Genomic DNA, 144,179 nt, shown 5'->3' with positions numbered 1-144,179 from the left:
GCGGCTACGTGTAGTGTGGCCAATCGGGGTGAAGGCTCATCCCCTTTGGATCACCCCCTCTAGGACCTATGGGGATCCCGCCCATCCTGGGAGCCAGCATCACAGCCCAAGTGGGCCAGATGCAGTGGTTAGCTTACCCGACTGGTGAGACACGCAACGCGCCTCCATTGTTTTATAAGTATAGTTTTTACGGCGTTCACAGTGTGGTAATAACAAAATACGTTAACTTTATTCTGCAGGTCAATACGATTATGCCGATATTAAAGTTTTATATATATTTTTTTGTTTTATTCATTTTACAAAATGAAAACTATTTGTTAAGAAAATTTTTTGGGGGAGCCGTTATATTCTGAGACCCATAACTTTTCTTATTTGTCCGTCAATGGAGCTGTGTGAGGGATTGTTTTTTTTGTAGAGCGAGCTGGTATCATTGGTATTGGTATCATTTTGAGTAGAGGTTAGGGCCGCCATCAGAAATTTCTGGGTTCCATACAGTCAAGGCAAGGGATGGTGGGTGGCAACGAAATGGTGGGAGGGGAACAGGGATGAGACGCAAACAGGCAGTGACTCTTTGGAGGGGCAGGGAGGAGACTGGAGGTGGCCAGGGGCTCTTTGGAGGTGCAGGGGGAACAGACAGGTTGGCAGGGGCTCTGTGAGAGGCCAAGGAGGAGACAATGGGTATCCAAGGGGGCAACATAAAAAAATCATCGCACTGAAGCTGCTACTTTTACACAGTACAGTCACTCATCAAGTTGCAGTGCAGGCTGCTGCTTCTGGCTTCTGCAGGTTTTTAGGTTTTCCACCGCTGCGGCACGCCTGGATGAAGTCTCCTCCTCACATGTGGCACTCATGTTGTCAAGTCCGAATTTCAGGGTAGCTTCCTTCTCCCTGTTATTCCACACCGAATAACCACCTCTGTAAATTGAAACCTGAATGCATGCATGGAAAGAAGTAAACCAGCCAGAGAGATGTTGGTACACAGCTTTCCTCAGATAGGACAGGAAGCCAACTGAACTTTATTCAGAACAAAGAAACACAGAGAAAGACACATGCCCCCTCCCTAGGGATGTGGGATGTGCTTAAGCCCCATCGGCTCCTCAGCTGTAAGTTCTTCTGTACACTCCTCTTGCATTCCAGGGGCGGTGTCTCCATAGGCGTGTCCGTCATGAACAAAGAACTTGTTATATATCAGTATATTACACAAAGAACTGAAATGTATATACATATGTGTGAGGATAATATTTTTGCAAACAATATACATGATAATGATCCCTGACAATGTCACCTGCGTAGACACCAGACCAGATGACAAAATTCATTCCAACCATAGACAAGACCCCTAAATGAATGTATACCACTGACCAGACCCCTAAATTACCACACACCCAAATCAGACCCCCTTATTAATTCAGACCCCTTACCAGACATATAAAACTTAATTAAAAACCCCGACCAGACCTTTAAATAAATTAGTTAAGACCCCCAACCAGACCCCTAAATTAATTCAGATTCCCAACCAGAACCCTGAATTAATTAGGGCTCCTGTCCAGACCCCCAAATAAATTCAGACACCTGGACATACTCCTAAATTAATTCAGACCCCCAACCAGACCCATCAATTAGTTTACACCCTCAACCAGACCCCCAAATAAATTCAGACCCCAGACCATATCCCTAAATAGATTTATATCCTAGACCAGACCCCTAAAAAAAAAATTCAGACTCCAGATCAAACCCTCTATGTACGTAACGCTCCAGGGCCGTCTTACTTCGACTTTCGGCTGGGTGCCTCTTTTACTTCTGGTGGCTTACGATCCTGATTCTAGCGTTCTGATTCACAAGGTCCTGACTTTGGCCAGCATCGTCAAGACGTTGTGTGCCGCGACGCTTGCAACGTGTCATGAGGTTGTATGCCCCGCCGCATACAACATTGGGACTTTGGCCAAAGTAAGGCCCTTGTGAAGCAGGGCCCCAGCAGTAGTTACTTTGGAGAAGAGAACGGCCTCTGCAATATAATGGGCCCCTTTTTTTATTTTTGTGGCCGGGCCCATGGCGGGAGAACCAGGTGTACTGCCCAGATGGCGGCTCTGAGGAGAGGTGATATTATAATAGTTTAGACTTTTATGGACATGGCAATATCGCTTTTTTCTTTATTCTTTTCATTGTTTACATGATTTTATTATAAAAATGGTAAAAGATTTTTCTTAACTATTATTTAACTATTTAACATTTATTTTAACTTTTTATTAGGTACCCTAGGGACTGGTATGATTACTAATACTATACACTGCAATAATGTATTGCAGTGTAGGGTACGTTTAATGCTCTCCTATTAAGAAATGCCTCTGGCTCTTCGGGCATGTTTATATTGATGGCCTAAATTTAGGATAGGTCGTCAATATTACATCAGTGGTAGTTCAGCTTCCGCTAACCGCCACCGATCAGCTGATTAAAGAAGCCGTGGCCCAATTAATCAGCTGATCGTTGGGGGTGGCGGGAGTCAGATCCCCATCCATCTGATTTGATGACCAATCCTAAGGATATTCGATCAATAAAAAATACCTGGAGAACTTTAATAGGAGGAGAAACATGGCAGACATGGGGGCCCTCATTAGACCCTCGGCTGCCTTGACAACTAATCAGCACCCCGCGATTGCGTTGCGGGGGATAATGGGATAACAGAGGGTGCCCCTTCTGTCTAACCGCTTAGATGCTGCAGTCGCTATTGACCGCGGCATGTAAGTGGTTAAACCGCCCTGATTGGAGTTACCTCCAATTCCGCCCATTAGAGCAGGGTGACAGCTAAGCCCGCTCCTTACCTCTCCCCAACTAGGACATATATTCATGCCCATTTGCAGGAAGGGGCTAAAAAGAATGTTATGGAACCAGGACGGGATGTCTATTCATCACTGCCGACACCTCGGTAATGTTTGTGTGGAACTTACAGCACAGCAAGCGTAATCTCGCGGGATCACGCTGTAAATCACGCTTGCTGTCATTAACTCCCACACTAACATTACCGAAGTGTCGGCAGTGATGAATAGACATCCCGTTGGACTCGATGTCTATTAACTCTCATAACACTTCAGTAACGTTAGTGTGTGAGTATGTGGCTGCACATAGTAACCAACACAGGATCACTGATTGGTCAGCGTCATACACTTCTCTCCACAACGCCCACTTGGTCAAAAGTAAAACACGCCCAGTTGTCTATTAAGAAACTCATTAGCATAAAGCTAAAATAGGTCATAACTCCGTCAAAATTGATCGTTTTTCTAAATAAAAAAAACACTGTTGTTACCTACATTACAGCGCTGATCACATCATGTAGAAGATAGGCCACTTATAATGTGGTGACAGAGCCTCATTAAATAAACAGTTTTGTATTTTTGTCACATCATATCGTGTTGGGCCTCTAACTTTTTTCCTTGGATTTTGACCTACTCCCGACGTAGCTCTCTTGCCCGTGCACCGAATAAATATGGAATGTGGCGTCTTTACTTCGAATGAGGGGTGAGCGGACCAATTTTTCTTGTATATTTTTTACTTACTATTAGGGTAAGTTCACACAGGGCGGATATGCTGCGCAAAGGTACACAGCGTATCTGCCCTGTTGCCTGCAGGGAATTCCGGCTGAAAAACCGCACCAAATTTTGGTGCAGTTTTTTGCCCAGAATGTCCACTATGGAAATCCTGCAATGAAAAAAAAACGGCTATACTTACCATGGCGACTAATCCCTCCGACGTCCTAATTCATCATTTGGGGCCCCACTTTTAACTTTGCCCAGGGCCACACTCTGTCTAAGACCGGCCCTAATCCCAGGAGACCCGGCATGGACGAAGATGCACAGATTTCTGGGTAAGCATAAAAATTTTCAGAATCGCAGGTTTTCTGCCGCAAAAATCGCAACATTTGCTATTTGTTGCAGGTTTTACCTCCCCATTGAATTCAATGGGGAAAACCCACAACAAAAAAGCAGAAATTACGCAAATACAATTAACATGCTGGAGATGACAAAAATCGCACCGCAGGTCAATTTCTGAGCGTTTTTTTCCACTTATTATTTACGCAGCGTGTGTGGATGATATTTGTTTCAATCTCATCCGCTCTGCTGCTACTGTATTACGCAGCAGATTTTCCACAACTAAATTAGTTGCCGGAAAGCTGCAATATTTATATGTGTTTACTCGGCCTTACAGGGCACTGTAGCTGAAACCCTTATTAAGTGCACTATAGTTGGCCCTCATATAGAGCTGATATGGCTTGTACTATTATAGAGAACCTGAAATGTGTTGGCATATTTCTACAGAAATTTAATCGGCTACAATTCTCATAAGAGTGGGCGGATGGACTTCCGGGGGCAGGGCATCGTGGATGGCCGCTTTTAGAGAGAGCTCCTCTGCGCCCTGAGACAATCCGGGCTGTATCCTGGCCATCCTGCCTCGGGGGACGTTGCAGGCAATTCCCCTGACACGGGGGGCTCGGAGAGACCCCAGAGAGACTCCGATTTGAATCGCCCCGGAGCCGTGGGCGGTGGAACGCCGAAAGAAGCGCGGGCGTCCCTGGCCCCGTCACACGGCAGAAGATAAAAGCCCAGCGGGAGAAGAGCCCTGGATTGGGGATCCCCCCTGCTAGGGGAGACAGAGGATCGGGGTGACCCGCCATCAAAAGCAGCATTATATCTGGCACAAATCATCCTACCTGGGTCTCCTGCAGAAGAAAATCTTTCCGGCGGCCAGCTTGGAGGAGGCGAAGCTTGGCCGGACCGTGGCTGAACGGCACCCACATCGTGCGGCCGGTAAGAAGAGGGGAGGAAGAGATCATAAGGGGGAGGGACGTCTTCCCTGTGGACTGCTCTGTGACCCCCCGATTTTCCATTATTGTACCCCGAGGGGCATTGCTGGTCTGGCAGGGGAAGATCCCGGCCACCATCTTGTGCGAGGCAAAGCTCGTGAGAAGCCACGCCCCGGCCACCATCTTGAAAAGCCACAACTCTGCTGCCATCTTGTGGCGGATAAAGGCAACTGCGGCCTGATAGGAAAAGAAGTGCTAGGAAAGGGAGGAGAAGTGGGGCAGACCCCAGGTGAGGACCCCCAAATAGCCAAGTTGTGACCCAGACCAATATCTTGTGTGGGGCAATACCCACGTGAAAACACCCGGGCACGATCTCGCGGGTGACACTGATGGGCCTGACGGCCATTCTTACTGCCCAGGGACTTGTATACACATCGCACGGGGGGAGAAACCCCGGTGTAACCCCCAGCCAGGGACTACTCAGCGCGACTCTCCTAACTGTGTGCGCTACGTCAACATTGTAGGAAGAATCGAGGATTTATTGTGCCTCAGAAACTTCCCCTTTGACCCGCCTTGGTTCACTTCATCGTTTGCACGGGACATTGTTTGCTGAACCCACTATGTTTCGTTATAAAGATCCCTCCAAACCCCTGCACATACTGATGGATCTGTAAAGATGTAACGTGCTGTGGGCTACTTTCCTTCTACTTGCCTCTGCTGCCTGTTCATTGTCTGTAAAATCTTTCGTGCTACCCCCCTGATAGGGGAGCGTGACATGGACAAATATTTGACGAAATCTTTGAGAGATCAACCTGTCCGCTCTTGTGCCGCCCGGATGCCCGGGATACCCCCGTCCTCCAAAATGCAGAAATCCAAAACCCATATGAAGGGGGATAAACAGACTCCCAGATCTTCTTCCAATAGAGGTTCCAGCTCTCAAAATCAGTTCACCCCAGAACTTCTTCCTGATGACGACGTCACGCCACTCAGACTAACCCCACAGAACAGTCCTTCGCATGACTCGGAAACTGACTCACTTCAGGCGACCTTAGTGGCACAGGAGGTCTCCAAACTTCTGCTTCCTCTCTTCGACAAGCGGCTAGATATCTTACACATGTCCATAAATTCTGCATTGGCGCAAATCACTTCGAATTCACAAAAAAATAGCAGATATGGAAACACGGTTTAATACAGCGGAAGATTCTATCGCCACAATGGAGGTCGCCTTAAGGCAAAGTCAAGCCACATCCCAAGCCCTGAGAGATAAATTGGATGACCTAGAAAATAGGGATCGGCGCAGCAATTTGCGCTTCGTGGGCATCCCTGAAAGCGTGACAAACGACCAGCTACTGGACTACATCACCAAAGATATACCCACAGCCCTCAACATTGACCTGGGACGCGACCCCCTCATGATTGAGAGAGTGCATAGGCTGGGACCACCCAGAACCCGGGGGAATGCGGGAGACAATAGGCTACGTCCAGTAATCGCCAAGTACCTACACTGGGCGATAAAAGAAAGAGTCTTGAGAGCATACAGGCAGCAGGGGAACCTCCACGTGAATGACTCCAAAATCCTGATTTTCCAAGATTACTCGGCGACGGTCGCGCAGAAGAGAAAAGCCTTCGCTCCTATTTGCCGCCTGTTGCACGAACAGAACACCCGATTTCAACTCTTCTTCCCGGCCAAGCTGAAAGTGCAAATGGGGGACCGTACGCTGATGTTTGAGGATCCGATCCTGGCCCGCAGAGGCCTCAATCTGGAAGTGCGGGATGAAGGATAATGAAGACCTTCTGAGAGGAAAAGTTAGCCCTCCTACCAATGGACATGTGCTTACTTCGCTTACCTTGGCGAATTAAAGCGCAAACTGCGGCAGTTGTGTTCATAGCAGAACACCAGTTACTTGTTAAAGGAACAGTGTCACCACAATTATTTTTTTAATATGTTAAAGATGTTAGTGCTTTATTAAAAACATTTGGATTAATTTGTGTGTTTGTGTGTTACTTTTTCTTATTTTTACACTTTTTCTTCCCTATGGGGGCTGCCATTTTTTTTTCCATTTCTGTATGTGTCGATTAACGACACATACAGACATGGAATACGGCAGTTCCAGTCCCATAGGGACTGCGAACGGGGCCCGTTCCATCCACTTCAATGTACGCCGTCTGTGTGGGAACGGCGCATGCGCCGCTCCCACACAGTCCAATTTGAAATGCGCGCCGTCCGGCGCCATTTTCCTGTGGACCGGAAGTCGCGGCCGGACAGTAAGATTACTACTTCCGGTCGCGGCTTCCGGACTTGTGCACTTGGACCAGCGGCAGCAGACGGAGCGGACGGGCCGGAGGGAGCCGCGGCGGCAGGAGCAGGTAAGAGATTTCTATGTATGTTCGTGTTTGTGTGTGTTTACTACTGTGTGTAAACCTACTACACTGTGTGTTAGCTCAAAAAATGGCGACACACAGTGTAGGAGGTTAGACCGTTCAATCCCCTCGTTTATCCCGGCACTAGCCAGGATAAAGGAGGGGGGGATGCTGAGAGCTCACTAGAGCGAGGGCTTTTCACCCAATTTTGCAGCATAAAGCAATGTGGTTGCTTTACCACATGCAATGCTGCAATTTTGGGAATGGCTCCATCTAGTGACCAGCAATGGGAAATATTATAAATTAGAATCCAATTGAATCCAATTTATAATATTTTCTGACTCGTGAAAAAAATAAAATAAATTAGAACAATGTTTAATCACCTATACACTAATTGTTTAACAAAAAAAATAAATCATGTTTTGCTGCCAACACATTCACTTAATGCCGCTATAAGTTTTGTGGTTTCTATGCCTTTTTTGTGTTACTTATGCTCGCTCATGTATTTTCTCCTTTTTCAGGTGATGGGAGGCGTGACTCCCGCTTGTAATGGCATCAGTGGGAAGGGGCTGTACTCGCGGCTCGCTGGGACCGTGGGGTGCAGCATCTGGCTTTCACTACCTTTGATCCGAATCTACCACCTCGACACAGGATGAGTACCCCAAACACACTACACCCTGACACTTTTAGTACCCACCCTCATATTAAATTCCTTTCCTGGAATGTAGCAGGATTGAACACGCCCCTGAAGAGGAAAAAATGCTTAATCATCTCAAAAGACTCTCCCCTGACATTATTTTTCTTCAGGAGACTCACTGGAGATCAGGCACGCAAAGCAACTTGAAAGCCCCATGGCTAGCGGATTGCCTTTCTGCCTCACATTCTTCCTCTTCGCGGGGGGTCGCGACACTTTTCAGAAGGGACATTCAATACACTGTAGAGAACTCCATAGCTGACCCTCAGGGCAGGTACCTAATACTACAGGTCTTAATAGCCGGGATAGCATATTTACTGGTGAACATTTATGCCCCTAATCACGACCAACACACGTTTTACCCAGAGGTTCTCCAAATCATAACGAGCTTTCCCGACTGTCGCTTAATAATTGGAGGCGACTTCAATCTTGTACAATGCCCCACACTAGACAGGTCCCCTTCTACACCTCAGTCCCAAGCAGCAAACGCCTCCCTCACTCTTCTCATTGACTCCCTCAATGTGTGCGATCCCTGGAGGGTGATGGATTCTGGGGCGAGAGAATACACGTGTCATTCTGTAGCCCATAAAACATTCTCCCGTATTGACTACTTTCTGATATCCTCCCCCCTGTTTGAGGCGCATTACTCATCACGTATACATCCAATCACCATATCAGACCATGCTCCAATTACAATGTCATTATCCTTATCCCCATCTAATGTGAGAACTAGAATATGGAGGTTTCCTGCGTACATGGTAGATTCTGATGACTTTAAACAGTATCTCCAAACATATTGGAGTCAATTCTTGGGCGACAACATCTCTCATACGGATGACTCCCCCTTGCTGTGGGCGACTTCTAAGGCTCTAATGAGAGGTCATGTCATCAGCTATCTGTCCCGCAGGCGGAAAACGAGAAGGGAGCGCTTTGACGCCTTACATAAGGCTTTACTGACCGCTCAGCGCACATATGCAGCAGATTCCTCTGCGTATAATCAAACTGTTTATCAGACGGCTAGGCATCTACTAGATACATTTGTCCACGATGAATCCCATTGGCAGGTAAAAAACACAGACAATAAATTTTATAGATGGGAGAATAGAACTGGAAAATTACTCGCCACCCTAACTAAGCAAAGACGTCCATTCAAGCCCATTTTATCCTTGCGGCATCCTACCACCGGCTCCCTTGTCACGATGCTTCTGATATAGCGCAGATTTTTTCTGACTATTACGAAGATCTTTATAGAGCGGCCCCGGCATCCCTCCCAGATATCAATACCTTTCTGGACACCATAAATTTGCCCTCTATATCTGAAGATCAGCAATCTTTGCTGAATTCGGACATACAGGAGGAGGAAGTGCGACGGGCCATCTCTCTGACCTCCAATGGCAAAACACCGGGTCCGGACGCATTCCCGGCGGAATATTATAAAATACTGGCCGCCCAAATAATCCCCACTCTCACTAATTTATTTAACGACGCCTTTATACGCCAAATGCCCATTGACCGATTCACATAGTCTCGCACAGTTCTCTTACCAAAACCAAATAAAGACCCGTCTCTGGCCCAATCCTATCGGCCAATTTCACTACTCAATCAAGATTATAAATTACTGGCAAGGATATTGGCTGACAGACTCCAGGTTGTGCTCCCCGACCTTTTATGCGAATCTCAAATGGGTTTCACACAAGGCAGGACTAGTATCAAGAATATAAGATCAGCTGTTGCTGCCACAGTCATGGCGCAGGAGCAGGATCAACCAGTTAACATGCTGATGAGCCTTGACGCTGAGAAGGCCTTCGACACTGTCGCGTGGCCTTTTCTCGATGAGGTAATGGAGCGAACGAGACTTGGATCGACTGTTACTCAATTCCTGCAATCTCTTCGTGTAGGGTGTGCAACTAGTGTGACGGTCAATGGGCATAACACGGCTCCGATAGATATTTTTAGGGGCACCAAGCAGGGTTGTCCCCTATCCCCCCTCCTTTTTAATCTCGCCTTAGACCCCCTCTTGCGTCATCTTTCCCAGACACCTACTTTTCAGGGCATTAAACTACGTAATATAGAAATAAAAGTGGCCGCTTTTGCTGACGATATTTTGTTAGCAGTATCTAACCCCAAACAGGTTCTAGACCCTCTTTTGAATGAATTGGAGGGGGTGGGACGACTGTCCGGTTACACTCTGAACCTAGATAAGACAGAAGCGATGTTGCTGAAAGGCCCCTCCGCAACCCTGTGGTCACGGAAATTCCCATTTAAATGGAACTCTCAGGCCCTCACATATCTAGGAGTTCGAATCACGAAGCGCTTTATAGCACCAACATATCGCACTATATAACGGAACTGGAGAAGACGCTCCTCTCCTGGAAACACTTTATACTCTCTTATCTGGGCAGGGCTAATCTACTCAAAATGACAGAATTCCCACGCCTCCTGTACCTCTTCCACACTCTCCCAATTTACCTCACGCCCAAAGACGAGCGCAGAATCAACTATCTCTATAGAACCTTTTCTGGGGCGGGAAAAGATCCAGAATAGCCTATATCATCCTGCAGCAGCCCAGGGGTAATGGGGGTATTAACTTTCCCAATATTAAACAATCTAGCAGCTTTATATCGGTATATCTCTGACTGCATCCACAACACCTCTGTATACACCTCCTTACCTCTAGACTCGGCATTGTTCATGGGGAACCCTTTATCAGGACTCTTGCATCTTCCTTATGGGAGCCTGACGAGGGAAACGAGGGCCAACCCCTTACTATTTACTACATGGAAGGCATGGCAGAAGATAAGATCTCTCTTTCATCTTTCTCCTCTGCTATCTCTTCATATGCCTTTGGTATGTAACCCTGACTTTCAGAGTGGTAACCCTGCTGCCGTCTTCCACAGATGGTACAGGCTGGAGCTCACTTCTGTGGGGCAATTTGTGAACATAGAAGAGCGTAGGATGTTTTCCTTTACGGAGATATGTTCTAAGTTTCCGAATCACCAGATTGATCTCTTTAGCTATATGCAAGTCAAAAGTTACTTAACAAAGATACTACCACCGCTACCTGACCAAGAATGGAACCCATGCCTGCGACATCATTTTTCAAAACAAAACTACCTCAGGGGTCAAATCACTCGTAATTATCAATTTATCCACGTTCCCTTAGATTATTCTCAAACTCAAACCCCCCTAACCAAATGGCAAACAGATGACCACACGCTCACCTACACAACCATTTTAGCGGCCCTGACACAGGCACATAAATTTCTCCCTTCGGCTCGTTTCCTGGAGATGAGATTAAAGTCTCCCATAGGTCATACCTAACACCGCATATAGGGCACAAAATAGGCGTCTATCCCACCTCGCATTGCTTCAAATGCCACACACCTGAGGCTAACCTATATCACTGTCTATGGTCCTGCCCAAATATCCAAACTTTCTAGTCCAGAATACAATCATTCACCTCTGAACACCTCACAAACTTTGTTCCTAACACAGCGTTATGGGCAATCTTTGGGTACCTGGACCCTGATACACACCACTGTTCCCCCGGGGCACACAGACTATTGCACTACGTGGCGGCAGCGGGGGTAAAGGCTATCCTACAAACCTGGCTTCATGATCAGCCCCCGCTGCTCAAAATGTTTCTTTACAAGCTTTCCTATCTGATGAAGATGAATTGGATGGAGGCATCTCTCCATAAAGAGCAAAAGGTCAAGCAATTTTTCAATACTTGGGAATCCTTTATCTCACTCCTCCCGCGGAACGTGCAAATGAAAATAAAACACTGCTTTTACTCCACTATATGGTTTAACGAACAGCTACTTATGGGGGACGCACCTATATTGTAACTTGTGTTCACTGCGAGATGATGAGTTGTCGGGGATTCGTATTCTTACGATGCCTGCGGGGGTCACGCCTCTGATCTGCTTATTGGCGATCTCGCTTCTCGGAGAAAGCTTTTGGATAACATATCGGTGAGACTGGCACAGGGTATTTGACTGGTTCCATGCCCATGCTATCGTCACACTGGGGTTGAAAACCCAGCGAGGAGGGGAGAGCCTGCATTTGTTTAATATGTAGATCCCCTCACCTGACTTATTGGAATTATGGATATAATGAGCTTAATAGTAACGGTTATGACTGTTATGTTTTTGTTCCTCCCCCCCCCCCTATTTTTGTTTACTTCTCTTTTATTTTATTTAATATATTTTTTTTGTTGTCCTTTTTTATTTATTGTTTTATCCCATTATTTGATCTTTCTCAATGTCTTGTATATTTCTCAGCCCCCATCCTCCCCTTTCTACTTTTTGTACCCCTTATTGGAAAATGTTAATAAAAACAATTTTGAAAAAAAAGAGTGGGCGGATGGGTCGTATTCTGCCAGGTTTGCATTGGGCACCAAAAGAACTTCTACTGCTCCTGGGTTTTTGGCCTGTATTATGCAATATTGTAATTATGATACCAATAATTATAATAACGGACTTGCCATTTACCATTCTAGTAACACTTGCTAAAATGAGACCACCTTTTAACCTTTCTGTCCCTATTGCAGTGAAGTGATTAAGATTTTCTGAATAGAGATTTAGTTTCAATAGATCTTTATTGGTTTATAAGCAAACAGATAGCAAACATAGTCATTACATTGAACTGAATAGAGATTTAGAGAGATTCCATCTATGTAATAACATGTTTCAAGTAAGAACATCTTTTTAATAAAATCTTGCTGATAAAATACTGCCAATAGCAGGTCAGAGCTTTTGTACTGATTCCACCATGATAAGATGCTCTTCTTATTGTACTACCTGTAATCTGTTCTTGCTTCGTATTCCTATAAAAGAGAAAATTAGGGAGAAGTGGCCATGTTTCCAGGAATAATCTAAAAGATATTAAATTGCCAGTACTAAGTTGTCTTGCAGGATTGGAGTCCTGGATTTGAATCCAACCAAGGTCAATACCTGCATGTAGTTTGTATGTTCTCCCTGTGTTTGTGTGGGGTAGATGAGGTATTTAGATTGTGAGCCCCACTAGGGACAGTGGGTGAGGACAAACTCTGTACAGTGCTACGGAATATGTTGGTGCTATATAAGTAACAGAAATAAATATTTTCAAAATTAGGATTATTTTGTTTAGAAAAAAGATGGCTAAGGTGTGAGCAAATAACGATGTATAAATATGTCAAAAGTCAATACAGAGATCTCTCTCAAGATCTATTTACCCAGGACTGTAACTATAAGGGGGCATCCTCTACATATAGAGGAAAGAAGGTTTCTACACAATCATAGAAGGGGATTCTTTACAGTAAGAGCAGTGACACTGTAATGACAGGGATAGGGAAACAGACAAGTGAGCCCTAATCTACCCGCCACTCAGTCCCTGCCTACTTGCAACGACCCGCCCTAGGCGACGGGGTGCAACTCGGCGACGGTCCCTACACTCAGTAAGTGCACGACAGACAACCAGACAAGGAAACACAGAACAAAGGGAAACGGGGCAGTTGCCCACGGCAACACCGTGAGCAACAAGAGTAGTAAACGAGCCGAGTCAAACCAGGAGACTACGAGGTGCCAAACGCAGAGCAGGAGAGTAGTGAACAAGCCGAGTCAAACCAGGAGTGTACAAGGTACCAAACGCAGAGCAGAAGAGTAGTCAGTAAGCCAGGGTCAATACGAAGCAGGGACAAGTAGTTCAAGAAGTTGCAGCAGGGCCAGGAAACCAACAGAGAAGAATCACAAGCAAGGAGGAACAGGAAAGGCAGGTATAAATAGACAGAGGGCGGGAGCTAGCTCCGTCTGGCCAGGCTGTGATAGGCTCTCCCACTCCTAAGCCTGCCATCCTGAGTGGTGGAAGATGGAGTCAGTCTCACAGACATAGAAGCAGGTGCAGACTGATTACCTATGGGCGTGGATACAGAAGCTGTGCCTGGCAGATCCTTAACAGTACCCCCCCCTTTTATGAGGGGCCACTGGACCTTTTCTAGATGGACCTGGTTTATTGGGGAAACGAAGGTGGAACCTCCTGACTAATACCCCAGCGTGAACATCCCGGGCGGGTACCCAAGTCCTCTCCTCAGGCCCGTATCCTCTCCAATGGACCAGGTACTGGAGGGAGCCTTGGACCATCTTGCTGTCCACAATCTTGGCCACCTCGAATTCTACCCCCTCAGGGGTGAGAACGGGGACAGGAGGTTTCCTCGAGGGAGCCAAGGATGGGGAGCAGTGTTTAAGGAGGGAGGCATGAAACACGTCGTGTACTCGAAAAGATGGGGGCAACTCCAGTCGGAAGGAGACAGGATTGAGGACTTCAATGAACTTGTACGTCCCTATAAACCGGGGAGCAAACTTCTTGGACGGGACTTTAAGGCGTAAGTTCTTTGACGATAGCCACACCAGATCCCCGACCATAAACAAGGGGTTAGCAGAACGTCTTCTATCTGCCTGAGTTTTTTGTATGCTCTGGGACGCCTCTAGGTTCTTCTGAACCTGGGCCCAGACTGTGCACAGTTCCCGATGAACGACCTCTACCTCGGGATTGTTGGAACTACCAGGTGAAACGGAGGAGAACCGTGGATTAAACCCAAAATTACAGAAAAGGGGGGAGACCCCTGAAGAGTTACTGACCCAGTTATTAAGGGAAAATTCGGCGAGGGGAATGAATGAGACCCAATCATATTGACAGTCAGAGATAAAACACCTTAAATATTGTTCTAGAGACTGATTAGTCCTCTCGGTTTGGCCATTAGTTTCAGGATGAAAGGCAGAGGAGAAGGACAGATCAATCTCCAACTTTTTACAGAAGGCTCTCCAAAACAAAGAAACAAATTGTACCCCTCTGTCAGAAACAATATTGACAGGGACCCCATGGAGACGCAGGATGTGTTTGACAAACAAGGTAGCTAACGTCTTAGCATTGGGTAGTTTTTTGAGGGGCACAAAGTGGCACATCTTACTGAAGCGGTCTACTACAACCCACACCACCGACTTGCCTTGAGATGGAGGCAAATCGGTGATAAAATCCATGGAGATATGGGTCCAAGGTCTCTGGGGAATGGGCAAAGAACATAGTAAGCCCGCTGGTCGGGACCTGGGAGTCTTGGACCTAGCACAAACCTCACAAGCGGCGATGTAGGCCTTAACGTCTTTAGGCAACCCAGGCCACCAATAGCTTCTGGCAATGAGGTGCTTGGTACCCAGGATGCCTGGATGACCAGATAGTGCGGAGTCATGATTTTCCCTAAGTACCCTTAGCCGGAATTGCAGGGGAACAAACTGCTTGTTCTCAGGAAGGTTCCCGGGAGCTGAACCTTGATCAGCAGCAATTTCAGAGACTAAATCAGAATCAATAGAGGAAATGATTATACCTGGAGGCAAAATACAAGCAGGACCTTCCTCCGAAGGAGGGCTGGCCATGAAGCTACGCGACAGTGCATCAGCCTTAATATTTTTAGACCCAGCCCTATAGGTAACCAAAAAATTGAATCTGGTAAAAAATAACGCCCATCGAGCTTGTCTCGGGTTTAGCCTCCGGGCCGATTCTAGGAAAACCAGATTCTTGTGGTCGGTAAGGACCGTTACCTGGTGCCTAGCCCCCTCCAGGAAGTGGCGCCACTCTTCAAATGCCCATTTAATGGCTAAGAGTTTGCGGTTGCCAATATCATAGTTACTCTCAGTGGGCGAAAACTTCCTGGAGAAGTAGGCACAGGGACGGAGATGGGTGAGGGACCTGGTACCCTGGGACAAGAACGCCCCCACTCCCACCTCGGACGCGTCAACCTCCACGATAAATGGCTCCATTTGGTTGGGCTGAACCAACACCGGGGCCGAGATAAAGCACTTCTTAAGGGCCTCAAAAGCCTGGACAGCCTCAGGAGGCCAGTGGAGGAGATCAGCACCCTTACGAGTGAGGTCCGTAAGAGGCTTAGCGATGACCGAGAAGTTAGCAATAAATCTCATGTAATAATTAGTGAACCCCAAGAAGCACTGTAACGCCTTCAGGGAGGCAGGTTGGACCCATTCCGCCACAGCCTGGACCTTGGCGGGGTCCATGCGGAATTCATGAGGAGTGAGGATTTGACCCAAAAATGGTATCTCCTGCACCCCAAACACACATTTTTCGGTCTTCGCAAAAAGTTTGTTTTCCCGAAGGACCTGGAGCACCTTCCTGACATGCTCAATGTGGGAGGACCAGTCCTTGGAAAACACAAGTATGTCATCAAGGTACACTACAAGAAATACCCCCAGGTAATCTCTTAAAATCTCATTTATGAAATTCTGGAAGACCGCGGGAGCATTACACAACCCAAAGGGCATGACGAAGTATTCGAAATGACCTTCGGGCGTGTTAAACGCAGTCTTCCACTCATCCCACTCTTTGATGCGGATAAGTTTATACGCCCCCCGTAGATCAAACTTAGAGAGCCATTGGGCCCCCTGAACCTGATTAAAGAGATCAGGATTCAAAGGAAGGGGATACTGGTTCCTTACAGTGACCTTATTCAAGTTACGGTAGTCAATGAATGGCCTAAGACCACCATCCTTCTTCCCTACGAAGAAGAAGCCAGCACCTACCGGAGAAGTAGAGGGGCGAATGTAACCCTTGGCCAGGCATTCCTGGATATACTCTCTCATGGCTTCACATTCGGGACAAGAGAGATTAAATATCCTACCCTTAGGGAGCTTAGCTCCTGGTACCAAATCGATAGCGCAATCGTATTCTCTTTGAGGAGGTAACACTTCGGAGGCCTCCTTAGAGAAAACATCAGCGAAGTCCTGAACAAACTCAGGTAGCGTGTTCACCTCCTCAGGGGGAGAAATAGAATTACCAAAAAAACATGACGTCAAGCATTCATTACCCCATTTGGTAAGCTCCCCAGTATTCCAGTCAAACGTGGGATTATGCAACTGCAACCAGGGAAGGCCTAAAACCAAATCGGACGATAATCCCTGCATCAACAGTACAGAGCACTGCTCCAAATGCATGGAGCCAACAAGGAGTTCAAAAACAGGGGTATGCTGTGTAAAATAACGATTAGCAAGAGGAGTGGAGTCGATACCCACTACCGGGACAGGTTTAGGCAAATCAATCAAAGGCATAGCTAGAGACATAGCAAATTCCACAGACATGATATTAGCAGACGACCCTGAATCCACGAAGGCACTGCCGGTAGCAGACCTACCACCAAAAGAGACCTGAAAGGGAAGCAAGATTTTATTACGTTTCATATTTACGGGAAATACCTGTGCGCCCAAGTGACCTCCCTGATGATCACTTAGGCGCGGAAGTTTTCCGGCTTCTTATTCTTCTGCCTAGGACAGGTGTTCACTTGGTGCTTGTCATCCCCACAATAGAAGCAGAGACCATTCTTCCTGCGGAACTCTCTACGTTGTTGGGGGGACACGGAGGCCCCGAGTTGCATAGGTACCTCCGAGTCTTCCGTGGAAGAACGAAGCAACGGAACCTCGGGAGGCATCATGGGGGAGTCAGAGGAGAAAACACATAAACGTTCACGTTGTCGTTCCCTGAGACGTTGGTCAAGTCGTACCGCTAAAGCCATAACCTGGTCTAGGGAGTCAGAAGAGGGATAGCTAACTAGCAGGTCTTTCAGGGCGTTCGACAGACCCAACCTAAACTGGCACCTTAAGGCAGGGTCATTCCACCGAGAAGCTACGCACCACTTCCTAAAGTCAGAGCAATACTCCTCAACAGGTCTCTTACCCTGACGTAAGGTCACCAGCTGACTCTCGGCAAAGGCAGTCCTGTCAGTCTCGTCATAAATGAGTCCGAGAGCAGAAAAGAAAAGTTCAACGGAGGAAAGTTTAGGGGCGTCAGGAGCCAAGGAGAAGGCCCATTCTTGGGGCACCTCCTGGAGCCGAGACATAATTATACCCACCCGCTGGCTCTCAGAACCTGAGGAGTGGGGCTTTAAACGAAAATAGAGCCTACAACTCTCCCAAAAGGAGAGAAAAGTCTTCCGGTCCCCTGAGAACCGGTCAGGCAACTTGAGGTGGGGTTCAAGAGGTGAGGTGAGGGGCACTACCATGGTAGCATCAGGCTGGTTGACCCTCTGAGCCAGGGCCTGGACCTGTAGGGAGAGACCCTGCGTTTGCTGAACCAGGGTCTCCAGGGGGTCCATAGTGGTGTGAGGGACCAGGGTAGAGTAGGTATATGGGCTTGTGATTATGTAATGACAGGGATAGGGAAACAGACAAGTGAGCCCTAATCTACCCGCCACTCAGTCCCTGCCTACTTGCAACGACCCGCCCTAGGCGACGGGGTACAACTGGGCGACGGTCCCTACACTCAGTAAGTGCACGACAGACAACCAGACAAGGAAACACAGAACAAAGGGAAATGGGGCAGTTGCCCACGGCAACACCGTGAGCAACAAGAGTAGTAACGAGCCGAGTCAAACCAGGAGAGTACGAGGTGCCAAACGCAGAGCAGGAGAGTAGTGAACAAGCCGAGTCAAACCAGGAGTGTACGAGGTACCAAACGCAGAGTAGAAGAGTAGTCAGTAAGCCAGGGTCAATACGAAGCAGGGACAAGTAGTTCAAGAAGTTGCAGCAGGTCCAGGAAACCAACAGAGAAGAATCACAAGCAAGGAGGAACAGGAAAGGCAGGTATAAATAGACAGAGGGCGGGAGCTAGCTCCGTCTGGCCAGGCTGTGATAGGCTCTCCCACTCCTAAGCCTGCCATCCTGAGTGGTGGAAGATGGAGTCAGTCTCACAGACATAGAAGCAGGTGCAGACTGATTACCTATGGACGTGGATACAGAAACTGTGCCTGGCAGATCCTTAACAGACACTATGGAACTCTCTGCCAGAGGAAGTTGTTGTGGTGAATTCACTGAAAGAGTTCAAAAGAGGCCTGGATGCTTTCTATGAGTGTAATAATACTACAGGTTATGGTTACTAGATTACTGTAGATGGGTCGTTGATCCAGGGATTTATTCTGATTGCCATATTGTAGTCGGTAAGGAATTTTTCCCTAAAATGAGGAAATTGGCTTTTGCCTCATCAGGGTTTTGTCTTCCTCTGGATCAACATTGAATCATAAGAATAATAGGCTGACCTAGATGGACGTTTGTCTTTTTTGGCCTCGCAAAATATGATACTATGAATAAATAAATACAGCAAATAATATTTACTAATAGAATTTGAGAAAGACTTTAAGCAGAACTCTTATAACGACTGACATGTGACTACTCCTTGTCATGTTGGGTTCGTGGACCCACTGGGCCGCACCACCTTGGCGGTATGGCAGCTGGCCAACAGGGCACAGGTTATAGTCTATAGTTCATATAGGGTACCTGTGGCAGCTCAGACATTAGCAAGGCAGGCTTGGCTGGGACTAGGCAGCAGGTAGACGTCAGGCGTGGTGAAGCAGGACAAGCGTGGAATACAGCACAGCACGACTTCAGCTCAGCACGGCACTTGACCAGGATAGCACGGGATACAGGTAACAGGATACAGGAACAGGGAACACTGGGAACTGGGAAAAACTAGGAGACCATTTGCATAGACAAACTTAGGGTACGACAACAACGCTCAGGTGTGGGAGGAAGAGGCTGGTCCCTTCTTATAGTCCAGGGTGCTAAGGGGTAACTAAACATAAAAGTCCGATGCGTGCGCTGCCCCTTTAAGTGCGGGCACGAGCGTGCGCGCGCACCCTACGGGACCCGGCCGAGGTGAGCGGAAGTGAGCGCTGGCGTCTCCTGAGGAGGAGACTGGGGCCGGCGCTCGCAGATCCATGGTTGCGGGCGTCAGGTGGTGACTGAGCCTGATGGCCTGCGGCCATGGGCATGACAGTATCCCCCCTCTTACACCCCCTCTTCTTGGGACCAGAGCGAGAGAGAAACTTCTTCAGAAGTGTAGGAGCATTGAGGTTCTCCCATGGCTCCCAGGACCTCTCTTCAAGACCAAACCCCCTCCAATCCACCAAATAAAAAGTCTTTCCTCTTACTCTCTTGGTGTCCAAGATCTCCTTAACTTCGAAGATGTCTGAAGGACCGCTGGAGGCAACCGCAGGGCTAGGGGTCTTGGTAAAGCGGTTCAGAACCTATGGTTTCAGGAGGGAGACTGTAAAGGATCTGCCAGGCACAACTTCTGTGTATACGCCCATAGGTAATCAGTCTGCACCTGAGTCTATGTCTCTGACACTGACTCCATCTTCCACCACTCAGGATGGCAGGCTTAGGAGTGGGAGAGCCTATCGCAGCCTGGCCAGACGGAGCTAACTCCCGCCCTCTGTCTATTTATACCTGCCTTTCCTGTTCCTCCTTTGCTTGTGATTCTTCTCTTGTGGTTTCCTGGCCCAGCTACAGCTTCTAACTATTTGATCCTGCTCCATACTGACCCTGGCTTACTGACTACTCTCCTGCTCTGCGTTTGGTACCTCGTTCTCTCCTGGTTTGACTCGGCTCGTTCACCACTCTTGTTGCTCACGGTATTGCCGTGGGCAACTGCCCCTTTTCCCTTAGCTTTGTGTACCCTTGTCTGTTTGTCTCGTGCACTTACTGAGCGTAGGGACCGCCGCCCAGTTGTACCCCGTCGACCTAGGGCGGGTCGTTGCAAGTAGGCAGGGACAGAGTAGCGGGTAGATTAGGGCTCACTTGTCCGTTTCCCTACCCCCATCATTACATAATCAGAAGCCCATATACCTAGTCTACCCAGGTCCCTGACACTACTATGGACCCCCTTGAGACCCTGGCCCAGCAAATGCAGGGTCTCTCCCTACAGGTCCAGGCCATGGCTCAGAGGGCCAACCAGCCTGACGCTGCCATGGTAGTACCCCTCACCTCACCTCTTGAACCCCACCTCAAGTTGCCTGACCGGTTCTCAGGGGACCGGAGGACTTTTTTCTCCTTTCGGGAGAGTTGTAAGCTCTACTTTCGCTTAAAGCCCCACTCCTCAGGTTCTGAGAGCCAGCGGGTGGGTATAATTATGTCCCGGCTCCAGGAAGGGCCCCAAGAATGGGCCTTCTCCTTGGCTCCTGATGCCCCTGAACTTTCCTCCGTTGACCGTTTCTTTTCTGCTCTCGGACTCAATTATGACGAGACTGACAGGACTGCCTTTGCCGAGAGTCAGCTGGTGACCTTACGTTAGGGTAAGAGACCTGTGGAGGAGTATTGCTCTGACTTTAGGAAGTGGTGCGTAGCTTCTCGGTGGAATGACCCTGCCTTAAGGTGCCAGTTTAGGTTGGGTCTGTCGAACGCCCTGAAAGACCTGCTAGTTAGCTATCCCTGTTCTGACTCCTTAGACCAGGTTATGGCTTTAGCGGTACGACTTGACCGACGTCTCAGGGAACGACAACTTGAACGGTTTTGTGTTTTCCCCTCTGACTCCCCCATGATGCCTCCCGAGGTCCCGTTGCTTCGCTCTTCCACGGAAGACTCGGAGATACCTATGCAACTCGGGGCCTCCGTGTCCCCCCGACAACGTAGAGAGTTCCGCAGGAAGAATGGTCTCTGCTTCTATTGTGGGGATGACAAATATCAAGTGAACACCTGTACTAGGCGTAAGAATAAGCAGCCGGAAAACTTCCGCGCCTAAGTGATCATCGGGGAGGTCACTTGGGCGCACAGGTATTTCCCGTAAATATGAAACGTAATAAAATCTTGCTTCCCTTTCAGGTCTCTTTTGGTGGTAGGTCTGCTACCGGCAGTGCCTTCGTGGATTCAGGGTCTTCTGCTAATATCATGTCTGTGGAATTTGCTATGTCTCTAGCCATGCCTTTGATTGATTTGCCTAAACCTGTCCCGGTAGTGGGTATCGACTCCACTCCTCTTGCTAATGGTTATTTTACACAGCATACCCCTGTTTTTGAACTCCTTGTTGGCTCCATGCATTTGGAGCAGTGCTCTGTACTGTTGATGCAGGGATTATCGTTCGATTTGGTTTTAGGCCTTCCCTGGTTGCAGTTGCATAATCCCACGTTTGACTGGAATACTGGGGAGCTTACCAAATGGGGTAATGAATGCTTGACGTCATGTTTTTCTGTTAATTCTTTTTCTCCACCTGAGGAGGTGAACACGCTACCTGAGTTTGTTCAGGACTTCGCTGATGTTTTCTCTAAGGAGGCCTCCGAAGTGTTACCTCCTCATAGAGAATACGATTGCGCTATCGAATTGGTACCAGGAGCTAAGCTCCCTAAGGGTAGGATATTTAATCTTTCTTGTCCCGAACGTGAAGCCATGAGAGAGTATATCCAGGAATGCCTGGCCAAGGGTTACATTCGCCCCTCTACCTCTCCGGTAGGTGCTGGCTTCTTCTTCGTAGGGAAGAAGGATGGTGGTCTTAGGCCATGCATTGACTACCGTAACTTGAATAAGGTCACTGTAAGGAACCAGTATCCCCTTCCTATGATTCCTGATCTCTTTAATCAGGTTCAGGGGGCCCAATGGTTCTCTAAGTTTGATCTACGGGGGGCGTATAAACTTATCCGCATCAAAGAGTGGGATGAGTGGAAGACTGCGTTTAACACGCCCGAAGGTCACTTCGAATACCTCGTCATGCCCTTTGGGTTGTGTAATGCTCCTGCGGTCTTCCAGAATTTCATTAATGAGATTTTAAGAGATTACCTGGGGGTATTTCTTGTAGTGTACCTTCATGACATACTGGTGTTTTCCAAGGACTGGTCCTCCCACATTGAGCATGTCAGGAAGGTGCTCCAGGTCCTTCGGGAAAACAAACTGTTTGCTAAAACCGAAAAATGTGTGTTTGGGGTATAGGAGATACCATTTTTGGGTCAAATCCTCACTCCTCATGAATTCCGCATGGACCCCGCCAAGGTCCAGGCTGTGGCGGAATGGGTCTAACCTGCCTCCCTGAAGGCGTTACAGTGTTTCTTGGGGTTCGCTAATTATTACAGGAGATTTATTGCTAACTTCTCGGTCATCGCTAAGCCTCTTACGGACCTCACTCGCAAAGGTTCTGATCTCCTCCACTGGCCCCCTGAGGCTGTCCAGGCTTTTGAGGTCCTTAAGAAGTGTTTTATCTCGGCCCCGTTGCTGGTTCAGCCCAACCAAATGAAGCCATTTATCGTGGAAGTTGACGCATCCGAGGTGGGAGTGGGGGCTGTCTTGTCCCAGGGTACCAGGTCCCTCACCCATCTCCGCCCCTGTGCCTACTTCTCCAGGAAGTTTTCGCCCACTGAGAGTAACTATGATATTGGCAACCGCAAACTCTTAGCCATTAAATGGGCATTTGAAGAGTGGCGCCACTTCCTGGAGGGGGCTAGGCACCAGGTAACGGTCCTTACCGACCACAAGAATCTGGTTTTCCTAGAATCTGCCCGGAGGCTAAACCCGAGACAAGCTCGATGGGCGCTATTTTTTACCAGATTCAACTTTTTGGTTACCTATAGGGCTGGGTCTAAAAATATTAAGGCCGATGCACTGTCGCGTAGCTTCATGGCCAGCCCTCCTTCGGAGGAAGATCCTGCTTGTATTTTGCCTCCTGGTATAATCATTTCTTCTATTGATTCTGATTTAGTCTCTGAAATTGCGGCTGATCAAGGTTCAGCTCCCGGGAACCTTCCTGAGGACAAGCTGTTTGTTCCCCTGCAATTCCGGCTAAGGGTACTTAGGGAAAGTCATGACTCCGCACTATATGGTCATCCAGGCGTCCTGGGTACCAAACACCTCATTGCCAGAAACTATTGGTGGCCTGGGTTGCCTAAAGACGTCAAGGCCTACGTCGCCGCTTGTGAGGTTTGTGCTAGGTCCAAGACTCCCAGGTCCCGACCAGCGGGCTTACTACGTTCTTTGCCCATTCCCCAGAGACCTTGGACCCATATCTCCATGGATTTTATCACCGATTTGCCTCCATCTCAAGGCAAGTCGGTGGTGTGGGTTGTAGTAGACCGCTTCAGTAAGATGTGCCCCTTTGTGCCCCTCAAGAAACTACCCAATGCCAAGACGTTAGCTACCTTGTTCGTCAAACACATCCTGCGTCTCCATGGGGTCCCTGTCAATATTGTTTCGGACAGAGGGGTACAATTTGTTTCATTGTTTTGGAGAGCCTTCTGTTAAAAGTTGGAGATTGATCTGTCCTTCTCCTCTGCCTTCCATCCTGAAACTAATGGCCAAACGGAGAGGACTAATCAATCTCTAGAACAATATTTAAGGTGTTTTATCTCTGACTGTCAATATGATTGGGTCTCATTCATTCCCCTCGCCGAATTTTCCCTTAATAACCGGGTCAGTAATTCGTCAGGGGTCTCCCCCTTTTTCTGTAATTTTGGGTTTAATCCACGGTTCTCCTCCGCTTCACCTGGTAGTTCCAACAATCCCGAGGTAGAGGTCGTTCATCGGGAACTGTGCACAGTCTGGGCCCAGGTTCAGAAGAACCTATAGGCGTCCCAGAGCGTACAAAAAACTCAGGCTGATAGAAGACGTTCTGCTAACCCCTTGTTTATGGTCGGGGATCTGGTGTGGTTATCGTCTAGGAACTTGCGCCTTAAGGTCCCGTCCAAGAAGTTTGCTCCCCGGTTTATTGGGCCGTATAAGGTCATTGAAGTCCTCAATCCTGTCTCCTTCCGACTGGAGTTGCCCCCATCTTTTCGAATACACGACGTGTTTCATGCCTCCCTCCTTAAACGCTGCTCCCCGTCCTTGGCTCCCTCGAGGAAACCTCCTGTCCCCGTTCTCACCCCTGAGGGGGTGGAATTCGAGGTGGCCAAGATTGTGGACAGCAAGATGGTCCAAGGCTCCCTCCAGTACCTGGTCCATTGGAGAGGATACGGGCCTGAGGAGAGGACTTGGGTACCCGCCCGGGATGTTCACGCTGGGGTATTGGTCAGGAGGTTCCACCTTAGTTTCCCCAATAAACCAGGTCCACTTAGAAAGGGTCCGGTGGCCCCTCATAAAAGGGGGGGTACTGTAAAGGATCTGCCAGGCACAACTTCTGTGTATACGCCCATAGGTAATCAGTCTGCACCTGAGTCTATGTTTCTGAGACTGACTCCATCTTCCACCACTCAGGATGGCAGGCTTAGGAGTGGGAGAGCCTATCGCAGCCTGGCCAGACGGAGCTAGCTCCCGCCCTCTGTCTATTTATACCTGCCTTTCCTGTTCCTCCTTGCTTGTGATTCTTCTCGTGTGGTTTCCTGGCCCAGCTACAGCTTCTAACTATTTGATCCTGCTCCATACTGACCCTGGCTTACTGACTACTCTCCTGCTCTGCGTTTGGTACCTCGTTCTCTCCTGGTTTGACTCGGCTCGTTCACCACTCTTGTTGCTCACGGTGTTGCCGTGGGCAACTGCCCCTTTTCCCTTTGTGTACCCTTGTCTGTTTGTCTCGTGCACTTACTGAGCATAGGGACCGCCGCCCAGTTGTACCCCGTCGCCTAGGGCGGGTCGTTGCAAGTAGGCAGGGACAGAGTGGCGGGTAGATTAGGGCTCACTTGTCCGTTTCCCTACCCCCATCATTACAGAGACGTGGAAGGAGTTGGATATCTTGAGGGTAGGAGGCAGCCGAAGCTTGTAGGTGACAGGGTTGAGCTGCTGCAGGATCTCAAAGGGTCCGAGGAACCTGGGAGCAAATTTGTAAGATGGCACCCTCAGTTGGATATTTCTGGAGGACAGCCAGACCTTCGTGCCAGGGAGAAACTGAGGGGGTTATCTTCTCCTTATGTCTGCCTTCTGTTTCATGCGGTCAACCGCCAGCATGATGGAGGATCGAGTCTGCTGCCAGATCTGCAAAAAGTCCATAAAAGCAGTGTCAGAAGTTGGTACCTCGGATGTATCAGGCACCAGGAGAGGTATTCGTGAGTGTTGGTCATAGACAATAAAGAACGGTGTCTTCTTTGTGGACTCGCTGGTGTGATTATTATAACAAAATTCAGCCCACGGAAGCAACTGCACCCAGTCATCATGCTGCTTGGAGATGAAATGGCGTAGATAGTTCTCTAAGATTTGATTGATCCTCTCGACCTGACCATTAGACTGAGGATGGTAGATTGAGGAAAAGTCCAACTTCACACCTAGGAGTCCGCAGAGGGCTCTCCAGAACTTTGAGGTGAACTGAACCCCCCGATCAGACACAATATGCTGCGGCAAGCCGTGCAGGCGGAAGATGTGCTGGATGAAAAGCTTGGCCAGTTGAGGAGCAGGAGGACAACCGGAGGAACGAAGTGGGCCATCTTAGAAAATCGGTCCACCACCACCCAGACAGTACTGCATCCCACAGAGTGAGGCAGGTCAGTGATGAAATCCATAGCTATATGCTGCCAGGGAGCATCGGGCACAGGCAGCGGATGGAGCAGGCCAGCAGGTCTGGAGTGAGCGACCTTGTTAGCTGCACACACTGAACAGGAAGACACAAAGTCCATAATGTCTTTGGGCAGCGCGGGCCACCAGAAATGACGGGCAATCAGATCTCGGGTCTTACGTGTACCCACGTGACCTGCCAGTCTAGAGGAGTGTCCCCAGTGGAGGATTCTCCCTCTGTCAGCCAGGCGCACAAAAGTCCTCCCTGGAGGAATGTCCCCAACAGGCAGGAAGTTGACAGAGACAATCCAAGACGGATCAATAATGTTCTGTGGAATCTCCACGGTGTCTTCTGTCTCGAAAGACCTGGACAAGGCATCGGCCCTCACATTTTTGTCAGCCGGGCAATAATGGAGCTCAAACTGGAACCTGGTAAAGAACAGCGACCACCTGGCCTGACGAGGATTCAGCCGTTGGGCTGTCTGGAGATAGGTGAGATTCTTGTGGTCCGTAAAAATTAGGATAGGATTAGCTGCACCCTCTAGTAGATGTCTCCACTCCTCCAGAGCCAAGTTGATGGCCAGGATCTCCCGATCCCCAATCGAGTAGTTGCGTACTGCAGAAGAGAAGAGCTTGGAGAAAATATCCACATACCATTGACTTGCCCTTGGAACCTCTCTGGAACAGGAGTGCACCAGCACCAACAGAGCAGACGTTCACCTCCAATGAGAACTGTAGGGAAACATCTGGAGGATAGAGGATGACGTAAAGGCATTATTTAGGCTATTGAATGTGGACTCTGGAGTCCACACCTTGGTGTTCATGCCATTCATGGTGAGGTTATAGATAGGAGAAGTCAGTGAGGAGAAGTTTGGGATGAACTGTCTGTAAAAATTGGTGAATCCCAGAAAGTGCTGTGTGGGCCTCAAGCCTTGAGGGCGTGGCCATTCCAAGACGTACTTTACCTTTTCAGGATCCATCTCGACACCTCGATTCGAGACGATGTAGCCCAGGAAGGGTAGAGCATCTTTCTCAAACACGCAGTTCTCCAATTTAGGGTACAGACGATTCTCCCTTAACCGCAGCAAAACTTGACGAACACGTCTCTGATGTGTCATAGGATCTGGAGAAAAAATCAAGATGTCATCAAGATAGACCACAACACAAATATAGAGGAAGTCACAGAAGATGTCATTAACAAACTCCTGGAAGACCGCGGGAGCATTACACAGACCGAAGGGCATTACTAAATATTCATAGTGTCCATCACATAGTGTTAAATGCAGTCTTCTATTCGTCACTCCGGCGAATCCGGATTAGGTTGTTTACCTCACTCAGGTCTAGTTTGGAAAGAATCTTGGCACCACGTATACGATCAAACAGTTCTGAGATCAGTGGCAATGGATACTTATTTTTCACCGTGATCTGGTTGAGACCCTGCTAGTCGATACAGGGACGTAGAGAACCAACCTTTTTTTCTGACGAAGAAGAACCCGGCTTCTGCCGGGGAGGAAGAGTTATATAAAGCCCCTCTCCAAGTTCTCTTTAACATAGATGGACATGGACTGAGTCTCTGGTAAGGAGAGAGAATATACCCTACCACGGGGAAGGGATGCACCAGGAATTAGCTCGATGGGGCAGGCATACGCTCGGTGTGGGGGCAGCGTCTGCATCTCCCTCTTGCTGAAGACATCCGAAAATGCAGCATAATGATCAGGCAATCCTGCCAATGACTGAGGCAGAGGTGGCTGAGCCGAACGAATCTGTCCCAGGTAATGGTTGTGACAGTGGGGGCCCCACTGGAGAACCTCTCCATAGTTCCAGTCCAGGACTGGGGCATGTAATTGGAGGCAGGCCCAGCAGCACGGGGTTAACGGCCTTGGACAAGACAAAGAAAGATAACAGCTCGGAGTGGAGAAGTCCCACTTGGAGCCTCAGCGGCTTGGTCACAGCAATAACTGGATCTGGCAGAGGTAGTCCATTTACTGATGCAACCGTCAAAAGCCTCTCCAGAGGGGTGGTGGGTAATTGAAGAAGATCCACCAGGTCTCTACAAATGAAATTAGCAGCGGATCCAGAGTCCAGATACGCAGAGACCTGATGCGTTCTCTTGCCGGACACTATGGTCTGTCATGAGGGGTTCGTGGACCCACTGGGCCGTACCGCCTTGGCGGTATGGCAGCTGGCCAACAGGACGCAGGTCAGAGTCTATAGTTCTTATAGGGTACCTGTGGCAGCTCAGACAGTAGCAAGGCAGGCTAGGCAGGAACTTGGCAGCAGGTGGACGTCAGGCGTGGAGAAGCAGGTCAGGCGTAGAATACAGCAAAGCACGGCTACAGCAAGCACGGCACTAGATCAGGATACAGGTTACAGGAAACACTGGGAGCAGGAAACACTAGGGGGCCATTTGCAAGACTGACTAGGAATACAACAACAAAGCTCAGGCATAGAACTAGGGGGCTGGACCCCTCTTATAGTCCAGAGTACTCACGGATCAAAGTTCAGGAACGAGGTCCGGTGCGCGCGCTGCCCCTTTAAGAGCAGGCACCCTACGGGATCCGGCATTGGTGAGTAGACGCGAGCGCTGGCTTCTCCGGAGGAGGAGGCTGGGGCCAGTGCTTGCCGACTCGTGGCTGCGGCTGTCAGGGGAAGAGCAGAGCTGACAGCCCGCTGCCACGGACATGACATGGTCACTGGTATGGACAATTTAGACAGAAGTCCTTTTTTTATCCAAAGTTGTCTCTCCTAGCAACTCTAGGCTTTGGGATTTTTGGAGACACAGGCGCACAAGATGGCCACCGAGGCCGCAATATAGACAGAGTCCCGAAGTGTCCTTGAAAAAGCTGACGGCGAAACGTACGCCGGGGTATCTTGGTGTGGTCTAACTGTTGAGGTATTCTTGTACAGTATTGTCAATACCTTGACAATACACTGTTTGATTCCATGGATGTGTAATATAATATATTTGTTGCTCCTAGATACCACTACCACATTTTTATTATGTGTTGTTTTATATTGTATGTGATGGTCTATGTATGTTTTTAAATATTTTCCAAATAAAGATATTTTTTTGATATTGGTTAGTGCTTTACTTGTACTATGGTTATTTACACTTCTAGTATTGTTGTCTATATATGTCTTCAAAGGTATTCTATATCAGAGTCCCGAAGTGCGTCTGCGTTGTTTCTCCTGGATGGATAACTTACACTGGTCCATCCTCACGGACTTCTTAGGAGGATCGGCATCTGAGGACAGCAGGGGTTGCTGCAAAGTAGGAGCCAGACTAGGAAGGCCTCCCTCCCGACGAGCCTCTTGGAGGCGTTCTCGGATCCTCATATCAATCCGGGCGGACAGAAGGATGAGGTCATCCAGGGTAGACGGTAGATCTCGGGTGGCAAGTTCGTCCTTAATTTTAGGGGATAGTCCATGGCAGAATGTAGCGGTCAGGAAGTGGCAAAGAAAAACGGGGATGAACAGTCCCAGGAGGTGTAGTAGGAGGAACGGCACCTTGTGCCTCCTGCTGACGTGCGAGAATGTTCAAGGCCTGGAGGAGTTGGTCCTGTCGAGACTGGAGGTCCAGCAAATCCGTCTGCATCTCTAGTGACGTCATCTTAGTCTTGGATCGACGAGCGGGGTCCATGGCCTGAGCGTACTGTCACGTTGGGTTCGTGGACCCACTGGGCCGTACCGCCTTGGCGGTATGGCAGCTGGCCAACAGGGCGCAGGTTACAGTCTATAGTTCGTATAGAGTACCTGTGGCAGCTCGGACAGTAGCAAGGCAGGCTCGGCTGGGACTAGGCAGCAGGTAGACGTCAGGCGTGGTGAAGCAGGACAGGCGTGGAATACAGCACAGCACGACTTTAGCCCAGCAAGGCACTCGACCAGGATAGCACAGGATACAGGTAACAGGATACAGGAACAGGGAACACTGGGAACTGGGATACACTAGGAGATCTTTTGCATAGACAAACTTAGGGTACGACAACAACGCTCAGGTGTGGGAGGAAGAGGCTGGTCCTTTCTTATCGTCCAGGGTGCTATGGGCTAATTAAACATAAAAGTCCTGTGTGCACGCTGCCCCTTTAAGAGTGGGCACGAGCGAGCGGAAGTGAGCGCTGGCATCTCCTGAGAAGGAGACTGGGGCCAGCGGTTGCAGATCCAAGGCTGCGGGCGTCAGGAGGTGAGTGAGCCTGACGGCCAGCAGTCATGGGCATGACACTCCTCTCTGAACTGGGCAGTGTTAAAATATACAGCAGTTATATTTTTATGGTTGCAAGGCGCACCCATGTTAAAGCTACAGTATATTCACACGACAGTTAAAAACGTCTGTGTGACCGGCTTTTTTTTTGGTAACGACCGTTTTCAGAACGATGAAGCTCCATGGGTGTATTCACACGGCCGTTTTTTTAACGTGTTTTAAATGTTCTATTTTCAGCCCCCATAAAAGTCAATGGATCAATTTTAATGGCCGTTTTTCAGACAGCCATCCTTTCCAGGGATTACGCTCCTAGAGGGAGCCCCTGATGTCACTATCCATATATGGGCAGTGACATCAGGGGCGCCCTCTAGGAGCAGAATCCCTGGCGAGAGCATTGCCAAAGCTATGGCCGGGGACTCTAAAATTACAAAGCCCGCTCCCAGAGGGATTCCACTTCTGGAGGGAGCCTTTAGTGGTGCTATCTACAGGGGGGTGGCACTATCTACATGGGAATGTGTGTAGCACTATTTAAAATGGCATTTGGCACTATGTGGGCACTGGAACTTTATATGTCGGCACAATGCATGCACTGTGGCGCTATGTGGGCTCTATATGTGGGCACTGGCACATTGTGGGCACTAACTTTAGTGGGCACAGTGGCATTATCTACAGAGACATTGTGGCTCTATTTACGTGGGTACTGTGGTGTTTTCAGGGGGTTGGGACAAAAAAACCATGACAAATGAAATTCATCCATTATTTTTTTTTAACGGTCATGAAAACTAATTGCAAATCGGATGACAAACGGCTGTTAAAAATGGTCAGACGACTGGGAAATGGATGAAAATTTGGAGACACACTGACGGACGTATTTCGGCCGGAAGTCCCGGACCGAACACACTGCAGGGAGCCGGGCTCCTAGCATCATAGTTATGTACGATGCTAGGAGTCCCTGCCTCTCTGCAGGACAACTGTCCCGTACTGTAATCATGTTTTCAGTGCGGGACAGTAGTTCCACGGAGAGGCAGGGACTCCTAGCATCGTACATAACTATGATGCTAGGAGCCCAGCTCCCTGCAGTGTGTTCGGTCCGGGACTTCCGGCCGAAATACGTCCGTCCATTACGGACGTTAATGTGGTCGTGTGAACCCAGCCTTACTGATTATCAACTCCATGAGTGTGCAGTCCTGTGATCCCACCTTACATAAAGCATGCATAAAAACTACACGTGTTGAGCGATTGGTCATTGCTTTACTTCTTCCGCAGCAACACTTCTGGTAAATCTAAATACAAACGAAGACCTTATTCACACGAACGTGATATACGTCCGTGCTACCCGCGTGATTTTTACTCGCGTCACATGGACCTATGCTAATGAATGGGGCCATTCAAACTGTCAAACTGTCAGTGAATTTCACGCAGCGTATGTGCGCTGCGTAAAACTCACGACATGTCCTATATTTTGCCGTGTTTCGCGCTGCACGCACCCATTGAAGTCAATGGGTGTGTCCAAATCTCGCTCGGCACACGGAAGCACTTCTGGGTGCCGCGCGTGATGCGTGCTACAGTAGTAAAAAGAATGAATGAAAACAGAAAAGCACGTGGTGTAAGCATAAAGCCAGTGTCATCATGATGCCGGCTGCGCGAAAATCACGCAGCCGTGCACCATATCCTGATGACACACGGACCTTTGCGCGTGCAAAACGCAGTGTGAATAAGGCCTAACTGGACATACACATTAGCTGAATTTTAGCAGATCCTGCCAATAATCTAATGTGTATGTGGGAATCCCAACGGTTCCTCTCTAGCAGACATGAAGGTAAACTATAATCACGCGTGTTGGATTTCAACAAGGCCAATCGATTGTTCCCTCTGCAAATAAGAACTGCCAGAAATGTCTAGCAGCAGCTTACAGTATCTCCCTCTTTACACATGTATGCTCGGCCGATCCGAGTTAACCGTCGTCCAAATGTGTGCGTAGCCGACAAATATCTTATGTGTATGGCGAGCACTTTGTCATATTTATCAAACAACTCAGAGATTTTAACAAACAACTGAGATTGTTCTCTATTTTGCCTTTTAAATGGAATGAGGCAGGGATGTACCTAGCAGGTAATAAAACTTCAACCGGTTTTAGGCTGGGTTCACACTGAGTTTTTTTGCAGGTGGAAAATCTGCCTCAAAATTCAGTTTGGAAGTTTGAGGGAGATTTTCCTCTGCCTGCACGCCGATTTTTGCAGCGTTTTTCGTCCGCGGTCATTGAGCACCGCGGGCATAAAACGCTGCAAAATACGCTTTCTCTGCCTCCCATTGATGTCAATGGGATGTCAGAGGCGTAATCGCGCGAAGATAGGGCATGTCCCTTCTTTCTCCCGCAAGCCGGTTTTACCGCTCGCAGGAGAAAACCGCCCCCGCCTAACATTGAAATCAATGAAAGGCATTTTCGGACGTTTTTTGGCAAGTTTTGTGGAGCGGTTTCCGCGCCAAAAAACTCGTCAAAAAACTCTGTGTGAACCCAGCCTTATAAGGGTATTTTTACATGCTTATTTTTTATAGTGTTTGACGTGTATATAATACATGTAAATAATACACGGCATCAGTCCTGAAGATCAAGGCTTGGGTACCTTGTAGATACATAGGGTTTGATAAGATTTATCAAAATTAGTGCAAAAGAAAACTGAAGTACTTGCCCATGGCAACAAATTAGATTGCTACTTATTTTCCAAAGGGCCTCTGAAAAATTAAAAGTAGAATCTGATTGTTTGCTACGGGCAACTTCTCCATTTTTGCCTTGCACCAGTTTTGATAAATCTTCCCCATAATGTAAACTTTATTCATGTGAGCACAACATGTTATAAGTACAGAGCCGCTTTTAAAAATTATAAATTGATAGAATCTTGAAGAAACACATTGTAAAACCCGTGTTTAAATGTACATGTTATTACACAAATTACTGATGATAGATGTTCTCTAAAAATGGAGCTAGGTAGAGGAAAATGCATAATACATTAATAGAAATACCGTAATGTTAAAATAATAAATGAGCTGGTAAGTGACGGACAAGTATATTTATAGATATATAAACAACCAGTGTCTTTTGAAGAGTGAAATCCCTTAGGCTCACAAGCTGGAATTACAGATATTTTACAGATGTCATATAGAGGGAATTTTACACATATTAGGGGTTATGTATCAATACTGCAGTTTATACAAATTGGATTATTTCTTATACGATCACCTACTTTCTGGTTATAAGACAAGTTACCGTATGTTTGTGTCTGACAAATGCATGATTATGCTTTTCACGCTTTTTTTGCGCTTAGATCCATTAGTCACAGAGGTCACATGCAGTCCTCCAGGTAGCAACTAAATGGTCGCAAATGTGATCAAACAAAATTATTTTGCGCCTAAATGTTTAGATATAGGAGCCAAAGGTGTCCAAGTGATTTTTAATTCAATCTGGAGCCATGGGACAAAGACATTTTAAAACATTGTAAAGGTGGCTCCTGGGTGGTGTCGGTCAGTCCACAGTCTAGCGTAAACACTGCGGTCGGTTAGTCCATAGTCTAGTAAAGCAGTCTCAAACTAGGCCGGGTAAATGGGCCACACATAGAAAAAATTTAAAGTTGAAGGGCCGCATTACTTTCAAATTTCATAAAATACAAAATTATTGTTAATCAATTAGTTATTTGAACTACTATAACAATACTACATTACTATAACAATACCGCTACGTTTAAACTTATTGGAAATTTGCGAGTTTACTCCACGTGCTTATTTTAACAATGCAGTTTCCCAGTTTAAGTGTCGCTAAATGCAGTCTGACTGCTCAGTTGGCAGCGTTTGGCAGACACAAGAATATGAAGATTGGGCAGCCCCTTTTTAGATAATGCCACCGTGCCCTCTGTAGATAATGTTGTCAGGGATCATTACTATGTATATTGTCTGAAAAATATTATCCTCACACATATGTATATACATTTCAGTTCTTTGTGTAATATACTGATATATATAACAAGTTCTTTGTTCATGTCGGACACACCTATGGAAGACACCGCCCCCTGGAATGCAAAGAGGAGTGTGCAGAAGAATGTATAGGAAAAGTTACAGCTGGGGGAGCGAATAGAATTTAAGCAAGTCACACATCTATAGGGAGGGGCATGTGTCTTCTCTGTGTGTGTGTGTGTTTCTTTGTTCTGAATAAAGTTCAGTGCCTCCTGGCTGACATTGAAGCTGTACCTCAGACATTTGTGTGGTGTACTTCTCTCCAGGCATGCCTTCAGCTTTCAATTTACAGAGGTGGTTATTCGGTGTGAAATACGGACCTGACATTTGGCGACCCAGATGGGACCTCACTCGAGGAAATATCAAAATCCGGACAATCGACAATCACAGGGTGAAACAGAGGACTCAAAGTTGCCCACTGAAGGAATTTGATCACCTCCGCAATAACACGGTAAGCGAATTGATTTTATAAATCTTCGTCTTATCTGTGTTAGTGGACAGTCTTGTGGCGATCTGTAGAACCCTTTTGTTGATTTCCTGGACTATCTCAGGCGACAGAGGTGATATTTTCCGCTGTGAGGTAAAAAACCTGTGAGACCTTAGTCGCGCCCGACTAACCATCCTCTGGGTAATTAGGGACTAGATAGAAAATACGCGGGCACAATATATATGTGTGATAAGTCGTGGATAGTATTATAACCTGTCTTATACAGGGGCACGCGGGCATAAGTACATGTGTGATAAGTCGTGGATAGGCACACGGGCATAAGTACATGTGTGATAAGACGTGAGACGCGGGCACGCGGGGTGCAATGATGCACTGATAAGACGTGTGATAAGACGTGAGACAAAAAACACTGATAAGTCGTGTGATAAGGCATATGCGGGGTGTATAAACTGAAGGAAAAAAAAAACTAAAAAAAACAAACTGTTAAGTCGTGTATTAAATTGTAAGTAATATAGTGGCCAGACAAGAGAGTTGTAGACCGAAAATTGTTATATAAGTTACGTGTATAATATAGACTGTTAGAATGGATGGTTTACGGTCCATATTCAAATCATCAGGATCACCCGATCCTATTCATGATTTGGTGAAGTGAATGGAAGTTAGTAATAAGAAAGGTATTGTATGTTATATGTATTAGAAAACACAGGACCAGCCGACGCCCGGTAATGGTGTCCGTAACCTCATGTTGAGTGTGTCCTCATTGTGGGTGGGGAACCCCCCCCCCCTTCACAGCTGCGCAATGTGTTTCCAATGGGAGAGGCTGCCCCCCACCACCCACCCCTGATGTGGCCACGCCCGGCCCAACCAAATCAGTATGAAATAATCACCTTGTTAATTTTGTCATTTGTAGTGTCTTTTCTATTTACAGAAGTTCCAGTCTAGTTCACTGATGAAACAACACGTCATCATAATATAGAGATGGTGGCCGACAGATTGTACGGTTAAAGATGTGTTTGATACGTAGATAATTCCTATACAATGGTGTGATGAATGATTGCAGATACGTATGTTGTTTTGCCGGCATTGAAAGTGTTAAGATTGTGAGAAGCTGTGAGAAGTTGTGAGAAATGAGTGTGTGACCCCCCTCCCTCTCCCCTGTAGTGTGCTGTGTTTGGGAGGAGGAGGGGGGCTGACTGGGTGCAGTCTGCAGGGCTGATGGGACAAAGGGATTTCAATATGCACTGCTGAGATATATATATATATCAGTAATGTCTACAAACCGAAATAAATTTCTTCTCTTTTGCGCATGCGCTGTTGTTTATAAACGTTCCGATATTTATGTGATCAGATTTCATGTGTTTTGATGTTAATTCAGATGTATTAAACTACAGATACTGTGAGACACGGGGTTTTGAAAATGTATGTGCCCCCACCGTTCCCTATTTATATATACAGTTTATTGGTTTGCAGTAATTAATGTTATCAGAGATAATATTTTTTGTTTTATTGAATAACTAACTACAATTGTTTTGTTTTTGATTTCACACATGAGTTGTGTCATTGTAAAGATCAAATGTATTTTCGTCAGGAAAAAGTCATTTTTGTTTCAGGCTGTTGCACATTACAGGGGGTTAAACTAGTGCCAGACTTTGTTATGTTGAGATGTAGTTTTGAACTCTGCTACATTACTTTCGCAGAGTCCACAAAGGGGGGAAGGGTGAAGGGACTGATCAGGTACAATTTTGGTTTGTTTTGAGTTAATTAATTTGGTTTCAGGAGATCTAAAAATGTGTAAGAGACCATCTCCCACCAGCAAATTTACACAGGAGGCAGAGGTGACGTCACTCACACGAGTCTTTATGGATTTAGATGAGGGAGAAGGCAAAACAAAAATTGTCTGGACATTGTTAATTTGATGTAAAGTTTTTGGGAATGTTTTCTTTTTATTTGTTTTTGTATTAAGCAAGTATTTGCAGAACCTGATAAAAGTGAGATTCTCAAAGTATTCTGGATTATCAGATGAGTGTGGAGAAGTGTATAACATTTGGTTTTATTTTAGAGGATGAAGACGCCACCCCTTTGAGATGTTCTATCTATATGTGACATGGTTTTTTAATGTAAATTTGTAATAAAGAGATTTTATTATACAGTATGTACAAGCCGGGATACGAGGCACCAGGTAAATTACCCAGAAACCACTCTCACCTTCTTGTTCATCTCAAGGAGCGGAGCTGGAGGTGCTCGCTGAGGCTTGTAACCTGGCAGAAGGTAAGACGGCCGACATTTACACTGACTCTGGGTACGCTTTTGGCATCGCCCACAATTATGGGCCCATTGGTAGTAGGAACTTTATTGGATCATCGGGTAAGCCAATTGAGAGAGCGAGAGAAGACAGAACTGACAACAAGGGTATGTGCGGCCAGTTATCAGTAAATTGGCTTGTCCCTGGATACAATAATGCCACCACTAGGTTTGTAGCAGCCGGCGTGATGTGCGCACGGCATGACATAGGTAAAACAGCAAAGGTACCTGTGAAGCCCGGCCAGATTACCCGTCCCAGCGACTGCAGAACATACAACTACCCGAGGTAGAAGTGTATGACAAAGTGCTCATGTGTGTAGACCTGTTCTCAGGGGGGGCCTGAAGCCCGGCCGGTATCTTCCCCATTGCAGACATTGTGTGTAAGTGACGGGGGAACAATGTTATCCCAAGTATTGAACTGGTGTTTGTACAATGATAAGATGTCAGCAGTTCTCTAGACATTGTCCCAAGGTTAGTTTGTTTAATAATTGTATTTAAGAAGTGTTGTGGGAATATTAAATACTGAGGTTAAGTTTTATGTAAAGTTCTGGACCAGCCTTAGCATTGGACTATTAGAGTCATGCGTCAGATAAAAGGTACAGAAGTGGAATATTCCCATTAGAAAACATTTTTATTTGTTTATTTTTTATTTTTGTTGTGAAAGGGAAATTTTAGAGCAGAGAATTCTGTGCAGTGTATATGTGTATGTATAGATATGTATATAAAGAAGAAGAATCAGTTTGTAAGTTTTAGTTACTGACCAGTGTGAACGTTTGATGTAAAGATGCTATTTGTTAATGTTTTTCTTCAAATTAATTATTTGGGTAAGATCTAATTGGTATGTCCCAGGTTTTACAGCTGTCGCTGCTAAATTCTGTTAGAGCTGTTTGATTTGCCTACAGAACAGTCCTGGCAGACCGGTGCCAACCTTATCATACCCGCCTCCTACGAAGAGAACCGACCTTGAGAGGCCTTCCCAGGTAGAACGAACCAGATTAGAGTAAGAAAAATAGGTTTAAGACGCTTGTCAGATAAACATGTGGAATCTGTGTATCTTTCTGTGAGGTGGAGATGTTCCAGGCAATCAGCTGAGATCAAGGTACAAATCCTGCTGAAAAAGTATCACCAAGTGCAAATGAAATGTACCCAATAATTACACATCTTCTAGGTGCCCTGTCCATTGTAACAGAGAAGTTTTTCCTTATATAAAGGTGTTTGATGTCATTTAGGGGCCTGACATTATTGTATGTACTTAGAACAACGTTTATAGTGTATGCGGATGATGTTATCACCAGATTAGTATTTATTTTAACAATTGACAAGAGTTGGGGGTCCCCAGCAAGTGCCAGTAAATATGAACAATAAGACTTTTAACACGATGAACTCCATCACTGAGATGCGGCAGGCACAGCCTGAGCCAGTACAACGCGTTTATCATGAACTGACGGCAGTGTCACAATTCTAAGCGGCCGCCCAGACGAGTAACTTGCCAGAGGAAGAGTACAGATGCGGAGGGTTTGATAGTCACAATACAACTCCACTAATCCGCCTACGTGGGATCTCACCCCAGGCTCACAACATGAGGTGCTATGTACAGCCTGATGACGTAAACCAAAGGAGACGGTGTCGGACAGATGAGAAGGACCAAACCAAGTCCTGATGACATCAGCAAAGTAAAGACCAAAGACCTGAGTGAATCCGACAGCAGGATCAAGTGTTTTGATAAGTGACCAGGAGGGGGTAATAATAACTCCCCCACTGGACACCAACGTAGTCTGACTCCACAATTGTGTGGGTTACCCTGAGGGTGACAGTCAGTGAAGAGCAGAAGACAGGAGAAGAAGAAGATGATGGTGTACAGGACTGGCAATGAACTGATGGGACCCGAGACCTGAGGGTGATAGCATGAGATGGGTGATAGCATTATGTTATTAGCTGAGGCCCTATTGTTTATAATGTCTGAGGTTTATAATTATAATGTGTGTAAATATGCCACGGTGCTGCAAATTACAATCTGAGGAGTTTTATGTGAAGGTGTGAGGTGAAGGTCACTGTGCTGCCCATGACCTGTCATATCTGCAGGGGTAAAGTCCCATTAGGACACTAAGTGACAGTGCGACAATTATTACTGTTAATAAAAATGTAGACCGGATTAATATATATATATATATATATTACAACCAGCAGTGGTTTGTAGATTATATCAAGACAACCATCCTGTATCCAGAGGAGAATAGGGAAAGTTAGGACCACTCCGACACCTTGGAAGTCCAGGTACAAAGGGGGGTTACTCATCAGGAGTAGCTCGTCTCAAGCTGGTGAAGAAATCCAAAACCCCTACCCGCCTGGTTCGAGTGGTCAGTGGTAGGTTGCTAGGCAAGACTCAGGGATAGAGTAATAATATTTTTAGGGGGGACTGTCAGGGATCATTACTATGTATATTGTCTGAAAAATATTATCCTCACACATATGTATATACATTTCAGTTCTTTGTGTAATATACTGATATATATAACAAGTTCTTTGTTCATGTCGGACACACCTATGGAAGACACCGCCCCCTGGAATGCAAAGAGGAGTGTGCAGAAGAATGTATAGGAAAAGTTACAGCTGGGGGAGCGAATAGAATTTAAGCAAGTCACACATCTATAGGGAGGGGCATGTGTCTTCTCTGTGTGTGTGTGTGTTTCTTTGTTCTGAATAAAGTTCAGTGCCTCCTGGCTGACATTGAAGCTGTACCTCAGACATTTGTGTGGTGTACTTCTCTCCAGGCATGCCTTCAGCTTTCAATTTACAGAGGTGGTTATTCGGTGTGAAATACGGACCTGACATTGTCACCCCCTAGATGCCACACTGCCCTCTGTAGATGATGCCACAGTGCCTTCTGTAGATAATGCCACCCCCCCAGATAATGCCACAATGCCCACTGTAGATAATTCCACAGTGCCCTTTGTAGATAATGCCACCCCCTGTAGCTATATAGCTCCATTGGGGCTCCCATGAGTGGTATCCCCAGCCAGAGCTTTGCTGACGCTTAGGCCGGGGATTCCTCTGCTGGAGGAGCCCCTGATGTCACTGTCCATAGACAGTAAAACTTGAATATCCAGCAGCACGACCAGCAGTTGAGATAGAACAACAGTATCCCAACTTAATGGGGAGCGCACGCAGGTAAGTATCCCCGGTCCAAAAGGGATCACTAATCCATACAGAGAAAAGAGACTGCAGCACACAAAGTGAAAAAAAAGTGGTGTTTTCTTTAATTCATCAGAACATGAACATGCAACGTTTCAACCTTGTCAGGGTCTTTCTCAAGCATGGAATACAGAGACCAAGTACACAATTTATAGCAGGTGTACTGTGACATCACATCCTGTGAGTTAATTTATACAAAAGTTCATGAAATAGTAAAAATAGTGAATAATCGATAAAAGCAGTATAAACATATCAATCTAATGTGAGTGACATCTTAAAACATATGTAACAAGGATAAATCATTATGAATACTCTATACATTCTAAAAGAGCCTGGATCCAAACACTCAGTGTCCGTAGTTGATCAGAACAGCTGCTTGCAGGGAGACTGGAAGCTCTAGAAGCTTCCCTAGTATGAAGATTGGGCAGCCTCTTTTTAGATAATGCCAAAGTGCCCTCTGTAGATAATGCCACCCCCTAGATGCCACAGTGCCCTCTGTAGATAATGCCACCCCCAGATAACGCCACAGTGCCCTCTGTAGATAATGCCACACACACATACCCCTTGTAGATAGCTCCATTGGGGCTCCCGCTAGGAGTGGAATCCCCAGCAAGAGCGTTGCTGACGCTTAGGCCGGGGATTCCACTGCTGGAGGAGCCCCTGACGTCACTGTCCATAGACAGTGACGTCGGGGGATCCTCCTGGACCGGAATGTGATGTCAGAGGCAACCCCAGAGCCACAGTCCCAGAGCAGAGCACTAGTGTAGGCTCTGCTCCAGAACTCTGGGTAAGCCCCTGACATCACTGTCCATATATGCACAGTGATGTCAGGGGCAACCCGAGAGCTGGAGTTCCAAAGAAGCCTCCATAAGGAAGTCTGAGACTGTGGCAACTACTTTAAAGAGCGGAAAACGGCGGTCACCAACGCAGGAAGGAATGCCAATGTATAGTCAAATTTTTATTTGGACGGGAGGGTCGGTTTAATACTAGACTGTGGACTGACCGACTGCAGCGTTTACACTAGACTGTGGACCGGTACACAGTAACATAACACATGAACGGAGGCTGGATCGTTCAGGAGCTGAACAGCAGGTAGCTAGGCTATTTTTCATTTGGACTCCTTGTATACTGATTGACAGCGATGAGCTCTTCACGTGTCGGCGGCTTTTGTTTTTTTCTGTATTAGTGTATGTTCACACCCAGAGTTTTCAGGCGTATTTCAGGGCGTCTTCAGGACGCCTCGAAATACGCCTTGAAAACCGCTAGCTAAATGCCTACAAACATCTTCCCATTGAATTCAATGGGAAAAAGGCATTTAGTTCAGACGGGGTGTTTTTTACGCCGCTGTTTTCAATATCGGATCAATGACAGGACTCGGCAGGCGCACACGGTCGTGTGCATGAGGCGTAAGTGGTTGAATGTGTGAAGTAAAAGAAAGATCTGAGTCAAAAATAACCCCAAGACAGCAGGCGTGCTGCCTGGGAGTTATGGTAGTGCCACACACTGAGATGGAGACACCAGGTTTAGGTAGGTTAGTAGATGGTGGGAACACAAGGAGCTCAGTTTTAGAAAGATTCAGTTTCAGATAGAGGACATGATGTTAGAGACAGCGGACAGACAATCACTGGTGTTTTGAATTAGAGCAGGGGTGATGTCATGGGAAGAGGCATATAATTGGGTGTCATCAGCGTATAGATGGTACTGGAAGCCAAATCTGCTGATGGTTTATCCAATAGAAGCTGTGTGGAGAGAAAAGAGAAGCGGACCTAGGACTGATCCCTGAGGAACCCAAATAGCAAGGGGAAGAGGAGAAGTAGTAGAACCAGTAAATGACACACTGAACGGGCGGTCAGAAAGATAGGAAGAAAACCAAGAGAGAGCAGTGTCTTTAAGGCCAATAGAGTAGAGCATGTTAAGTAGGAGTTTGTGATCTACAGTGTCAAAGGCTGCAGAGAGATCCAGAAGAATTAGTAGAGAGTATTTGCCGTATGTAGCGTCCATGGCCACGGGCCGTCGGGTTTACTCACCTCCCGACGCCCGCAGCCATGGATCCGTGAGTGCTGGTCCCCATCTCCTTCCTAGGAGACACCAGCGCTCACTTCCGCTCCGGTCTGCTGTGTCCCGTATACTGAGCGCGCACGCTCGTGCCCAGCCTTAAAGGGCCAGCGCACAGAGGAAATCGCCATCATCATCAACTGCCATGATTTCCTGGTCTATAAGAAGACCCCAGGCCTTCTGATCCTTGCCTGAGCGTTGTAAGTTTTCCCATTCTGCCTTGCAAATGGTCCCTTTGTATTTCCCATTCCAGTTGTTACCCTTTCCCTGTTCCTGTATCCCATGCTGTTCTTGTCCCTGTGCCTATTAGTATCGGAGTCGTGTCATGTCCTGTGTCATCTGCCACGTCCTCAGGAATTCGCCACGTCTGGTGCAACCTGCGGCATCTGTGTAATCCGCCACGTCCGGAGGAATTTGCCATGTCTGGCGCAACCTGCGGCACCTGTGATATCAGCCACGTTTGGTGATACCTGCTGCACCCATCTCCATCAGTGCCAGAGCTGCGGCCACTGTCTGGACTATCCAGGTACCCTTGTGCGGGACTTTTTATTCTAGGGTTCCTGTTGTTTGGCCAGCTGCCTCCCTGCTACGGCGGTGTGGCCTAGTGGGTACACTAACCCGCTGCGTGACAGTACGCTCAGGCCATGGACCCCACTGGTCAACCTGAGACCTTGACGACACAAGCCATGCTGGCCGGGATGGAGGATCTCCAGTGACGACAAGACCAACTCCTCCTGTCGGTGAACGCCACAGCCCATCGGCTGCTTGTTCCCACCAGTCGTCACCGCACCCATTCCTGCTGTTCCTCCTGCTACACTTCCTGTCTGTACTGGTACCGATCCCCTGTACTTCCTGCCACTACCTTCACGCTATGTCGGAGATCCGATGACCTGCAGGGGATTTTTGAATCCGTGCCTGATCCACTTCAGACTACATGCCTGGTCCTTCTCTTCGGATGACGTCAGGATCGCCTTCATCATCTCTCTCCTTACTGGCAAAGCCCTGGCATGGGCTAATCCTCTGTGGGAACATCAGGGACCTGAGACCCGTGACTTGCAGTCCTTCTTACAGACCTTCTGCTCGATCTTTGAGGAACCTGGGAGAGTTTCTTCGGCTGCTGCATCATTGCTGACCCTACACCAGGGGGACCTCTCCGTGGGCGAGTATGCCATTCAGTTCCGTATCCTGGCTGCTGAATTAACCTGGAACAACGAGGCTTTGGTGGCCACATTCTGGCAGGGACTGTCTTCAGGAATTAAGGACGAGCTGGCTGCTTGCGATCTGCCATCTACCCTGGACGATCTTATCCTACTCGCCTCCCGGGTTGATATGAGGGTCCGGGAGCGTTCCCAAGAGGTTCTCCGGGAGAGAGAACTTCCTAGGCCGGATTATACTTTCCAGCAATCCTCCTCTGTCGTCCCACCAGATGATCCTATGCAGAGTAACAATGTCAAATTGTCTACTCAGGAGAAACAACGCAGACACACTTCTGGACTTTGTTTGAGGCCATATTGTGTGTCTGTGTCTCCAGAGGCCAGAGAGACCCCATTGCCTAGGATTGGTTGGAGTAACAACCCTAGGTGGAACGGTACCTAATAGAGCATTCTGTTCCAAGCTGACTATTCCTGTGACCCTAGTATCCGGCGAGAGGACGCATCAAGTTTCTGCCTATCTTGACTCTGGTTCTGCGGCAAACTTCATTCAAAAGGAGCTAGTGGATCATCTTCAGTTGCCCACAGTTCCCCTGAAGACATTTTTGGCTGTTGCCTCAGTTAATGGACTGCCTCTGCCTGATCCCATTGTTTCTAAAACCAAGCCGTTGAAGCTCCAGGTTGGAGTACTTCATTTTGAACTGATTTCTTTCCTTGTTTTGCCCAAGGCCATCAATCCTGTTCTTTTGGGCCTGCCTTGGCTTCGACTACATGCCCCAGTCCTGGAATTCTGGAGAGGTTCTCCAATGGGGCTCCAAGTGCCTTGGTCGTTGTCTGTTGCAGATCCATCCTGTCAAGCCTCCTCTGCCTCAGTCATTGTTGGGACTGCCCCCCCCAGTTTTCTCAGTTTGCAGATGTTTTCAGCAAAAGGGAGGCTGAGACGCTGCCTCCACATCGGACTTATGACTGCCCCAATAAACTGGTTCCTAATGCCTCTCTCCCCCGTGGCCTAGTATATCCTCCCTCCTTGCCAGAGTCTCTATCCATGTCGGCCTATATCAAGGAGAATCTGGAGAGGGGTTTCACACGAAAGTCTTCCTGCCGGCCGGGGCTGGATTCTTCTTCGTTAAAAAGAAGGACGGATCCCTTCGACCCTGCATTGACTACCGTGGTCTCAACCAGATCACGGTCAAGAACAAATACCTGTTACCACTTATATCCGAGCTGTTTGAACGCATACGAGGAGCCAAAAAATTTTCTAAGCTAGACCTGCGGGGGGCTTAAAATCTAGTCCAGATTCGCCGGGGTGATGAATGGAAGACGTCATTTAACACCCAGAACGGGCACTACGAATACCTAGTGATGCCCTTCGGACTGTGTAACGCTCCTTCAGTGTGTCAGGAGTTCGTTAATATTTTCCGAGATCTCCTCTATGTATGTGTTGTTGTTTATCTCGATGATATTTTGATTTGTGCATGTCCGTCAGGTTCTACTACGATTAAGGGAGAATCATTTTTCGCCAAGCTGGAGAAGTGCGTCTTTGAGAAGAGTTCTCTGACCTTCCTGGGCTACATCATCTCGGATCAAAGTCTCAAGATGGATCCTGAGAAAGTGAAAGCTGTCCTGGAGTGGCCACGTCCTCAAGGCTTAAGGGCCATACAGCGGTTCCTGGGATTCGCCAATTTCTACCGGCAGTTTATTCCAAACTTCTCATCTCTGACGGCTCCCATCTCTACCCTTACCAAGAAGGGTGTAAACGCCAAGGTGTGGACTCCAGAGGCAGAGTCCGCATTTATTAGCCTCAAGAGAGCCTTCACTTCAGCTTCGATCCTCCACCATCCTGACATATCTCAGCAGTTCTCACTGGAAGTGGACGCTTCCTCTGTTGGTGCTGGTGTACTTCTGTTCCAGAGGAGCTCCAAAGGAAAGGCAGTAGTATGTGGCTGCTATTCTAGACTTTTTTCTTCTGCTGAGCGCAATTACTTTATTGGTGATCGGGAGCTACTGGCCATCAAATTGGCTCTGGAGGAGTGGAGACATCTGCTGGAGGGCGCAGCTCACCCCATCCTGATCTACACCGACCACAAGAACCTTACCTACCTTCAGTCTGCTCAACGACTGAATCCCCGTCAAGCCAGGTGGTCGCTGTTCTTCACCCGTTTCCAGTTTGTGCTCCACTATCGTCCCGCGGACAAGAATGTGAGGGCCGATGCCCTGTCCAGATCATTTGAGACAGAAGACACGGTGGAGTCCCTTCAGACTATCATAGACCCGTCCTGCATTGTCACTGCTAATCCACTGCAGGTTAGAGGCATCCCTCCGGGGAGGACTTTTGTTCGGTTGGCGGATAGGAGAAGAATTCTCCGCTGGGCAGACAGTTCTAAACTTGCTGGGCATGCTCGTGTCCATAAAACCCGACACCTGATTGCTCGTCACTTCTGGTGGCCCACGCTACCTAAAGATGTTCTGGACTTTGTCTCTTCTTGCATGGTGTCTGCTTCTAACAAAGTTACTCACTCCAAGCCTGCCGGCCTGCTTCAACCTCTGCCTGTACCCAATTCCCCCTGGCAGCACATTATGATGGACTTTGTCACAGACCTTCCCCCCTCAGCAGGATGCAACACTGTCTGGGTGGTAATGGACCGGTTCTCTAAAATGGCACATTTTATTCCGCTGACCGGCCTACCTTCTGCTCCTCGACTGGCGAGTCTCTTCATTCAACACATCTTTCGCTTGCATAGCTTGCCTCTTCACTTTGTGTCCGACTGGGGGGTTCAGTTTACTTCAAAGTTCTGGAGAGCCCTCTGTAAACTCCTGGATGTGAGATTAGACTTTTCCTCAGCTTATCACCCTTAGTCCAATGGGCAAGTTGAGAGGATCAACCAGATAATGGACAATTATCTCCGCCACTTCATCTCTTCACAGCACGATAACTGGGTACAGCTTCTTCCATGGGCCGAGTTCTCATACAACAACCACACAAGTGAGTCCACCACTTCCACTCCATTTCACATTGTGTACAGTCAACATCTTAGAGTCCATCTTCCAGTGTTGACCACATCTCAAGTACCCGCTGCTGACTCTGCTGGTCCCCATCTCCTTCCTAGGAGACACCAGCACTCACTTCGGCTCCGGTCTGCTGTGTCCCGTAGGGTGCGCGCGCACGCTCGTGCCCGGCCTTAATTGGCCAGCGCACAGAGGAAATCGGCATCATCATCAACTGCCATGATTTCCTGGTATATAAGAAGGCCCCAGGCCTTCTGATCCTTGCCTGAGCGTTGTTGTTTTCCCAGTCTGTCTTGCAAATGGTCCCTTAGTGTTTCCCGTTCCAGTTGTTACCCTTGCCCTGTTACCTGTTCCTGTATCCCGTGCTGTTCTTGTCCCTGTGCCTATTAGTATCGGAGTAGTGTCACGTCCTGTGTCATCTGCCCCGTCCTGAGAAATTCGCCACATCTGGCGCAACCTGCGGCATGTGTCATCCGCCACATCCTGTGTCTTCTGCCACATCCTGTGTCTTCTGCCATGCCCGGAGGAATTCGCCACGTCTGGTGCAACCTGCGGCACCTGTGACATCCGCCACGTTTGGCGATACCTGCTGCACCCATCTCCATCAGTGCCAGAGCTGCGCTCACTGTCTGGACTATCCAGGTACCCTTGTGCGGGACTTTGTATTCTGGGGTTCCTGTTGTTTGGCCAGCTGCCTCCCTGCTACGGCGGTGCGGCCTAGTGGGTCCACTAACCCGCTACGTGACACCGTTAGATTTAGCCGCCAAAAGATAGTTTGAGACTTTAGTAAGGGCAGTTTCTGTGAAGTTGTAAGTTCTCAACAGCTGACAAGTGCGATTTGAGGCGTGTGCCAGTGATGGGACGTTTTTAGACAACTGCCACTCGGAAGAAGAATGGGCGAAAGAGGGAACAGGGGGAATCACCAGGAAAGTGTAGTGTGGGGAAATAAGTATACCTACTCCTCCACCCTGCCTGTTCTCAGGTTTGGGGGCGTGAGAGTAATGGAGACCACCATAAGATAGAGATGTACTGGAAGTGGTGTCAGACAGGTGTAGCCATGTTTCTGTAATAGTCAGGAGGTTGAGAGAGTTAGAAAGGAAAAAGTTGTGAATAAGGCTGGATTCACACGAGCGCGCCGCTTTTGTGCACGCAAAAACACGGCATTTTGCGTGCGCAAAATGCCACTTAACAGCTCCGTGTGGCAGCAGCATATGATGCGCGGCTGCGTGCTTTTCGCGCAGCCGCCATCATGACACTCCGTTTGGATGTTTGTAACCAGAAAAGCATGTGGTGCTTTTCTGTTTTCATTCATCCTTTTGACAGCTGTTGCACGAATCACGCAGTTCGCACGGAAGTGCTTCCGTGCGGCATGCGTGGTTTTCACGCACCCATTGACCCATTGGCTTGCGCTCTATCTCCTCCTCCTCCAGCGCAGAGTGCATGTGAGGAGGAGTTGATGCCATTCTGACGAATGGCATCGCTGTACACGGTGTGGCAGGGCCGGGGTGTACAGCAGGTGGAAGGGAGCGCTGCGCTGGCTCCCTTCCCCTGCTTGAAAAGCACCCTGGCCCGGCGACACCTTCGATGGCGCCGCTAGCAGCTGCTGCTGCTACTGTAGCGACACCACTATAGCAGAGCAGGGAGGTATCTCCCCGCTCTGCTATGTGCTAGCAGCACTTTAGCTCCTTGAAGGAGCGGAATCCCCGTGTTTTCGGGGATTCCGCTCCTGGACAGAGCGCTTGATGTCTCTGTCCATATCTGGGCAGTGACATCAGGGGAAACTCCTGAAGCGGAATCCCCGAACACATGGGGATTCCCCTTCAGGAGTTGCCGCTGATGTCACTGTCCGGATCTGCCCGGCCCGGATGCAAAACTTTATGCAAACCGGCCGGGCAGAATGGCCGATTTTACCGGCCGGCACTCGGGCTCGGGAACGACCCGTTCGTGTGAATCCCGCCATACAAGGAATGTTAAGAATAGCAGGGTTTCTATGTGTGGCAGGTAGGGGGTTGAGCTAGGCAGAAGAAAATGGAGGACCAGGGTTTGGTGAAATGTCCCCCGCAGCTAGTAGCAGGAGAATGCAGAGTCTGCAAATGGTTCAGTGTTTTATAAGAGTGACTTTTGTGTTGAGCAGTGCGATGAGATGGTTAAAGGGAAGGTTTCACGATTTTTTATTATATTGCTTTTAATAAAATATAAACAAAAATGTTATTTATTAGTGTTGTCACGTTCTAATTTTTACTGTGTTCTTACTTTTACTTCTCTATGGGGGCTGCCATTTTTTTTTCATCTCTGTATGTGTCGATTAACAACACATACAGAGATGGAATACGGCACATACAACCCCATAGAGAATGCGAACGGGAGCCGTTCCATTCTCAGAAGCGTACGCCGTCTGTGTGGGAACGGCGCATGCGCCGCTCCCACACAGACCAAAATGAAGCTCGTTCGCAGAGCGAAATCCGGCGCCATTTTCATGTGGACCGGATGCCGCTGCCGGACAGAAAGATGACAACTTCCGGCCGCGGCTTCCGGACATATGTTCAGGCGCAAGGAATAGGAGCGTAGACCAGCGGGGGCGGCAGGTAATTTATGTTCGTGTATGTGATGTGTGTATTATTTTCATGTGATACGGTCTGCTGAGCCCTGTATCTAATTCTCCTACACTGTGAAGTCCCTCAGAAAATGGCGGCACACAGTGTAGGAGGTTTGAGGATTCAAATGCACTTGCCAAAAAAAAGGAAGGGGGGGGGGATTGTGTGAGGACACTAGAGGACAGTGTGTCCACCCCAAATTTGCAGCATAAATCAATGAGGTTGCTTTACCACAGTGACCATGCTGCAATTTTGGCAACTGCTCCCTCTAGTGCCCAGCACATGGAAATGTTATAAATTAGAATCTAATTTATAATATTTTCTGACTTGTGAAAAAATTAAAACAATGTATAAATCACTCAAATACTAATTGTTTAACTGAAGAAAAAAAAATAATTTCTAGCGCCACATTCCCTTTAAAGTGATTGAGGAAAGTGAATAGTGCATGGGAGCTGTACATGGACGAGCGAAGGAGAGAGGAGAGGGACTGATGTAGATCGAGTTAAGCAAAGGCATAAATGGGCGGTAGGATTGTAAACAAACAACAGCAACAATAATGTGTGAGGCAGTAAACATGGTGTGGTTGTTTTTTTATTAGGAAAAAGATAATGTTCAAAGCAATAATTATAATGCATGCAATTTTGTATGTTTAGTCCACATAGCTTACCTGTGTCTTACCCTGTCTAACTGCCATGTATAACTGCAGCGACACTTTGACAATATGACACTTAGACAAAGATGACTTCTGCACCCGTTCCACCCCGGCTGCACGAGTGCCTTCCCCTTATGCTACAACTAAATTTATAGGGGAGTAGATGCTCACATCTAGGACAAATTAAGCTAGTTCAGCTATTAATCAAATTAACTAGACACATGAGGTGAAAAAGCTATGCAGAGATAAATAAACAAACAAACAAACAAACAAACAAACAAACTAGCTGGTCTGGATGATCAGAAAACTTAATGAGGATCAAATAGTTTAACAAAAGTTACAGAGATAACATTTAACCATCTAGGGAGACAGGAAGGCAGAGTTATGTACCATAAAATAAAACTTTCAGCGTTGGAAATGAAGGATCAGCAAAGAAATAGTTAAATTTGGAATTGATTATGTACCTGTATGAAGAGAAGAGAGATGAATGTTAGATCTATGCAATGTATAACTGCAGCGACACAAAAAGAAGGAGCATGTCACTTCTTGAGCCGTTTTTGGAGCTGTTTTTCATTGTGTCAATGGAAAAACGGCTCCGAAGAAACGCCTTAAAGACTGTTTTCGGCTACAAAAATGGCTGAAATTCAGAGGCTGTGTTCCCTTGAAAACAGCTCCGTTGTTTTCAGCCATTTTTGAATTTGCGTGTGAACATAACCTGAATGTTAATTTTTAATTTGGTGACCAAAAATATAATTTCGTCTGAATTTTCAGATGTAGGAGCCAACCCTGGACTGGAGTTCCTTGTACCCACCAAACTGATTGATTCCGAAGGCTGACCTTCCATCCATACAGAACTTGTGCACGTCTACTTTTAGTTGCATTATTAACTTTATTATAATTGCACACCTAGGATATATCAATAAAGTCTACTAGCTTTTTTGTGAATCAGCCAATAAGAAATAGACCCAACTGGCAAGTGATTGACTCCACAGTCAGCTCTGAATGGGGTTTTCTTCTGCTTTAGGGCCCATTACTGTTTCAGAGCCCGGACTTACAAGGATGCTCTGTTACTCTGTGGGCCAGTCTGACATTGAGCGTATATGGAGCGAGAAATGGTGACAATGTCTTTTTAATTACTATCAACTGGTAAGTGTTGTAAACACATTTATGTCTTAAAAAAGAAAATGTTAAATTCTGGAGAAACCCCTCTAACCTTAGAGGGCTTTAATGGTTTTATGAAAATAAATATAATGTAAAGTTGTGCAATTAAATGTGCTAAATGCATCTATGCCCCACAGGAGCAGGACTAGTGAAACAATGAAAATACTATGTGCTACATCTGACAATCCCGCTGGGACTTGCTAATAATTATGCATTTTATAAACAAACTCACTCCACAGAAATCCTTTAACCTCGGAACATACACACATTAATCAACAAATCCGTATAAAAGCAAACATCGGAAACTGCAGTTTACAGATGTTATTTTACAGATGTTATTTTACACTTTTCATGCCGTCTGTCCAGTGCTGTTTCAGAGGTCCCGCAGTTGATGACGTCAGAGGTGGGGGGATACGTTCTTCTTTATAACAATGATGGATCAATAGTAAGTTCTGGGTTTTTCCCTCAGAGACATTGTTGGTATGACCTAAAGGATCCCAAGAAAGAAGGGGCCATGTGGGTATGCGTATCTCATATATCTAGATACCCATTCCCATGGTACTAGTTACCTCATTCCACAAGCGTCACTTACAAGCTAAAACCTTTTTTCTATTGACCAGCGGCAATATAGTTTGACAAAGGCCGGATTGTGGCCGAAACGTTACAGTTATTGCCTTACTCTAACAAATCTATTTTTGCAAATCGACCTAAGGATTGCTTGAGTTTACCTCTTAAAAATGGAGAGAAGCTTCTGTCAGCAGTGTCTGGCAGCAGAATATTCCCACACCTCATGGCAATTAATATGCTCGCTTAGCTAATGGAAATGTGCATGTTTGTGGGAGTGAGGGTATGTTCACACGAGGTCATTACGTCCGTAATTGACGGACGTATTTCGGCCGCAAGTCCCGGACCGAACGCAGTGCAGGGAGCCGGGCTCCTAGCATCATAGTTATGTACGATGCTAGGAGTCCCTGCCTCGCTGCCGGACAACTGTCCCGTACTGAAAACATGAAAACAGTACGGGACAGTTGTCCAGCAGCGAGGCAGGGACTCCTAGAATCGTACATAACTATGATGCTAGGAGCCCGGCTCCCTGCACTGCGTTCGGTCCGGGACTTGCGGCCGAAATACGTCCGTCAATTACGGACGTAATGACCTCGTGTGAACATACCCTGACTGGGAGAAATAGCTGCAGGCCGAACAATGGGGTGTTTCAGAATACACTTTACCTTATTAAAAGGGAATGTGTCGCAAATTAAACCTTTTGTTTTTAAGTGTCGTTACTTATTTCTATTATATTTTTGAAGTTTTTTTGCTGTATTTTTTTTCTTTCTTCCACATGGTGGAAAGTATTACAAATTTTATAAGAATTTGACATGTTTTCCTAGGTTGGCCACCAGGGGGGGGGGGAGGGCACTTCCCAGAATTACAGCAAGGTAAATAAGGCAAAGCAACCTGACTCACAGCTGCCGTAAATGTGGGAGGGAATCTCACCCCACCCCTCCTACAAGCCAGGAAAAGGTGTCTTCAAATTGCTAAGCAGTGTCCGGCAGTCATTTTGGGTGTGATTCTGCAGCTGGCAGAAGCTATAGGACACACCAAAAGGCTAAGGGTATGTTCACATGCTTACTAAACAAAGGGAAACCAGATCCTGATTTTCAGCTATATTTTAATCAAACTCGCGTTTTTTACAGCCATTTTTGGAGCTGTTTTTCTATAAAGTCAATGAAAAAAAAGGCTCCAAAAACGTCCCAAGAAGTGATGTGCACTTCATTTTGGTGGGCGTCTTTTTACGTGCCGTTTTTGGAAAATGACCACATAAAAAAACGCCCTGTCAGAACAGAACGCCGTATATTTCAGATTCAAACCAATGGGCAGATGCTTGTAGGCGTTCTGCTTCCGATTTTTCAGCTGAAAACATTGTGTGTGAACATACCCTTAGAATGATGAAAGTGAAGTGAATGACTTTTCAGTTGACAGGTTCACACGGCGTGTATTTGACACTTTTTTTTTGCACATTTTACGTGCCAAAAACCACATAAAAAAACGCTTGATTACACTTGATTGTGTTTGTGTGTGTGTGTGGGTGTGTGCTCGCCGCTGATTCTTCATAACAGCTGATAAGCGGCTACGAAGTATCAGCGGCGCCCGTGCACACTCCGCTCTGACACACACACACGGGAAAAGTCTTAAAGGGGTCGTCCAGGAAAACATGGCGCCGCACCTGTCCTCAGGTCGTGTGTGGTATTACAGCTCTGTCCTATTCACTTCAATGGAGGTGAACTGCAATACCAGACACAACCTGAGGACAGGTGTGGCGCCATGTCTCCAATCCGAACACCCCTTCCGTCCGGAGATGACCCGACGGGAGAGGCGGGTGTCAGAGCCACCCACCGCCATCACTGCAGACAGAACCACACAACTACAGCATGAGGGCAGGGCTTGTCCTGAGTGCACTGTCTCTTGTTATGGACAGATTTATAGTCACATGAACCCCATCTGCATGGGGTGGGGGCCCGCCGGGGGTCACGAGAGCGGCGGTCTGTGAGAGAGAGAGGGACAGACAGAGACACACACCTTACCTGCAGTGCAGCTGGTCTTCATGATGGCACCTGCCATCTCCCTGCAAACAGCTGCTCTGCTGTGTGACTGACCTGCGTCTGCGCAGTACAGAGCCAGAGAGCAGAAGCAATAGACGGGAGCCGTTCATGGACTCCCATGCATTGTAGCTGCCGTATTCCATCTCTGTATGGGTTGTTAATCGACACATACAGAGATGAAAAAAAAATGGCAGCCCCCATAAAGAAATAAAAGAAAGAAAAAAATAAAAAGTACAACACAAAAACACAAATAAATAAAATTTATTTAAATGACATACTAAAAGCAATATTATATATATAAAAAAAAAATTTCGTGACACCTTCCCTTTAATGTTATAAATAAAGGACAGTGTATTCTAAGGCGGGATTCACACGAACGGGTCGTTCCCGAGCCCGAGTGCCGGCCGGTAAAATCGGCCATTCTGCCCGGCCGGTTTGCATAAAGTTTTGCATCCGTGCCGGGCAGACCCGGACAGTGACATCAGCGGCAACTCCTGAAGGGGAATCCTCATGTGTTCGGGGATTCTGCTTCAGGAGTTTCCCCTGATGTCACTGCCCAGATATGGACAGAGACATCAAGCGCTCGGTCCAGGAGCGGAATCCCCGAAAACACGGGGATTCCGCTCCTTCAAGGAGCTAAAGTGCGGCTAGCACATAGCAGAGCGGGGAGATACCTCCCCGCTCTGCTATAGTGGCGTCGCTACAGTAGTAGCAGCCGCAGCAGCAGCAGCTGCTGCTACTAGCGGCGCCATCGAAGGTGTCGCCGGGCCAGGAAAACAAGCAGGGGACGGGAGCCAGCGCTCCCTTCCACCTGCTGTACACCCAGGCCCTGCCACACAGTGTACAGCGATGCCATTTGTCAGAATGGCATCAACTCCTCCTCCTCACATGCACTCTGCGCTGTGAGGAGGAGGAGATAGAGCGCAAGCTCTGGGAAACCCAGCCATCACTCGGAACACATTCCGGTGATGGCCGTGTAATACCCGGCCCCATAGACTTCTATGGGAGCCGGGCGGCCGGGTACCCGGCCGAAGATAGAGCATGTCCTATTTTTTGACGGACGGATTTCCCGGCCGTCAAAAAAATCGGTCGTGTGAATAGCCCCATTAGGGGTCTATTATTCCTAATGCAGCCGGGTGCCGGCCGATTTAAGAACGGCCGGCACCCGGCCGGGAAACCCTGCCGTGTGAATGAGGCCTAAAGTGTCAGCAGAGTTACACATTAACGTATGATTAAATGATTTTAAAAAAATAAATAAAAAAAAACTATTTAATTCTGACTTCCATTGTCTTGCTGAAATGCTTTGCAGCTGTAAAATGAGCCCCAGGTGATGTAAGGCCAATGTGCAAGGTAGTCACGCAAAGATGGAACGGAGACCAGGAGATTAGCGGACAGTAACAAAACACTTCTCAGATCACATGAGGGATAGAATGCATTTAGATGAGACATTTTTGACCACGCGGTAAAAAGTTTCACCGCAAATTGCGATGTGGTTTTCGAACAAGCAAAAACCGCTTTGCAAACTTTGGCAATTCACGGTAAAACTGCGTCAATTTTTACCACATTTATTTAGGATTGTTTTACAACGCGGCCAAAAAGCCTCATCTTAATGGACCCTAAAAGAGATTGCACTAGAATCTACAATTGTCACCTATCCACAGGATAGATGGTAACTGTATGATCACTGGGACCCCCACCAATCTGGAAAACAGGGGTCCCAAGCCCCCCGTTGATCTTCACTGCTTGACCGCACTGAGGACGACTTAGAATGGAGCGGCGGTCGAGCGTGTTTGCTCCCGCTCCATTCAAAGTCTATGGGAATGACGGAAACTTTTTTCGGTAATTTCCATAGACATTGAATTGCGTGGTGGGCGCATGCTAGACTGCAGCTTCGCTTCTCCTCACTGCAGGGGGTGTCGTGAGGAGAAAATGGGAGCTCCGGACCCCAATTCCTGCAATAGTTAGGGGCACACTCTGCCAGGACTTCACTTTGATGGCCTAATGGAGGCATTTTGGCTAGGTTTATGTGGGATGGGGTACAAAGAACACAAACGTCTTCAGGGTGCATTGTGCCTCAAGCCTACCTGGAAATGATTCTTAAAAGTACGCAAGTATCCAGCGCCTGTGAAAACAGAAACAAAATAAATGTTAGCAGATAGGACAATGCTTACATTACATATAAGGTTTATGTTACATAGGGGGGCACTCTTTACATTTCAATATAAAACCTTTCTGTTGTGTACAATGCTGTGCAGGTATCTCTGCAGCTGCGAGTCGTTCTCACGCACTTGACTATCACAGACGTGTTCAGCACTCGTCCGGCTCTAGAAAGTCAAAACTACAATTCCCAGAGACACTACCGCGACATCCTGCCGTTCTTATCCGCAGATTCGTAACGCTGTATTTCTTTTACTTTTATATTACTGGATGATACAGACTTATGTTCGTACTTGACACTTTGCGCCAACATAAGAAGCATTCTGAAGAGTTTACCGTGTCACGTACTGGAACAAATCATAATAGCGAATCTGCAGTTGTGGATAACGCGCATGTTCACTGCGCGGGCAAGATGGCGGCTCCCGGGAAGCAGTAAGTATTAACACGGCGGACTTATTTGTTAAGCTCCAATAACGACTAATAGTGTCCGAGGAAGTTGTACTCCCAGTCCTGTATAAATATAATACGTATGCTCCTGTCTTAATGACATTATTATTGTCACATCTTTCACGTCTTGTATATCAGGCCGTTGTCTGATGGCTCATCTTATGTATGCTCAACACAGGTGACTTGTGAAGTATGGCATACATGGGTTGTGTGGCTTCAGTGGTATGATACTTTTGACCAGGCTACCGACTGGGGTGGATTTACAAACACTGGGGTACCACTAGAAGGTACATCTGTCTTGTTTTCAATGTAACATGAACTATATACCCCAATACTGTGAATTATGGGGCAGGCCACTGAGCAATGCCAGGCTATGCCATGCGTAGTTCATTTCCACAATCCTCAACTGTACAATGGTGGATAACGTTGACAATTCAATTTTTTATGGATATGTTATATATTATATATATATAGAAAAAAAAAAAATTTTTAATTCAGAATTTTATTAGAGTATTAACAATATAGTAAAGCAAAATATACAAAAATATGCTAAGACCAACCCAAAACCGGTCGGTTTCATAACAAACAGGAGAAAGCAAATGGATATGTCAATGTTGTCAACACCATTATATTCAATTTAGTCATGGCAGAAAACTTGTTTTATTGGTTCACACTTAGGCCAGGATCACACACGGTTTTTGGTGCAGTTTTTTTTAGACAAATCCAGAAGTGGATCTAAACGGAAAGGAAAATATAAAGAAAAGACTGATGTATCTCCTTCCTTTTGCATCCACTCCTGTTTTTGGCGTAAAAAAACTAAACCAAAAACTGCACCAAAACTGTGTGTGTGATCCTGGCCTTAAAGAGGTTCTGTCACTAGTTTAATAATTCCCTATCTCCTAACTAATCTAATAGTCGCTATGATGCTGATAACTACATTGTGATTTTTTTTTTCAGAGACGTTTATTATTTGCAAAGTTATGAGCATTTTTTTTAAATATGCTAATTTGTCTCTAATAGTCAAATAGGAGGTGACTCTTTCTTTTCACTCTGGGCGGTGTAATGTTTTCTGTATGGCACTGTCCAATCCGCATACAGATTCTCCCCCCTTCTCTGCAACACAGCCTGATCATATAGTATTCCACTTCCATCCCTGACTGTGTTTTCAACTGGCGATATCTCCGGTTGTTGTGATCCTGGTGCCATATGAAAGATTAGAATCTAATCTTTCATTTGCCAAGGAATTCCGTCTGAAAAACGGCACCATTGTGCAGTTTTTCAGCCGCAATGTCCGCTGCGAAAAACTGCACTTAAAAAAAAAAAGTTTCATATTTACGTAGCATGGCCGGCCTCCTGGGATGACGTTTCATCCCATGTGACTGCTGCAACCTGTGATTGGCTGCAGTGGTCACATGGGATGAAGCGTCATCCCAGGAGGCCGGCCTGGAGGAAGAAACACAGAATTCTAGGTAAGTATACAATATTTTTTTTCTGAGTTGCCTTTTTAGCGGCGGAATCGCAGATTTTCTGCCGCAAAAAAATGCAACATCTGCTATTAGTTGTGGGTTTTACATGAATTGGGAAAACCCGCAACAAATAATCAGCGATTACGCAAATACAATTGATATTGGCCGTAAACCCAGACCGTAAAAAGATAGGATAAGTCATAAGTCGGGCTCATTGAAATCAATGTGTGCACGGTCCATGAATTGTGGGCGGCCCGCGCTGTTCGTGCTGCAATCACGGGCCGTGCACACGGCTACGGTCGTGTGCATGAGGCCTTGGGGTGAACTCCAATATTTGTTGTAGGAATTTCTGTAACTGATATATGGAACTTGCAGAAAAACATGTACTTGCTGCAGAAACAACCCCATTCAGATGAGTAGAACTGATTTTAAATTGCAGAAATTTCTGCAAAAAATCTTCCGCGTGTAAATTCACCCTAAGGGCTCGTCCGCACGTAGCGGAATTGCTGCGTATTTTCCGTCTGGAATTGCGGACGGAAAATACGCAGCAGAATACAGTAGCAGCAAAGTGGGTGAGATTTAACAAATCCCATCCACACGCTGCATAAAAACTCTGAGCAGAAATGGACTTGCGGTGCGTATTCTTCAGACTCCAGTATGTTCATACCTGATGCAGAAAGTGGACAGAATTGCTGTGTTTTTCAGAGGAGGTGTCGCCATCTCCCAACATTGAGAAAAACGCAGCAAAGTACGCACCATTTTCTGCAGTAAAAAAACGCAGGAAATGTTTCATTTTGCTGCAGCGGAAAGTCTGCTACTTTCAATGGAATTGCTGCAGAAATGTTCTGCAGCTATTCCGTTATGGGTGGACAAGCCCTTGGGGCACCCACACACAAAGCAGATTTTTTGCTGGTTTTCTGTCCGGATTAGCAAGCAGAAAAAAAATCTCATCAATTTGTAAATGTCACCAAGATCTCGGAACTGTCCTTGAGCTCGTAGATTGTTGATCCATTTGGGTGGTATCTCCCTGCTCTATAAATGCATAGACCATGGAGTTGGCATACAAAGTAATGATGCACAGGGTACCTAGTTCTTAGCTGGATCTCTCATGCAGTCCCCAACACACCTATTGGAGACCTGTACTGCATTTGTTGGGCTTGTCCTAAACTTACTAGATTTTCGAGCTGAGTATTTGGTTTACTTCAGAGCCTATTTGGCATAATCATATGTAAAGATCCCAATTTAGCACTACTACACCCTAAATCACCATATTTACTCATTACTAATTCAAATTACGGGTTTATATCTTATTAGCTGCCAAAATGACTAGAGCCCATTCTTAGAAAAAGCAAACCGTCCCATTTAGAGATGTTAAATTGTGTATGGACAACATGTTCATCAGTGAAAGCTTTTCAACATTCTACTTGATAACGAGGAAAATTTAGAGAAACTTTGGCATCCCTGGATCTGTATAATCAGTTTATCATAGAAATGTAATTACCCTAGCTTCCACCATTTTTTTTTTTTTAAAACGGAAACAATAGCGTAGTCGACTGCGGTATTGCTTGTGTGGAAAACTAGCAGAACGGAGGCAAACTGAAACCAACTGATAGAAAAATAATACAATTGAAATCAATGGTAATGCACACCGAAGCGATAGGTTCCATTTGGCTTTCCGTTCATCTGTTCCTCTGATGGAAAGGCCAACAGGTACAGATGAACGGAAAGACAACGCTGATGTGAATGGGCCCTTATTTGTAAGGCTGAGAATGAAACAAAACTTTCAGATAGTGATTTGTTTTTTACTTTGCAAACTTTAATAAAACTATTGTAGAGAAAATCTCATCTTCATGCTGCTGAACATTTTCTGAACATAAATCTCAGATTTTCAAATCTACTGCGTTATCATTCTGGATGTTTAATGCGGATTTCACCCTTGTCGTCTGCTGTGAATCTGCAGCAAATCTACATGTAACATATGCAGATTTTGCTGCGGAAAATGTGCAAGAGATGTATTACATGTGTCGGTACCTTGTTTACACAGTCCAGATAGCTATAAGTCTACTACTATAATCCATACTTTAATAATAAAAGACTAGAACAGGAGAAAAAAAAAAAAGAGACACGGTGCCACATAGTGCAAAGTAAAAGCTAGGGAGCAAACTTTGTTAGAAATGAGCTCACCTAGACCAATGGACACCATTAGGTGTCAAACGAGCATTGGGGCTGCTGCCAGGTCCAAAACACAGCAAACGAAGTTTGTTGTCCAGATTGGTATTTAATAAAAAAATAGGACCACCGGCGCTGCAATGATGGACAGGAAAACGAAGGACTTTAGACAAACATCACGGCAACGGTTTTAATGTCAGAGGCTACGCGTTTCAATACCGAACTGGTGTCTTCATCAGGCCAATACCCTATTGTCCATCATTGCAGCGCCGGTGGTCCTATTTTTTTAATTTTTAAAATGTAATAATAAAAGGTATACTAATGTATAGTAGCCCGATTGAGGCTAAAAGGACACTCTGTTGGCCTCCTTCTGGCTGATGGAGCTCAATGGACACTAGGCTGGACACAAAAAAAAAAAAAAATCAATGTTCAAATTTTTACCGGGGGACCCCCCTAAAAGTTGTCGATTGGCAAAGTTTCAGTTAACCCGTGCCTCATTGAGCAAAAAATCTGTTTTTCCTCCTTAAAATAGAAACCATTCGTCCTAGAAACCTGATTCTTGTCTCATTTCATAGGAAATTGTGATGCCTTGAAGTTTGATTATCATGTTGCTAAAACTTATAGAATTATGTTTCTTTGTTGCTAAAACTTATAGATTTAGTGGTATTTAACATTTTTCAGGTCAGGTCGTGGTCCTTATCCTCAAAAGTGACTTTTCATGGCCTAAAAACATTACAACTTTCAATTACATCTACTTTCCAGATTTTGCTTTTTGTATTTTTCATTTTGTTCATTAAACGTGGTTTAGTTGGAGGTGTTTTCAAAAGTAAATGCAACAAAATCCAAATTGAAAATGAAGGAATTAGGGGAAAAGAAGAGCAAGGAAGGTGTAAAAATGATAACAAATAGTGTTCAAATGCATTTTTATTAATTATAGTATAATATTATACATATTATTATTATTTAAAATTTTCAGATTAAGGTGATAATGGCTTAGATATGGTGGCTTTTGCAGAGTCAGGAAAAATGTGTCTACATTCAGATACAACTTGTAACAGAAACTGTCGTCGTTCTTCGTCTTTCGTCAAAGAGGAATTGAAGTCTTGCATTAATTTTAAACCCCTTTCAGCTGTGTCATTAACAACCCTGAAACCGTTCACTATTTTTTTAGCGTTTAAATAATGTAGATTTTCACACCATACATCGGGATCAGTATTTAAAAATTCTGTATCGATTTTCAAATGTCTTAAAAAAAAATTAGTTAGATTAGAAACAAAAAAAATCAACTTCTTTGTGCAATAAATGATCAACTTGTTTGATACTGAGTGTTGCTTTTTAGGGATGTCACGATACCAGAATTTGGACTTCGATACCGATACTTCGTTTAGTTTTGCGATTTCGATACCAAAACGATACTTTGCCAACAGTAATAATTAAAAAAAAAGTTCTTCTATTTTGTGATGTGAGGCACCAAATCTAATGATGAATTGTGCCTCACATTAATAGTAATTAACCCCATTATGTTTCTCAGTCATAATGGGTTAATGTGTAAGGTACATGATGGGGTTAATTACTATTAATGTGAGGCACATGGAAGTTTAATTCATCACACCTCGTGCCTTACATTAATAAGTGAAAGAAGGTATTTTTTTTGTTTTTTTTTTTACAGCGTACACATCATAGATGATGCAAAAAAATTGTTGTGCGGGTTATTACGGCCGCGCCAATACCGAATATGTGTATGTTTTATGTATTGAGACTTATTTTAATGTTTATTGTATAAAAAGATGTGTGTATTTTTTTTAAATTTAAAGAGGCTCTGTCACCAGATTTTGCAACCCCTATCTGCTATTGCAGCAGATAGGTGCTGCAATGTAGATTACAGTAACGTTTTTATTTTTAAAAAACGAGCATTTTTGGCCAAGTTATGACCATTTTTGTAGTTATGCAAATGAGGCTTGCAAAAGTCCAAGTGGGTGTGTTTAAAAGTAAAAGTCCAAGTGGGTGTGTATTATGTGCGTACATCGGGGCGTTTTTAATACTTTTACTAGCTGGGCGCTCTGAAGAGAAGTAACATCCTCTTCTCTTCAGAACGCCCAGCTTCTGACAGTGCAGATCTGTGACGTCACTCACAGGTCCTGCATCGTGACGGCCACATCGGCACCAGAGGCTACAGTTGATTCTGCAGCAGCCTCGGCGTTAGCAGGTAAATCGATCTTACCTGCAAACGCTGATGCTGCTGCAGAATCAACTGTAGCCTCTGGTGCCGATGTGGCCGTCACGATGCAGGACCTGTGAGTGACGTCACAGATCTGCACTGTCAGAAGCTGGGCGTTCTGAAGAGAAGAGGATGTTACTTCTCTTCAGAGCGCCCAGCTAGTAAAAGTATTAAAAACGCCCCGATGTACGCACATAATACACGCCCACTTGGACTTTTACTTTTAAACACACCCACTTGGACTTTTGCAAGCCTCATTTGCATAACTACAAAAATGGTCATAACTTGGCCAAAAATGCTCGTTTTTTAAAAATAAAAACGTTACTGTAATCTACATTGCAGCGCCTATCTGCTGCAATAGCAGATAGGGGTTGCAAAATCTGGTGACAGAGCCTCTTTAATATTCCTTTGTTTTTACTTTATTTTTAAACTTTAATGTACTGGAATATAGCAGATATATGGCAGTACATTAGCCTGTGTACGTATAGTACACGGGCAGTTGTTAGGACATACCTAAGTATTCCCTAACAGGAAATATGGTGAGACAGCCCCGGGGTCCTTCAATAGACCCTGGGCTGTCTGCCCATATATGGTATGGTCATCGATCGCGTCACAGGAATTCCCTGTGACGCGATCCAGGGACATCCCTCCTTCTCATTTTCTCCTGAATGCTGCAGTCAGCTGTGATCGCAGCATTCAGGGGAATAGCGGTGGAGATGAGGTTTCTCTGATCTCTGCTGTTGTTATAGAGCGGGGCTGCAGCTGTGTAATACAACCATTGCCCCGCTCCTGACATTAAGGTCGCGCGCGGTCAGCCTGAGGTGATGCGGCCGGCGCTGCACTAATGGTCCTGATTAATTATTTTATGTCTAATATTTTCATCTTCTATTCCTGTTTTGTATTTAGTCTTGTCTAGCTTAGACCACCCAGTCTTGAATTTTCCAAAAATATCTGGCGGAGGACCAGTGGATGTGCACATTTTACAATGAAAAACTACTTTTAGAATACCGTATTTTCCGGATTATAAGGCGCACCGGATTATAAAGCGCACTTTCTATGAGCGCCTTATAAGCAATCTTGTTTCATATATAAGGCGCACTGGATTATAAGGCGCAGCACATTACCGTTAAATAAACCATTGCTCAGACTGCAAGTCAAAATTTATTACACTTTTTAACAATAACTTGCAACTGGTTCAGCTGTAATTGCAAATCAAAACGTTTACCGTACTTTTTCAGTTCATTCCTCCACCAGAAATCCATCAAATCCGTCATCTTCAGTGTCGGAGTTGAACAGTTGGGCGATTTCGGCATCAAGCATGGGGTCCTCCTCTTCATTATCCGAGTCGGTCTCGTTGCTGCTGCTAGGCTCTTCAGTGGTGATTCCAGCCTTCCTGAAAGCTCGGATGACACTGGAGACTGATACATTCTTCCAGGCATCCACGATCCACTGGCACATAGTGGCATAACTCGCACGGCGTTGCCTCCCTGTGTTGGTGAATGTGTGGTCACCTTCTGTCATCCAATGCTCCCATGCAGCTCGCAATTTAACTTTAAATGACCTGTTGATGCTGATATCTAGCGGCTGGAGCTCTTTGGTTAATCCACCAGGGATGACAGCAAGCTCCGAATTAGTTTTCTTCACTTGGGCTTTGACAGTATCGGTCACGTGGGCGCGCATCGAGTCACAGACCAATAGGGATGGGGATTTGTGAAAAAAGCCACCCGGTCTCTTGACGTAGACCTCCCTCAGCCACTCACTCATCTTCTCCTCATCCATCCAGCCCTTTGGGTTAGCCTTAATGATGACACCAGCAGGAAAATTTTCTTTAGGCAAAGTCTTCCTCTTGAAAATTACCATGGGTGGTAGTTTCTGGCCATTAGCCTGACAAGCGAGAACTACAGTGAAAGATGACTTCTCATTTCCTGTGGTACGTATAGATATCGTACTGGTCCCTGTTTTCTCAACAGTACGGTTTACGGGGATATCGAAAGTGAGGGGAACCTCATCCATGTTAATAATGTGTTCTGGCTGGATATTCTTTTCATTTATCTTGGTTATGCAGTAGGTGCGGAAAATGGCCAGCTTCTCTTCATAATCCTTTGGTAATTGCTGGCACACAGTAGTTCTGGTGCGAATGGAGAGATGACGCCTTTTCATGAAACGAAAGCACCATGAAGGACCTCCTCGAAAGTCCTTGATCTCCATGTCACGTGCTAAAGCAGTGGCTTTGAGTCGAATAGAGACAGTGGAGACGCTTCTACCTGCGTTTCTCTGTTCCATAACCCACTGTTCTATTTTGTCCTCCAACTGTGGCCACCTTGCTTTGTTTCCTCGGAAACTCAGTTTGGTCTTCTTTACTTGGCGGAGGGCATCTTCTTGTTTTCTCCACTTACGCACCATGGATTCATTAATGTTGAATTCTCTTGCAGCTGCCCTATTTCCATGCTCTACTGCATAACTTATAGCTTTAAAGAGGCTCTGTCACCAGATTTTGCAACCCCTATCTGCTATTGCAGCAGATAGGCGCTGCAATGTAGATTACAGTAACGTTTTTATTTTTAAAAAACGAGCATTTTTGGCCAAGTTATGACCATTTTCGTATTTATGCAAATGAGGCTTGCAAAAGTACAACTGGGCGTGTTGAAAAGTAAAAGTACAACTGGGCGTGTATTATGTGCGTACATCGGGGCGTGTTTACTACTTTTACTAGCTGGGCGTTGTGTATAGAAGTGTCATCCACTTCTCTTCACAACGCCCAGCTTCTGGCAGTGCAGCACTGTGACGTCACTCACAGGTCCTGCATCGTGTCGGCACCAGAGGCTACACTTGATTCTGCAGCAGCATCAGCATTTGCAGGTAAGTAGCTACATCGACTTACCTGCAAACGCCGATGCTGCTGCAGAATCATCTGTAGCCTCTGGTGCCGACACGATGCAGGACCTGTGAGTGACGTCACAGTGCTGCACTGCCAGAAGCTGGGCGTTGTGAAGAGAAGTGGATGATACTTCTCATCAGAGCGCCCAGCTAGTAAAAGTAGTAAACACGCCCCGATGTACGCACATAATACACGCCCAGTTGTACTTTTACTTTTCAACACGCCCAGTTGTACTTTTGCAAGCCTCATTTGCATAAATACGAAAATGGTCATAACTTGGCCAAAAATGCTCGTTTTTTAAAAATAAAAACATTACTGTAATCTACATTGCAGCGCCTATCTGCTGCAATAGCAGATAGGGGCTGCAAAATCTGGTGACAGAGCCTCTTTAAGCTTGAAACCTGCATCATAAGCATGTCTCTTAACAGGAGGCATTTTTTGGGGTAGTGGGTATAGTTAACGCTAAAGCACAGATATATTGCAAGGATCCTGCGCACAGAGCTGTAAGTATCACTCAGTGTGGCTCCTGACTACGGTGGCCGTAATGCTCAATCCATTTATGGATACTGTAAAAACCCAAGTGAAGAATAAATTCATAGGCGCACGGGGGGGAGGAGCATGGTGTGTGCTGTGGTATGCCGCCGCCGACCCCTGCCGCCCACGATAGAGGTAAAGGATCCTGTATGAACCCCTCTCTTTACTGTCGGGTTCATATATAAGGCGCACCGGATTATAAGGCGCACTTTCTATTTCTGAGAAATTCTCAGCATTTTATGTGCGCCTTATAGTCCGGAAAATACGGTAACTTCAAAAATGTGGTGGCGACATGCTAAATACAGAAGTTTTTTCTCTAATAATTGCTCTAGAAAACACAGATTTCCCTAAGGCGACCAGTATTTACTGCCGTGGTATCAAAGCACATTGCCTGGATTTTCCCAACTGCCCCCCCAATATTCAACTGCTGATAATACAGCTTTTGCCTGAGGAATCCCCATACTATTTTCAAGCTGAGGAACACCTCTCAACTGTTCTTTATCCCCACAACTAATCAAAATCGCTACCCTCTCTACATTTTCTTTACTCAACTTATCTAGAAGCGGTTTCCCATCCCAGTGCACAACAGCTCCCTTTAAATCGGAATTCCTGAATCTATTTTTGATGAGGTCCGTTCTTTGTTGTCGGAATTGCTGTCTGCGGAGTTGTATGACACTTCTACTTAAAATTAACTTCTGTGGGTCATGACCTAACGCCTCTGCTGTAGCTGCTATTATTCGCACCGCGTCTCTATCAGAAATACTACACCTATCTAACAATAAAGACAATTTTTCAGTTCTCATCTCTTCGGTACCTCGACAGTACCTCCTCTTCTTTATATCTGGTCCCTCTTCCTCTGGGTGTGGAAAATTATACTCCGTATCTTCTTGCATCGGCTCCTCTTCCTCTGATGTGCTGCTAGTGCTTGGTACAGATTCCAGTTCTACATCTTCTTCACCTTCTAAAAATAAAATATACGATTTAGTTAATGTCAATTGTCAAACTATCTGCCTAAGTAGTACTAAATTTCATGAAATTTTTTTTGTGAAAAACTCCCCTACATTTTTTCTTGATTTTTCTAATCTTGCCATCTCAGCTGCTCGCCTCTTTTCTCTTCGTTCTCCTGCTTTTATAAATTTCATGTCAATGCCTACCATGCAGTCAGGACAACCCTTTTCTCTCTGGAGTAACACAAACACCACTGAAGAAGACACTAAATGCACTAAACTAACTTCACTGCTTGAAAACCTGCAATGCAAATGAAAATACAAATTATAATATACATTTTAATGATTGTCTTTTAATGCAAATAATACAAAAGGAAACAGATGGTCATCAAGTATTTAAATTAGTTCTGTTGCGATTTTGATGATAGGCACTACGACCTGCCCTGAAAAATGCTAAATACCACTAAATCTATACGTTTTAGCAACAAAGTCATGGGACTCAAACTTCAAGACAACAAAATTTCCTATGAAATGAGGCAAGAATCCGGTTTCTAGGATGAATGGTTTCCATTTTAACCCCTTCCCTCCGCAGCCATTTTTCGGATTTTCACTTTTGTTTTTTCCTCCCCACCTTCCAAAAGCCATAACTTTTTTTTTTTTTATTTTTCTATCAGTATTGCCGTATGAGTGCTTGTATTTTGCGGGACGAGTTGTAGATTTTCACAGCACCATTTTTTTGTACCGTATACTGTAGTGAGAAACGAGAAAAAAAATACGTTGGGTGGAATAGGAAAAAAACAGCGATTCCTCAACCTTTTGGGTGGTATTGTTTTTACGGCGTTCACCGTACGGTAAAAACGGCATGTTAACTTTATTCTGCGGGACAATATGATTACAGCGATACCAAATTGATAGTTTTATTTGTTTTACTACTTTTACACGGAAAAAAACGATTGTTAAAAATAAAATTTGAGTTTTGTCGCCATATTTTGAGAGCCAAAACTTTTTTATTTTTACGTCGATTTAGCTGTGTGATGGCTTATTTTTTGCGGGGCGAGCTGTAGTTTATATCGGTACCGTGAGACTTTTTGATCACTTTTTATTTCATTTTTTGTGGGAGATGAAGGGACCAAAAAACAGCAGTTCTGATGTTTTAAATTTTTTACGGCGTTCACGGTGCGAACTAAATAATGATATATTGTAATAGTTCAGACTATTTTTAGTCCTTTAAATGCCGTGATCGCTATTGACCGCGGCATTTAACGGGTTAAACAAGCGTGATCGTGCTCGAAAGGGATCCCGCTCGTTACCCGGATATACACGGCCGATGTCAGGAAGTGGTTAAGGAGGAAAAACTCAATGAGGCACAGGTTAACGTTATCAAGTTGAGCTGAAACTTTGCCAATCAAATTTTCTAGCCAATTGATAACTTTTATGGGGGTCCCCCGGAAGATAGACCGAAAATAAAATGTTCCCCCTATACCTTGTGACCACCCTAATGGACACGTTTAGCATGTACTTTAGGGGGCTTTCCTGGCATACACACTAAACGGAGGGCCAAAACATGATGTGAACAGAGTGGGTTTTGATGTGATATCAGTGCTGTTTTTAATTAAGAAAATTAGTTTTAGTAACATGTTCTTAGATTTACTTTCTATTGAATACCGGATTAAAATTCATACATACCATTGCGTTTTTCTGCATTGTAATCCAGAAAAAAAATCACACGACCGTAGCCATGTGCACGGCCCGTGATTTACGGCACATACGGCCACGGAGTGTCATTTCAATGAGCCCGGACTGCGAACCCGGACCGTATAATGACACTTCCTATCTTTTTTGCGGTCCGGGTTTCCAGCGACCTCACGGACCGTGGAAATCACGGTCATTTTCACGGGCCCATAGGAATTGATAGGCCCGCAATTCACACGCAGATCTGCGGGCGAATTGTGGCCGCAAAAACACATTAGTGTACATGGGGCCTAAAAAGCACAAGGAATTAGATTAGTGCTACACGGCGACTTTTGCTTTGTCACAGTTCGCAACTGCGTTGAAAAACGCACCAAATTGTGGTAAAAATACATGTGGTTTTCAAATGCGGTTTTTTTAAATGCGGTTTTAACCACCTCAACTGCAATGTCTGAGTGTACCCTTGGGCTGGATTCACACGAGCGTGGCGTTTTTGCGGACGCAAAAACGCGGCGTTTTGCGCGCGCAAAAACCACTTGACAGCTCCGTGTGTCATCCGTGTTTGATGCGCGGCTGCGTGATTTTCGCGCACCCGCCATCTTAGAGATGAGGCTAGTCGACGTCAGTCACTGTCCAGGGTGCTGAAAGAGTTAACTGATCGGCAGTTAACTCTTTCAGCACCCTCGACAGTGAATGCCGATCACAATATCGAGCAACCTGTTAAAAAAAATAAAAAAAGTTCGTACTTACCGAGAACTTCCCTCCCGGCCGTTGCCTTGGTGACGCGCCTCTCGACATCCGGCCCCACCTCCCTGGATGACGCGGCAGTCCATGTGACCGCTGCAGCCTGTGCTTGGCCTGTGATTGGCTGGAGCTGTCACTTGGACTGAATTGTCATCCCGGGAGGTCAGACTGGAGGAAGAAGCCGGGAGTTATCGGTAAGTCAGAACTTCTTTTTCTTTTACACGTTCATGTATATTGGGATCGGAAGTCACTGTCCAGGGTGCTGAAACAGTTTAACTCTTTCAGCACCCTGGACAGTGACTATCTCCTGACGTCGCGTACCGGAATTTTTTTTGCCGGGTTCAGCCAAAACGAGTTCGGCCGAACCCGGTGAAGTTCGGTTCGGTTGTCCGTGTTCGCTCATCTTAAAGACACTCCGTTTGGATGTTTGTAAACAGAAAAGCACGTGGTGCTTTTCTGTTTACATTCATCCTTTTGACAGCTCTTGCGCGAATGACGCAGTTCGCACGGAAGTGCTTCCGTGCGGCATGCGTGGTTTTCACGCACCCATTGACTTCAATGGGTGCGTGATGCGTGCAAAACGCCGAAAGAACGGACATGTCATGACTTTTTTTCAGCGGACTCACGCTGAGGAAAAATCACGGACATGTCTGCACGGCCCCATAGACACATATAGGTCCGTGCAACGCGCGTGCAAATCACGCGCGTTGCACGGACGTTTTTCCCGTTCGTCTGAATAAAGCCTTACAGCCAGGCACAGCATTGTGAGGAGGAGGCCGATCTGAGACATATAGGCTTGGTTAACACGTCGTAATAAAAATACTTTTATTGCGGTTGTGGTAAAAAAGAAACCTAATTTTGACCGCAACGTGTAAACCCAGTCCTATAGAAGAGCTATTTATATATATTTCTGGGGTACCTTTTTTTTCTGCCATTTGGATATTTATAACATCATTTGTGGGCCATAGAAATTACCAACTTAAAAATTAGCCTGCTATATATGGTCAAACATCTAATTAACTCACCCCTGCTGTGATGGCTGGAACTGCTTGTCTTTGGCGCAGCGTGTGATGTTCGCCGTTAATGATTATGATGTGTCGGTCAGTCTGGAGCGCAGTCGTCTCTTTGGTACGTTTTGAAAAGAACTTGCAGCAGTAAGTTGTTCCGACTTACTTACAGGGGTTTTCCCATCAGGGACATTTATGACATATCCACAGGATATCTCATAAATGTCAGATAGATGTGAGTCCCACATCTGGGACCTGCACCTATCTCTAGAACGGGGCCCCCTAAACCCCGCTCTACCTCTGTGTTCCTGCTTATTTCCGACCATAAAGAAGGAAACCGCGTAGCTCACTGTGATACGCTGTTTCCGTAAGTCCCATAGAACTAAATAGTAGTTACGGAAACAGCGTCACTCGCTGAGCTGCGCTGTTTCCGTAACACCCATAGTAGTGAATGCCAGTTACGGAAGCAGCGTAGCATGCGAGCTACACTGTTTCCGTAGCTACTATTCAGTCCCATGGGACTTACGGAAACAGCGCAGCTCAGCAAGCTACGCTGTTTCCTTCTTTATGGTCGGAAATCACAAACTTCAGCCCAACACAAAGAGGTAGAACAGTGTTTAGGGGCCCCGTTCTAGAGATAGGTGTGGGTCCCAGAGGTGAGACCCGCATCGGCATTTTATGACATATCCTGTGGATATATCATAAATATCCTTGATGGGAAAAAACCGAAAACTTTAAGTCACTTGGACCTGACGTAAAGTAGGGGGTGCGGACGGAGCCAAGGAGGGAATGACGCAGCGGCGGTCAGAGTGAGGCTGTGGCAGGAGTGGACCAGTCCAGTCACCTGACCTCACGTCACCGACGTGAGGTCATATGACTGGACTGTGCTGGCCCGGGAGCGGACCAGTCCGGTCACATGACCTCACTGACTCAGGTCAGGTGACCGGACTGATCTACTCTTGGGCTGGCACACCCCAACCTCACTCAAACCGCCGCTGATGGAGCCAAGTAGCGAATGACGCGGCGGCAGCGCAGTCTGAGTGTTGCTGGGCCGGACCAAATGATCCTGCGGGCCGGACGTTCCCCGCCACTGCTTTAAGACTTGCAGACCATAGAAATACACTGAGGCTGGCCATACATTTTGGATGTAATTCTCGGAGGATTTGGCGAACATACGTCAAATGTGTACATTCAGCTTGAGTTGAATCTACAGTTGAGACCAAAAGTATATATGTGTGTGTGTGTGTGTGTGTGTATATATATATATATATATATATATATATATATATATATATATATATATATATATATACTTTAACTAAAGACATTCCAAGTCAATTTTTTACAACGCCACATATGTAACCATACATTTCTTTTTGTCTAGTCCATTAGGACATGTACTTTGTTCGCATTTTAACCCCTTAAGGACGCAGCCTAGTTTTGGCCTTAAGGCTCAGAGCCCATTTTTCAAATCTGACATATTTCACTTTATGTGGTAATAACGTCGGAATGCTTAAACCTACCCAAGCGATTCTGAGATTGTTTTCTCGTGACACATTGGGCTTCATGTTCGTAGTAAAATTTGGTCGATATATTCAGTGTTTATTGGTGAAAAATTGCAAAATTTAGAGAAAATTTTGAAAAAATTGCATTTTTCAGAATTTAAATGCATCTGCTTGTAAAACAGACGGTTATACCACCCAAAATAGTTACTAGTTCACATTTCCCATATGTCTACTTTTGATTGGCATCGTTTTTTGAACATTCTTTTATTTTTCTTGGACGTTACAAGGCTTAGAACATAAACAGCAATTTCTCATATTTTTAAGAAAATTTCAAAAGCCTTTTTTTTAAGGTACCTCTTGAGTTCTGAAGTGGCTTTGTGGGGCCTATGTTTTAGAAACCCTGATAAAACACCCCATTTTAAAAACTAGACCCCTCAAAGTATTCAAAACAGCAGTTAGAAAGTTTTTTAACCCTTCAGGCATTTCACAGGAATTAAAGCAAAGTGGAGGTGAAATTTGCAAATTTCATTTTTCTTGCTGAATTTCAATTTTATTCATTTTTTTTTCTGTAACACAGAAGGTTTTACCAGAGAAACACTACTAAATATGTATTGTCCAGATTCTGCAGTTTTTAGAAATGTCCCACATGTGGCCCTACTGCGCTCGTGGACTAAAACACAAGCCCTAGAAGCACAGAAGCACCTAGTGCATTTTGAGTCCTCTTTTTTATTAGAATATATTTTAGGCAGCATGCCAGGTTTGAAGAGGTGTTGAGGTGCCAAAACAGTAGGAATCCCCCAATAGTGACCCCATTTTGGAAACTACACCCCTCAAGGAATTCATTTAGGGTTGTTGTTACCATTTTGACCGAACAGTTTTTTCACAGCACGTATTTGAATTGGGCTCTGAAATGAAAAAAATGTAATTTTTTTAAATAAAATGTCATTTGTGATCAAAATTTCTTATTTTCACAGAGAACAAAATACCCCATTTTGTTGCCCAATTTGTCCTTAGTGTGGCAGTACCCCATTTGTGGGAATAAACTGCCGTTTGGGCCCATGGGAGGGCTCAGAAGGAAAGGAGCGCTATATGTTTGTTGGAGTCCAGATTTTGTTGGATTGGTTTTCGGGTGCCATGTCGCATTTGCAGAGCCTCAGAGGTATCAAAGCAATGGAAACCCACCAAAAGTGACCCCATTTTGGAAACTACACCCCTCAAGGATTTCATTTATGGTTGTTGTTAGCATTTTGACCACACAGTTTTTTCACAGCACCTATTTCAATTGGGCTGTGACATTAAAAAAATGACATTTTTTCCAATAAGATGTAATTTTTTACCAAAATTTCTTATTTTCACAGGGAACAAAATACTCAATTTTGTTGCCCAATTTCTCCTGAGTGCATCAATACCCCATTTGTGGCAATAAACTGCCGTTTGGGCCCATGGGAGGCCTCAGAAGGGAAGGAGCGCTGTGTGTTCTTTGGAGTACAGATTTTGCTGGTTTGGTTTTCGGGTGCCATGTCGCATTTGCAGAGCCCCAGAGGTATCAAAGCAATGGAAACCCACCAGAAGTGACCCCATTTTGGAAACTACACCCCTCAAGGAATTCATTTATGGGTAATGTGACCATTTAGACTCTATAGTTTCTTCACAGAACTTATTTGAATTGGGCTGGGAATTAAAAAAAAATATATTTTTTCCAATAATATGTCATTTTAGCTCAAAAATTCTTATTTTCACAAGAAACAAAATACCCCATTCTGTTGCGCAATTTGTTCTGAGTGCCGCAATACCCCATTTGTTGTGATAAACTGCCGTTTGGGCCCATGGGAGGGCTCAGAAGGAAAGGACCACCATTTGGCCTACTGGGGATTTTCTAGTACGAAGTCATGTATGCAGAAGCCCCTGAGGTACCAGTACAGTTGAAACCTGCAAGAAGTGACCCCGTTTTAAAAACTACACCCTTAAGGCATTCATTTAGAGGTGTAGTGAGCATTTTCACCGGAGACCTACACCCCATAAACTGTAATGTGGGTTCTCCCGGGTATGGCAATACCCTACATGTGGCTGTTATCAGCCCTACATGTGTCATCCATTATCGCCCTCTTATAGCAGACTTTGCACCTCTTTTGACTTTTTCCCTTCTTGCCAGTTTGGGGAACTTCTTCTGGAAAGTGTTGCCCTGGTACGATGCGTGTGGCCTCGCTTCCAGAAGTACTGGGTGCCCCCCCTTCTTGGTCCCTAAAGATTAGGTTCTTGATAATCACCTCTTGAAATTCCAGGAAAGTTCCCCTCTGGCCTGCACATCGACGTAGCACGTACGCATTGTACAATGCCATCTGTATGATGTGCCCGGCCAGCTTCTTATACCACACCGCATGGCGCTGTAGGGCTTCAGGATTTGATCTTACAAGTCCATCCCTCCCATGTACCTATTGTAGTCCAGGATGCAGTCTGGTTTGGGGGTGGCCTTTCCTTCATATATCCTAAACCTGTAGGTATACCCGGATGCACTCTCGCAGCTTATACATCTTCACGCCATACCTTGCCCTCTTACCCGGCAGGTACTTGCGGAATTGAACCCTCCCTTTAAAATGTACCAGGGACTCATCAATAGAAATACACTTCTCGGGGGTGTATGCTTGGGAAAACCGGGCACTGGAACGGTCTAATAGGGGTCTCCGTTTATACAAACAGTCAAAACTGGGGTCATCTCGGGGTGGGCACGGCTCATTATCAGTATAATGTAAGAAGCGAAGTATTGCCTCATTTATTTATTTTTTTAGGTTCCAGTTCAGTTCTGAAGTTGCTTTGAGGGGCCCATATATTAGAAACCCCTATCAAATACCCCATTTTAGAAACTAGACCCCTCAAAGTATTCACAACAGCATTTAGAAAGTTTATGAACCCTTTAGGTGTTTCACAAAAATTTAGAGCAAAGTAGAGGTGAAATTGACATTTTTTTTTTGTCAGAAAATCCTCTTTATACCATTTTTTTTATAACACAAAAGGATTTATCAGTGAAACGCAACTTAATACGTATTGCCCAGATTCTGCAGTTTTGAGAAATATCCCACATGTGGCCCTCGGGCGGTAATGGACTGAAGCGCCGGCCTCCGAAGCAAAGGAGCACCTAGTGGATTTTGAAGCCTCTTTTTTATTAGGCACCATGTCCGGTTTGAAGAGGTCTTGTGGTGCCAAAACATTGGGAACCCCCCAAAAGTGACCCCAATTTGGAAACTACACCCCTTGAGGAATCCATTGCAGTTTTCTTGGGGTGCATGCGGCTTTTTGATCAGTTTTTATTCTATTTTTAGGTGGCGTGGTGACTAAAAAACAGCAATTGTACGATTGTTTTTTTTTTCGTTTTTTTTTACAGCGTTCACCGTGCGCTATAAATGACATATTCACTTTATTCTGTGGGGCGATACGATTACGGCGATACCTGATGTTTATAGTTTTTTTTTTATGTCTTATGGCGTTTGCACAATAAAATACGTTTTGTAAACAATCATTCACTTTTTGTGTTACCTTATTCTAAGAGCCAGAACGTTTTTATTTTTCAATCAATAAAGCCGTGCGAGGATTTATTTTTTGCGTAACGAACTGCAGTTTCAATCAGTACCATTTTTCGGTACATGCGACTTTTTGATCTCTTTTTATTCCATTTTTTGGGAGGTGAAGTGACCAAAGAATTGTGATTGTGGTTCGGTTTATTATTATTTTATTTTACGGCGTTCACCGTGCGGGATAAATAATGAAATAATTTTGTAGTTCAGGCCGTTACGGACGCGGCGATACCAATTATGTATAGTTTATTTGTTTGTTTATATATTTTTATAAATAATAAAGGACTTATAAGGGAAAAAGGGGGATTTTTACTTTTAATACTTTTAAATCTTTTATTTTCTTATTTTTACACATCTTTTTTTTTACTTTATTACTTTGTCCCACTAGGGGACATGAGGGCAGGAGGCTCTGATCGCAATTCTAATACACTGCACTACATGCGTAGTGCAGTGTATTAGAACTGTCAGCTACTCACTGACAGCAAGCATAGTGGGTCCTGACGTTGTCAGGACCCACTAGGCTTCCGTCTATGGCATAGCCGGACGCCATTGTTTGGTGTCCGGTTGCCATAGTCACCATCGCCGGCCGCTATCGCGTAGCAGGCTGGCGATGGCAGCTTAACCCCTAAAAAGCCGCGATCTCTATAGAACGCGGCTTTTAAGGGGTTAATCAGCGGGGACACAGCGATCGGTCCCCGCTGTAGGAGCTGTGACAGCTGCTGAACGAGACAGCAGCGTCACAGCTCCTGTATGTGTCGGGAGGACGGCCGAAACGGCCGTTACTCCCGAGACGTACTATTACGGCATGGAGCGCGAACGATACAGCTGCCATGACGTAATAGTACGTCAAGGAGCGGGAAGGGGTTAAAGTAATCGATTAGGAACAGATTTATTTCAGCTTTGGTGCACTATATTAGGTTTTTAGTGGGTCCAAGTTTAAATGCACCAAGTAGACTGTGTCCTTATACAGTCTGAAAGATTTAAGAAAGTGATGTAATGTAATGGACCCCTAGGGTACTGTTACATGGCCCGACATGGGCTGTGTAAACGAGCGCCGATCAACTGGATCGCACTCGTTTGCTCCTTTTACACGGAGCAATGAAAAAAGAAACCCCTGCTTCAAGACTGGCTTCAACCCCTTCGTGATCGTCCACTGTCTATTCACAGCAGGCAGTGCAGGTCCCGAGTCTACAGTGATGCCTTTTGGCGTCGCTGTAGAAAAGGCTATTACTAATGGCTCCTGTACTTAGAGCAGCCTTCTAAATACGGCTGGGATCGGAGGAATCTCCAATCCAGGTAGTTTGATCATTTCGAGGTCACGGACCACAGCTATCAAAGGATTAAAGGTGACTCCCCCCCTTCGATTACATTATCGGCTTTCCCGGTGACCCGATCGGAGAGTGGGGGAGCTTTCTGCAGTCGGCCCTGGAGACCTAGAAAGGACCCCAGAGCTGTCTGTACAGTATGCCTGCTGCTAGGGCACAAAATGTGTTGCCATAACAGTAGCCTGTGTCATAGTGACACCATATAATTTATTAGTATACAGGAATATGCAAAAACATCGTAAGTAAAAAATAAAGTTATTAAAAAGTTATTCCTTCATGGGATTAAAATGAAAATAACAAAAACAAATGTCCACAAATTCAAAAAAGTAATTTAGTGTTGCGAAATACATTTTATTGCCCGTACATTACATAAAAACCTAAAACCTACACATATTAGGTATCTACACCACTGTAATAACCTGAAGGGTTAATTGAATAGGTTTAGTGTGGAACGTAAACTATGTAAGAAATCGCTTTTTTCTATATTCACGTTGCAAAAGTAAATTAAATCTTAATTTATTTGTACCCCCAAACCGGTCAGGGAAAAAAAAAAATTCTTCCATGTAAAACAAGGCCTCATATAAAAACAAAAAAAAGTTATAGCTGCTAAAAGGCAGAGAGGCCCAAAAAAATAAAATATAATTGCTTCTCAATAAGGCCTTTTCAGGCCTGGTCATTAAGGGTCTGAAATGTATGGAGGAAAAAGGGTGACACATTTAATAGAAAGAGCGCCATCCCAACTGTGAAGCTCAAGGTGGGGTGGGGGGCAGCATCATGTTGTGGGGGGTGTTTTTTCTGGAAAAGGAACATGGGCATTTCAGGAAATAAGTGTATCGGGAAGATGGAGATTATCTAGAAATACTGAAGTAACACATCAAGGCTTTAGCCAGAAAGTAAAAGCTTGGTTGTAACTGGGTCTTCCAGAAGGAGAGTGTTTCTAAGCATTCCTCCAAAGTAGTGACAAAACGGCTTAAAAACAACAAAGGGAAAGTATTTGAGTGGCCATCATAAAGCCCTGACCTGAATACCATAGAAAATGTGTGGCGGCACAAAAACCTGACTGACTTACATCAGCTCTGTCAGGAGGAATGGGCAAAAATTCCATCAAAGTAACAGGAATCGTGTGGAAGGCGACACCGTTTGATTCAATCTATAGGGGTTGTCTCATTAGAGACAACCTCTTTCAGAAAGAAGCCGCTGTGGCTATCCGCTGATTTTACTAGGGAAGCTTCAGCCAGCTAAGCATTTCCCGTGCAGGGGAAATGTAGTACTACATGGCGGCCATTTGAATGTGACTTGAGTCTGCCGGAGCCACTCTTACAAAAGACACTTAGAGAAAAAACACACGGGATGGGAAAGTCTTGCGCATAATTCACAAGTCATGCTATTGTTACAATACATACAATTGCTATTGAAGCGGACGTGAAAAAATCTGTAGCTCCAGCTTTTTCTTTTGCTACGGTTGCACACCTTTGTTGACGCCACAGTTTTGGCCTTCACCAGAGGTATGCTGTAATGTGCCTTAGGCTTCTATTGTCATACCTCCCAACTTTCAAGTATCGCAAAGAGGGCCAACTGTTGTGGCGTGCGTAGGTGCAAATGTTTTCCTTTTTAAGCCACACCTCTAATCGGTTCAGGGGACAGTATAATTCCCCACATGATATAATGCCCTCATAGCTGCCCCCATACTGTATAATGCCCACACAGCTGCCCCCATACAGCATAATGCCTCATAGCTGACCCTTACAGTATAATGCCCCCATAGCTGCCCCATACAGTATAATGCCCCCTTAGCTGTCACCATACACTATAATGCCCCACAGCTGCACCATACTGTATAATGCCCCTGTAGCTTCCCCATACAGAATAATGCCCCCTTAACTTCCCCTAGTGCCAGTGCCCACATACTGCCACAGTGCCCATGTAGATCGTGATAACCCCCCCCTGTAGTTATTGGGACTCCCTCTAGAGGTGAAATCCCCAGTCGGAGCGTCTGCAACACTGGCCAGGGATTCCGCTCCAGGAGAATATATCCATATATGGATAGTGACGTCCAGGGCTTCCCCGAGCTCATCGCTTAAAGTAGCGCTGTGCCCGTAGAGTCGTCTGTACTAATGCTGAAGCAGGGAGCTGACTGTTTCCTGCTTCAGAATTGGGTTTAACTGTATCTGCGTCCTGAGGACACAGTTGACACCGGTTCTTCCGGGACATACCACTGCAGGAAAACCGAGACTGTCCAGCTGAATCCGGGACGGTTGATAGATCTGTCTATTGTTCATACTAAAAGCATGTCGATATTTATGGCTATTTTTTTATTTTTTTTTAAAGATACTGTACTATTTAGGTGACTGCTTTTCAGAATCTTTCTTGGAAGATTACTTTTTTTTTCTCTAAAAAAAAACAAACAAAAAACCCCACAAACAAATAATATATACACTTGACATAAGGCACCAACGTGGTTTGAACACAGCTTTAGTAAATTTCTGTTTTCTTTGATGGAAATGTGTATATCTTTAGTGTCCTGCAGGGGGCAGCAATAGTCAACACATTCAAACCTTACACACTAGCCAATATATTGTGTAAACTGTCTGTGTATTACATAGGCGAAAGCTGTTGTAAAGCAGGTTTGCACATAGGGCAGGACTGGACAGGCTCTGTTCACATATGAGTTTGAGACTCCATAAGGAGTAAGGAGCCTCTGTTTCAAATTGTATTTTTGCTGGACAAAATAGCGCATCATACTGCGCTATATTGTCTGGCAAAACTACGACACATGATGGAAACCCGATGCAACACATTAAAGTCAATCTGTTCCGTTGAGCGCCATTGGTTTCCATAATGTGACGGATCTGATGGCTCTGTATTTTCGCTGTTCTGCCTCTATCACTGAGCAGAATGGAAAGTCTTGACGCAGATGTGAACGTAGCCTTAACCAGGTCTAGGAGTCCACTCCAAAGGGTGCCAGCAACGACATTCTGTAACTTGTGTCCACACAACGGGGTTGTGGAGCAATTGCTATATGTGTTTGTTCACAATGGTCGAATATGCTACGGAAAATTCTGCAGCATATCCGAGCCAGAAACCGCCCAAATATCCACACCGAATCATGTTTGTTTTGGTGCATTTTTTGGGTGAATTTACCGCTGCAGAAAAACAGTTAACAGGAAAAGTTTTGAGACTGACACAAATTTTGGTTTTCACAAAGCTTGCTGCTTCAGTGTTCGTAGTTCTTATGTCTCTATGGTATACAAGAAGTACAATTATAAGCATTTCATAAGTTTTTAAACTTGTATTGACAGATGCATCAAGTTTATGCAATGACTCAATATTTCCAGTGTTGACCCTTCTTTTTCAGGACTTTTAGGCTGGGTTCCCACGTGGCGTAAACGCTGCGGAATTTCCGCAACGGAATTCTGTGCGGAAATTCCGCAGCATTTAAAGTAGCAGCAAAGTGGATGAGATTTTGAAAATCTCTTGCCCGCACTGCAGAAAAAAACCGCAGCGTAAATTTAAATTGACCCGTGATTTTGAATATAAATCTGCAGAATGTCCATTTATGCTGCGTTTTCTGTTGCAGGTTTTCCCCATTGAATTCAATGGGGATGCAAACCCTCAACAGAAAGCCAAGTGTTGCGACATTTGCAGCAGAACTCTCTCCTCCTTCCTGCAGTCCGACCTCCTGGGATGACGTTTCGGCTCATGTGACCGCTGCAGCCAATCACATGGCCTGCAGTGTCATCCAAGGAGGCTGGACTACGCGCAGAAAAGAGGGAGGGGTAAGTATGAACGGCTTTTTTTTTTTTTTCACAGCGCTGCTTTCTGCATCGGAAATTCCGTTCGCCACACCGGACGGAATGTACTGTGGGTTCCAAGTCGAATACGCTGCACAGTTTTTACGCAGCGTATACCGACCCTTGGGAACACGACCTCAGGACTAGTCCACATGTCACGTAGATACTGCAGCATAATACAGTAGCAGAGTAGTGGATGAGATTTCAAGAAATCTCATTCACATGCTGCGTACATGATATGCGGCAATTCCGCAAACAAAGTGACCTGCGGTGCGGCTTTTTAAGCCGCAGCATGTCAATTGTGATTGCGGAATCGTCTGTATTTTGTTGCGGGTTTTCCCCATTGAATTCAAAGGGTATCTAAAACCCGCAACAAAAAGCCAAGCGACTTTTGCGGCGGAATCGCAACTTAAAAAACAAACAAACACCTTATACTTACCTCTGACGTTCTACAGGCCAGCCCCCTGGGATGACGTTTCTTCCCATGTGACCGCTGCAGCCAATCACAGGCTGTAGCGGTGGTCACATGGGATGAGACCTCCTTCCAGGAGGCTGGCCTCCTGGGATGACGTTTCATCTCAGGAGACCGCTGCAGACTGTCCCAAGAGGCTGGCCTGCCAGCAGTTTGGCTAATGCTGCAGTTTTCCACAGAGGAAGATCCGGGTGAAAAACTGCACCACAATTTGGTGCGATTTTTCACCCAGAATTTCTTGCAGCCACCGGAGCGGATATGTTGTGTACCTTTATGCAGCGCATCCGCCCTTTGTGTACTTACCCTTACAATTCGCCTTGGTATGCTGGACATCCCTTTTTGGGCCAAATCCTGATTGATGGCAACCTATTCTTGCCTAATCAGTGCTTGGAGTTTATCACAATATATGTGTTGTTGTTTGTCCACCCGCTTTTTGAGGATTGATCACCGGTTCTCAATGGGATTGAGATCTGGGGAGTTTCCTAGGCATGGACCAAAAATTTCAATGAGCCACTTAGTTATCACTTTTGCCTAGTGACACGGTGCTCCATCATGATGGAAAAAGCATTGTTCATCACTAAATTGCTTCTGGATCATTCGGAGAAGTTGCTCTTGGAGGATGTTTAGATAACTTTCCTTATTCATGGAAGTGTTCTTCAGCAAAATAGTTTTTTCTCCTTTTGATGTTAAACAACCCCACACATGGTTGGTCTCAGGATGCTTTACTGTTGGCATGACACAGGACTCATGGTAGAGCTCACCTTTTCTTCTCTGGACGAATATTCTTCCAGATGTCCCAAACAGTCTAAAGGGGGCTTCATCCGAGAAAATAACTTTACCCAGTCCTATGCAGTCCAATCTCTACTTCCTGCGGAATTTGTCTGTCCTTGATGTTTTCTTGGAGAGAAGTGTCTTTTTTTTTTTCTGCCCTTCTTGACACCAGGCCAGCCTCCAAAAGCCTGTCTCACTGTACGTTCAGATGCACTGACACCTGCCTTATTCAATTCCTGAGCAAGGCCTGCACTGGTGTTGAACCAATCCCGTAGCTGAATCCTCTTTAGGAGACGGTCCTGGCACTTGCTGGACTTTCTTGGGCACCCTGAAGCCTTCTTCACAGCAATTGAACCTCTCTCCTTGAAGGTCTTGATGATCTAATAAATGGTTGATTTAGGGATAATCTTACCAGCAGCAATGTCCTTGAATGATCAATGATTTCGAGCACCATCCCTCTTTTAAAATAACCAGTCTGCTCTGATAATTCAATCAGCATGACAGAGTGATATCCGCTGCCTTATCCTCGTTAAAGCGACCCTCCGGTCCTGCGAAAACATTCCAAATATGACAGGTTATATGGAGTAATATTACCTGGTGTCCACTAGTATCGCCCCTCTGCCATGGATCCGTCGCTTTGGAGTCTCCTCTGTGTTGTCCCAACCTGGCTGCAGCACTTCTAAGGCCTTATTCACATGACAGGGTCTGAGTGTCGGCCGATGTCGGTCCGATGCCAATGTCGGCCGATAAAAACGGCCGTTTTGCGCCGTTTTTCCCGGCCGTTTTGCATCCATTCCGGGCCGTGTTGCCGATTTTGACCCGTTTTGCATCTGTTTTTTTCCCTGTCCGTTTTAAAATCGGATGAATTTAATCTGTAAATTTTTTGCCACACTTCCCTTTGTAGATAATGCCACACACTGCCCTCTGTAGATACTGCCACAGCCCCCTTGTAGGTCGTGCCACACAGCCCCCCTTGTAGGTCGTGCCACACAGCCCCCCTTGTAGGTCGTGCCACACAGCCCCCCTTGTAGGTCGTGCCACACAGCCCCCCTTGTAGGTCGTGCCACACAGCCCCCCTTGTAGGTCGTGCCACACAGCCCCCCTTGTAGGTCGTGCCACACAGCCCCCTTGTAGGTCGTGCCACACAGCCCCCCTTGTAGGTCGTGCCACACAGCCCCCCTTGTAGGTCGTGCCACACAGCCCCCCTTGTAGGTCGTGCCACACAGCCCCCCTTGTAGGTCGTGCCACACAGCCCCCCTTGTAGGTCGTGCCACACAGCCCCCCTTGTAGGTCGTGCCACACAGCCCCCCTTGTAGGTCGTGCCACACAGCCCCCCTTGTAGGTCGTGCCACACAGCCCCCCTTGTAGGTCGTGCCACACAGCCCCCCTTGTAGGTCGTGCCACACAGCCCCCCTTGTAGGTCGTGCCACACAGCCCCCCTTGTAGGTCGCGCCACACAGCCCCCCTTGTAGGTCGCGCCACACAGCCCCCCTTGTAGGTCGCGCCACACAGCCCCCCTTGTAGGTCGCGCCACACAGCCCCCCTTGTAGGTCGTGCCACACAGCCCCCCTTGTAGGTCGTGCCACACAGCCCCCCTTGTAGGTCGTGCCACACAGCCCCCCTTGTAGGTCGTGCCACACAGCCCCCCTTGTAGGTCGTGCCACACAGCCCCCCTTGTAGGTCGTGCCACACAGCCCCCCTTGTAGGTCGTGCCACACAGCCCCCCTTGTAGGTCGTGCCACACAGACCCCCCTTGTAGGCCGTGCCACACAGACCCCCCCTTGTGGGTCGTGCCACACAGACCCCCCCTTGTGGGTCGTGCCACACAGACCCCCCCTTGTGGGTCGTGCCACACAGACCCCCCCTTGTGGGTCGTGCCACACAGACCCCCCCTTGTGGGTAGTGCCACACAGACCCCCCCTTGTGGGTAGTGCCACACAGACCCCCCCCTTGTGGGTAGTGCCACACAGACCTCCCCTTGTAGGTAGTGCCACACAGACCTCCCCTTGTAGGTAGTGCCACACAGACCCCCCCTTGTAGGTAGTGCCACACAGACCCCCCCCTTGTAGGTAGTGCCACACAGACCCCCCCTTGTAGGTAGTGCCACAAAGACCCCCCCTTGTAGGTAGTGCCACACAGACCCCCTTGTATGGTCAGTGCCACACAGACCCCCTTGTATGGTCAGTGCCACACAGACCCCCTTGTATGGTCAGTGAAGGCAGGGGCTTCTCCTAGAGCGGAATCCTCAGCCACATCGCCGGGGATTCTGCTTCAGAAGTCCTGACGTCTCTGTGTCCATATATGCACACAGGGAAGTCAGGGACTTCTGCTGGAGCGGAATCCCCAATCCCCAGCCACAGCGTTGCCGAAGCTGTGGCCGGGGATTGGGGATTTCGCTCCTACAGGGAGCAAACAAATACCCTCCTCCTCACATGCACTTTGCACTGTGAGGAGGAGAAGGAAGAGAGAGTGAGCGACGGAAGACACGGCCGTCACATGGAGCACATTCAAGTGATGGCCGTTTATTACCCGGCCCAATAGACTTCTATGAGGGCCGGGAGAACGGCCGAAAATACGGCATGTCACATTTTTTGACGGCCGGCTTTCCCGGGCCGTCAAAAAATTGGTCATGTGAATAGCCCCATTATTGGTCTATCGTTCCTACTGCAGCCGTGTGACGGCTGGATTTTGGACGCCCGTCACACGGCCGGGAAACCCTGTCGTGTGCATAAGGGCTTAGACTAAGAGTCTGACACACAACAACTGTTCTCAGATTGGCCAGAGCTGCTCATGTGAGCAGTTCTGGCCAATCCGAGAACAAAGGGAGTATCTTGGACTAAGTCTGTGAAGCGCTGTGGCCATTTTTGGACAACACAGAGGTGACCCAAAAGCGGGAGATCCACGGCAGGGGGGTGTAACTGTAGGACACCAGGTAATATAACTCCATATACCTATCACATTTTATAATTTTATCCTAGGACTGGAGGGTCACTAACACTTTCTTCCTGAGCTAGCGAGAAGATCACTGAAATGACGTTTACAGGTCATTTTGTAGCAGGGCTGAAATGCAGTGGAAATGGGGTTTTTGTGATTAAGTTAATTTTCATGGCACTTTGCAATTCATCTGATCACTCTTCATAACAATTTAGGGTTAATGTAAATTTCTGCTAGAAAAACTGAAGCAGCAAACTTGGTGAAAACCAATTTTTGTGTCCGTCTCAAAACTTTTGGTCAAGACTGTACTCCGCTCCCCTGGCGCTCTTATAGCAAACTTCCCTGTTATCGCGTTTTGTCAGAAGTGTGCGCTGCTGCCTGCGATTGGCTGCAGCAGTCACGTGACGAATTGTCATCACAGGGGACTGCCTTTACAGAGACCAGCTGTGGGAGCAGGGACGCGTTGCCTTAGGTGATCAAGGAGATATGACTAGTTTTCCATTTTGAGTGTTTTTTTTTTAAATTTTAGCTTGCATGTTTTCTCACAGATACGCAGCTAATCTGCATTTAAATCTGTAAAAAAAAGACCTGTCCAGTTTAAAATATCATAACCTCCCCTGGTCTCCCAAAGCGACGGCGCCCCCTGCTCCCCTGACTGGTATCTGTGCTGCAAGCCTCCTGGGATGAAGTTTCATCCCATGTGACTGCTGCAGCCAATCACAAGCTGCAATGGTCATATTGGACACCTTGTCATTGTAGGAGGCCAGCTATACGGAGACCAGCCAGGGGAGCTGGAGGTGCGTCGCTACGGGAGACCAGGGGAGGTTATGATTTTTTTTGTCCCCTCTTCTGCTTCTGTAGTGGCAAATACAGCTGAATGAATGAAACAGAATTTATTGCAGACTTTAGCTAGAATTCCCTGCTGAACCCGGGTCAGATTTGCTGCAGACTTCTCTTCATCAAATCCAAACTGTGTGAACATATCTTACTGTTCGTAACTGCATGAGTGCAAAGATGGATTAAAAAACTTCCACAGTTTTCAATTAGTCAAAAATATAATCGTATGGTGGTGATCAAATGATTAGAATACTTCTGACAGCAGGCTAGGACTTCACACCGTCACCCACAACTCGCACAGCGACTTAACTGCTCATATTCTTATCTTGGTTATACTAAACTTGTCCCGATATAACCTGGAGAACCCCTCTAAAGTGAGCAAGAGACGTGTTCATTACACAACTACATTTAGCTTCTCTTTCTGTTTATTTGTGCTTTAGGCGTTCAACATCCAGCAGAGCTCATGAAATGAAGGAGTTAGGGCATTTTGTACAGAATATTATATAGGACAAAAGGTGGGTGGGGACGTAATATACAGCGGCTAGGATTGCCACCACTTGTATTTATATTTTTACTGATTTTGTATGTCATCAATTCCTGATTCACGGTCACTTTTTATTTTATTGTCAGTCCGACACGTCATAAATGTCGCATCAGTGGCGTTCGATCCTGAGAATGAAACCGTTCATTTGGAGGTTCAATTCTTTACAATGGAGCATAGCCAGCTCTCCTTTGCAAAACCCTCATTTTTAGAAATGGCTTAGTTCACACGGAGTATTTTGCAGACAGAAAAAAAATCTGCCTCAAAATTCCTTCAAGAATGCCTGCGCTTTTATGCCGCGTTTTTCACAGCGTTTTTCGGCTGCAGACATTGAAGCTACTGCAAGGATCGTGGCCAAAAAAACGCTTGGAATCGAGTGTCGCAGGTTTTTTCTGCCTCCCATTTAAATGGGTGGATAGAGACGGAACCGTGGCAAGAAAGGACATGTCGCTTTTTTTTCCCCTAACTCGGCCTTCTCGGTTTTTCAGGAAAATGTCTTGAAGACCTTTTTAGACATAGATTGTGAATGCACTGTATTTATGTTGTGGTATGTAGTTATTACCAAATATTTACATCTGGATCTTGTATTTTATAGGTATGGACTTATTCTTCCAAAGAAACTACAACTGAAAAATGTTTGTGTTCCTAAACACTCAGCGTTTGCGGATGATTCTGATGATGAGGTAAGAGTAATGAATATGGCAGTCAGCTATGAAGATTCACTAATACCCTGTGGCCCTATACCACAAGGGATAACGTTTTTATATTCACTGAGATACTTGTATCTAGTTTGACAGAACAATGACAAACCGCCAATAGCCACAAAGGATTAAAGTTTTTTTTTTCATCTTGGACATTTATGGCTTATCCACAGGATATGAATGGAGGTTCGAGAATTGGGGTTAGAGAAACAGTTGTTTCCATAGCTCCCGATTTACCGAAACCGCATAGCTTGCTTTGCTACAATGTCTCCATTTAATTCAATAGGAATTACGGAAACCGCGTAGCCGTAGCTCAGTGAGCTCAGCTGTTTCTGTACTCCCGCTCACTTTAGAGAGAGGAGCGGGTCCTAGAGTTAAGACCCGCATCTATCTGACATTTATGCCATAATTGTCCAAGATGGGAAAACCCCTTTAATTCTGCAATTATAAAGGCCTTTTTTAAATGGTCTTATGGCGCTACGTAAAGTGTTATTACACTGCTTCCTACATTACAGCGTGTCATTGAGTCCTCCAGTGGCATGGTTCTTTGACATGCAAGCAGAGCTTTGGCGTATAGCTCCAGACTTATGCATATGGATCATTGTGTTTTTATTGCATACATTTGGAGCTCTGCTATTTAACTTTTCAAAAAGTGAAGGTTTTTATGTTAGTACTTCACATTTAGCCTGAGTTCACATGGTACGGATACGCTGCGTAAAAACATGCAGCGTATCCGCCCTGTGTGCCGTAGGGAATTCCGTACGAAAAACTGCACCAAATTGTATGTTCGCTGCGAAAAACTGCTTCACTTGGCTAGTAGGCCCGCCTCCTGCGATGACATCTCATCCATGTGAACGCCGCTACAGCATGTGATTGGCTGCAGCGGCGGTCACATGGAATGAAGAGTTATCCCAGCAGGCCGGTCTGGAGGAAGAAACAGACTCCTACGTAAGTATAATATATTTTTTGTTTTCTGAGTTGCCGTTTTTGCAGCGGAATCGCTGTGAACCAGCTGCAAAAAAAGGCAACAACTGCTATTTGTTACGGGTTTTACCTCCCCCATTGAATTCAATGGGGAAATTGCGCAACAAATAAGCAGCGTTTACGCAAATACAGTTAACAGGCTGCGGAATAAAACTGCAGGTCAATTTCTGAGCGGTTCTTCCGCTCTGTATTTACGCAGTGTGTGGATGAGATTTGTTGTATCTCGGCCGCTTTGCTGCTGCTGTATTTGCTGAGAATTTTCCGCAACTAATTTAGTTGCGGAAAATCCGTAGTATTTACGCAACGTGTGTAATGACCCTTATAATGTCATTTTGGTCAAGGACTTTCCAATACCTGTTTATGTTAAACTATACTGATATTTTCTTTTTTTCTTTTGAACTACGTGTTTATAGTGCTAGTGATGTATATTTGGAACATGATATATGCCATGTCATAGTTTAGCTATATGGACTTGTTTTCTTTTCATGCAGATTTTTTGGCAGTATTAGGAAATTCTGTAACCTGACATTTTCAGAAACATTTGTTCTCCAATAAAGTAAAGAGGGTTAGGAGGGCAGAAGAATAGGCCATTTTTAAAGCCCCTTCGCTATGAAGGATACTGCTTTGTCATAACAAAGGTGATTAATTATTTGGATTTCTTCCAAAGCTGGGAAGTTTCTAAAGACCACAAAGCCAAGTGTAATGTTTGTATCAAAAGAAAACCCAGCATATGACATTCTTAGCTCACATTGCTAAGAAACTTAATGTTACTGGTGTAATCATAGTTAATTATCATATTAGTCATATTGCTAGCCGCTTATGTGGATCTGTACATTGTAAGGATCACTTACTGGCGGCTTTGTGGATTTAGCTGCATACATTAGGCACCTTGGTATTTTAGTATAAGTTGCTATTCTATAGATAGTTTGGTAGGGTGGTGTAGTGATATTCTGATGTGTGTCCATCAGGGAAATGTAGGAATCTGGAAAAATCCTCTAGTGCGACCTTTTGATCCTTATTTATTACATTTTTGGGGGCTGAAGTGACTAAAAATAGCGATTATGGTATTGTTTTTTTACAGCGTTCACCGTGCGGGATAAATAACATTATATTTTTATCGTTCATGGCGTTCCGGATGTGGCGATACTAATTATGTATATATTTATTTTTTTCTAAGAATAAAGGACTTTATAAGGGTAAAAAGGGATCTTTTTTATTTTTTGTACAACAAATTTTTATTTTTTTTTACTTCAATCGCGTAGCGGGATCCCGATGATGATTTAACTCCTTAATGCGGCGGTCGCTATTGACTGCCGCATTTAAGGGGTTAATCGGCGAGAATCACGGCTGTGATCCCACCCGATGTCTTTTCTCGGTACTAAGGCTGCTAGTAGCAGCCAGTACTGAGAGATGCCGGGCTGCGGGGACTGCCTGTGCGCTTTATTAGGAGCACACGTAGATTAACGGGCTGCAGGCACAAGGACCAGCGCTGCAGACGGTTAATCTACGTGGGCTGGTCGGGAAGGGGTTAACATTGCAATCTTTCATTAAACCAAAGTGGTAGAGGCCTTAAAGGGATTATACCATAAACCATTTTTTTATACAAGAAGTCATGAAATGCTGTTTAAAGGTAATTTGAAGTGTTTCTAGAGTATAAAGTGCTGCTGCTAATCTGTACTGCTGGGGTAGAGGCTGTGAGCAGTCTTCTTCAAACTTTGGGAGATGACTATGTAGTCCCTTCTTACACTCCCCTGCAGAAGTAATCTTCTCAACTATACTAAAAGGCTATTTTTATTGGCTGCTCTGCAGTGAAAGGAGGATCACTATGCAGAGCCCTGATTGTGGGAAGAGTGAATGAGCATTCTGTAAATTTAATGGTGGGAACAACCCCTTTAACCTGTGATCCCTGCTAATCTTTCTTTGACACGTTGGCGATATGCTGGCCTGAGTATTGGTGTAAGGACTGTTATGGTACTCTTGATTGTAGAAAAACAGCTTAGTGTTAATATTTATGTCTTGCTAATGAATCATTCACTGACATATGAAACGGGTCAATGTACAGTACATTTTTTCTGTATATGCCCTTGAGTTCAAATTCCAGTGTAATGTAATGTGTCTTAATGGATGAGGTCAAATTCCAGTCCATTCATAGAAAAAACTTCGACGAATACTGCCTCTAATTGATACAAAGAAAGTTATAACCTGACAAATTTTTCTTTCATCTGATTTAACCCCTTAAGGACGCAGCCTAGTTTTGGCCTTAAGGCTCAGAGCCCATTTTTCAAATCTGACATATTTCACTTTATGTGGTAATAACGTCGGAATTCTTAAAGCTACCCAAGCGATTCTGAGATTGTTTTCTCGTGACACATTGGGCTTCATGTTCGTGGTAAAATTTGGTCGATATATTCAGTGTTTATTGGTGAAAAATTGCAAAATGTAGAGAAAATTTAGAAAAAATTGCATTTTTCAGAATTTAAATGCATCTGCTTGTAAAACAGACGGTTATACCACCCAAAATAGTTACTAGTTCACATTTCCCATATGTCTACTTTAGATTGGCATCGTTTTTTGAACATTCTTTTATTTTTCTTGGACGTTACAAGGCTTAGAACATAAACAGCAATTTCTCATATTTTTAAGAAAATTTCAAAAGCCTTTTTTTTAAGGTACCTCTTGAGTTCTGAAGTGGCTTTGTGGGGCCTATGTATTAGAAACCCCGATAAAACACCCCATTTTAAAAACTAGACCCCTCAAAGTATTCAAAACAGCATTTAGAAAGTTTTTTAACCCTTCAGGCATTTCACAGGAATTAAAGCAAAGTGGAGGTGAAATTTGCAAATTTCATTTTTCTTGCTGAATTTCAATTTTATTAATTTTTTTTTCTGTAACACAGAAGGTTTTACCAGAGAAACACTACTAAATATGTATTGTCCAGATTCTGCAGTTTTTAGAAATGTCCCACATGTGGCCCTACTGCGCTCGTGGACTAAAACACAAGCCCTAGAAGCAAAGAAGCACCTAGTGCATTTTGAGTCCTCTTTTTTTATTAGAATATATTTTAGGCAGCATGCCAGGTTTGAAGAGGTGTTGAGGTGTCAAAACAGTAGGAATCCCCCCAATAGTGACCCCATTTTGGAAACTACACCCCTCAAGGAATTCATTTAGGGTTGTTGTTACCATTTTGACCGCACAGTTTTTTCACAGCACGTATTTGAATTGGGCTCTGAAATGAAAAAAATTTAATTTTTTCCAATAAAATGTCATTTGTGATCAAAATTTCTTATTTTCACAGGGAACAAAATACCCCATTTTGTTGCCCAATTTCTCCTGAGTGCATCAATACCCCATTTGTGGTGATCAACTGCCGTTTGGGCCCATGGGAGGGCTCAGAAGGAAAAGAGCGCTATATGTTTGTTGGAGTCCAGATTTTGTTGGATTGGTTTTCGGGTGCCATGTCGCATTTGCAGAGCCTCAGAGGTATCAAAGCAATGGAAACCCACCAAAAGTGACCCCATTTTGGAAACTACACCCCTCAAGGAATTCATTTATGGTTGTTGTTAGCATTTTGACCACACAGTTTTTTCACAGCACCTATTTCAATTGGGCTGTGACATTAAAAAAATGACATTTTTTCCAATAAGATGTAATTTTTTTACCAAAATTTCTTATTTTCACAGGGAACAAAATACTCAATTTTGTTGCCCAATTTCTCCTGAGTGCATCAATACCCCATTTGTGGCAATAAACTGCCGTTTGGGCCCATGGGAGGCCTCAGAAGGGAAGGAGCGCTGTGTGTTCTTTGGAGTACAGATTTTGCTGGTTTGGTTTTCGGGTGCCATGTCGCATTTGCAGAGCCCCAGAGGTAACAAAGCAATGGAAACCCACCAGAAGTGACCCCATTTTGGAAACTACACCCCTCAAGGAATTCATTTATGGGTGTTGTGACCATTTAGACTCCATAGTTTCTTCACAGAACTTATTTGAATTGGGCTGGGAATTAAAAAAAAAATATATTTTTTCCAATAATATGTCATTTTAGCTCAAAAATTCTTATTTTGACAAGAAATAAAATACTCCATTTTGTTGCCCAATTTGTCCTGAGTGCGGCAATACCCCATTTGTGGTGATAAACTGCCGTTTGGGCCCATGGGAGGGCTCAGAAGGAAAGGAGCGCTGTGTGTTCTTTGGTGTACAGATTTTTCTGGATTGGTTTTCGGGTGCCATGTCGCATTTGCAGAGCCCCAGAGGTATCAAAGCAATAGAAACCCACCACAAATGACCCCATTTTGGAAACTACACCCCTCAAGGAATTCATTTATGGGTGTTGTGACCATTTTGACCCCATAGTTTTTTCACAGAACTTATTTGAATTGGGCTGGGAATGAAAACAAAATTATTTTTTTCAAATAATATGTAGTTTTGGCTGAAAATTTCTTATTTTCACAAGAAACAAAATACCCCATTCTGTTGCACAATTTGTTCTGAGTGCCGCAATACCCCATTTGTTGTGATAAACTGCCGTTTGGGCCCATGGGAGGGCTCAGAAGGAAAGGACCACCATTTGGCCTACTGGGGATTTTCTAGTGCGAAGTCATGTATGCAGAAGCCCCTGAGGTACCAGTACAGTTGAAACCCGCAAGAAGTGACCCCGTTTTAAAAACTACACCCTTAAGGCATTCATCTAGAGGTGTAGTGAGCATTTTGACCGGAGACCTACACCCCATAAACTGTAATGTGGGTTCTCCCGGGTATGGCAATGCCCTACATGTGGCTGTTATCAGCTGCCTGGACACACAGCAGGGCCCAGAGGGGAAAGACGAGGGGGGATAAGCTGTGTGGAGTGCATCAGGGTAAGTAAAATTGGGGTAAATTATAAACCAAGGGATGTATGATAAATTTTAAAACACTTTCATACAGAGCTCTGGTTATTCGGGACACGTGTCACATTGATATATTGTGTCATCCCTTATCCCCCTCTTATAGCAGACTTTGCACCTCTTTTGACTTTTTCCCTTCTTGCCAGTTTGGGGAACTTCTCCTGGAAAGTGTTGCCCTGGTACGATGCGTGTGGGCTCGCTTCCAGAAGTACTGGGTGCCCCCCCTTCTTGGTCCCTAAAGATTAGGTTCTTGATAATCACCTCTTGAAATTCCAGGAAAGTTCCCGTCTGGCCTGCACATCGATGTAGCATGTACGCATTGTACAATGCCATCTGTATGATGTGCCCGGCCAGCTTCTTATACCACACCGCATGGCGCTGTAGGGCTTCAGGGCTTGATCTTACAAGTCCATCCCTCCCATGTACCTATTGTAGTCCAGGATGCAGTCTGGTTTGGGGGTGGCCTTTCCTTCATATATCCTAAACCTGTAGGTATACCCTGATGCACTCTCACAGCTTATACATCTTCACGCCATACCTTGCCCTCTTACCCGGCAGGTACTGGCGGAATTGAACCCTCCCTTTAAAATGTACCAGGGACTCATCAATAGAAATACACTTCTCGGGGGTGTATGCTTGGGAAAACCGGGCACTGGAACGGTCTAATAGGGGTCTCCGTTTATACAAACGGTCAAAACTGGGGTCATCTCGGGGTGGGCACTGCTCATTATGAGTATAATGTAAGAAGCGAAGTATTGCCTCATTTATTTATTTTTTTAGGTTCCAGTTCAGTTCTGAAGTTGCTTTGAGGGGCCCATATATTAGAAACCCATATGAAATACCCCATTTTAGAAACTAGACCCCTCAAAGTATTCACAACAGCATTTAGAAAGTTTATGAACCCTTTAGGTGTTTCACAAAAATTTAGAGCAAAGTAGAGGTGAAATTTAAATTTTTTTTTTTTTGTCAGAAAATCCTCTTTATACCATTTTTTTTTATAACACAAAAGGATTTATCAGTAAAACGCAACTTAATACGTATTGCCCAGATTCTGCAGTTTTGATAAATATCCCACATGTGGCCCTCGGGCGGTAATGGACTGAAGCCCCGTCCTCCGAAGCAAAGGAGAACCTAGTGGATTTTGAAGCCTCTTTTTTATTAGGCACCATGTCCGGTTTGAAGAGGTCTTGTGGTGCCAAAACATTGGGAACCCCCCAAAAGTGACCCCAATTTGGAAACTAGACCCCTTGAGGAATCCATTGTAGTTTTCTTGGGGTGCATGCGGCTTTTTGATCAGTTTTTATTCTATTTTTAGGTGGCGTGGTGACTAAAAAACAGCAATTTTACGATTGTTTTTTTTTTCTTTTTTTTTTTTTACAGCGTTCACCGTGCGCTATAAATGACATATTCACTTTATTCTGCGGGGCGATACGATTACGGCGATACCAGATGTTTATAGTTTTTTTTTATGTCTTATGGCGTTTGCACAATAAAATAAGTTTTGTAAACAATCATTCACTTTTTGTGTTGCCTTATTCTAAGAGCCATAACTTTTTTATTTTTCCATCAATAAAACCGTGCGAGGACTTATTTTTTGCGTAACGAACAGTAGTTTCGATCAGCACCATTTTTCGTTACATGCGACTTTTTGATCTTTTTTTATTCCATTTTTTGGGAGGTGAAGTGACCAAAGAATTGTGATTGTGGTTCGGTTTATTATTATTTTATTTTCCGCCGTTCACCGTGCGGGATAAATAATGAAATAATTTTGTAGTTCAGGCCGTTACGGACGCGGCGATAACAATTATGTATAGTTTATTTGTTTGTTTATATATTTTTATTAATAATAAAGGACTGATAAGGGAAAAAGGGGGATTTTTACTTTTAATACTTTTAAATCTTTTATTTTCTTATTTTTACACATCTTTTTTTAACTTTTTTTTAACTTTATTACTTTGTCCCACTAGGGGACATGAGGGCAGGAGGCCCAGATCGCTATTCTAATACACTGCACTACATGCGTAGTGCAGTGTATTAGAACTGTCAGCTACTCACTGACAGCAAGCATAGTGGGTCCTGACGTTGTCAGGACCCACTAGGCTTCCGTCTATGGCATAGCCGGACGCCATTGTTTGGTGTCCGGTTGCCATAGTCACCATCGCCGGCCGCTATCGCGTAGCAGGCCGGCGATGGCAGCCTAACCCCTAAAAAGCCGCGATCTCTATAGAACGCGGCTTTTAAGGGGTTAATCAGCGGGGACACAGCGATCGGTCCCCGCTGTAGGAGCTGTGACAGCTGCTGAACAAGACAGCAGCGTCACAGCTCCTGTATGTGTCGGGAGGACGGCCGAAACGGGCGTTACTCCCGAGACGTACGATTACGGCATGGAGCGCGAACGATACAGCTGCCATGACGTAATGGTACGTCAAGGAGCGGGAAGGGGTTAAGGGGGAGTTCACACCAGGGATGTCACGATACCAGAATTTGGACTTCGATACCGATACTTCGTTTAGTTTTGCGATTTTGATACCAATTCGATACTTTGCCAACAATAATAATAATAAAAAACAAAGTTCTTCAGTTGTGAGGCGCGTGGTGTGATGAATTTTGAATGTGCCTCACATTAATAGTAATTAATCCCATCATGTTTCTCCTAATGGGTTAATGTGTAAGGTACATGATGGGGTTAATGTGAGGCACATGGAGGTTAAATTTATCACACCTTGTGCCTCACAATAAGTGATAGAAAGCAGATTTTATTGTATTTTTTTTACAGCGCACACCTCATAAATGATGCAAAAAAATTGTTGTGAAGGTTTACGGCCGTGCCAATACCGAATATGTATTGAGACTTATTTTAATGTTTATTGTAAAAAAGGTGTATGTGTATTTTTTTAAATTTAATATTACTTTGTTTTTACTTTATTTTTAAATTTTAATGTACCGATATATATCAGATATGTGACAGTACTTTATCCTGTGCACTGATAGTACACAGGCAGTTGTTAGGACATACCTAAGTATTCCCTAACAGGAAATATGGTAAGACAGTCCTGGGGTCCTTCAATGGACCCTTGGCTGTCTGCCCATATATGGTATGTCCCTCAATCGCATCACAGGGATTCCTGTGATGCGATCCAAGTGGCATCCCCCCTTCTCACTTCCTCTTGAATGCTGCAGTCCGCTTTGATCGCAGCATTCAGGTGAATAGCGGCGGAGATGAGAGGTTTCTCTGATCTCCGCCATTATAGAGTGGGGCTGCGGCTGTGTAATACAGCCATTGCCCCGCTCCTGACAGTAAGTGCGCGTGCGGTCAGCATGGGGTGAAGCGGCAGGCGCTGCACTAATGAGTGCTGGCCGCATCGCATCATCCTGACCCCGCGCACTTGTCAGGACTCCGGAGCGGGGCAATGACTATAACACAGCCGCAGCCCCGCTCTCATACATTCATGTGTTACAATACTGAGCTGTGCGGCCGCACAGCTAAGTATCGAAATACATGAAATAACGGTATCGAATCGTTTGGGGATGCAGAGTATCGAAACGGCATCGAAGTTTCGATGTATCGTGCATCCCTAGTTCACACAGAGTTTTTTCCCGCCAGCGGAAAAACTGTCTCGCGGGGAAAAGAAGAGACATGCCCTATCTTTGGGCGTTTACTCCTCTGCTCTCCCATTGACATCAATGGGAGGCAGAGAAGGCGTATTTTGCTGCGTTTTATGCCCGCAGCGCTCAATGGCTGTTGGCTAAAAACGCAGCGAAAATTGTCGTGTAGGCAGAGGAAAATCTGCCTCAAAATTCCAAACGGCGCGAAAAAACTCTGTGTGAACTAGGAATGCACGATACATCGAAACTTCGATACTATGCATCCCCAAACTGTTTGATACCGTTATTTCATGTTTTTCGATACTTAGCTGTGCAGCCGCACAGCTCCGTATTGTAACACATGAATGTATGAGAGCGGGGCTGCGGCTGTGTAATAGTCATTGCCCCGCTCCGGAGTCCTGACAAGTTCGCGGGGTCAGGATGATGCGATGCGGCCAGCGCTGCACTAATGAGCGGCGGCACGGAGAACAGAACATGGCGGCCGCAATGCAAAACACCCCCATGTTCTGTCCTCAGTGCCTGCGCCGCCGCTCATTAGTGCAGCGCCGGCCGCATCACCCCATGCTGACCACACTCGCACTTACTTACGCGTCCCTTTCTCCCGCGAGGCGGTTTTACCGCTCGCGGGAGAAAACCACCCCTGCCTCCCTTTGAAATCAATGGGAGGAATTTTTGGACGGTTTTTGACGAGTTTTGCGGAGCGGTTTCCGCTCCAAAAAGCTTGTCAAAATACTCTGTGTGAACAGGGCCTAAGAAGTAATAAAGTCTTGTGTATAACCGAAAATTGATAACCTGTTAATATATTAAAAAAATAAAAAAGATTAAGGCTACATGCACACGTTGCGTAAAGTCCTAATGGTGCGTCTTTTAAATGAGTTTTTAGGTGTGGTTTTTACATTTAGATGCGGAAATAAGTGCTGTTTTATGCTGCGTATTTTGATGCGTTTTTCTTGCAAATCCGCACATAATACACAACATGTGCATTCAGCCTAAAGTGTGACTCCGGACTAGAGCTCTGTTTTAGATCCTCTCTGACATGTGCACAGCACTACATGCAAAATATAAAAAAAGTGTAAACCTACCTAATAAAGCACCAGTGCGGCTGAAGGGGGTGGGTGGGCAGGGTGGTCGCCAACCTGTGCCTGGTCACTGCATACAGGAGAACGTCCTGACTACTAATATTAGGCGTTACTACAGTCGCATGAGGTTTCAGACTACTGCGTCTTCTGCCTCATGGGAGGGAATATGGTGTTCTGCATTTTTTTCTTTGTTTCCTAAACAATTATAAATGAATCATTAGCAAGGTGTAGATATTCACACCAAATAGTTGTTCTAAAAAAAAAAAAAAAAACTGCAACCGTGAATAAAACGATTCTGGACTGGATGGTACTCAGACCAGCATCCAGCCAACGTGTTATCCATCATTACTTATCTTGTGCTTTTTAATCCTATGATATATTATTCTTTTAGGCGGAACGTAAAACGAAAAATTCTGTTGAGTTTCTGTTACCAAAGAACAGTGCATTCTGGGAGCTCCCATAACACCGCTAGGATATTAGGTTGCATGACTGTCTGGGGTGTGCAGATAAACCGCATACAGTAGGAACAAGCTGAATTTTTACATTTACGGTGAAGAAAATAACATATAGCTTAAGATCAGTACAAGGTAATGATAACATTTTTGGGCAGCTTTCTGAGGACCTATTTATATGGTTACCAGTGAATTATTATAATATAATTATAACTCTGTCTTGAGTAAGCTTCCCCTAGTGGTGGCTGCAGGCAGACTGAATCGTTTTAACTCGATGGCTGCGTGAAGGGAATAAGAACATTTAGAGCTCTGTGTCAGACTACTCGAATACAGATTATTATTAAATTCATTAGCAAAGAAATTTTGAAACTATTTAGATTAAAAAAAGGAAAAAATAGGTTCACTTTGAATTGGTTGTCTCACTTGTACCAGCGTGTCCATATGCCCGTTAAGGTCATATGAACATCATAGCCAGGACTGGTGGGCGCCATGCAATACCACATTTGATCGCTGGGGGTTTCAGCTGCCAGACGCATGGTAATCATTTGATCACCAGTGGGTCACCATTTAGAGAAGGGAGTTTTCCAGATAGATACAATTTCTTAGCTATGCTTCCTCAGTAGTTACCAGGTGTGTGCTTCATAGCATTCACGTTTGAGATATTTTTACCTGGAATCCCAGCATCATAAATGTCCTGCAGGGACTATTCAAGAGATTCTTAACGTTATGCAAATAAGCATCAGCATGTTTCTTAAATTTCACAAATGTAAATAGAGAATTTCAGCATATGGAAAAACATAGGACACACGTACTGTATGAAGATCTACTGTAATACTTATACTTAATAGAAAGCAGACAACCAATTTACTAAAAACTGGTGATATCACACAGATCCTGACGAATATAATATACGTATTTGAGAAATGGCTCCTGTCTGTAGAAAAAGTGCATTTCCCAATATTCAAATCCTTTTATTATCAGATTCCTCAAACTTTCTTGCTTTGTTGCCATTACATGAAAACTTCACCACACTGTGCCCCTTCTCATCACAGCAATGACGGATGTTATAGAAACTCTTTATTAAAATGTGTAGAGCAGAGGAATAAAATATAAGGTAATAAGACCTCCTGCTCACCGTGATTTAACAGATTCAGAGATGGATGCTATCTCCTTTTCTTTTTCCCTTTTGCTTACTTAATATCATATTTTTTATTAGTAAGGTATTAATTCCAGGCGTTTAGAAGATAAGGGGCAGCGCTCGGGGAGAGATTCATTTCCTGAGACTTATCAGTGGGAAGAGCATCTCTGTCTGTAAGCATTGTATTTATAATAAAGTCCAGCCAGGGGACCGCTCACACTGTACAGCGATCCCAGAACTGATATACTGTCCATGGTTTTCTCAGAAACAAGACCTGTTATTCAGATCTGAGGACAATTACTGATGTTTGGGTTGTGATATTGCAGGTCTGTTAGTTTCTGTGTTCTATGCCGTTGTAAAATATATATATATATAATGTGTGTGTGTGTGTGTGTATATATATATTAGTGTGTGTGTGTGTGTGTGTATATATATATATATATATATATATATATATATATACTAGTGTGTATATATGTATGTATAATGTGTGTGTATATATATATTAGTGTGTGTGTGTATATATATGTATGTATAGTGTGTGTGTGTGTGTGTGTGTGTGTGTATATATATATATATATATATATATATATATATATATATATATATATATATATATATATATATACAGCAACAATGATTCTCATATATCACATCAATTTTAAATAAGTATCAAGCAGATTTCTGATTAAATTAACCCACTAGGCTTCCGTAGATGGCATAGCCGGACGCCATTATTAGGTGTCCGGTTGCCATAGCCACCATCGCCGGCCGCTATCTTGGATCGGCCGGGGACGGAGTGTCACCCTCGAGCCGCCCGCAAATCAAGGGCCGTGCACATGGCCGCGGCCATTATTTTACGGTGAGCCTGGACCGCAGAACACGGCCGTAATAAGACTTGCCCGTTCTTTCTGCGGTCCAGGCTCCTGGGCCATGCACGGATCGTGGAAACCACGGTTGTGTGCCTGGCCCCATAGGAATGAATGGGGCCGCAATTCTCCCCTGGATTTTCGGGGGGAATTGCGGCCGCAAAAGCACGTTCGTGTGCATGGGGCCTTGGTGTACATAACTTAATTGTTTCTGGTTTCGTGTGACTTGTATGTAATCTTCACATGAATGTTTTACAAGAGGCATGTGATGGACTTACAGTTGACTCATCTTTGTTCCATACATTTTTTTTCATCGGTAATATTTATTGATATTACATGTATGTATATAGAAGCAGGATCTGTCTATATGATTGATCGTGCGTTCCTCTGTATTTCTCTCCAGCTTGTGATTCCTAATGCCCTGAGTTAAAGTGAAGCCAAATACACAGCATGTTATTTATCAATGTGTAGTAAGATATAAGATTTTATGGATATGTGGCAAACCGCAAGGGAAATTTCTCATGACCGCAGGCAACTGACAAAGCAAATAACCATTGTAGTGTTAATAAAAAAGGCAGATTTGTCATTGTGTTTTTAAATATGGTTTAAAGCTGCATTTAGATGCAGAGATTTACGTAACATATGAACTTATCTGACAAGAATTTTACCACGTAAATTCGTGTTTGCAATCGAAGCAAGGTAAAGTAAGGCAAAATGGGGAGTATGAAAGCGACTAAGGATCACAATTTGGGGTCAAGAAAATAGTGGATTGCCACCAGCAATAACATTACCTGGGTTATCCAGGTTTTTAAAATGTATGGCCTACGAATACTTAGGATAGGCCATCGATATTAGACTGGTGGGAGTCAGACTGTCAGCACCTTCGCCGATCAGTTGTTTGAAGGAGCCTTGGCACTCGTATGAGTGCTACAGCCTCTTTGTTTACATCGGTTAAATTTCTGTTCATACTTGCACACGCTGTTACTTTCGTAGCAGGTTTGCAAAGTATTGCCGCGTGGTCTAATTCAAGCTAATTGAGGACTGTACTGCCATCTGGCATTGATTTCCGCTATAATTTACGCCAGTTTCTGGAGTAAATTATAATTTGTCGGACCTCTGGTGGCCCACCCTTGTGCTAAGCTCTGCCCACTTTTTAGAAACGTGGCAAGAGCGAAGTAAAAGGCCCAAAAGTGACAATTTTCCCTCCAAATTGCGACTTTTGAGACATTTGCAACTTTTCTACGCCGGAAAACGAACGTAGAAAAGTTGATATATCCCCCCTCCCTTTGTATCCTTTTATAGTAGAAGTAGTCTCTCAAAGTTTTTTTTTCGCCAGATTCCTGGAACTGCAACCATGTGTATTTGTGTTTTATCTGGACCATTTTTTTTTATTTTTTTTTTCGTAGCTTTCTTTTACCTTAACAAGAGGTTTATTTGTTGACCTGGTATATTCACATAGTAAAAAAACCATTTCCTTTTGTACGGAGCCAAACCAGATATGGCCTCTAAAACAGCAGTATAAACATATAGGACACAGGTCACATTAGAAAGAATAATATACGTGTCAGCACTGCTGTACCGGACTGCATGTAGGTAGACTGTACTGGTTACCACCAAGCAATAGTGTGACAGATTCATGGAGAACTAGTTGGGTACAGTTCCTTTATGACATCTAGTTGTAGGACTTGCATATCCTTTTTTTTTTATATGAAAAATCTCAGGAACCTGGTAACATTCTGTTGATGTGTAAGACACCTACTGGAGTGGTCTGGCATGTAACCTCTACTGTATACTTTCATCCCTGTGCTACTTGCAAAATAAATATTACAACTCGATAGCTATAGGTGGTGCAGAGGGTGCAGTCACATCTGGCCAAAAGGCCGCTCTGCAGCATTCGAAAACATTAAAGGGGTTGTGCAGTCATAAGCAATTGATGATAGGCCATCAATATCTGATCAGTGGGGGTCCGACTCCCGGAACCCCTGCCGATCAGCTGTTTTAGCGCTAGTTTGAGCCTTCTTCCTCTTTATTACTGTCACTGTTTGACACACTTGTAGCGGCAGTTCACAGTATTACAGCCCTCTCCTACTTACGTGAATGGAAGAAGGCTGTAATACTGTGAACCATCGCTACAATTGTGTCGGCGATGCACAGTATGTGCAGATAAAGAATGAAGGGGGAGGAGTGCTTGTACAAGCGCCGCGGCCTCTTAAAAACAGCTGATTGCCGGGGTTGCCAGTAGTCGGACCCCTATTGATGGCCTATCCTGAGAATAGGCTATCAATTTCTTATGACTGCACAGTCCCTTTTATTATTATAAATGGTATACGGGAGGGGGATCCTGTACATATTTTGAGGTCAACCCCAGGAGTGATCAAGTAGTAATGTGACAAGATATTGGTTACATACATACAGGCTAATCCCCAACCTTTTCTAATCTTTCTGTAACATACAAAGGAGGGTGTAGATTAAAGTGGAAACTAAATGGATGATAACATTTTTAGTGTCCCTTTAAATTTGTCTTCTATATAATTGATCAATTACACATTCATACGGCTTGTCTCATGACCGACATTGATGGCATATTTTAAGGACATTCCATCATTGTCCAATAGGTGGGGGTCCAACTACTGTCTGTCCCCCGACGACTCTGACTCCTGTCAGCTCCTGAAAAAGCTGAGCAAAGTGTCACATCATTTCCTAATGCCACTTTGTTCTAGCACTCGTTGAGGGTCACCGTGGCCAGACTTCCACCAATTTGGCATTGATGGCATATCCTAGTGATCTAAAAAAATTAAAGCGGTTGTTTCAAGACCGACATTAATGGCATAAGACGGGTAATTTAGCAGTCTCTGTGGTATCCCAGTGTTCTGTGCCGTGCTCATTGCATGTAAGTAACATTAATTATTAAGAAGTCTGACATGTTAATCCATGTTCAGTTACAGGCATTCCATAGTTTACGCTGTGTGACTATAGGCAACCCGTCTTTCGTCAAACAATATGGGTGAAAATGGTGTTACCTTTAAAAATAGACTAAAAGGAAAGCTTTGTACCTGGAAATAAAAGACTTTGTGTAGACAAATACAGAAGACTGACTTTACTGTGCTCATAGACCTTTAATAAAAGACATGTTGATAAGTGAGAATAATATAAAAGGTACAGGAAATTGTAATCTATCAGTGCATGCAAGACAACCGGAAATTGTCACTATAAACCCTTCACAAGGCAGGATTTGTATTGTCGACACTCCGGCCAAACAAGAGGCAGGTGGATCATTTTAAGTTGCATAGGTGAAACAAAGCAATCAATCACCTAAAGAAATCATCCAAAATAAGAAAAAATATAAAGTGTTTATCCTTCCCTACATCGTTTATAAAATGTAATTTACAAGTATGGATGTTCCTGAAGGTTGTTACAACTGGAGATAGGTAAGTTAATGGGGGGACATTATCAATTGTTCTACGACCGTTTTCTGACGTAGAGAATGCACAAATGCTGCAAAAGTAGCAACTTACACACACAAAAATTGCGACTTTTGTGACAATTCCATCGATCGTGTCCCTTTACCAAAAAGTATTTGGAACTTAGTGGAAGGGGTGGCGCCTTCCACAGTTTGACAAGTTTACTATAATTTAGGCAAGAAATTGGTGTAAATTATAGCGCAATTCCGCCTCCGCGCTTAGCTGCTGTATATTTCACCTTTAGCTGCGTGCAAGGCCAGAGATGCATTTCTTGATAAATTAGGTGCATCTTACTCCAGCTCTGTTTAGGTTCAGACCGGTGTATGATACCGGTGTTTTTCCCCCAATGTAGTGATTGTAGGTGCAGATTTTTTTTCTGAATATCCCATCAATAATCCAATTTAAAAAGTCAGCCGATCTGCAGCCAACAATGGCTACAGCTGCCATTTGCAACAATTTAATTTGTATCGGGGCCTCTCAACTGTCCCTCAATGGCGGATGTTAGCCGAAGTGAGGCTTAGGCTCGTCTGTTCTGCCTCGAGATAAGCCTCTGCCAGAAGTGTCTAGTTGTGGTGTGCCTCCCACTCCTGTGGTTGCGGTAGACAGCTGCTTTTTGGTTGAACAGGAGTTCACCGGCAATCTTCTGTGTATGGTGGTTATGAAAGCAAAAAACTAAAAAAACATGGGCACTTAATGATAGAAGGTGGTGGATTTTCTTATTGGAAAATTTCCAGAAATCTAAATAAAATTGACTTCACATAATACTAAGAATTTGTAAGATTTTTCTTTTGCTATTTATTTTGAAACAGAGAAACTCTATGGCCCACATTTGTCAATGTGCATGCGGGTATTTTTTTTATTTTTTTATACATTTTACTCCAAAATATTGTCTAATCTGCCGTGTGACATAAATATTAAAGGGGTTGTCTGGGCACTGGGCGGTTTTTCATACTGATGACCTATCCACAGCATAGGTTATCAGTATATGATTGGTGTGATTCAAGTGAATAGGAGCAGAGATGCAGCAAGGCCGCTATGCAGTGTACGGAGGCATCGGCTTCCAACACCGAGCACTGCATAACATCCGGTGCCCAGAGGTAGCCGGAACAGCTGATCGGTGCAGGGTCCGGTTGTTGGACCCCGACGATCATATACTGATGACCTATCCTGTGGATAGGTAATCCGTATGAAAATTCGCCCCGTGCCCAGACAACTCCTTTAATCATTTGTGGCAGAATAGAGAGCCATTTGCACCATGCATGTCAGTTTTGTAAAAGCGGAGTGAAAGTGGGCTTGACTTACAGCTCGGCCAGGATTTAGACCCATTTTTAAAATGCGACTTTTTTTTAAAAGTCACAAATGAGAGCAAAAAGTTGCATCTGTTCACACGGGTCCTGGTGTATAAAAGTGGAGTCATTTTAGCCAGTGTGAATGGCAGTGATGTATGTTGTGACAGATTTATCAAAGAAGTAGCATACAGTCATAAATTAGTCACAACATATGTCAATGAAAAAGCCGAGCATTAACTGCAATATTGGCTAAATTGACGTCACTTGATAGATTTGGGCACATGTCTTTCAGCTGGAGTCCGCATTCCAGAATTTAATCAGGTTTACAATTTTAACATGTTAGGTCAAAAATAAAATCTGTGTAGACGAGTTTACCATCCTGTAAGCATACATTGTGCAAGCTTCCTCACTTTCTACGTATGATTAATGTGCTCCCAGACATTTAAAGAATATACAGATACACAAGAGTGGGAAACATCGGACAGTCCAGGCCTCCCAATTCTTCCTGTATGACGGGTCTGTTCTAAGCTTGACGTACATATTGGCAGATTCCTTGCATTTTTTTTTTTTCAACATTGGCCTTTTTTTTAACTTCATCTACAGTTGTTTCATTTATAAGTGAGTCGTGCCTGGTACTCCGAGCCTTATCAGACCAGTTTACAGAGAGAATTAATCCTTTCGAAGAGTCTTACACCCATGGTGTATTTCAGTGTATGTTACAATAATACTGCTAAGTCATGATCCGTCATTGTAGAGTACAAGAAAAATGCAATGGTCTACAAGTTTCAACTCTGTAAGGTCTGGCAGAGATTTTAAAATATCGGATGGGGGTAATATTGGAGCCTTTTTTGTGAAAACTCATCCAAAAAGTAATGGCAGTGTTTCCAGCGAGGATCAGTGAGAATACGGTCTTAATTTTCTGCCCTGTGCTGTAAAATTGGGCAGTACCTCTGCTTTATTGTGTTCCCTCTTAAATCTTGAAATCACTTTTTAGAAATCTCCTGACATGTCTGTAATGATAGGGGTAGGGAAACGGACAAGTGAGCCCTAATCTACCCGCCACTCTGTCCCTGCCTACTTGCAACGACCCGCCCTAGGCGACGGGGTACAACTGGGCGGCGGTCCCTACGCTCAGTAAGTGCACAAGACAAACATACAAGGGAATATAAAGCAAAGGGAAAGGGGCAGTTGCCCACGGCAACACCGTGAGCAACAGAGTGGTGAACGAGCCAAGTCAAACCAGGAGAGCACGAGGTACCAAACGCAGAGCAGAAGAGTCGTCAGAAAGCCAGGGTCAGTATGGAGCAGGATCAAATTGTTAGGAGCTGTAGCTGGGCCAGGAAACCACACGGAAAGAATCACAAGCAAGGAGGAACAGGAAAGGCAGGTATAAATAGACAGAGGGCGGGAGCTAGCTGAGTCTGGCCAGGCTGCGATAGGCTCTCCCACTCCTAAGCCTGCCAGCCTGAGTGGTGGAAGCTGGAGTCAGTCTCAGAGAGATAGACTCAGGTGAAGACTGATTACCTCTGGAAGTTAACCCCGAAGCTGTGCCTGGCAGATCCTTTACAATGTCATTGAGATAATGAGTGAAAGGATCTTGGAACTTTTTTGAGCGTGCGCCTCTTGGGATTTTGAGCTCTATTAATGTTGTCTGTAGATGGCACACGAACTACAATGTGGGTCTGTACACCGTAGTTTTACTGTGCACCATGTACATGAGGCGTAAGACTAAAGATGCCCATACACTTAAAATAGCTGTCACTGACAGCTATTGTATGTTCACACGGCCTATTTACGGATGTAATTCAGGCGTTTTACGCCTCGAATTACACCTGAAAAAACGCCCCTAATACGCCTACAAACCTCTGCCCATTGCCTGCAACGGGTTTTACCATGTTCTGTTCCCACCAGCCTTTATTTTACACATCGCTGTCAAAATACAGCGCGTAAAATGACAGCTCGTCAAAAGAATTGCATGTCACTTTTTGGGGGCGTTTTTCATGGACTCCATTGAATAACACCTCCAAAAACAGGCGTAAAAAATACGCCGCGAAAAACGCGAGTTGTTAAAAATACGTCTGAAAATCAGGAGCTGTTTTTGCCTGAAAACAGCCCCATATTTTCAGACGTTTTTGCTCACTGCATGTGAACATACCCTCATGGCATGTTCACACGGAAACGGCAAATACGTCTGAAATTACAGAGCTGTTTTCAGGCGAAAACAGCTCCTGAATTTCAGACGTTTTTGCAAGTGCATGCGTTTTTCGCAGCGTCCATTACGGATGTAATTGGAGCTGTTTTTTTCAATGGAGTCAATGAAAAACGGCTCCAATTACGTCCCAAGAAGTGACATGCACTTCTTTGAGGCGGGTGTCTTTTTACGCGCCGTCTTTTGACAGCGACGCATAAAAATATGCCTCGTCTGAACAGAACATCGTAAAACCCATTGAAATCAATGGGCAGATGTAATGGAGCCGTCTTTCAGGCGTAATTCGAGGCGTAAAACGCCTGAATTCCATCCGTAAATAGGCCGTGTGAACATTCCCTTATTCCTTCTGACTCCCCCATGCACGCTCTGCCTTAGTCTTTTTATCTTCTGTGATGACAATTAATGGGGAATCTTGAAACATAACGTGTTTGCAATAGTAACCTGGCTACCGCAAGTCCACCTTTTTAGCCAAGCTCACCCCAACCCGTCCTATGTTGAAGATGCAGGAGACAAAGAGTAGAAAGTCCCCTTTTTTTCTTTGCAAAAGTTTCTTTGAATAGAAATCCGGCAGACTCTCTTTTTCTTATTCGTTTCTATGATTGTGTCCCTTTTTAAAGCGGCTCATTATCGTGTAACAAGTGTCGTCAAATATCACATGCAAATCACAACTGTTGTTTTATTCAGTGTCCTATCCTTTTTTATTTATTTTTGCGGATAGCATACTGAACCATTCATTTCTATGGGGCCATGCACACATCCGTTGTTTTTTGTTTGTTTTTTTTTTGCAAATCTGTGTCCGTTTTTCAGATTTATAGGTTCTATTCCTGTTCGTATTTACGGTCCGTCTCACCCATTCTAGTGTATGGGTCCGCAAAAAAGAAAACAGACCGCACACGGAAGCCAGTAGGATCCGTGTTTTGCGGTGCACAAAATGGAAACGGTCGTGTGCAGGATACCTTACTGTAACATATTAATATAGGTCTGAACACACGCAGACTTTTAGTGACTAAATTACTTACTATTTTACATTGACTTATTGTGGTCTTTTTTTTTTTTTTTTCTTAAATGGTGATTCAACGTGTTATTGTTGTAGTGTCCATGTTCTGCCTCTATTAACGCTGAAACCTTACCCACCTCTTCTATTAGGTACCAATACCACCGTTAACATTTTGCAACACTGCTAACGTTTATTTTATATTAGATCTAGTTGTTTCAGATAGTTTTAGTAACACACCCTGCCTCGACACAGTAAAAGATTGATCAATTTCTCTTGGCACATAGACATGTAACAAGGCAATGCCCTAGTTTCCTTTATACTTACATCCTGGATGAATGCCATAACTTGTGTGCTGGAATGGTTGTATTATTCTGAGACCGGAGGTTACTAAAGGAGAGAAAAAAAACAAAATTTTTGCATCAATTCTATAATTTTTTTTTTTTTTAGGGCTACTGTATTACTAAGATTTTTACTATTTTAATACATGTGGGAAATTGACATTCACGGTGCTGAGCCTCTTATATGCAATAGATTGTTGTTGGTGGGTCCCGCCTATGATTTACAGCAGTTGCCAGAAACCCTCTTATCAGAAAATGATCTTTGGATTTTTTTGGCCTGTTCTATTGATTTGTCCCTGTGTTAGTGGCGCCTGAAGTATCTGGTAAGTGCTCCACAGACAGTAGCAAACGTATTTGGCCTCATCGAAGGTGAATGTTCAAGTGGAGATTTCAATTGGAAATTATTTAGGTCATACGTCTGAATGACACAAAGTTGCCGTAAACGACAAGAATAGTCTGGTTCGCGCCTAACCCTTTCTCATCCATCAGATTTTTTTCATAACAAAATGAAGAATTATATGTAATATTTCTCAAAGGAAGTTGTTATAAAAGGTCTCGTGTGCAATTATTTGCTTTGGTCTTGTCAGATTCATATGTACAGTCCAGCTGTGTGTATGTAAGTGAACGCTGATGACAGGACAGACACAAATCAATGTTTCATAAGGTGTTCTGTAACGGCTGAATGAAGGAGAAACAATGGCGCTCTGCCACCTGCATTCTCAGAGACCTTCTATATAGTCATTGATGCCTGACCGTAATAACTTATCTGCTGTTGAAAACTTATGTCTTAGGTTCTTTTCTTGATAATTGACACGTGTACTGCAAAGGCATAAAATATACATACATAGGTGTGTGTGTATATGTATATGTGTGTATATATATATATATATATATATATATATATATATATATATATATATATATACCTATGTGGCAGGCATAAGGAATTAATTGTATGTGTTTATATCTTTTATCTGTACTAGTAGGGCTTTTGTTTCCTTCTTACTGCATTTAGGCCTCATGCACACAATGCGGAATTTGGTTAGGAAACTTTGCATCAAAACCGCAAATGAACGCAGGTAATTCCGTAGGTAAAATGCGCACTTAAGGTACGTCCCCACGTAGCATAAATACTGCAGAATTCCCAGGCGGAAATTGACATGCAGCAGATTAAAAATCCGCCCTGCAGGTCATTCTCCCCGTTTCTTTTCTGCTACTGTAATACCCTGCGGTAATTTTGTATGTAAATATTGCACTCTTTGCGCTACATGTGAACATACCCTTGTTTTAAGTTGCAGATTTTACATTTTGGTGTGAAAATAGGTGCGAATTATACGCTTGCCGATTTTTGATGCGTTTTTGAAAATCTTGTCAGATCCAATTTTGGGATGGAAACGCAAAATAAATTGACATGCTGTGGATTTTAAAATCCGCACTGCAGGTCAATTTACGGGCAGAAAAATTCAGCGATGTGTAGATTAGATTACTTGAGATCTCATTGACTTTGCTGGTACTGTATTATGCTGCAAATTTGCCGCAAGAATATATGCGCGGCAAGTCTGCACGTAATATGCATCGTGTGCATGTAGCCTTAAGGGTACAATGCGTTGTCAGCCAGTGGCCTGTGCATACTTGACCTGTGTTTCCATCAAAGGGCCAAACGTTACATTCATTCTCCTGTGTCCCCTATTTGCTGCAGAGAGGTGGTTGCATGTTCACGCTTCATCATACATTATAATGCTATAAATCGGGTCACACAAACCAATGGAAAATTGGACTGAATCAAGAGCCACATCTTGGGCCCCCATAATGTGGTTGGTTGACCAATACTGACATAAATGATGTCATCAGAAACTGTCTATGTATATATCTAGTGTATACTGCACCTGATTCCCTATTTTAGTGGTATTACTCATTTGCACAGGTAGTAGGTTGATGTTTCCTTGCATAAACTATATGTTGTAGAGCTCTGCTCCCTACTCTAGGTCCGACTGATTGTAGGGCAAGACATCACCCTTCTCTCGTCTGATCTGCTACAGATGTCATTATAAGAAGAAATATCCATTATGATGTAAAAATCAAATTTCTTGCATTACTGGTGGTTCATTTTTACAATTTGGAATAATATGAAGTGCCTTGTACTGTATCAATTTTAGAATTCCAATTCGCGTGTAATGTATATATGTTCATTAATATTCTTTGTCTAGTTGTCCGTTGGCGAAACTCTACAAAAGGAAGCGCTAAAGAAACGCGTGATGAAACAGGTATTGTGTGTTGTATAAATCTGTCTGACATACAATATTTCTTTTCAGTTGATCACTTCCATGCCAAATACTGAGTAACACCTACAGCTCATGGTTTTCCATATTAAAAAAGAGTATCTCTTGTAAGATTGGGATAATAAAGATTGAAAATAGAAGACCAAAATGTTGTGCGATGCTTTACCTATCAGCAGCATGTGGATAATACTCTTATGCTTCTAATACATGTTCGCTGTGTATTCCGTCTTATAGAATTTCTGAAGTACCGGACATACTTTTACTGCAAAACTTTCAGCTTCTTGAGCCAGGTTCATGTAATTCTCTCTAAGGCTGAGCTCAAGGCATCATCTCAAGTACATCGCAATGGTTGAACGGACTTGTGGAAATAGTATTCATGCCGCTCATTTAAAATCAGAGTGACATTGACAAGATAATGTTTGATGGGCTTGCACTGTGGCTATTGACCGCAGTTGCCCGGCCCACTCCAAAACTATTTAATTATACGCACTATAACTACTAAAATACTTTTTATTTTGCTGAAAATGTTTAAACAAGTAAAAGTCCAATGTACAACTAGAAACAGCTGTTAGGGGAATACATACATTTTTAATATTTTTATTTTTTATTTTTTTTAATCCAATCAATTATTCTCCTTCTCTCCCATGATCCTACTTTGTTTTATATTGCAATCAAAATGGAGAAATCTATAAAGAAATCTTCTTCTATATATCAAAGGGAATTCCTCCGTCTCTCAAACTTATGGGTGGCTGTAAGACAACTGTCTGCAGTAGGAGTGCGCCCCTCCTCCCCTGTACCTTATCCAGCATTAAAAAATACTATTGTAGTTGACTCTTTTTGTAAATTACAAAAGCTACCAATCCAAACTAATTTCTCCTCAAGCCAATGATTCCATATCTGCAGTATAAAAATAATCAGGCAGATTTATCAACGCCAATTTTTGAGCCGAACACCATATTTATGAAGACCTTGCACCACTGTTTCGTATTTGTTGTAATAAACGGACAAGGCTTCAGAGTTGTGCCAAGTCACTCATTTATCAAAGTTTTTCAACACTTTCTACTTGGTGTCAAAAAACAACGCCATGTCCCAATGAAAAAAAAGAAACTATATATTCACTCATTTATCTTTCAAAACTATTTCATTATTAAGCTGGCCATACACTTTAGATAGCTGTTGGCCAAACGCTTGTTTGGGCGAGTTTTTCTCTTGAATTCCCCAGTACACATGCACACTTGGCTCGGCCGGCGTGCATGTGTTCTCAATAGAGAGAGGGGAATAAGCCAGATGTCAGCTGTTTCTGTTGGCTGCCCAAACATTTTAATAACCAGCTAATTGAAAGGGGTTGTCTGCTTTGGACAATCCCTTCTTTAAAAAAAAAAAACTTTAGACTACCAGCTATTTTATTATTTATTATAAAGCGCCATTAATTCCGGGACGCTGCACATATGAAATACAGAAGGGTTTAAGTACATATGTGAGACAATTAAAACAACAAGGACAAAAAACATTCTCTATGGGATTGCCACAGATAGTGCTCGGCTCTCTTCGGCAGTCCCATCTAGAATGAATAGAGTGGAAGCGTGCATGCTTGGCCCCTCCATTGATTCAGGGAACTTGGGACCCCCATTCTCTTGATTGTTGGGGGCCCCCGCAATGGGACTCCCAGCGATCAAACACTTATCACCTATTCTGTGGATAGGTGATAAGTTGTTGTGAAGGGATAACCCCTTTATTGAATGACAGAGCGAAGAGTAGGAGTAGGTGGTGTGTGAGTGGGAGACACTAAATACTCGGTTGGTGCGGTATGAGGAGATCCAGGAGAGGGCCAAGTCTGTGATGCTAAGGGATAAGAGAATTTATAACAGGAGGGAGCAGTCGACTATGTCGATGGGAAAGGACAGTTCTAGAAGTAGGAGCACAGAGCAATGTCACAAGACTTTTGCAGTTAACAGATCAGCAGGGACTTTTTGGTTAAGGCCATTTCAGTAGAGTGTTGGGGTTGTTAGCCAGATTATAGATGGTCGAAAAGAGTTGGATGAGAGGTGGGAGGACAGTTCTTGATGGACATGTTGTTCAAAGAGTTTTGAGGCAAACCGGATTAGTAGGAAAGGGCGATAGCTGTGCAAAAAGGACTGGTCGAGTGACGTATTCTTATGGACGGGTGTGATAGTTGCATATTTTAAATAAAGACTGGAAGATTTCAGTGATTAGTGATATGTCGAGGAGACAGGTTAGGGCTGCAATCCGCTTTAATGTGTGGGGAAACCTACCAGGAAGTACTCCTTTCTCCTGCAGCGCCACCACAGGGAAAACAAAGCATTACACAGTGCATATTGAAATTATTAGGCTGTTATGCATGGATCTGCTGCTTAGTCCTCTAGAGAGAGAGAGAAGTTTTTTGTGTCCGTTTTCTGCTCTGGCTTAAACAGGAGAGTACTGAATGGGGGACCCCCCCCCACACACACACACTTTTCATACAGAATTCCCTAAAAGAGTGTTTGACTATGGGTTTTGTAAACCAAGCAAATAAGTGACCATATGTTGTTCAGGACCCTCTCCCCCCACCCCCTAACCAGTGTTAACGGTGCCCTGCAGTAATCTGGAAGCTCTTTCTTTAGTGTCTCTGTAGCAATCATACATCATGTAAAGTTTTGCAATCTAGTGTAGCTTTCCATATTTTATGCATTATCTGGTTAATCTCGCTTTTATCTAGAAGAGCCTACACAGGTGGGATGTTGAACTTGACCCTTTTCTGGTAGAGATCTATTAGAGTTTATCTTAATCATTCTGAGATCATTGTAATAAAATATGATGAATTGCAGAAATGTTCATGTTTATATCTCTCTTCTAAGACCAAGCTGGAAATGCAGAAAGCCCTGGAGGAGGATGCATCCGTGTATGAATATGACAGCGTGTATGATGACATGCAGACGAAGAAGGAAGATAATGCAGCCAAGATGCTATCTGGAAAAGACAGGAAGGTATCCCTGTACCCACTGAGCGCTAACTATTATTTTCTTATGTTGTACATATATATGAATTGAATTATGAATGCTACATTTGTATAACTGTTAATATTAAAATTTAGAAAAGAGGACACTGGCACTATCTACATGGGCACTGTGGCACTATGTGGGCACTGTCACTTTATATATAGGCACAGTGGCACTATCTACTGTGGTACTATGTGGGCATTGGCCCAATGTGGGCATTATCTACAGTGGGCACTGTGGCACTATCTACAGGGACATTGCTGCACTATCTACATGGGCAGTGTGGTGTTTTCAGGGGGTTGGGACAAAAGAAAACGGAAAAAATGAAATCCATCCTTTTTTTTTTTTTTTTTTTTTTAACGGCCATTAAAAACTGACAGACTGACTGGAAGTGGGTGAAAGTTTGGAGACACGCTGATGCAAAATGGCCATAAAAATGACTGTCATTTTTTTCAGCGCTGTGTGACTGTAGCCTTAGGCTCTATTCACACTGTGTTTTGTAATGTCTATTCGGTTTATGCACCGGGAATGCTCCCGGCTGCATACGTTAAGGCCTAGTTCTCACTGAGTTTTTTGCAGGCAGAAAATTCTGCCTGGAAAAATCAGCTCTGTCTTTTTTGCACCACATGCGTTTTTTGATGCGGTTTTTTTTTTTACCTCTTTCTTCAACAAGCAAAGGAAAAAAAACGTGAGCCATTCGCAGCGTTTTTTTTCCGTCTCCCATTGCTTTCAATTGGGGTTTTTGAGGCGGAAAACACCTCAAGATAGGTCAAGTTGCTTTTTTCCGTCTCCCATTGAACTCACTGGGAGGCATTTTCGGCCGTTCTTTGGCATGGTTTTCGACGCAGGTTCCGCATCAAAACGCGACAAAAAAAATCTGTGCCAACAGGGCCTATATGTATTCAAAGGGCCCTATTCACCCGACAGATGCCAAAGTTGGAGGTATATATTGGGAGATCCTTCTGACATACTCTGAACGCAGTGTGGATAGACTAAAGAGTACATAGCCCCTGGTAGGTTGTATTGTCAAAGGCCCCCTGCATGCGACCGTGCCCGTAATCACTGTCCGTGATTATGGGCACGGCATGCCGCGGACAGCCACCCACATTTGCAAAGTATGGGAGCACGGTCCGTAAAAAGCAAAAAATAGGACATGTCCTATCTTTTGTGAAGCCTTTCTACGGCACGGACAACCTCCCATAAATATACGGGAAGGTGTCCGTGGCCAATAGAAGTGAATGGGTCCGTAATTACAGACCATATTACAGATGAATTGTACGGTCTTGTGCATGGGGCCTAAGGCTGGGTTCTCACATTGCGATTTAAATAAGTTTTCTATGCAAATTGCAGAGAATCTGTGCCATTTTGCCGCAATTTGATAAAATTGCGGAAAAAGGAGGGTTTAGCATGATTCATGGTTAAAAGTGAGTTTAAACCGCGACATGAGAACCCAGCCTAATAAAGTAACCGGAAGATGGTTATCCACAAAATTATTTAGATAAGTCGAAAAAATTTCAGCACAGCGTAGGCGCCCTCTGGTCGTCTAGAAAGGATTATTATTTTTTTAATGCAAACAGAGGAAAAAAACTGAAATAGTATTTACATGTACACATTTTATGCGGTATTGGTTTGTGTTTAATTGCATGGATAAGTAGGTGAAGGAGGAATGGGCCATGACTAGGATGAACTGTACTGGGAAAGTGGCAAGTCAACCATTTACTAACTAATATTAGGGCCGATACACCTCATATGGAAGAAAGTACCTGCTTCCTGACCGCTGCATCATGTAGTCGAAGAGTTCGCTGGTGAGAGGTTGTGTATCTGCAAACATACTGGTAATAACTGTGTAAAGGTTTGTAAGTTCCCTCTTCCCAAATAATTCAATGGACGCTGATCGGTTTGGTGAGTCGGGCTCTAAGGTTTTTAAAGTTATCATTGCAGGTGCATTGGAGGCTGTACCTACTAGCCCTTCTCAATGAATTAGAATATCATCAAAAAGTTAATTTAATTCAAAAAGTGAAACTCCTATATTATATAGATTCATTACACACAGAGGGATCTATTTCCAGCAATTTTTTTTCTTTTAATGTTGATGATTATGGCTAAACGTTAATGAAAACCCCAAATTTAGTGTCTCAGAAAATTAGATTATTATAGAAGCCCAATTTCAAAAATGATTTTTCATTCCGAAATGTTGGCCCACTGAAAAGTAAGTCCAGTATATGCCCTCAATACTTGGTCGGGGCTCCTTTTGCATGAATTACTGCATCAATGCGGCGTGACATGGAGGCGATCAGCCTGTGGCACTGCTGAGGTGTTATCAATGCGGCGTGGCATGGGGGCGATCAGCCTGTGGCACTGCTGAGGTGTTATCAATGCGGCGTGGCATGGGGGCGATCAGCCTGTGGCACTGCTGAGGTTATCAATGCGGCGTGACATGGAGGCGATCAGCCTGTGGCACTGTGAGGTGTTATCAATGCGGCGTGACATGGAGGCGATCAGCCTGTGGCACTGCTGAGGTGTTATCAATGCGGCGTGGCATGGGGGCGATCAGCCTGTGGCACTGCTGTGGTGTTATGGGAGTCAAGGTTGCTTTGATATCGGCCTTCAGCTCGTCTGCATTGTTGGGTCTGGTGTCTCATCTTCCTCTTGACAATACCCTATAGATTCTCTATGGGGTTTAGGTCAGGCGAGTTTGCTGGGCAATCAAGCGCAGTGATACTGTGGTTATTACACCAGGTATTGGTACTTTTGGCAGTGTGGGCAGGTGCCAAGTCCTGCTGGAAAATGAAATCCGCATCTCCATAAAGCTTGTCAGCAGAGGGAAGCATGAAGTGCTCGAAAATTTCCCGGTAGATGATTGCGCTGACTCTGGACTTGATATAACACAGTGGACCAACACCAGCAGATGACATGACCCCCAAACCATCACTGACTGTGGAAACTTCACACTGGACCGCAAGACACTTGGAGTGATGCCTCTCCACTCTTCCTCCAGACTCTGGGACCTGGATTTCCAAAGGAAATGAAAAATTAACTTTCATCTGAAAACAGGACTTTGGATCATTGACAACAGACCAGTTCTTTTAACCCCTTCTCGCCGCAGCCCTTTTTCAGATTTTCATTTTCGTTTTTTCCTCCCCACCTTCCAAAAGCCATAACGCCTTTATTTTTCTGTCAATATAGTACTATGAGGGCTTGATTTTTGCGGGACGAGTTGTAGTTTTTCGTAGCACCATTTATTTTGCCATATAATGTACTAGGAAACGGGGAATTTTTTTTATATGTGGGGTAGAAAATGAAAAAAACAGCGATTCCTCCATGGTTTTTTGCGCGCCGTTTTTACGGAATTCACTGTGCAATTAAAACAACATGTTAACTTTATTCTGTGGGTCAATACGATTACGGCGATACCAAACATATATAGGTTTTTTCTAGATTTTACTAGTTTTACAAGTAAAAACCGAAGTGTAAAAAAGAAAATGTATTTTGTGTCGCCAAATTCCGAGAGCCATAACTTTTTTTTATTTTTCCATCAATTAAGTGGTATAAGGCTTATATTTTGCGGGATAAGCTGTAGTTTTTAATAATACCATTTTGGTGTACATGCGACGGTTTGATCACTTTTTATTTCATTTTTTTGTGGGAGATTAGGTGACCAGAAAATAGACATTCTGGCGTTTACAATTTTTATTTTTGTTTACGCGTTCACTGTGCGGGTTAAACTGATATATTGTAATAGTTCAGACTTTTACGGACGCGGCGATACCTAATATGTTTACTTATTTATTTTTATTTTTTTACTATGCTCTAGGGGGGAAATGGGAAACGTTTTTTTTTTTGTTTGTTTTTTTTTACTTTTCATTTATTTTTATACATAAAAAAAAAAACTAACTCATTTTTACTTTTTTTTTTATTAGTCCCCCTAGGGGACTTCAACCAGCGATCGTTAGATCACTTGCACGATATACTGCAATACTAATGTATTGCAGTATATCGTGATTCTGACAGACCTCTATTAAGCCATGCCAGAGGCAGGGCTTAATAGGTGCACAAAGATGGCGGACCTGGGGGCCTTCATTAGGCCCCCAGGCAGCCATAGCAACCATCGCCAAAAAGCGCTCATTACTCTGAAGTGTCGGCTGTAACAAACAGCCGACATCGGCATCGTAGGGAGCGGGTTCACTCCGTGAATGGGAGATTTTAATTTCCGGGATATTAATTGGTGTCATGGTTCGGCTTCAACTGCAAAGGGGAGACATTTCCTCAACCTGTTGCAGGAAAATTTTATGGGCCAGTTTGTGGAAGACCCGACTAGAGGTGAAGCTCTGTTGGATCTGGTCATTTCTAATAATGCAGATCTTGTTGGGAATGTCAATGTTCGTGAAAACCTCGGTAACAGTGATCACAATATAGTTACATTTTACCTATACTGTAAAAAACAAACGCAGGCTGGGAGGGCAAAAACATTTAATTTTAAGAAAGCCAATTTCCCCAGGATGAGGGCTGCAATTCAGGATATAGACTGGGAAGAACTAATGTCAAATAATGGAACAAATGATAAATGGGAGATTTTCAAATCTACTTTGCGTTATTATAGTGCAAAATTTATTCCTACAGGTAATAAGTATAAACAACTCAAATTAAACCCCACATGGCTTACACCTTCTGTGAAAGGGGCAATACATGACAAAAAAAGGGCATTTAAAAAATACAAATCTGAGGGTACAGCTGTAGCCTTTGTAAAATATAAAGAGCTTAATAAAATCTGTAAAAATGTAATAAAATTAGCAAAAATACAAAATGAAAGGCAGGTGGCCAAGGATAGTAAAACAAATCCTAAAAAATTCTTCAAGCATATAAATGCAAAAAAGCCAAGGTCTGAACATGTAGGACCCCTAAATAATGGTAATGGGGAGTTGATCACAGGGGATCAAGAGAAGGCAGAGTTACTAAATGGGTTCTTTAGCTCTGTGTATACAACAGAAGAAAGAGCAGCTGATGTAGCCGGTGCCAGTGCTGTTAATATATCAGTTGATATACTGAATTGGATGAATGTAGAGATGGTCCAAGCTAAATTAAATAAAATAAATGTGCACAAGGCTCCGGGACCAGATGGGTTACACCCTAGAGTTCTTAAAGAGCTTAGTTCAGTTATTTCTGTCCCCCTTTTCATAATATTCAGAGAATCTCTAGTGACTGGTATAGTGCCAAGGGACTGGCGCAGGGCAAATGTGGTGCCTATTTTCAAAAAGGGCTCTAGGTCTTCCCCGGGTAATTATAGACCAGTAAGCTTAACATCCATCGTGGGGAAAATGTTTGAGGGGCTATTGAGGGACTATATACAGGATTATGTGACAATAAATAGCATTATAAGTGACAGCCAGCACGGTTTTACTAAGGACAGAAGTTGTCAAACTAACCTAATCTGTTTTTATGAAGAGGTGAGCAGAAGTCTAGACAGAGGGGCCGCTGTGGATTTAGTGTTTTTGGACTTTGCAAAGGCATTTGACACTGTCCCCCATAGACGCCTAATGGGTAAATTAAGGACTATAGGTTTAGAAAATATAGTTTGTAATTGGATTGAGAATTGGCTCAAGGACCGTATCCAGAGGGTTGTGGTCAATGATTCCTTCTCTGAATGGTCCCCGGTTATAAGTGGTGTACCCCAGGGTTCAGTGCTGGGACCACTATTATTCAACTTATTTATTAATGATATAGAGGAAGGGATTAATAGCACTATTTCTATTTTTGCAGATGACACCAAGCTATGTAATATAGTTCAGACTATGGAAGATGTTCATGAATTACAGGCAGATTTAAACAAACTAAGTGTTTGGGCGTCCACTTGGCAAATGAAGTTTAATGTAGATAAATGTAAAGTTATGCATCTTGGTACCAACAACCTGCATGCATCATATGTCCTAGGGGGAGCTACACTGGCGGATTCACTTGTTGAGAAGGATCTGGGTGTTCTTGTAAATCATAAACTCAATAACAGCATGCAGTGTCAATCAGCTGCTTCAAAGGCCAGCAGGATATTGTCGTGTATTAAAAGAGGCATGGACTCGCGGGACAGGGATGTAATAATGCCACTTTACAAAGCATTAGTGAGGCCTCATCTAGAATATGCAGTTCAGTTCTGGGCTCCAGTTCATAGAAAGGATGCCCTGGAGTTGGAAAAAATACAAAGAAGAGCAACGAAGCTAATAAGGGGCATGGAGAATTTAAGTTATGAGGAAAGATTGAAAGAATTAAACCTATTTAGCCTTGAAAAAAGAAGACTAAGGGGGGACATGATTAACTTATATAAATATATTAATGGCACATACAAAGAATATGGTGAAATCCTGTTCCTTGTAAAACCCCCTCAAAAAACAAGGGGGCACTCCCTCCGTCTGGAGAAAAAAAGGTTCAAGCTGCAGAGGCGACAAGGCTTCTTTACAGTGAGAACTGTGAATTTATGGAATAGTCTACCGCAGGAGCTGGTCACAGCAGGGACAGTAGATGGCTTTAAAAAAGGGTTAGATAATTTCCTAGAACAAAAAAATATTAGCTCCTATGTGTAGAAATTTTTCCTTCCCTTTTCCCTTCCCTTGGTTGAACTTGATGGACATGTGTCTTTTTTCAGCCGTACTAACTATGTAACTATGTAACTATGTAACTATGTAATACTTCCCCTACCCGACTTTGGCGTATGGATACGTCAAATGTCGGGAAGGGGTTAAAGGCTTAGGAAACCTTTGCAGGTGTTTTGTGTAGATTCGCTGATTAGAGTGTGACACCATGAGTCTACAATCTGCAACTTTTACCCAATATTCAAATTTTCTGAGACATTAAATTTTGGGTTTTCAGTAACTGTTAGCCATAATCATCAACATTAAAAGAAAAAAAAAGTTTCACTTTTTGAATTAAATTACTGAAATAAATCAACTTTTTGATGATATTCTAATTCATTGAAGGACTAGTATATCTACACGGTGTGTGGAAGAATTTGGAAATCCTACAGTTGCCTTCATAATTAGAACATTTATTTTGCTGTTAGCCTAAATATATCCAGAATATCCTGAAAGCAGTGGAGCACAGAAAGAAGGAGCAGGAAAAAAGAATGGAGAAAAAAATCCAGAAAGAACGTGAAATGGAGGGGGAAGAGTTTCAGGACAAGGAGGCTTTTGTTACATCTGCCTATAAGAAAAGGCTACAGGAGAAAGCTGAAGAGGAAGAGCGAGAGCGGAGGGAAGCTGCAATAGAGGGTGAGAATTTCATGTTTTCACACATTTAAAGTGTAATCAGTAATCATGACCAGAAAATAATATTTACTATGTATAATATTAGTTTTCAAATTTAACAATTCTTGCAGAAATAGGGATAACACAGCTTTGGATTGCAGTGCCACTCTGAAAAGCTGATTGTAGAGTGGGGGAAGGGAATCTTGCTCCATGGAGCACTGATCGGCTGTTTGCAGCCATAATTATTATAATAGTTTTCCCTTCTTTGCCCACAACAAGGAAACGCGTCAGAAGTTATCATGCTATCTATTGTTTACTATGGGTTGAGTTTCAGCCCTCCATGTATACAGAAACTCTCAAAGTTTAAGGCCTCATGCCCACGACCGTAGTGTTTTTCTGGTCCGCAAATTCCAGGACCGTGTTCCGTGAAATGTCCTCCGCAGTTCATCCGTATGTAATCCGCAGTTCATCCGTATGTAATCCACAAAATGCGGATAAAAAAAAAAAAAGCCTATGTAAAACAGGATGATGACAGAACTCATTCCCGGTCGTCGCCTAGCAACACTTCCGCCAAACTGCGGTTGACACACGGAGGTGTACCCGCATTTTCCACGGGCCCATTGACTTCTATGGGCATGTCCGCATCGAATTTGCGGGCCGTAATAAGACATGTCCTGAGTTTGTGCGGCACGGATTTGCGGACATGCGGGGACCCGTGAAAACACGGATAGTGTGTGTGGGCCCATAGAAATGAATGGGTCCGCAATTCTCCCGTGGATTTTCGGGGTAATTGCGGACGCAAAAACACGTTCGTGTGCATGGGGCCTTACAGTTCGAACAGTGGAAATAAACGGCAAATGTGCCATTATCCTAAATTTACATTTTATGCCAGAATTGTGAAGACATTGTAAACCACTGGTAATATTTGTCTGACAGTACTGAAATAGCAATGTCACCTGTAGTAATTTTACCAATTTACCGCATCAGATGAGGTAAGTTGTCAGGACTTCTGTGACGTACATATAAATTTCTAGCTCTAGGACGTCCACAGTTGCATTTATAAAACAATATATACATTGCATGAACTACACTTTCCAATGTCTCGTCTATTTTAGCATCTCTGGATGTGACTAAGCAGAGGGACCTCAGTGGCTTTTACAGACATCTTCTCAATCAGACCGTGGGTGAAGAGAAAACTCCTGAATGCAGCTTGAGAAGTAACGAGTAAGGAAAATGTTTATGTCCAGTTTATCACTGTTGGAATATATATTTTTAGCATTTCCTCGATGTGCAAGCAGAAAGATTGGACACAACCATTTAGATATGTAGGATATCTATTAGCTATACTGAAATCCTACAATACTAATTGGAGGAAATACAAGGTACATGCTCTCTACATTGAAATTTGCTTCATTCTGCCTACACAACTCCTTCATTCAACCCCTTCCCTCTTTGGCCTCTTTTGACCTTCCTGACAGAGCCTCATTTTTCAAATCTGACGTGTCACTTTATGTGGTAATAACTCTGGAATGCTTTTAACTATCCAAGCGATTCTGAGATTTTCTCGTGACACATTGGACTTTATGCTACTGGCGAAATTTGCTCGATACATTCAGTATTTAATTGTGAAAAACACCAAAATTTAGCAAAAAATTGCTAACATTAGCATTTTTCTCAATTTTAAGACAGGCAGTTATACCACACCAAATTGTTGCTAATTCACATCCCCCATATGTCTACTTTAGATTGGCATCGTTTTTTGAATATCCTTTTATTTTTCTAGGATGTTACAAGGCTTAGAACTTTAGCAGAAATTTCCCACATTTTCAAGAAAATTTCAAGACTATTTTTACAGGGACCAGTTCAGTTGTGAAGTGGCTTTGAAGGCCTTATATATTAGAACCCCCCAATAAGTCACCCACCCCATTTTAAGAACTTCACCCCTCAAAGTATTCAAAACCGCATTTAGAGAGTTTCTTAACCCTTTAGACATTTAACAGGAATTAAAGCAGAGGTGAAATTTTACAAATGTCATTTTTTATTTTTTTTCTGCAGAAATTCATTTTTAATAAAAAAAAATTTAACACAAAAAGTTTTACCAGAGAAATGCAACTCAATATTTATTGCCCTGATTCTGCAGTCTTAGGAAATATCCCACATGTGGCCCTAGCGTGCTAATGGACTGAAGCACTGGCCTGAGAAGCAAAGGAGCACCTAGAGGATTTTGGGACCTTCTTTTTATTAGAGAATATTTTAGGCACCATGTCAGGTTTGAATGGCTCTTGTGGTTCCAAAACAGTGGCAATCCCCCAAAAGTGACCCCATTTGGGAAACTGCACCCTTCAAGGAAATTATCTAGAGGTATAGTGAGCATTGTGACCCCATAGGTTTATTGCAGAAATGATTGGAAGTATGCTGTGAAAAATGTGTAAAACAATACCCCACATGTGGTCATAAATGGCTGTTTGGACACACGGCAGGGCTGAGAAGGGAAAGAGCGCCATTTGGCTTTTGGAGCTCAAATTTAGCAGGAATGGTTTGTGGAGGCCATGTCGCATTTGAAAAGCCCCTGAGGGGACAAAACAGTAAACCCCACCACAAGTGACCCCATTTTGGAAACTACACCCCTTGAAGAATTCATATAGGGGTGTAGTGAGCATTTTGACCCCACAAGTGTTTCATAGAATTGGGCAGTGAAAATAAAAACAATCCTTATTCTTCAATAAGACGTAGCTTTAGGTCAACATTTTTCATTTTCTCAAAAAATAAAGGAAAAAAGAACCCCGACATTTGTAAAGCAATTTATCCCGAGTGGCAATACCCCATTTGTGGTATTAAAATGCTGTTTGGGCACACAGTAGGGCTCAGAAGTGAAGGAGCGCTATTTGGCTTTTGGAGTGCAAATTTTGCATGATTGGTTTCTAGTCGCTATGTCGTATTTGCAAAGCCCCTGTGGGAACAAAACAGTGGAAACCTCCCAGAAGTGACCCCATTTTGGAAACTACATCCCTCAAGGTATTCACCTAGGGGTGTAGTGAGCATGTTAACTCTGCAGGTGTTTTGCAGAAATTAGTGTGCACTCGATGTTGCAGAGTAAAAATTGGATTTTTTTTTCCATAGATATGCCAATATGTGGTGCCCAGCTTGTGCCACCATAACAAGACAACTCTTTAATTATTATGCGGTGTTTTGCGGTTTTAGAATCACCCTACATGGGGCACTAATTTTTTGCCTGGACATTCAACCAGGCTCAGGAGTGAAGGAGCACTATGCGAAGTTGAGGCCTAATTTGGCGATTTACAAAGTATTGGTTCACAATTGCAGGTCTCTGATGTAAAGTAATAAAAGAAACCCCTGAGAAGTGACCCCATTTTGGAAACTACACCCCTCAAGGCATTTAGGGGTGTAGTCAGCATTTTCACCCCACAGGTCTTTTCCATAAATGATTGCGCTGTGGATGGTGCAAAGTAAAAATAAAAATTTTTCACTAAATATGCCATGCCCAGCTTGTGCCACTGGAGACACCCACCCCAAAAATTGTTAAAAGGGTTCTCCCGGGTATGGCGATGCCATGTATGTGGAAGTAAACTGCTGTATGGGCACGCTGTAGAGTTCAGAGGGGAGGGATCGCCATTTGGGTTTTGGAGTGTGGATTTTGCTTGGTAGTAGTTTTTGTTTTTAGTATTCTTGGTATTTCAGTTTATAATGTGAGGGCACATGTAAACTGGGCAGAGGACATCAGGGGCATAGTCAGGTGGTATAATAATGGGGCAAAAATAAAATAATCCATAGAGGTGTGTTACGCTGTGAAGCAATCCTTTCCTCACTCCTCACAGGCTGGTGTCGCACTGATAAATGTCCTTCTTTATCCCCCTTTTGGTCCACACTCCGTACCTTTGCAGTTTGGGGAATTTTGCTGGGAAGTGTTGTCCTGGTATAATACGGGCACCGTCGCTTCCAGCAGATATGTTTGAGACCTCACCTTCCTGGTTCCCTAATTTTAGGGCCTTGATAATTCGGCCCCTTGGGCCTGCACAACTGCATATTTTTTCTTTCCTGGCTTATTGGAGCCTTGACTAATTTTTTTTTTTGATAGACATAATGGTATGAGGACTGTTTTGGTTTTTTTTGCGAGACGTGCTGTAGTTTTTATTGGTACCATTTTGGGGTACACGCGACTTTTTGATCACTTTTTATCCTGTTTTTTGGAAGGCCAGGTGATTTTTTTTTAAAAATGCAATTCTGGCGATACCTAATTTCTAGCACTTTTTTATGTTTTACAACTTTTTGCACAATAAAATTATTTTGTAAAAAGAATGTATTTTTTCTGTCACCATGTTTTGAGAACCATAAAGTTTTAAGTTTTTTCGTTGAAGGAGCTGTATGAGGGCTTGTTTTTTGCGAGACCAGCTATAGTTTTTATAGGTACCATTTTTGGATAAATGCGACTTTTTTTTAGCACTTTTTATTCCAATATTTGTAGGGCAAAGTGACCAAAAAACAAATTCTGGTATAGTTTTACGTTTTTTTACGCCATTTACTGCGTGGAATAAATAACATAATATTTTTATAGTTCGGGCAGTTACGGTCGCGGCAATATCAAATATGTATGGTTTTTTTCAATAAAAAGGACTTGATAAGGCAAAAGGGCGATTTGTATTTTATTACTTGAAACTTTTATTACATGTTTTACAACTTTTTTTATACTCCCACTAGGGGACTTGAAGGTCCAACTGTCTGATTTTTTTTCTAATACATTGCACTACCTATGTAGTGCAATGTATTAGATCTGTCAGTCATTCACTGACAACAAGCCGATTAGGCTTCGCCTCCCGGTGGGGCCTAATCGGCTTCCGTAGTGGCAGAGCAGGGGGCCATTGTGTCTCCTGTGGCCATAGCAGCAGTTGGCAGCTCTGATTGCATGGCAGGGCTGCCGATCTGCTAGCAACCTCTAAGATACAGCGATCGCTTTCGATCGCTGCATCTAAGGGGTTAATTGGCAGGGATCGGAGCTAGCTCTGATTCCTGCCGTTACAGGTGGATGTCTGCTGTAACATACAGCGGATATCCACCGCTTATGACGCCGGCTCAGCTCCTGAGCCAGCGCCATCTTGCTGTCAGCTACGGAAGCCTTTCAGGCCCCGCCTCTGGGTGGGCCCTGAACGGCTTCCATGCTAGGCAGACCGGCAGCCAGTATTAAGCCTCGGGTTCCCATTGCAGCCGCCGGAAGCCCGGCAATTTCATTGCTGGGGTGCCGATGAGCTACAAACACCTTAAATGCAGCGATCGCTTTTGACCGCTGCATTTAAGGGGTTAATGGCGGGGATCAAAGCTAATTTCGGTCCCTGCCATTACAGCCGAATGTCAGCGGTAATACACCGCTGACATCCAGCGATGATGGCACCGACTCCGCTTCTGAGCTGATGCCAACCATTTGTCGTATGGATACGGCAAAATGCGGGAAGCACTAGCTTTCCATGATGTATCCATACAACAAATGTCGGGAAGGGGTTAACAAAGCATCTGCTTTTCATCATCCTGGTGGGAACGACCATCCAATCCCAAATGCATGACATTTCTTACCAATGATTGTTCATTGCTACATGTAAAGGAACATTAACATGTCGTCTTGCTTCTAAATCCATTTTTTTAGAGGCGTAAAGGCAGCAGACTTTTTCTATTTTATCTGTTGTAACTTGTGGCTAAATAAATCTCCCTCTCAAGTCTGGTACACATAAATTACTGTATGGAATGATCTGCCTTTATACAAATGTATGTATATATTTTTATTTTTATTTTTTTAAATTTAGCGTGAAACCGGAGAAGCCAAGAGGATATTCTGATGAACCTAATAAAGGGAACCCTGAGGAGGATATTGATGCTGATAGTAATTTGGAAACGGAGTCCATTGAGAATGAAAAGGACACTCCAAACAAATCAAATAATAGTGAAAAAAGAGAGGGAAAAACCCATGATAAACATAGAGACACAAGCTCATCAAGCGAGGAAGAGGATGATTCCCACCGGCACAAGGCAAAAAATAAGCGAACAAGTGACACAGGTAGAATAGAGAAGGGCAAATCTCATACCCAGCGGGATTATGACCGAGAAAAAACAGAAGATTTTGAGGAAAGACCAAGGCACAAGGAGCATAGCAGTAAAGACTGGCATAACAGAAAGGAAGACCAAGATTACAAAGGTAAAATTAAAGTAGAGCGAGAACAAGAGTGCAATAACAAGGATGGAAAAAGAGAAAAAGAACATCTTAAGAGAGAGCATGATGAATATTATATTGAAAAAGATAGGCATGGTAAAAAACACAACGAAAGAGTTGATGAGAGAAAGAGGAGAGTCAAGGATGATAGAGATCGAGATCGCACAGACAGGTTAGACCGAGAGCATCGCAACAGAGATTACGCAGACAAATCAGATAGAGATCGTGTAGACCGAGATCGTGCAGATAAGTCAGACAGAGATCGTGTAGTCACGGTGCATGCAGACCGGTCAGAAAGAGATCCCATAGACAGGGAGTGCACAGACAGATCAGAAAGAGATCCCATAGACAGGGAGTGCACAGACAGATCAGAAAGAGATCCCATAGACAGGGAGTGCACAGACAGATCAGAAAGAGATCCCATAGACAGGGAGTGCACAGACAGATCAGAAAGAGATCCCATAGACAGGGAGTGCACAGACAGATCAGAAAGAGATCCCATAGACAGGGAGAGCACAGACAGGTTGGACAGTGAGCGAGCAGGTAGAGATCATCCAGACAAAGGAAATGGAGGCAGAGCAGAGAGAGATCACACAAACCGGCAAGAAATAGAAAATCAAGGCAAAACAGACCGAGAGCTAGAGAATAGTTCAGATAAAGCCAAGATTGACAGGGATCTTGAGAAAAAAGAGGAGAGCCTGTCCCCATCTGAAGTGCCTCAGACTGCGCAAAATGACAAAGTTTCTGGCTCCAAGCGAAAGGAGGAGGAAACCTCAAAAGAGGGTAATTCCTCAACAAACAAATTTGCAAAGCGCAGTAATGAAGAAACAGTGATGTCAGCCAGAGACCGATATCTCGCAAGACAAATGACTCGAACTCAAGTAAAATCTTATGTAGAAAAAGAAGAGGACTAAAGATATTGTTAATTTCAGTTATCCAAGAAAAAGTAAGGATTTCTGCTTTGATTACTAATAAAATGAGTGTTTCCGAAGTCACAATAATAGACCAACACAATCTGACCACACTAATAATACCCAAACAGTTGTACTGTTCATGTCTTTTATTGAGCACATTGAGTAAACCACCACAGTGAAGGGAGAAAAAGTAAGTGAACCTTTAAATTTAATATTCTGTATATCCCCTTTAGCAGCAGTCATCTCCACAAAACGTTTCCTGTAGCTGCAAATAAGATTTTCACAACATTAAGGAGAAAGTTTTGGACCATTCCTCCCAGCAAATGTGTGTCAGTTCATCAATATTTTTGGCAAGACTTGCGTGCGCAGCCCTCTTGAGGTCATCACAAGGCGTCCAGGCCCTGTGGCAGTAAAGCAGACCCACACCATGATGCTCCATCCACCATGATTTACAGTTGGGATGAGGGTTTGGTGTTGGTGTGCAGTCTTCTTTTTACTCCAAACATAGCGTTGTGCATTTTGATCCAAAAAGTTCCACTTATGTCTAATCTGTCTATTCTCCCAGAAGCATAGTGGAATATCCTAGTGTAATATCCAGGTGGTCTCGTACAAACTTGAGACAGGCTACAATGATTTTTTTTTTGGCCTGCAGCAGCTTCCTTCTATCAAAAACATTCTTGTTCAGTGCAGTTTTTAGAGTCTTCAGTCAGTCAGTTTCGATAACCCTTGGGTTTTTCCTACATCTTTTGGGATTTCCAGTTGTGTTCTGGGAAGAGCAGCAAGCGTCCCGAATTTTTCTATTTGTAGATAATTTGTCTATCTGTTTATTGCTGTACACCCAGGTCTTTAGGTTTTGTAGTCTTTCTCAGCTAAATCTGTTTTTATAACAGGTCTTCTGAGGTGTTCTGAAAGTTATTTGCCTTTAAAGAGGCTCTGTTACCAGATTATAAGTGCCCTATCTCCTACATAATCTGGTCGGCGCTGTAATGTAGAGAACAACAGTGGTTTTTATTTTGAAAAACTATCATTTTTGTGCAAGTTATGAACAATTTTATATTTATTCTAATTCGTTTATTAATAGACAACTGGGTGTTTTTTTTTTTACTTTTTACCAAGTGGGCATTGTAAAGAGAAGTGTATGACACTGACCAATCAGTGACCAATCAGTGTCATACACTTCTCTTCATTCCAGCCCAGCTTGTTTCACTACACAGCGTGATCTCGCGAGATCACGCTGTGCTGTCACTTACTCCCACATAAACTTTACCGAAGTGTCTTGAGAGTGAATAGACATCACCTCCAGCCAGGATGCGATGTCTATTCACACTCGCGACACGTTGGTAAAGATTCTGTGGGAGTATGTGACAGCACAGCTAAACATGAATGAAGAGAAGTGTATGACGCTGATTGGTCACTGATTGGCCAGCATCATACACTTCTCTTCACAACGCCCAGTTGGTAAAAAGGTAAAAAACGCCCAGTTGTCTATTAAGAAATGAATTCGCATAAATCTAAAATTGCTCATAACTTGCTAAAAAATGATAGTTTTTCAAAATAAAAACCACTGCTGTTATCTACATTACAGCGCCGATCACATTATGTAGGAGATAGGGCGCTTATAATCTGGTGACAGAGCCTCTTTAAGGCATGGTTCACACTTACCGAGAGGAACAGATTTGCATTAACCAGGCTTTGTGTGCCTTTTATTAGATGGGCAAAGCACCTGTGAAACCCACACTTCCAATTTTATCTCCTTAATTGAAACACCTTTTGCCAGTTAGCTCTTGGAGAAGTCATTGACACAGAGGTTTACTTACTTTTTTCTTCCCGCACTTTGAATGTTTACTCGATTTGTTCAATAAAAGACATGACTAGTACAAGTTTGTCTGTTCGTTATCTAGTTAGATTGTGTTGTTTTTTTTTACAATTGTGACTTCGATAATAATCAGAGCACATTTTTTGGTAATCAATGCAGAAATCCAGGTCATTCCAAAAATGTTTAACCAACTTTGTGTAGCGATAGATCGATCTATCAATAGATCATTATTGCATTTCTCTAGTACAAAATGCTGACGTTTGTAATTTGTATTGATGGTACAATAGATCTATTTATCTCTCTTCTGAACTTTTGTTTTTCTTTGGACAATTGATCATTTGAATTTTGCAAGTAAACATTTGTTGAAATGGTCCCATGTAGTTTTGCTTTCAAATGAGCTATGGAACGTATTAGGTGAAGGGAATAATCTATCTACAGAACATTTCTACACAGTGCCTTCGCACTAAGTTCACGTTCTTTTCCATTTCTCCTTTCTTTCGGGCACTCCTTTACAAGGGTAAGCAAATGCATAGGCTAACTTACTATTTTATGGAAGCTGTACATTAAGTTGGTGTGTATCTAAATAGGAGTATACATTGTGACTTAGCCTAAGTGGGAGCAGCCACATAAGTTTACTGCTAATTGTGGTAATAGAAACCATGAAGTTCTTCCACACAGTCAAGTATGGCCTGTTCATATGCTTTCAACTAAACAGACTGTCAACAGTTAGGGTATGTGCACACACACTAATTACGGACGTAATTCGGGCGTTTTTGCCCCGAATTACGTCCGAAAATAGCGCCTCAATAGTGCTGACAAACATCTGCCCATTGAAAGCAATGGGCAGACGTTTGTCTGTTCACACAAGGCGTATATTTACGCGCCGCTGTCAAATGACGGCGCGTAAATGGACGCCCGCGTCAAAGAAGTGACCTGTCACTTCTTTGCCCGTAATTGGAGCCGTTATTCATTGACTCCAATGAATAGCAGTGCCAATTACGTCCGTAATGGACTCAGCGTTCAAGTGCCTGCACATGCCGTTACGGCTGAAATTACGGGGATGTTTTCAGGCGGAAACATCCCCGTAATTTCAGCCGTTACGGACGCTGTCGTGTGAACATACCCTTAAATGATACACACACATACACACACACACACACACACTATTAGTATTGGGACACACCTCTCAATCATTGAACTAAGGTGTTTCATTAAGTCCCATTACCACAGGTGTATAAAATCAAGCACCTAGCCATGCAGTCGCCTACGTGGTACAGTAATAGAATGCCACTGTTGTAGCTGCACTGCAGATTTCCAAACCTCTGGCATTAACAGCCGCACAAAAACTGTGTGCCGGGAGTTTCATGGCATGGGTTTCCATGGCTGAGCATCTGCATGCAATCCTTGCATCACCAACCATAATGCCAAGCGTCGGATTGAGTGGTGTAAAGCACGGCACCACTGGACTCTGGAGCTGTGGAAACGTCATCTGTGGAGTGACGAATCACACTTCTCTATCTAGCAGGTCTAATGGCCGAAACACAGTGTGGAAAAAAAGCCAGGAGAATGTTACCTGTCTGACTGAATTGTGCCAACTGTAAAGTTCGGTGAAGGGGGGATAATGCTATGCGGTTGTTTTTCAGGGGTTGGTCTATGTCCCTTAGTTCCAGTGAAGGGAAATCTTAATGCTTCAGCATACCAAGACATTTTGGACACTTGTAGCTTTCAATTGTGTGGGTACAGTTTAGTGTACAGCCCTTTTCTGTTCCAGCATGACTGTGCCTCAGTGCACAAAGCAAGGTCCATAAAGTCATGGTTGGGTGAGATTGGTGTGGAACAACGTGACTGGCCCACACAGAGCCCTGACCTCAACCCCATCCAACACCTTTGGGATGAACTAGAATTGAGATTGTGAGCCAGGCCCTCTCGTCCAACATCCGTGTCTGACCTCACAAACACTCTTCTGGATGAATGGCCAAAAATTCCCACAGACACTCCAAAATCTTGTAGAAAGCCCAGAAGAATGGAAGCTGTTTTAGCTGCAAAGGGGAGACCACCTCCATATTAATAACTATGAATTTAGAATAACTCTACAGACTGCACCATTCTTGCCATCAGTAATACCGGAAAAACCAAAGCAACCCATTTACCTACTTGACAGAGCACTGTTCCTGAAAGTAGCATCACTGAAATATAACGTGATTTTGTTCACCACTTTCTCCTCTGGCACCTTCTGCATAGATTACTGTGTACATGACAGGCAGGGTTCCATCATTTTGTAACCGTATATATTTTGTATTAGATACCTTTTATGATTTTAGTCAAAAGTTGGATGAGAACAACATTTTGTACTTAATCAAGTTGACATTGTGTTTTTATATCTCCCAAAGCAAAACCTGGAACGTTGATCATTACAATGATGGCAGCTTCAATGTTTAGAAAGATAAAGTAATCTTTATTGACGTTTGCAAATGCTTCCCTATTAGTTCTAAATGTCTTGGAAGTTGAAGGAAATCTACTGGGATCCAGAATCATTGTTGGCTTTGATAAAATGTAATAAAAATGATTTAAGGTTAATTATACACTCTGCTTGTGGTGAAGAATAAAGTTGATTATTACAAGCACTTTGTTGTATTTATTTTATATATTTTTTTTCTCTCTTGGTTTTTGGAAAACTAATCACTGTACAACACGTAAATTCTGCAGCCATGTTTTATCTGTTTTCGTGTAGCACTGGGATACTTAAGGCTTGAGAGACAAATCCAGTACGATTGGGAGCTGTAGATTTGTATTAAATGTAGTGCAGTCAGATATGTTCTGTCTAACCAAAAACTTGTTTTTTTTTCCATCCCTCTCATGAGTCTTACACATACAATTATAATTCGGTTAATTTGTAATTTAGGTAATTCTGCAGGGTGTTCAAACCGCAGCGCAGCAGAGGAAGTGTAAGGACTACATATGTGCTGTCTTGCACCACTGCTTAGTACCGTAGAAACATAGCAGTGCCCCCAAAAAAACGTTCTGGCTTTTCCTCCATCTCAAAAATCACAATAACAATCCAGTTTCATTGTCACCCTTGTGCCTGACAGATGCTGTTCGTGCTGCTGTTGGTTGTTCAAGATTTTCATGCTACCCTGGTGAGGAATCAAAGGTGCAGTAAATCCAGGAATTATTCATCTTAATGCCCCCAACCATGTATGCAGGACTTATTTTGACATCTACGAGCTTGGATTCTTGTAGTATAGTCCCCTTCCCTTTAGCTCATGGATTCTGAGGCCATCCACCAGTAAATGATACTGTCACGATGGAAGATCTTAAACCAATGACACCTGGATCAGTAATTACAGGCAGTGCCAATAAGTGTGTGTGTGTGTGTGTGTGTGTGTGTGTGTGTGTGTGTGTGTGTTATAACCCACTGGTTGAACCTAGTGGTGAATGTTAAAGAGTAGGTAGCCTAAACTTGTGAGAGGCTAGTGGACGTGTTCTGCAACCACAGGTTTTGGCAGACAACATGCAGCGGTTGAAGTCCTTATGTGTTCCCCACTCTATCTACTCTCCACTGTTTTAATCACTGTTGGGTACCAGAAAAGCACCAAGAGCTAATAGTATGACGAAAGGAATAAGTCTCCCTAAATTGCACCCTGGCTTTATCTACACTAGATATATACATTAGTATTACCGACAACCTACTGCTGCAGTTCACATACATGCTGTACTATAAATAGCCTAGCATACTGCCACTAAGCTAGAGATTGTGTTGCTGCTCGGAAATAACCAAATCCTACTCACCCAACAAAAAAAGAAGGGGGTGTACGGCTTTTCGGTGTGCAGTATATAGCAGTTAGAAAGTTCTCATAAGAGCCTGGATACAACCTCTAGTGCAAAAATATAATCAAAATCATTGTTCATGGCTGGATGTCAAAGCGAATTTTCAGTTTTAATCATCTCTGGGTTATGTATCAAGTCTTCTGGGTTAAACCGAAAACATGTATTTTATACATCTGAACTGATATTTGTTTGAGTGTACACATCCTAATTGACATATTATCTGACTAGACATATGTATTAACTGCTTTCCTTCATGCGGACAGCTCATACATTCAAGACATGGTCAAGACAGATCTTAGGGGCATTAGCAAATGAATATACTTGAGGTCGCAGAGAAAGGGGTAGAGAAATTATAGTACATCGACCAAAGACAGTTCTTTCTAACAGAAGATTCAGAGACATGATTGTTGTGGGCAAATTTGGCTTAAGGTAAATAATCTGACCAATTATCCTGATGGCCATTGACATAGGTTGCGCGATGTCTGTCCATTGCTTTCAGGGTGATAACTGGAAGAGAAATCCAAGTAATTTTTCAATGCTCCTAAAGAATTTTAAAATAAACTGTACATCACGATCAGAGACCTTATGCATGCCATGAATATAAGAAAACAATTTTGAAAAATATCTGAGCTAGTCGTGTGGCTGAGAGTAGTCCAGCAAATGCTACAAAGTGAGCCATTTTAGAAAATGAATCAATGAACCAACCAGATGGTGGTAGACACTTGACCATGGGGCAAATCAGGGTTGAAATCAAGATCTCTGTCCAGGGTTAAGTAAAAATAGGCAGTGGCTGGAGAAGGCCCAAGGGTGCCTTTCTGGATGTGTTTAAACTGGGCCCATATGTAACCGAAAGAAACAAACTTCTTGACATCTCGTCTTTGTTCTAGCCACCAATAGTGGCAGGAGAGAAATTCGGAGATGAGCTTTATTCCAGGAAGACCTAGCAGCACTGGGGAATATGCCCAAGACAATCCTTTCGGCGTAGGGCAGAAAATACAAAGGACCGTCCTTTCAGAGGAAATATTAATTACAGCAAGAATACAATTTGGGTAAATAATGTACGGTATGCCAGGTCTTCAGGGAGAGAGTGGGAGGAATCAAATTACCTGGAGATGGCTTCTGCTGTCATTTACAGCGTGATCACGCTTGCTGTGCTGTAAATCCCACACAAACGTTACCGAAGTGTCGGGATTGTGAACAGACATCGCGTCCTGGCTGGAAGCGATGTCTATTCACTCTCAAGACACTTCAGTAACGTTAATGTGTGAGTAAGTGACCGCACATGTGCAGAGTACATGAATGGAGTGAAGTGTATGACGCTGATTGGTCAGCGTCATATGCTTCTCTTTACAGTGCCCACTTGGTCAAAAGCTCAAAAACGCCCAGTTGGGAATTAAGAAAGTCATTAGCATAAATGTAAAATAGGTCATAACTTTGTCAAAATTGATAGTTTTTCGTAATAAAAAACACTTCTGTAATCCACATTACAGTGCCGATCACATTATGTAGAAGATAGGCCACTTATAATGTGGTGACAGAGCCTCTTTAAATGCTGAATTCGAACAGTTTGGTAATTGACGTGATCCTTGGGTATGACTGATCCATAGACAAAAGTGAGATGTAGGTCTTTGAAGAGACAGGAGAGGAATCAAAAGCTTTATGCAAGGGAATATTAGAGGAACTGCAGCACCAGAATATATGAAGGCCAAGGAGAACGCTCAACGCTCTTTAAAAGTAAAGGTGACCCAAGAAATCCATCTTAAGGAAAAGGAAGTTTCAGGCCCAAGGTGATCTCACTCTCCACAATAGGCACAGACTTTGGGTAAGACGGTGAGTTCTCTACTCTTGTAACCGAGCCTTGCGACTGAATAGCATGGGCTCATCTGGAACCATAGCTGGAGGATTTCTGAATCTCAGAGCCAGATGAGGTTAAAGACAGGCATGATAAATTCTACCAAACATGGTTTCAATGGGTTGATTTCCAAAGCTTTGACTCTTACAAAGACATCCTTCATGAATCTAGTCCCGATCAACTGCTCAACTAAAAGCTTTCTGTGATGACACAACATATTTCATTCTGCCCCCCCTTATTAATTTTTTAAAATGTATTTCCTCTTCCCTCTCTCTTTTTCTTTCAAGTTTTTACCTTCGCTCTATTTCTTGATATTTTGCACTTAAATATGAAACTCCATATGTGAGATGGTTCGATTGAAGAGTGCCTTTCTCGTCCTGTGTATTATTCATTGTAGTCTCCTTTTTGATTATGTGTTTCTGTCTTTTTTTATGTAAAAATTTACCTTTTTGGTCACAAAAATAAAGACTTGAAAAAAACCAAAAAAAAACTTAATGGAGTACTGACTGACTGTGTAAACCCTGTTTCAAGCGTAAAAGGTCCAAATCAGCTGAAGAAGTATAACCTGATGCCTCAAAGACTTTCTGGACAGTAGCAAGGAAGGTGTACAAGGAGGATAAAAACAGATAATTTTATTCCTAATGAGGTGATGTCTAAGCCAGCTCCTCACCTGTAACCAAATTATGCTGGCAACTTTGATTTGATCTGACTTAAATTGCTTGGGACGAGCCTAAGGGTATGTTCACACGGCGGGGGTCCGTAATGGCTGAAATTACGGGGATGTTTCAGCCTGAAAACATCCCCGTAATTTCAGCCGTACCGGCATGTGCAGGCGCTTGAACGCCGCGTCAATTACGGCCGTAATTAGCGCTGCTATTCATTGGAGTCAATGAATAGCGGCTCCAATTACGGCCAAAGAAGTGACAGGTCACTTCTTCTACGCGGGCGTCTATTTACGCGCCGTCATTTGACAGCGGCGCGTAAATATACGCCTCGTGTGAACAGACAAACTTCTGCCCATTGCTTTCAATGGGCAGATGTTTGTCAGCGCTATTGAGGCGCTATTTTCGGGCGTAATTCGGGGCAAAAACGCCCGATTTACGTCCGTAAATAGGCCGTGTGAACATACCCTAAGAGTCTCCATTGAATAGAGTTGGCAGATGCAGAGCAGGTATCGAGGTTGAAGCCACCAGTGGAAAAGTTGCCACAGCTATTTGCTGGACCACAGGAACAGCGGACGACACAGGGGCAATCTTGCTGACAACCTAGCTGGGAAACTTCAGCTAATGAGCCAAATGTCCTCAGGCAAGGGGATAAACATCACCCCCCCCCCCCACCCGCTTTTGGAATCCATATCCTGTGTATACTTTTACAAATCACCAGAGAAGTGGATCCTTGTACTGCAATCTGTTTGACGCTGGCTAAACTGGGGTGCAGGACTGGTAGTTTCCAGTCCGATTCCCAGGTCACGATCCCCAGAGAAGTCATTAATAGGCGTCAGGTGCCCTGTTAGAAACATCTAGAGCGGATGTTCTAGAGCGGAGGTTAAGCACAGGGTCGAAATAGAACAGACACGGGCTAGCAGTAGGAAATGTACCTTAACATACAGGTAGTTAGGGCAGAATTTCCCCTTTTAATATGCCTCCAGATGTGATATCATCAAAGCGGGCTGGTTGATATTGAAACCTGACGCGGCTATGAGCATGGAGCGTAGGAATTTTGTCTCCTCTTTGTAAAATAGTCTTAACTCCGCCATGTTGGTGGTCTTTCAAGCATAAACTGTTTAAAGAGGCTCTGTCACCAGATTTTCAAACCCCTATCTCCTATTGCAGCAGATCGGCGCTGCAATGTAGATAACAGTAACGTTTTATTTTTTTCAAAAACGAGCATTTTTGGCCAAGTTATGACCATTTTTATATTTATGCAAATGAGCCTTTCTTAAAGAGGCTCTGTCACCAGATTTTGCAACCCCTATCTGCTATTGCAGCAAATCGGCGCTGCAATGTAGATAAGAGTAACGTTTTTATTTTTAAAAAACGAGCATTTTTGGCCAAGTTATGACCATTTTTGTATTTATGCAAATGAGGCTTGCTAAAGTCCAACTGGGCGTGTTTAAAGTAAAAGTCCAACTGGGCGTGTATTGTGTTCGTTACATCTGGGCGTGTTTACTTCTTTTACTAGCTGGGCGTTCTGACGAGAAGTATCATCCACTTCTTCAGAACGCCCAGCTTCTGGCAGTGCACAGACACAACGTGTTCTCGAGAGATCACGCTGTGTCGTCACTCACTTCCTGCCCCAGGTCCTGCATCGTGTCGGACGAGCGAGGACACATCGGCACCAGAGGCTACAGTTGATTCTGCAGCAGCATCGGCGTTTGCAGGTAAGTCGATGTAGCTACTTACCTGCAAACGCTGATGCTGCTGCAGAATCAACTGTAGCCTCTGGTGCCGATGTGGCCGACACGATGCAGGACCTGGGGCAGGAAGTGAGTGACATCACAGCGTGATCTCTCGAGAACACGCTGTGTGTCTGCACTGCCAGAAGCTGGGTGTTAACGAACAGAAGTGGATGATTCTAATTCGTCAGCATCATACACTCCCATTCCTAACGCCCATCTAGTAAAAGAAGTAAAAACGCCCCGATGTACACACAATACACGCCCAGTTGTACTTTTACTGTAAACACGCCCAGTTGTACTTTTGCAAGCCTCATTTGCATAAATACAAAAATGGTCATAACTTGGCCAAAAATGCTCGTTTTTTAAAAATATAAACGTTACTGTAATCTACATTGCAGCACCGATCTGCTGCAATAGCAGATAGGGGTTGCAAAATCTGGTGACAGAGCCTCTTTAAGTACAACTGGGCGTGTTTAAAGTTATGTCCAAGTGGGCGTGTATTGTGTGTACATCTGGGCGTTTTTACTTGTTTTACTAGCTGGGCGTTGTGAATGGAAGTGTATGATGCTGACGAATCAGCATCATCCACTTCTCTTCGTTACCACCGAGCTTCTGGCAGTGCACAGACACACAGCGTGTCCTCGCGAGATCACGCTGTTAAGTCACTCACTTCCTTCCACAGGAACTTCATCGCATCGCATGAGCGAGAACACGCTGTGTGTCTGTGCACTGCCAGAAGCTGGGTGGTAACGAAGAGAAGTGGATGATGCTAATTCGTCAGCATCATACACTTCCATTCACAACGCCCAGCTAGTAAAACAAGTAAAAACGCCCAGATGTACACACACAATACACGGCCAGTTGGACATAACTTTAAACACGACCAGTTGTACTTAAGAAAGGCTCATTTGCATAAATATAAAAATGCTCATAACTTGGCCAAAAATGCTCGTTTAAAAAAAAAAAAAACTTTACTGTTATATACATTGCAGCTCCGATCAGCTGCAATACGAGATAGGGGTTTGAAAATCTGGTGACAGAGCCTCTTTAAGGTCCTGCCACAACTTTCCAATGGGCTTTAAGTCAGGATTTTAAGAAGACCACTCCAAAACTTTATTCTTATTCCTTTTAAACCATTCTGAGTTGGACTCTGTCTTATGGATCAGATCTTTGTCTTGTTGCATAACCTAATTGCAATTGATTAGATAATCTAATGGCTTTTTTCTAATAGAGAGCATAATTAACAGTTCTGTCAATCATGGCCAATAGCCCAGGCTTCCCCAGCATCCCCACACAATCGCACTACCCACACCACGTTTGACTGTTCGTATCATGTTGTTATGGAAAGATGTGCTAATTTTATGCAGGATGTAATGGGATCCAAGTTTTCTAAAAAGCTCCACTTTTGACTCATCAGTCCACAGAACCTTTTCTCAGAAAGCTTTTGGTCATCAGGGTTTTTTTTTAGTTTTTTTTTTATGGCAAATGTGAGATGAACCTTCATTTTCGTCTTGGATACTGTGGTTTTTACCCTGCAACTTTCCCATGGATATCATTTTTGCCCAGTCTGTTTCTAACAGTGGAGTCATAACTTTTTATTTTATCTGAGACAGGCGAGACCTTTATTTACTTAGATGTTTGTCTGGATTATTTTCCTGGATGAGTCACCAATGTGCCCTTGGAAAAACATTAGTTGGCTAGCCACTTCTGGAAAGTTTTTTTAACCAAGGTCATCCTATCTCCTTGGACCAGCCATTGTGGGTGTCGGACAGCTGCGTCTCCCATCGTTTAATTTATAGGGCCCTAGTAATATCATCTACTGCCACACCCCTACATGTGATGTCATCACTTGTCACATCACCACACACATTTTGGGGCCTCAAGGGGGACAAGACACGTCTCCTGAGGCATCATCACATGCACTGGTACCCTATTAATGACCCACAAGCTAATGTCCCTGGTAGTCCTATGATGACTTCTCAGTTATGATAGCAGCAACATCAACCCCTATGACCTCACGCATGTGGCATCAGAATGGGCAATGAAGCCTCAAAAAGGATGCACAAGTCTACGGAATGGGAAACCTGCTTCCGAATTCTGCTGTCTTACTGCGTGATGGCTGCTTGTCCTAGGCCTGATACCTTTTCTAACGTCACTACCTGTTTTGGGGACTTAGGAAGAACATGTCCGTGACATTACCCATCATGACGTCATCAAATCTGGACACCATCAGCCCTACTGGTTGGCTCAACCATTACTGTCTGGCAACTGTGGGTCTCGGTGGTCAATTTATAGGGCGGCACCCTTGGTGACTTAATCACCTCAAAGGAGACATGTCAGGCAATGTTACAGACTGCCCACCATGACTTCATCAACTCTGTGACATAATCACATGCACTTGGGCACCAGCCCATGTGCTTAACTACCTCCCTGATGACATTATTTGTGGAGATGTTTCCAAGTCAGTAAAGTTGACCACTGATGTCACTGTCGCTGCGTAGCCACCCGCTACAGAGCCTTAAAGTGGAAGCACGATGCCTCCTCCATGGGCGACTCCTGCTTCCAGCAGTCGCTGTGGGTCCTGGCAGTCAATTTATAAGCCTGGCACACCTATTAATGTAACCACCCACCACAAGTTCACCTGTGACATCATCACCTGTGATGTTATTAATTGTTCTAGAGTCTTAAAGGGGATATGTCAGACATGCTCATTCTTCTCCCCTTTCCCTCCTGTCCTATCAAAATCAAATTTCCCCTTTACCCGTTCCCCAGCAGCACATACTCTGCACTCCGACAAGCTGCTGTACAGTGTAGTAAATGGCCAGCAGCCAATTATTCATTCTGGTTCCCTGTAAGAATAGCCTCTTACCATTGTCCATCCATTATAGAGAATAGACTTCACTGGTACACTGCCTTGCCAGCTACAGCCTGCAGTATAATATGGTACAGTCCTTCCCTGTCTTCTGTTTATTTAATTAAAATTTGCACTGGAGTGAATAAAGAGTTTTGCGTAGGTGGATAAAAGGGCCCAGGATACAGCAGGGGCCCAGAGCAGGAGCTCCAAACAGCACCATTAATGATCCAGCCACTAATGAGCTGATCTACACAGCTGCTACTGACTGGAATAGGTGTTGAATATCAATATTTCCCTTAGGCCTTAATCACACGAACGTGTTATACATCCGGGCTATGCGCGTGATTTTCACGCGCGTCGCACGGACCTATGTAAGTGAATGGGGCCGTTCCGACTGTCAGACTGTCAGTGATTTTCCCGCAGCGTATGTGCGCTGCGTAAAACTCACGACATGTCCTATACGTGCCCGTGTTTCGCACAGCACGCACCCATTGAAGTCAATGGGTGCGTGCAAATCACGCACGGAAGCACTTCCGCGGGCCGCGCGTGATTCGCGCAACAGTAGTAAAAAGAATGAAAACAGAAAAGCACCTCGTGCTTTTCTGTTTGTAAACATAAAAACAGAGTGCCATCATTATGCCGGCTACGCGAAAATCACGCAGCCACGCAGCTGATGCCAGACGGACCTTTTGCGCTCGCAAAACGCAGCATTTTTTGCACACGCAAAACGGACACGTCCGTGTGAATAAGGCCTTGGTAGTAGTGAGAACAGGCTACAAAGGGCCAAGAACTGCATTGTCTTTAAAGTGCCTTTGAACAACAATTTACAATTTACTTATAGAAAAAAATGTACATAAACTGAGTACCTTTGTTAATACATTAGATTACTTGTCTTGCACTGATACAGAACTAAAATCTCCCAGCAGTCCCTAATGAATCAGTGTCCCCAAAGAGCCTCTTGTGATTTGCAATCTGTGAAGTTTAGTCTTTAGGCTAGGCAACGTATATCTGTCCAATAATGTAAGGTGGAATAAACTAACTGTCCCACTGCATTATAGGAGATCAGCAATGTCTGACAACAATAACAACCAGCAGAATTGTGAGTGCAGCCCTGGAGGATAATACAGGCTGTAAATTAGGATCAGTACAAGATAAGTAATACAATATATTTACAAAATTAAGCAACTTTTTATGTGGTTTATATTAAAAAATGGTGTTGTAAGTGAACATCCAGCTATGCTTAGGTTTAATGTTCTTTAATGTTATTGGGTGCTGTTGGTGTCCGTCGTGTGATTGGTCACAACTTGGGTTCCGTTTTTCTGCTCCTATGACAGAACAGTAAAAACAGAATTCACAATGAAGATTTCAAGCTAGCCTAAGTATTTTAGAAAAGCATGAACAGAAGAGGGAAACTGGGAGGATTGTGGTTGGGTTTGTCCAGGATTCTAAAAATGTGACTGCTGTCCTCCAAAAACAGCACCACACCTGTCCACAGGTTGTGTGTGGTATTGCAGTTTAGCCTCATTCACTTTAATAAAGCTGAGCTACAGTGCCAGACACAACCTATGTACTGGAGTGGCACTGTTTTTGGATGAAAGCTGTCATGTTTTTCTAATCCTGGACAACCGCTTTAATGATGGTCCACTGTTTATTTCAGGTATATATATTATTTATAATGTCAGTAACTTTTTTGCTGAGTTGTCCATAAAAAAAGTTTAAGACCTTTGGTTACCAACCCTTATTGCAATCAAAACTGTGAAAAATATTTAAAGATTTCTGACATTTTTATCACATTTTCCCCCCCTCTTCATAATACTTATAGCGGATTTACACCAACGTGATTTGCGTCGATTTGCGAGAAATTCACGCCGGTCGCACGGACCTATGCAAGTCTATGGGGCAGTGCAGACTGTCCGTGATTTTTGCGCAGCGTGAGTCCGCTGTGTAAATCTCACGACAGGTTCTATATTTTGGCGTTTTTCGCGCATCACGCACCCATTGAAGTCAATGGGTGCGTGAAAATCACGTGCACCACACGGAAGCACTTCCGTGGGACGCGCATGATTCGCGCAACAGCTGTCAAACTATGAATGTAAACAGAAAAGCACCACGTGCTTTTCTGTTTACAAACATCCAAACGGAGTGTCATAATGATGGCGGCTGCGCGAAAATCACGCAGCCGCGCATCATACGGGGCTGACACACGGAGCTGTTAAGTACCTTTCGTGCGCGCAAAACACTGCATTTTTTGCGCGCGCAAAACGCACACGCTCGTGTAAATCCGCCCTTAGACTAGACCTGATTTTTCGATTACTGTCTTCTGCAATAAGAGACTAGGTGCACTAAGGCCTGCCCCATTAGCGAAGCCAATCCCTCTCTGTTTGCCATCCAAAATGTGATGCGCTGTATGAGCATGTGACCACTGCAGCCAATCACTTGTCCGCAGCAGTTATTTTAGTATGTACATTGTGACATATAAGTTTCACAGTTTCAGCAATGTAAACATAGCCCAGTGGGTAACCATGGACTGGTGGCACTGGAGCAGCAGGGGAGTTCTCTGCAAGATTTCTATAAGACAGAGAATACTCCAAAAGATTTGTATTCTGGGAGACTGTTAGGGTATGTGCACACACACTAATTACGTCCGTAATTGACGGACGTATTTCAGCCGGAAGACCCGGACCGAACACACTGCAGGGAGCCGGGCTCCTAGCATCATAGTTATGTACGATGCTAGGAGTCCCTGCCTCTCTGCAGGACGACTGTCCCGTACTGAAAACATGATTACAGTACGGGACAGTTGTCCTGCAGCGAGGCATAAGTACATAAGTACATCGTACATAAGTATGATGCTAGGAGCCCGGCTCCCTGCACTGAGTTCGGTCCGGTACTTGCGGCCGAAATACGTCCGTCAATTACGGACGTAATTAGTGTGTGTGCACATACCCTTAGGCTGGGTTCACACGACCTATTTTCAGACCTAAAACGAGGCGTTTTAAGCCTCGATTTATGTCTGAAAATACGGCTCCAATACGTCGGCAAACATCTGCCCATTCATTTGAATGGGTTTGCCGGCGTACTGTGCCGACAACCTGTCATTTACGCGTCGCTGTCAAACGACAACGCGTAAAAAAGACGGCTCGTCAAAAGAAGTGCAGGACACTTCTTGAGACGTAATTTGAGCCGTTTTTCATTGATTCCAATGAAGAACAGCTCCAAATTACGGCCGTAATTGACGCCTCGCAAAACGCCAGTACATGCAATTACGTCTGAAATTACGGAGCTGTTTTCTCCTGAAAACAGCTCCGTAATTTCAGACGTAAATGCAGTTATCGTGTGCACATACCCTTAGGGTATGTCCACATGGCTTATTTTCAGACATTTTTCGGGCCGTAAACGCCCCGAAAAACAGCTAAAAATACGGAGGCTGAACGCCTCCAAACATCTGCCCATTGATTTCAATGGGAAAAACGGCATTTAGGTCCGACGGGGCGTTTTTTTACACGGGCGTTTGAAAAAAACGGCCAGAAAAAAATGCCTCGTAAAAAGAAGTGCATGTCACATCTTGTGCCGTTTTTTGGAACTGTTTTTCATTGGGTCAATAGAAAAACAGCTCCAAAAACGTCCGTAAAAAACGTAGCAAACAACGCCTGATGCATAAAAAAAGGCTGAAAATCAGAGATTGTTTTCCCTTGAAAACAGCTCCGTATTTTACAGCCGTTTTTTGTTTGCCGTGTGAACATACCCTTACAGACAGTAATAACACGTTGGCAACATGTTGGTTATACAGCATCATCTTATGGCGGGGAATGAGACTTAGGCTGGGTTCACACGACCTATTTTCAGATGTAAACGAGGCGTATTATGCCTCGTTTTACGTCTGAAAATAAGGCTCCAATACGTCGGCAAACATCTGCCCATTCATTTGAATGGGTTTGCCGACGTACTGTGCAGACAACCTGTCATTTACGCGTCGTCGTTTGACAGCTGTCAAACGACGACGCGTAAAAATACAGCCTCGTCAAAAGAAGTGCAGGACACTTCTTTGCAACGTAATTTGAGCCGTTCTTCATTGAACTCAATGAAGAGCAGCTCAAAATTTACGGCTATCAGAGAAGCCTCGCAAAATGCGAGGAGGAGCAATTACGGCTGAAACGAGGCAGCTGTTTTCTCCTGAAAACAGTCGGTCATTTGAGCCGTAAAAGCCTGCTACCGTGTGCACATACCCTAAGGGTATGTGCATACGATGAGAGGCTTTTACGTCTGAAAAGACAGATTGTTTTCAGGAGAAAACAGCTACGTCGTTTCAGACGTAAATGCTGCTCCTCGTATTATGCGAAGCGTCTTTGACGCCTGTAATCTTGAGCTGCTCTTCA

General features: G+C 44.2%; 1 protein-coding gene and 1 long non-coding RNA gene across 2 annotated transcripts; one reads left to right on the top strand and one right to left on the bottom strand.

Annotated features, from left to right (window-relative positions):
* Positions 1-49,589: 49,589 nt before the first annotated feature.
* On the bottom strand, positions 49,590-55,733 carry LOC142741493 (uncharacterized). The gene is made up of 4 exons (XR_012881166.1): positions 55,633-55,733; positions 55,504-55,541; positions 51,164-51,306; positions 49,590-50,122 (listed from the first exon to the last, which is right to left on the bottom strand). It is a non-coding gene; the product is annotated as an uncharacterized LOC142741493 (long non-coding RNA).
* Positions 55,734-55,912: 179 nt separating this feature from the next.
* Positions 55,913-128,013, top strand: NSRP1 (nuclear speckle splicing regulatory protein 1). Its single transcript, XM_075854328.1, has 7 exons — positions 55,913-56,008; positions 86,016-86,103; positions 109,631-109,687; positions 112,558-112,686; positions 119,744-119,951; positions 121,043-121,151; positions 125,738-128,013. The coding sequence occupies exons 1-7, from the start codon at positions 55,989-55,991 to the stop codon at positions 127,053-127,055; spliced, it is 1,929 nt and encodes a 642-aa protein (XP_075710443.1). The 5' UTR covers positions 55,913-55,988; the 3' UTR covers positions 127,056-128,013.
* The last annotated feature ends 16,166 nt before the right edge of the window (positions 128,014-144,179 follow it).

This window comes from Rhinoderma darwinii, chromosome 2 (assembly GCF_050947455.1).
Source record: "Rhinoderma darwinii isolate aRhiDar2 chromosome 2, aRhiDar2.hap1, whole genome shotgun sequence".
In the NCBI taxonomy this organism is placed as follows: domain Eukaryota; kingdom Metazoa; phylum Chordata; class Amphibia; order Anura; family Rhinodermatidae; genus Rhinoderma; species Rhinoderma darwinii.
Note: the sequence above shows the minus strand (reverse complement) of the source record. Positions and strands in the feature narration are given on the sequence as shown.

Bases quoted from the DNA above. Each gene is read 5' to 3' on its own strand.
- NSRP1 (XM_075854328.1), top strand. From the start codon at position 55,989: ATGGCGGCTCCCGGGAAGCA. The intron at 56,009-86,015 runs GTAAGTATTAAC...TGTATTTTATAG, and splicing joins ATGGCGGCTCCCGGGAAGCA to GTATGGACTTATTCTTCCAA. The intron at 86,104-109,630 runs GTAAGAGTAATG...TTCTTTGTCTAG, and splicing joins CGGATGATTCTGATGATGAG to TTGTCCGTTGGCGAAACTCT.